The sequence below is a fragment of the Strongylocentrotus purpuratus genome, unplaced genomic scaffold (assembly GCF_000002235.5).
Source record: "Strongylocentrotus purpuratus isolate Spur 01 unplaced genomic scaffold, Spur_5.0 spur5_scaffold_2, whole genome shotgun sequence".
NCBI lineage: Eukaryota > Metazoa > Echinodermata > Echinoidea > Camarodonta > Strongylocentrotidae > Strongylocentrotus > Strongylocentrotus purpuratus.
In genome coordinates, this window is record NW_022145605.1 from 25,929,000 (window position 1) to 26,042,201 (window position 113,202).

The following is a 113,202-nucleotide window of genomic DNA, read 5'->3' on the forward strand; positions in this document are numbered from 1 at the left end:
TGCTCTCACTGCTACAATGTATTATGCATTATATTTTTTATAAGGCATGGTACCTGTTTTCATTTTTACAAAAAGCTGTAAGTCTTCTTCCCCATCCCTTTTTAATTATTACTTCATTGTGAGGCAAGAAAGCGCGCCAACACAAAATTGCCACGTATCCAAGATATTGCATGATGCCGGCTCTCATTTTACAAAAACCTGTAGGTCTTCTTCCCCATCTTTTTTCAATTATTGCTTGAATGTGAGGCAAGAAAGCGCGCCAAAACAAAATTGCCACGTCGAAATTATTTGCAAACATGTGTGGCCTTCTCATATCTTTTTATTAACGCCTTCTTCATGAAGGTTTTAATAACAACGAAGAACATGCGTCTCAAAATTTGCGTCATACAAGGCCATGCCCTATTCAAGAGGAAACAGTTAAAATTAACACGAACAGACAATTCGAGCCAATAGTCATTTCCCGCCTGTTTCTACAATATAAAGCAGGCATTGTTTAGGTATAACGATAGCGTTTACATTGATGAAAAAACACATATTCTCATGGCACGTTTTCCAAAAGTCCGGTCTACAGTTTTCTTTAATGGCGTACCACATCGCCACGTCTAAATTAAATTACGTAAATTCACTTGATAGTTTTATTAATAGTGTTTCAGGGGGGTGTTTCACAAAGATCATAAGTTGAACTTATCTCTAAGTTGGACTTAACAATTATGGAAAGCCATTAGCATCTATGACAATATTTTATAAAAGTTATTTGATTAGGCATACCATGTTGATTCAAATCATTTATATTTTCTATTATCAATGATGTTTCATGTTCCTGATGTGGAATTTATAAAATGTCTGAAATACTTACTTCAATTTTTGCTTTTGAATATATTTTATTTCAAGGCTACAAAATGGCTCTCCATAATTTTTAAGTCCAACTTAAAGATAAGTTCAACTTAGGATCTTTGTGAAACACCCCCTGGTCTTTTTCTAGATATCGTATTAACATCGGTCAGAACAGACTTTATCAATGATCATTAAGACCTCTGTGACAACCCATCCCCACCCCCCCCCCCCACACACACACACACACACACTACAAAAAACGGGTTGTCTGGTGTCTACTGTGCATGGTCCTTTAATACTGCTTACCACTCGATTAAAATGGTTCAGGTGAGATATACAACTTCAATGTGTAAAATGTTTATAATTATTATTGACATAGCATGACTAAAAGTGGCACTAGCTCAGAATAATGGACTGGGTCTTTAGTTTGTATTTTAATACAGACAAGTTTTTACCTTTATCAGAATGTGAATCATTTTACAAAATCTTTGGAGATCCCATTCATATAAGAGTGTTTAGCGTTGCTATCAGCAGTGTCCACATAGATGGATCTCAGTGGACTCAAACATCCCGTCCCTCACTTAAGTCAAAACTCAAAAGGGAAAAACAGTTGAGAGAAGCGATGAAGAGGAAATAATAATCGTAGAAAACGGCGGAAAAGCAAGAAGACTAGACAATATAGATGGAAACGGAAGAATAGAAACTATTACTGTAGTGTTTGTGATGAAATTTTCCAAAAGCCTGCATTATCATTCACTCTTTAGGCAGATTTCGTGCAGTCACCAATTAAATTTATGGACCCCACAAGCAGGCACGTAGCCAGAGTTCAATGTTAATTTTAGGGGGGGCACGTGCCCCCCCCCCCCCCCGTGGCTACGTGTCTGCCCACAAGTCCAAGATCAGAGATCGAAGCAAACAAAACTATACACCATCTTAATGCTCATTGATAAAGGCTGTTCTGACCGACATTTATACGATAAAAAAATACCACCAACATCATCTAATTCTATCAATTTGAATATCCTTCCATACAATGTCAAAGTTCATGCAACATGTTAAATATATTTTAAAAGCAATCAATCAATATGAATTAAAGATATGTCTACTTAATGCTCAAAGAAATGAAAAAAATGGAAGGGTTAATCACGCCTTTCTCAAAGACATAATATATAGAAATCCTAGGTAGGGACATACCTATACCTATTTTTGGTGAAGGATATGTAAAATAATGAATGAGAACAAAGTGATTTTAAACGAGATTAACAGAAGATTATACACTATAAAATCAAATTGTTTCCAGACCATACTTATCTTCGGTGAAGAAAATGTAAATTAACGATATTAAATAAAATCATTTTAAAAGAGATTAACAGAAGATTATACTCTCTACTATGAAATCAAATTGGTTTTGGGAAGGCGGTGCAGCCGTTCCAAACTTTACCCATGTAGGATAAATGTATGCTAATAAAAAATATAGGATAGTACACAAGATTTTTTTTATATGTCTTAAATTTTGTCTTTTTATTTGATTGATTGGATTTTATTCCTGCGTTCAATAAAATAATACTAAATAATTTCATAATACAGACTAAAAATAGACACATTATCGGACATTAACAATTCACTGTTAAACATAAAGAAAATACACATGTACAGGTATAGGAAATTAAAATGTTACAATTTAAAGGTTTTGTGAACGCAGGAGACCAACCATCATGAGCGAGTTGTTTGATGTCGATGGCGGCCTCAAGGTGAAAATATTATGAGTGGCACCTGTTGGTTTAAGGACCTTGTCATTAAAAAGTCTGTAACGGAAAGAGTAATTATATATATATATATATATATATATATATATATATATATATATATATATATATATATATATATAATATGTGTGACAATATAATAACAATTTGTTTTAAAAATATATTTCAACCTATTCGTGTCTTGGTATACATTTTGGCAAATTATTTAAATAAATCTGCTACAAAATGCATTGTGGAAGTGTCGTGGAAACAGTGGTTCAGTCACTTGACTCTTAATCCCAGGGTTAATGGTTCAAATCCCAGGCGGCACTAATGTCCTTTGGCAAGACATTTATCTACATTTTCCACATCTTCAACTCTCCACCCAGGTGTAAATCGGTACCTGACCATTGATGGGGTAATAATAATTGCAAGGCCCTCAGGAGGTACGGCATTGATGCTGATGAGGCTTCCCTGGGTAAAAAAAAAGTATTATACCTGTATAGCTGTTTTCACCCTACTTGAATCCTCCCACCAGCCCCTGTATTTATACAGACTATTTAGAAATGTCTAACTTCATAGAAAAATATATGTAAAACAAAAATATTGCAGCAGTAGTAGGCCCGTTAAAGGTCCTTTTCAACACGCCCCATACACTAGAGGGGCCCCGGCAGACATCCATTTTTGGATATACTAGGTTCTAGCTCCTCGAATGTTCCAATACTCGGATATTGGTACTTTGTTCGTTTGATTAAATGCACTGGGCTGTTTATACAGGTGGCTTAAGAAATGTATCCTAGGAAATTTAAATGGAAGTTGCAGACGTGATCTTGGTTTTGAACCCAGAACCCACACAATAATAATGCCCCTGAACGGTCTTATAACCACTGCTGTACACAACTGAGCTGAGTGCACAATATTATTCATAATGACATGTAGGTGTCTTTGAAAGTAAGAAAACGATGAATATATTCCATAAAGGAGTACTGTGTACATTAAATTATTATAAGGCTTTATTTTTACAAGGATATAATTTTGATAAAATGTTATCTACACCTATGGCACTGGTCAGAAACTGTTTCATTAGTGATGTGTTATTTGTCTACCGAATTTTATAACTGGTTTTATAATCTTATCAATTGCAACCTCTTACTATCAACAATATGTCTTCTTCTTCTTCTTCTTCTCTTCTTCTTTTTATCTTAATATCTTTATCACTCCTGAATGTTACAGTATATTTCATTTCACTATTTTACATCGTACATTTACATGTATTTTCATTTGGAAATTAAATATGTATCAGATTTTTAGCTGTAACTTTGGCTTCTTTTTTTATCAACAAACCTCGTCAACGTCAATTCTCTGCAAATGCAGAGGACATCATTTTCCCGAAAGAAAATTACTTTTTTTTTTCTAGCTAAATCATACCGAAAGGTGCAATCATGCATGTAATCATCTAAGAGTGTTGATAATATTTGCTATTGTCAATATAATATAAGTTATCTATTGTCATCATCCCATTGTGTAATATGGTTCCAATAAAGTTAGTTTTATAGCATTGAAAGCATTTTTTTAAAATGAAAACACGTTTCGAATTCGTGTGGGTTTTTTATACCATAATATAGTTCTTCTAAGCTTTTTATACTGCATTAAAGATTCATCAGTATAATTATGATTGGCACTCAAACATTGATTTCATTATAAGAGATCCCATTATCCTTTCTTTAAATCATCATTGATGACTCGCAAGAATCCATTCTCCTTAAAATGATAGTCTCGAATCACAAATATATATTTTACTGGTTAATCTTGTAATGATGCAATCAAATCACTTTTATTTAGACCCAAATAACTAAATGTAACTTGCAGCCATATTATTCCAAAATTCCTAGACACTAAATCAAACCCTTATTACACCACATTACTTATAATGCGACGATTCATGAATAATATGCACATAATATTATATGTCATTGTTTTATTCTATATTCTTAAACTATCCACGCACAAAAAAAAGTCTTCATTTTATCGGGTTTTTTTTATATTTCGTTTTATTTTCCTGTTCTTGTATTTGTTATAATATGCATTACTGTATTTGTGCCCCTGCCTCCTGTCAGTGGAGGATGAAGTATTTTTTTTTTCTAGCGGAGGACCTGGGCATTTTCCATGTAACTTCTTTAATATTATTTCTCGGAAATAAATACGTCTTATATTTTTTGACATAACTTTTAGTTTTATGTCACAAAAATCAAATTGAATATGTTGTCCGCATTCTAAAGTAAAAACGAGAGTAAGTATAATTATACCTAAAGATTATACACTGCTAAACAACGGGTATACTGAAACAAGACTGATACAATAGTTCGTGATAATATGATTCTTTTATGAAATAATGTTAGATAATGTGTTTTTCTATGTTAAATTATAATTGCTCTTACTGATAGTATTGCATTTGATGGCCATTTCCTGGGTAATGTTGCTAATGAGAACACTTAGATTGAAAATGCATAAGTACAAAAGTGAATATAGGCCTATATACCTCATCTGTTGACCAGTTCTAGAAACTACTCAACTCACATTCTTTTCTGCTAGAAATTACTTTATTACCAGCCTACATAATATTTACTGATCTCTGAGAAGTGTCTAACTTTTGTTTTAAGTGGCCCAAACATTGTGGAGCGTGTGTGCAGCGTTTTGTAACTGCACGGAACAGGCGCTATATCAAATATCTTTTGGATTGGATACCGTATACATAACTATTTAAGGGCCTATCATAGGTCATTATTATCTTCATTGAGGGCAAATTGGCTACATGTCTATTGAAGAAAACCGGTTCATATAGTCAGGGACAGCTAGATGAGCTATAGCGAAGTAAATTTTATGTTCCTCTTCGAGATCTTATTTGGGTGATGATGGCATTGCGCTCTGGCAACAATCATGGAAAAACAAATCAAATTGGAAAATCAGTTGATATGCATGTACATCGGACATGCCGGAAATTCTTGTTTTTCTTCAAAGTACCACAAAATATATATAAATATTATGCTACACCAAAGACAAATTATAAGAATTAAATCGAGACCTTATATAGATTGAAAACCATGATATCAGACTGAAAGTTGCAAGTTTTTCTGGCAGCGATTAATCCAGGATTTTATGAAAAGCGAGGGGGGCGCAGTTTCTAAAATATCCCACAAGCCAAAACAGAAAAGGGGGTTATCACATTTTTGGTTGAAAAATGGGAATCGATTGATCGTAATAATTTGAAATATTCTGTTTTAAAGGTATGACATTTGGGGGTTTAAAGGATCGACAAAAGTCTGTTGTGCCTCCTACATTAATTGGCCAGTGATATTGTTGCGAAATTTAAAACTGCTTTAATTTTGTTCAAAGGTGTTGTTAGACAGTCACCCTGTAAGTTGAGGCATCTCTAGGGAAGCCTGTAAATTTTGCTTCTACCACCTCTCCAAATTATTTTAGAATCGCGAAATTTCTTCTTTTTTCTCTCTCCTTTTTTGTGTGGTGTTTTTAAATATACAAGTGCAAGATGCCTCTATTTTCATAGGATGTAATGATCTGCTTTTGAATAAACTGCCTTTGCTATCTAAGTAGATTCTATCACAGATGTATGTCACATGATCAGAAGGTCTGTTGAAATGCAAATATCGCAAATAATTATTATGACAAACGTTATTGCTTAATCATAATAATCTAAAGCAAGGATAAAAGTATTAGGGTATTGGCGAGATTATTCTATCATGATTAAAGCTTTTACAGTAGTCAATGTTCATACTCTCAGTATAAACTATACGTTGCAAATACTCACACAGCTGCAATCGACTCAAACTGGTCACAATTTTCATTACTAGAAATGAGCAGGTTACGATTAAATCGGGAAAAATGTAGGCCTATACTCACCATTCACAATTGACGAAATTAAAAGCACTTTAGTGATAATAACATGGCGTAGATGCCAGCCTGGTAGATGCTGGACATGCATGTCGAATTAGTTTCTCCCGGGGAAATTCTTCCCTAATTTGTCGAGGTAAATCCCCGTTTTATGGAGCTATGGAGAAGTATACATTGTTTCCAAGCCCGCATATGGGCACATAATAATGTATAGGACAGCAGTGAACTCAATTGATTCATTCAAAGTCATAGAAGCGTACATCCAGGACACATCTTTTGATTCGGTAGTGAACACGACCGAGGCAGGCAGGCAGGCGGGCAGGCAGTCAGGTAGGTAGGCGGGCAGGCAGGGAGGCAGAGCGGATCCATACAGACGTCCTCGCAATAGCACCCGCTCCACTCCACTTCATAAATGATCTTGCACAACCCACACCGCACGCAACCAATAAGAGAAGGAACCAACAAATCTAGTACACGTTGGATATCATATTTGTGTTCTGCTCAAGGCATTCACAAATTCATTTGTTTTTTTAGGTTGTTTGTTTTTATTACTACAAGTACAAGAGAGAGAAAAAGGTGTCAACAAAAATAATGAAAAAAGTGTGACCATTCGTTAAAGCAGAAGGGCGGGAACTGCGCTCTCTTTCCCACGCCTGTGTCTCGGGCGAAGCGACGGTCTAGTGACTGCCTAGTTAGCTGCCACAACTCGCCTTTATCTACCCTCACCACTTCCCCTCCTACATTTATTAAATTCAACACCATACTCATAAAAGCTCACGCAAGACTAGCTAGCTTTCTTGTTTCCTCTGTTTGCATTTCATTTCAGTGTGAATCTCTAGATTATGGTAGACAATAGAACGCAGATTCATTTGAGCATGTTTGCACCATTTAGAGGCTAAATGATGGTTGTCTGTCTATTGTTTTGTTGGTTATCGCGGTTACGTACCACGCTTTCCACCTTTCATCCAACTATCACCTGGCACAAAAATAAAAATAGAATAATAATTATTTCCTACGCCAGACAACTACATAGTGATAAAAAATAAAATATTATTCGTAACTGTATAACACTGTGCAGTGTGTACTGTACAAACATCAAATATTTGAGAACGATCATGCTTTACCATATTACTAAAAATTACAGTTATTTTCATCATTCTCCAAATGTTATGATTATAGGTATACAAACTATGGTTCTTTACAAATCATAAATCTATCAAAATAAAATACATACTTGCATCAAATGTCTACATTTGAAACGGTTGCCTTTTCAAAATTTCTCGATCAGCAATTATTCGTCTTTCAATAATTTATTAGATTGGTCATCTTTATAAAAATTATCGTACTACATAAGTAAGCTTCTCTGCTTGTTTTCATTGTAAGTTGAGTAAATGAACATTATAGTTTCAATCGTCATAATCAAAGGTCACTATTTAAACATCCGGCAATGAATGCAGAGTTGAATTGTAGAAATCTAAAGATGAATATGGGTATACTGTATTTATGATGAACCCTATCTTTTCGACCTTTCAGACCTTTCAGACATCGTGAAAATTACCATCCCCCAATCTCTCTCTCTCTCTCTCTCTCTCTCTCTCTCTCTTTCTCTCTCTCTCCTCCTCTCTCTCAAATTCTCTCTCATTCGCCTATGTCTCTCTGTCTCTGTATGTCTCTATTTCTCTCTCCCCTCTCTCTCTCTCTCTCTCTCTCTCTCTCTTTCTCTCTCTCTTCATCTTGTTCTTAAGATGATGTGGAATCATCTTAAGAAAAACCATTGATGTCAATAATATTTTCAACTATATAATACATCAACAGAATATGAGCGAAACATTAAGTTGACCGAGATAGGTGCATGAAAGAGTAGAAAGAGAAAGGAAGAGGGGGAAGAGGGAGAGGGACTGAGAGAGAAAGAGAGAGATGATGTTGGAGAAGAGGAAGACGGAGAAGATAGCGAATGGCTTGATGCATGATTATGTCATGAACGGGAAGTAATTCATGAGGTCATTATCGGTACGTGGTAGAGAAAAGAAGGCGTGGTCACTCATGCATTTCAAATCAGGACAAACGTAGACGGTTATTATTACTATTGCACTCGATATAATTATGCAGGACAGTCCGTTTTACTATAAACCATTTTTTTTTAATGAATCAGATCCTGATGTTGAGCATACACCCATAATATAGGCCTAATTTCTATAATTTTTTCAATGATGGCGGGTGTGTGCCCAGCCAATGCATTTACCAAAAAGGGTTATTTTCATTAAGCAAACGTAACTATTATCGTTTTGACTATACTTCCGCTGTAATGCAGTCTCTATTCTATTTTCTTAAACAGGTCTTTCTTTTTAATATTGATACATTATTGTGTAACCTTTATTATATTGTCTAAATAAGGGGGATAAGGAATTATATATTTTGTATTGATATCACAATATCAAGAGAAAAGGGGTTCAATAAAATAAAGGAGTAGATTGATCTTTTTTTATAAGAAATAAATATGTTCCAAAACAACCACTAATGAAATACAAAAGTGAACAATTGAAATTCACATTGTAATTACACTGGGGCTTAAAAGTCTCTGTACCATGTGTGTTTGTATTTTGGCATTCAGAAAAAAAAAGTTTATAACGTGCCTAATTAGAGATGAAATTTAAACTCATGTCATTGATTAGGACTCATTTGGTATCAATTGTAACAGTCATGCAGCAGGTTGTAATTAAAAGTTAATCCCATTGTAACAATCTAATATTTAACTGTGAAACTTCACTATAAACAATGTATATATACCTGTGTATATCTGTGAGATTGTTTGTCTTATCACTGTGTTAACTGTATGGTAAGGATAAGTCCACAGAATAAATACAATTCGAATTCAAATAAAAATTCAAATAAAAATTCAAATATAGTGATTGTTATTTTAACAAGAACATTGTCAATTTGGTTCGTGGCCAATGTAATGCATGTACTAGGTAAATCTAAAATAACATCACATGCTATTTTTATATATTCTTTTATTTCCCCTGCAGTCGATGTGCATAGTATTTTTGTCACCATTTTATCGAAATATAATATGTGCACATGATTCTTTTTAAGAAACATGCACAAATTTTTCCCTTCTTTCCTCCTTCTTCTATTCTTCTTCTTCTCCTCCTTCTACATGTTCTACCTTCTTCTTATTCTGTTTATTATTGTTTTTTTCATTATCATTATCCGATCATCATATGAAAACAACATGATTGATTGATTTTTTTTTCTTTTTTCCATTAATTAAAAAATATATATTTCCCTTGTATTGAATCAAACAGCCCGTGTATGATATAAACATCGATATATATATATATATATATATATATATATAATTGATATTTATCTATGCCCGCAGATGTAAGCATTGAACATGGCCGACAGCGGTTAACATAGTATTACAACAAACGTCCTAGTTTGTTTTTATTTTATTTAACGACTTTTGGTTAAATGTTCTGAAATATGTCACAACAAGATGAAAATGTGTTTCAAAACTGTTCACGTTTTAATTGTTATTAGTGATGTATCTGTTTATTAAAATAATACTAATTAGTTCAGGTCTACTTCTTGTTGCATTTTGTACATGTTTTTTTGCCTGTGTGGAAAAAAGCATAATAGTTACTATTTGTATTGCATGATTGGCATATGTATAAGAGATGACTTTTTGTACGTTAATCATAAATAACATTATTTTGTGTGAAATAATTAATTTTTATTATAGTTTATAGTTTATCATATAGTTTATCATAGAGTTTTTACCTAAATAAGCCACCTGTTAGAAGATTAGGAGAAGTGTCTCGATGAGAGCTTAGATATTAAATGATATTGAATATTTATTTCATTTAGCTGTGGCATGTCATCATTTAAGATATTTGTGTTCGTGTGTGTGTGTGTGTGTGTGTGTGTGTTAATGATTTTGATTGTTTACTTCACAGCAAACTAATGACATGATTAATTAATATCGTAAAGCTATTCGAATTTCCAATATTTGGACTTCCTGTTTTCTTCTTTTTGTAGAATTAAAATGAATTGTTCGCCATTTATGTTTAAGCATGAGGTATATCCTTTGAATGTTGGCATATATTTTGCTCAATATCCGTTAAATCTCAACAGATAGGAGTTGGTTATCATGCCTTAATCAATATTAAGGACGTAATGTAATGGTATAGGCCATCAAAACTATTGAAACTCATAGAAGGCCTATATTTCGTTTTCTACACTGATCAAACTCGCAGTGTTTTCTGCTTACTAATAAATTTAAATGTTTGAACTATACGAAAAGGTAACTCTTTAATTTTTATAGAAAATCTGCCGAGCAAATTATTGTGACTTATCATCGGCTATGTATACCCTAATTTTCCGCTTGAGAATGTATTTTTTTAAATAATTTTGTCACGATGGTTGTGACCAAATACAGATAGCTATTGTAAAGATTATATTTCATGTAAACATTTCACTTAGACATGACCAAGCCGTGAAACAATGATCACAAATTGAACAAAATCAACGGTAGCTTTCATGTACACATCAACAAGTATAGTTATAATATGGACAAATATTCTAGCAAATTCACCAATCCCAAAGTACCTACCTATTATGATGAGCAACCAGACTAGTTCAGCACACCATCTGATGTTATTTGATTCGTAATGAAGATTCCTTGATGTCAAATCGATCACAGCAATCTTCGAATCCGACACAGAAATATCATGAAATACAAAGCGAAAACGGAGGTCATCAAAACCATACAATTTAGGCCGACTGTATAATATACCACCACGTTAAAGCTTTAGACCTTACGTAAGTTTATGTGGAGCCTTATCAAAGGTTGATCCAATTTATTTGAATTCCTCGACTGTGTTTCAAGGTAGATCCATGCAGTTTAAGTTCACATCCAAATAACCATTTCGAATATTTAACTGGCTGAATTTGAACCCCGATGGTGTATTTTGAGAATGCTGATTTTCCCTCCGTTCGTGGTAGGCGCCATCTCACCGCAGTGTAAAGGCGTAGTAGAAGCCGGCCGGAGGTAGCTGGCTGGCTGGCTGGCTGCATGCGTGACATCACTGCTAGGCGAATGACTGAGTGACTGGCTGTTGCATCAGAGCAACGCATCCATGGTGGTCAACCTTGAACCACGTGTAGTGTTGTTTCATATGTCACGAGGAGAGAGAATGAAAGAAAGAGAGATAGAGAGAGAGAGGGTGGGAAAGAAAGAGAGAGAGGGGAGGGAAAGAGAGAGAGAGAGAGAGAGAGAGAAAGGTATCGTCATTCCTTGTTAAATTGTCATTGCCAGCTATCAAGAAAGGACAAGAATAAAATGAAAACTGTTTATTAAGGGCCAACGCTTTTTCCCCCTGAAGATTTCTTTTTCCAGATGAAAAACATGCAAAAGAGGAAATATTGAGCTTTAGCTTTATCAAAATACTCAGTACCCGTAGTCATCAGGCGCGTGTAGTCTGTTTGTCAGAAAAATGATGCATGAAAGGGGAACTTTATAGCATTGTTACATGGGTGCAAAAAGCTGCCTTTCAGTCATGGCTAATGATTTTATTGTGATGAACGAGTATCGAAGGCAGAGGCGGAAAAAATAGACATAATTTAAATATTGTTATTAAAAAAGGATTGTCTGTTTAAGTTGATTACAATTAAGAACATTGCTGTAGCGAATAATAGTAAAATATTAATTGTATTCGAATGTCATTCCACCTGGAAGATAGATAGCCAATGAAGTGCTTCCCCCATTAAAAAAAAAGAATAAGAAGAGAGAGAGAGAAAGAGAAAAGAGGGACATAGAGAGGGGAGAGGGATAGAGAGAAGTAAAGAGAGAGAGAGAGAGAGAGAGAGAAAGCGAGAGGAGGGGAAAAAGAGAAATACAGTGAAATAGAAAGGTAGAAGTAGACTAGATTGACTGATTTCTATTTGCTTGGGATGTTATCAGCGGGAAGCCGAGCGTGAGTGCAGGAGAGAATGGAGGCTTGGAGCCCAGAAACACGGTCACATTATGCGCGCCATTGCATCTCAGGGAACGCGTCTCTTATCAGAGCTAACTCAAGCTTAGTCGGGCCGGGCCGTGACGGCCAGAACGTGGGCGCCGACCCGGTGTCAAACTTTCCAAGATTGTGGATTGAAGTGAAAGGTTCCTTTAAATATGTCTGTGTATTGAGACCTCCACAGCCATTTACCTCTTGTCTTCGATGTTTACGCGAGAATTAGAAATTGTAATGGAGACCTTTGGTCTTGTCAATGCTGCGGTTAACCCCTTTCAATTAGACATTCTAATTTAGTGAACCGAAGAAAATGTCTCTGTTTGAGTTGAATTCACGCGGTTTTAGGGACCACGGCGTTCCCCTTTAAGTGGGACTGTTTGTATAGAGCCATTCGAAATGTAACAAAATGAATACTATTCGAACACTGTAGAGAAGATGTTATCAAACCGTTGGTTGGATTGTTTCTGTACACGCCTCTCTTTGGGAGAATGAGAATCTAGATAATGCTTTGTTTTCCCGATCTTTGGCAATCTTTATTAGGCTCCGTCTGCCCTGACTATAATGCATCGGAAACAAAGGAAGTGGTGTTCTTTGTGAGTCTCTATAACAATAACTGCATTGATAGAGATGCGTGCACTTAAGTAAACATCAACACGGTAGACATCTATTCATTAATATAATTAGGTTTTGTTTACTTTATCATAAATATATCACGTTTCAGTCTCCCTAAAACGCACCTATCTTCTTCAATCTTCGCCCTTTTGTCTCTTTCTCTTTTTGTTGGTAATACTTTATATTAAGTTATATATATATATATATATATATATATATATATATATATATATATTTATAGACGGGGTCTTTATTTTAAAAAGGTAACTTTTCGACTTCGGTCTAAATCAATGCTATCGAGATAAGGTTAAATTTCATGTTATTCTGTTAAAATCTAACAAGCTGATTTGTAATGTCGAGAAAATTGTTGGTTTTCCTTTTTGATGAACGTGAGGATTTAATATTTTCCTATCAAATTTTATTGTTGATATCATTTTGTATTCGTTTATTATCATGAAATGATGATCTCGCCCCATGTTTACTAAATTCGCTACATTAAAGCCCCTGATAACATTCTCTTAAGGTATAAGGATAATCAACGCAATAATTACAATTTCATTCGATATCGTAATCCAAGATTACGGGGTCATCTAGCATTGCAATTTCATCTGACATGAAAAGTTAAATTTATCTAACTATTTTACTTAAAATATCTATTTAACATAACAAAATAGTCTAACATTGAAATTTAATAGTGCTGCATTTCACATTAAATCTACGTCACATCACATCACAATTTTAACACTTTTTATGTTAGGACATGATTTCTTAAAATTTTCATTGAATTTCTCGTTACTTGGAAAAAGATCGGTTCAAGTTATTCCAGAAGATATGTACTGTAACCATAGAAGTAACGTATCATCTTAGTCTTATTTATAAGTTTATAACAGATACATAATATTTTATTTCAATAAATTAACTTACTTGATACTTATATTCCACAATTTCATCTAAAAATCGAATTGATATGCGGCCCCCACCTCAAGAATTTTGAAACTACCGATATTCGGGCAACCGTTACCTATATTCAGACAGGAAGGTGGTCACTGCATTATTTTCTTACCTTGGCCTTACATTTCACTGATGAAATATTACTAGTGGTTTTAAAATGGACCCTTGGGAGTGTCACTTAATAAATTTAGGTCTAAATGTCTGCATGCTGGTTTCGCTCGCCCGTAAGATTTACTGGAAAGTTTGTATTTGTATACCCCGCACCGCCCCGGTGAAACGCCTGCATTTACGTGACCACAAACGCCTGCAGAGAGGTGTCCAATTAGGATTCTATACAACGAATTGTTAGTTTTGAAATTCAACCAAAACGAAAACCTAATTTCGAGTGGTTATAGATCTACTGTGAGTTAATTTTTTTTTATTGATTTATATGATGATCAGTAACATTTATCAACCTATTCCAACAAACCCTCCTATCCATTAGTCTAATAGACCTTTTCTTGTATAGTTATTATAAACTCTTTCATTTTCAACCCTAAGTCTAGATTGAATGCGATTTCTACAATTTCATAAAATAATATAAGTGTCCCTTTTCGCTTTTTCTCCCCACCCCCCCCCCCCTCATTTTTGTTTGCTTGATTGTAACGTTCTGCATGTTGAAAAAGTTTGCCATGCCTCTTCCCATCCAACCCCTTGCCAATCTAATCTGGTCACACCAGTGGCGCCCATAATTCGCCAAATAACGCGAACAAAACAAAAAATAAAAAACTGTTAAATTTTCACGATTATTACACTTTGTATCTTCTTTATTAGAGCATCGACTGACGAAAAAAAATAGTATCAAACACAATGTATTTATGTGGTTTAATCGCATGTGAGTATCATACTTAGATGATTATAAAAGATAGGAAGGAGACACGTCAAATCTAAATGAGACAAAAATTGGGCCAGTGCATTTTATATTTTTGGTGTACACCTATAGAAGGTAGATGGACAAACCTCGATAACACGTAATGGGCTTGTACAAATAGACATTATTATCACGGTGATTTAGATATGAACAATACATTCTTTCCATGTTAGGTAGCTTTAATTTCCAGGTAAACGTTACTCATGACAACCAGTTGCAAATAACGGAGGACATTTGTTTGTTTTAACTTAGCAACCAACCAAACACGAAGAAAAAAAACACAATAAAAGAAATTATTTTGTTTGAAATGGTTAAAATTTGTTGTCTTTTTTTGGGAGTGTGGAAGCATTATGATACGTCGTTATAATGTTAGCATATTTCAGCAGGTAATGCCTAACTCTATTGAAGTTACGACGTCTTTGCGCTCGTGTTTATATAATTTTGTTTGCTGAATATTTATCAAAAAAATATATATGTGCAAAAACGTAAACAAAAACAAAAACAATTTTAGCTCTTAAGTGCAGTTTCTCTATTCCAAACTTGAACAAACATTATTAATACCAGTGGTATTTTAGAAAAACAGATTGTTTGAAGAAAACAAATTATTACACTATTTGTATCTCACTATAAAAAATTGTATTTTAAGAACAAAAGATTGGCGCGATTTAAATCTCCCCATTTGAAAAAAAAAAAAGAAATGATGATTTCACCTACTTCCGTAGACTTAATGTTTTGAAAAAAATCGTTTGAAATATATCAAAAGTTTGATTTCTCTACTTTCGTTTAATATTGTTCTATAATATAATTCATTTTGTTGTAAGTTCAATACCTTTTTGCTGGCCCATCAGTTCTGTGCACATAATTCAGTTGAAAGTCTACATTAAACCTAGGCCCATATAAGTGATGCAAACACATTCAAAGCCCACATTAATTTTTTTTTTCTTTTATGTTTAGTAAAACTCTTTCACCTTCTCCGATCCGCTTACCTTCTACCAATATACCTTGTGTATTTGTGTTTTTAGTATTCTTGATCTTTTCTCTATATCTTTCTTAATATAATTGTTTGTTGTTATTCTTCCTGCATTTATTCTATCTTTCCTTATGGTATTCTTTAAAGTTATCATGTTATTTGTTGGTCTATCATTTCCAACGTATTTCATTGTATGTCTATTTTCTTTTCGATCTTTATATATTTTTGTTTTGTCTGCATCCTTCTATCTTCTTCTATTTCTAACATTCCTTATGCTTTTTTTTATCAACTTATATCTCCTTCTATCACTATTTTTCCATTAAGTTCTTTTTGTCCCCGTCCATCAATTATTTTTTTCTCTTTCTATCTTTCCTTCTTAATATTTCTCCTTTATTTTTTCTTTTATCACATCATATGCCTATTTCTTTACTTTCTTCTATTCTAATATCCTTCTTTAATCTGTCATTTCGTTATTTGGAGAACATTTTTCAAACAAAATCATAGTTTCCTCATTAATTAATCAAATGAGTCTTAGTAAAATGAAAGAAGTGATAATTATTTTTACTTACTAAGCTTATACATTGTGGAAATTACACACAATTTGATTATCTCTACCAAAAAAATATAATACGTTTTTTAACCCCGCCGGGCAATAATTTTTCATCAAATTCGCCAGCTTCTTCCCTTCAATCATATATTACTTCACAGTGTCATTTCCTCATAACCTTAACTATGAGAACAAGTTTCAATTGCACTAAAAACAATCTGATTATCCTACATTGTGCAACGAACTGAAGAGACTGGTTTTATTTTACCAACAATACCACAAGGTCAAAAATGAAATGTTTCAAAGTTGTTATGTGTAAGTTTATATCTAAGATTATACAAAAGAAATTGTAACGAGCGAATTGTACAGCAAGTTATCACGTCCAGCGTAAGCTATATCAGTTCCTCCGCAATCTACATTGTAATTCATAAGACTCTTATTTGAAATATTTTCTTCGTCTTGCTTCGAATGTCTTTGTTTTTATCTTTTATTGCAAAGTGTATTAAGCAACACTTATTTTGAGTCGAGTTCTTCTTTTAGTGATCATCGAACTATCTTCACTGTTTTATTCTCGTTGACTTTCAACCCTATAAAAACGTATCTTTTTTTAAACCTATAAGCTATCAAGACGACAGAGCATGGTCAAATTCGCTCAGAAATATATATTTGGAGAAAAATAACATAACCTGCGCGCTCTGTTCATTAAAAATAATAATGATAAATAAATCAATCAATCAAAGAAATAAGATAACCGAACTGTGAAAATTAAGTATGTGTTGTCAAAAATTAAAATGAAGCATTTTTAGAACTATTTTTGTAAACAAACTGACAGGGACAATTGATATATTATAGATAATATATAGCAAGTAAATCTTACATTTTCACCTATAATAATTATGATGCATATTCGTTTTGCGTAATAATGGGCACAGGGAATACTACAGGAGATGACGAACGAGAGGGAAAATGAAAGAAAGAGCGATAGAGAGAGAGCGATGACGAGAGAGAGAGAGAGAGAGAGAGAGAGAGAGAGAGAGAGAGAGTGAGAGAGACAAAGGGAGAATTAAGGGAGAAAGGAAAAAATGAGGATAAATAGGTGAATAGGTGAATAGGTGGGGAAGGGGAGGAGAGCTATGTGAAGTAAAACATTATTCATGTTGTAGTCGTATGGAATTTATCCCCGCACGATTGATTTCTTTGAAGTCAAACTTTCACGCTTCTTCAGCCTCCATCTTACGAGTATCCCGCGGAGAATTTTAACCTTGGAGCGGCCGTGACCTTGAAATTGTAGGATTGAGAGGTGACTCACGTTCGCCTGTGTGCTGTGCTTCAAGAAGAGAACGCCTTGATAGTCACATCGGTAGTATAATTAATCAAGTCGAGAATGCTGAAGCTCATTTGGTATGTAGGTTTTATCAAGACCAGTGAAGTGAATTCAGATTTAATGGCTTTGATCGCCTATAGAACCTTTGCAGACCACGATGACACACATTGTAAGAGCAGCAGGGCTCATCATTTGGAAGCACGCACATTTTCATGCGAAATAAACGACATCTCATTATCATTTGCTCTATAAAAAAGAAATGTTTATTTTAAAAACAAGTATCATTCTTTGTTTCATTATTGACTCATTCAAAATGGTTTTCATTCATGTTAATTATTAGAAACATAATATCAATAAAATTAAATCGTCTTCTACAAATAACCAAATAACGACATTTTAAAGATTGAGCTTTGATTTCTATTTATTCGGCTGTTTATGTACTACCCCAGTACTACCGGCCAAGGATAATGATTTTAATTATTATTATTATTATGGAAGAATGGGCGATTAGTAGCATCGCTTGCTGCTTTGTCGGGAGTCCTTCTACAAGCCTTCAAATTCTCAAGACAAAAATTACTTAATAAATATACAAATAATTTCAAACCAATAGTAAATCTAACATGCTCTAAGACTTCCTGTTTCTTTACATTAGGCTTGAACTCGTTGCAGGTGAATCGTGTGATGCTTATTAGCAGCCTAACCTGGTGCCACGTTGAGTAACAATTCCTATCGAATTGCAATTTAACAATTGTTATGGTGATTAATACAAGTGGCAAGTTGAATGGTAATCCCGGCCCCCCCCCCCCCCCACTCAGTGTTATTTAGGGTACGCATATGCGTGTTCCAACCGACCCCCCCCCCCCCCTTTTCAGCAAAAGTCCGGTGTGTAAAGTCAATACGGCTCGACCTTTTTCTTTTGTATACGAGCCTTTTTCCGCACCCCCCCCCCCCCCCTTTTCAGCAAAAGTCCGGTGTGTAAAGTCAATACGGCTCGACCTTTTTCTTTTGTTACGAAAAGGACATTTTGGCAACACGCATGCGGTCATTTTGAAACCTGAGTGGGCCGGGGGCCGGGATGGTAATACAGTCAAACCTGTCTATAGCGACCACCCAAGCCAAGGGAAACACAAAAAGTGGCCTTTGAAGACAGGTGATCTTTGTAGACAGGTTTCTTTAGTACATAATTCAATGAGAAACCAATTTCAAGGGAAACAACAAATGTGGCCTTTGTAGACAGGTGGTCTTTGTAGACAGGTGGTCACTAAAGCAGGTTTGACTGTATACCCATTTTATTTGCAGGTGATTGGTATGCTTGCCTGATTGGGTGCCAAGTCGAGTAACAATCTATATTTAAAGTGTCATTTCAAATTAACTAACAACCGATATGCTTTGTTATTTTGGAAATTATTGGGCTTTAGTTTGGCTTGCTTTATCTGGATATTTACAAGTGAAGCGTATATGATTGTCTGATTTGGTGCCACGTCAATAAACAATCTTTACTAATGAAGTGATGTTTTATAATTGTTATGCTGATTGAGATTAGTGAAAAGTCAATGTTTAACTCCTGATTATTCGCTTAGAATAACTTTTACTTTATTTGTTCAGGGTTCGTGCGGTTCTGAATCCGATAGTTATAAAATACACTGAATATGAATCATAAATATGAAGTATAAGTATTAGACTCGAAAAAAGATTATACCTGTTCAGTAATATATCGTTTGTCTTGTTTATTGAAATGTTTATATTGAATTTACTTTTAATTCTAATTTCCCCAAGATTGTTTAAATTATTTGATTTGTATGTAAAAGCTTTTTATACGGACCCCATGGAAGAACAGGCGTATTTGTTAATACGCCTGAGGACAGCTATCCGCCGTATATTTCTGTTGTGTATATATTTGTATGTTGTGATGATTTTGTACGGAAATAAAAACAAACAAACAACCAATGTTATTGGGAACCTGACTTTTTTTCCTTTGTTGTTACTTAACATCTTAAAATTGAACTTCTGTTGCTTAATCATTAATGAAAATAAATCAATTAGCGGAAGCTTTTCACTATCTACATCTGCTTTTGAATGACTGAGCGTCTATATTGTTGTACCTAAAGAGCTATACTTTCTTCGGTTTTGCATTCTTAACCATTATTGGCATTAGCCGACTCGTCAATGTGTTTGATTTTAGGATATTTAATTTAAATAGTTGAAAGGGCCGTTGAGGAGAGCCGTACACATTATTGTCAGTAATAATAATCATGTATCTCTTTTTCTTCTTAATGCTGTTTGAGTTATTTGCTCTGATTTTTATTTCCTTCACACATTCTCATAATAGTACACACAGTTTCCCCCAATTTCCCCCATTTTTTCTATTAGAGAATTCATTCAAAATCAATGTAAATCAACGTTAATATCCCCCGCTAATATCCCCCGCCACCCATTCACATACATACGCACACACGCACTCCCACATCTTCACACTCACACGCATATTTGTGCACACGCACACAAACATCAACAGACATACAAATAGCTACCACTCTGCGTACGCGCAGTGCATGTACTGCATAAAAATGTTTTTGATTCAAATTTCAATCGTCCAATTTATTCAGATTTAAGTAAAGATGTGAATGAGCGCAAAACTGAGAGTAAATATTACACAACGACTAAACCAAATTGATATGTTTTCCACTCTCCTCCATATTTATTCTAGAAGTCTATAAGCAGATATTTTAAATTCTCTTGTATATACAGTCAATCTCTTCTAATAGACCGGTTTACTAACATATTCAAATTTAGGGATGTTTCATTCCTGGGGACCTAATGACGACTTATTCCATAAATGAACTATAATACTTGAATCCAGTCTGCATACATTGCTCGTTACTATGTCGGGCATGCCATGCCTCAGGTAAGCCTGCAGTTTGTCAAGAACAACATTTTGTTTTAAAAGTATACATAAAATTTGAATGTTAGTAAACCGATCTGTGCGCAATTATCGGTGTCAGCGAAACTCGGCAGAAATAGAATTAAACAAACAAATTATTCCTTTCTCTTAAGACCGTCACCACTACTGGGCAAGAAGGGATTAGACCACACAGCGAGCCAGCGAGGTCAATGTGACAGGGGGCTATCTCATTAACTCAGCTCTCATTTAACATAAGAAAAAGAGGATCATGGGGGACCAACAGGCACCGATTTGGGAAGTTTTCTACATAGAGGGAGCAAGTAGCTACAAGTATGGCAGTGTGCCTTAAATACCCCACTTATTGGCTGCAAAGATTGGTACATTGCGCCCTCTATGATGCATACTATATGCAATGGCGAAATACGATGAATGTCCGCCACAGTACTGGGAAATGCATGTTTTCCAGTTCTGCGATCTCCGCTGAGCCAGCTTTTTTTTTCGTATAGATCAGTGGGAATTGCTTTAAAAATCAGGTTTTAATGGAATGGAATGGAAAGTACATCCATCACAACTATTGCATTAAAAAAAAAACATACGGATTTGGATTACACAGTTGAGAAATGTTATATTTAGAAACAAGATTATAATGGCTTTGGTAAACAAAAATGTATTAATTGAGGCATTCAACGCGGGGAGGTGAAAGAGATCAGATTGTTTTGTAATGAAAGAAGGGTACAGCTTGTGGGAGACTGTGCATATGTTAAAGAAAATTATATTTTTAGAAAGATCAGCCATATGCATCAAGTCTTACGTCTTCTTTGTGCATGGCTGATCGTCAACGAAACGTAGTTAAGTCTTTTGTCAACTCTGTTGCTACGGCAGCCAGTGAAAACGAATTCGTTTCATCAAATTATGAAAATGCGAGCATTACTTTAGACAAACAGAACTTTGTTATTCCTGGCTCATTTTTCCTGATTGAGGTGTCATATGAAAGGGCAGAAAATGAACTTTCTAGAAATGTGATTTTCTCTTTGAAATTCAGATACCGCCCGCCAAATGACTTTTTGGTTGCCTCTCTTCAAATTCATTGTTATCACTCATGCGTAAAATATGCATCATACGAGTTACATCAGATGAACGAGGAGGATCTAAGCTTTCCAAATATGTGTCATTTATTAATCATCATTTTGATGAAGTTATGATAAAACATTGATAATTCTTGGTTTCCTTTTTTCTAGGACACACTTTATATTGCAAAATTCAGTGTAAAGTGATGTTACTGAAGTTTGGATTGGCTATACAACGTCTCAATGACCATTAGCAAGTAAAAATTGGCTTACTAAACAAATGTAAAATACTTAGATGTAATCTGAATAGAACTCGAGCTACATGTGATGTATCTAAGTTAAATGCTAACTAAAATACCGACATAATTAATTGTTGAATTTAAGACCCGCTCTGCTTCTCTTTGAATAAGTATTTATAATCTGTCACTGTACTAAAAGATATTCTTGATCAGAAACCATTCAACAATACATAAACATAATACATAAATGAAAACGACCATTATACATTTCTTGTGTAATATACAGGGGTCATTTTATTTTTGTTTCTATTACTATGCCAAAATGATATTTTACATTAATTTTGGGGATGAAATACATGTACAAGTAATATATATTGTCAATTGCATTGAAAAAAACAATCATTTATTCATTGATGCCTAGCCCATTAAACCTATACAGTAGATTGGTATGGGCACAAAGGATTCACATTGGAATGTCCATGGTATATACATGTATTATACAACTCACTCCTAGATCCTAATCAAATAATTGGTTGAAAACATTCATTGAGAATATCACACATTTTTCTATTTAAAAGCATGCAATAGTTTCCAATACTATCCAACAGTTTAAGATACACAATGCACAGCAGTACACACAGAGACGAGTGCCATTATTTGTCTGGGCTGATACAGGTGAAGCACTTCACGTGAATGCATGTAGAAGAAAGTGCCCTTGCACTTTGTATGCATGCTACAATAAGGCTACCAAGCTTATTAGTTTATCATCATTACTCACATGGACCAATAATGTCTCCTTGTTTTATCGATGAACGAATCAGAATCTAGCAATTTTGTTTTATAGACCAAATGATGCACGTCTTCATGTTCATTATACAATCTATCTGCTCTCAATGAGGCTGAATAGGCACCTATCATACTCGGACTGATGGCTTTGTATTAGATAGATGCATACTTCCTCAACCTGGGTGCCGATAGCTCATCAAATGAACTTTATGCATATGCATCATTTGTATATTAAAGATAAAGTTGAGTTCTGGTCATGTGATTGCATTGTGAAAAAAACGGTGTGGAATCTTTCAGAAAAGGTTGATCTTTACCTTTAAACTACTCACTTTTATACTGCTAACATGTTGGTATTGATAGATAGTGCAACAATGTATTAGATATTACACATCAACATTTTTTGACATTTTACTCATACACAATCATTTCATACAAAAAGTTGTACATCGTACATGACCAATTGAAATAATTAGACCACTGGACAACTACTGTAATAATTCTCCTTTTAGCATCAATATAAACCACAGACTAAGCTTACAACCTTTATACCATTAATATAAAATGGTTAATTCATCTTGTGAGAGTGAGAAGGCTGTCAATACAGTTTTAGGGCCCTTCTTACACTCAGCATGACTAATTACACATGAACATTTTCTAGTATAAAGCAAATAATAAGACCCATACAATGGTCCATACATATAGATCAAAACATCAACAGGTAAAATTTCTTTATATCCAGATTATATAAATAAACATGACATATATTTCTCTATTCACATTTATAACCATTATATGTCAAACTAAATTCTTATCTCTTATACACTATAATTTCTGACTCCTTTTGTAAAGAAACCAATATTGTATGGTAATTCTACGTCATTATAACATGCAACAAACATCCAACATGAGCACTGTTGAGATGGACATTTAAACAATACAGCATTTTGCACAAAATAAAAGAAAGATATTGACATGTGCATATCAAGTTGATTCACTGGAATATACCTGATCAAATCTCAACTCATGATAAGCCCTCCTTCATTTCCTATCTATAAGTCTAGCAATGAAAAATTCACTGAACAATATTCAGACAAATCAGTGATTTATGAGGTTTGTAAAGAGTCTATGTATGGAGAGTATACATGTACCTGTTGTGTAACGTGCAAAGCAGTCTTGACAATTTAGTATGAAATGTCAAATATGCATTCTATCTCGCCTCAAAACAAGGAAAAAAATCTAGCATGTTCCTGTAGTCAATTTTCAACGATGTCTTACATATATCTGCAATGTTACATGTTTGTTATCATATATATATTCTCTCTATACTCCTTAACCATTAACCTATAGAATGCCTGGTAAAGTTTATTGATATTGATTTTAAACATCTCAGGAATTCACAAATTATTTTTCCATGTGATTGGAACACTTTACAAATAGCCATTCTTGCAACAAGAAACTTGGAAAATTACAAATTTCAGTCTTGTAATTTAATCATTAAGCGGTGTGAAACTTTGCAAGTGGTAAAGATTCTGGTTTTACTGTATATAAAAGTCGTCTTGGAGGAAACAAACCAGAAGAAAAAAATATCACACTGACAAATATAGTGGAGGATCAAGATATTAGGCCCGTTCCTATTACAATGATGTTCCACTGCAGTCGTTATGACAACTACTCAAGATTACAAATTGTATTTCATAAGAATAAAAGCATTTCTACTAGTTTCTAATAGTTAGAATGATAATTAAGTTTAGAATCATGGTTCAAATCATTGCCAATGAAATCATAAAATATGCAGTTAAGTTGTAGATAACTCTCTACTCAGGAAATAACAATTCTTAAGGCTCTTCCAGATATGAAGTGGTAAACCCTAGCAATTTTTTTTTCTTTAACGTGTAAGTGAATGGAAATCGCACACAACAAATGAAGTATGCGTATTCACGAGTTCTGTTTTATAAGATACAGAAATGTGAGGTGTATTGCACTTAATACATCATTATAATTCAATTTTTAAAGCCAGGGTCGAGCACATCATATTTTTGTCAGAGAATGATCTGAGAGCAAAAGCAATTATGGTTAAAATCAATTTGAAACAATATTTCATAAGAGCTACTATCAAGTCCAGGCTAATGCCAGGTTCACAATGCATTCAAACTGTGTCTCTCAACCCAGGGGATTGAATGGGTTCTTGATAACAGTATCCAAGGAACGTAAGAGAATACGTTCTTATCACCAGTATTCAATAGGGACTTTTAGATTTGCCGAACAACAACGTGGATTGCTACGATCGACGTCCTTTTAATGCACTGCCTTGAATGGACGTCACACGTATCAGTCCACGCAAATCTAAAAGTCCCTATTTAATGTCCCTTCGGTCAGCATACAATGTCCACTTCCAAGGTGTCATTGCATTCCATGGCTTGTGGTGTTTGATGATGATGATGGACGATGATGATGATGGACGTCACACGTATCAGTCCACGTAAATGTAAAAGTCCCTATTTAATGTCCCTTCAGTCAGCATACAATGTCCACTTCCGAGGTGTCATTACATTCCTTGGCTTGTGGTGTTTGATGATGATGATGAAGACTCTACTAACTTGCTCATTACATTCCTTGGCTTGTGGTGTTTGATGATGATGACGATGAAGACTCTTCTAACTTGCTCATTACATTCCTTGGCTTGTGGTGTTTGATGATGATGACGATGAAGACTCTACTAACTTGCTCATTACATTCCTTGGCTTGTGGTGTTTGATGATGATGACGATGAAGACTCTACTAACTTGCTCATTACATTCCTTGGCTTGTGGTGTTTGATGATGATGACGATGAAGACTCTTCTAACTTGCTCATTACATTCCTTGGCTTGTGGTGTTTGATGATGATGACGATGAAGACTCTACTAACTTGCTCATTACATTCCTTGGCTTGTGGTGTTTGATGATGATGACGATGAAGACTCTACTAACTTGCTCATTACATTCCTTGGCTTGTGGTGTTTGATGATGATGACGATGAAGACTCTACTAACTTGCTCATTACATTCCTTGGCTTGTGGTGTTTGATGATGATGACGATGAAGACTCTACTAACTTGCTCATTACATTCCTTGGCTTGTGGTGTTTGATGATGATGATGACGATGAAGACTCTTCTAACTTGCAACTGCTAGATCTTTGCCTTGAGGCTGGACAATGCAAATAAATGGAAGACAGAGATACAGAAAGTATTTAAAGCTAAAAGTGGGAGAAAATATTGTGGGAATGGGGAAAAAGAAAGGGGAAAATGAGAGGAAGAAACTAGTATTCCCAAATTTGTCTGTATCTGTAAACATATCTTTGGAATGGCTTCAATATCATTCAGCCTCTTGGATGGAAAGCAGACTATGTTTTTCTCACAGGTAAAGTTATTATATAAAAAAAAACTGAGTTATATCAACAGTATTCTGATAAAGAAAACGCAGCATAGCCCTAAGAAACATAGTACCAAGTGCATTTTAAATGCACAATATAATCACAAATATATATTTTTTTCAAAGAATACAGATTTTCGCTTCTAGACCGGCAATGGCGGACTGGATATATTGATGAAGATGGACAAATTAATCATGTATCAATGCATTACATCAAATTGTAACAGATCAGACGAGAAGATGACTGAATTCATTACAAGTACAGGTAGTTTTGGGGATTACATTTGAACTTCTTTTATAAAAAAAAAAAAAGGTTTAATTTCTGCTCAATTTATACTTAGGCTGACCTTGATAAAGATGTGTGTTGGTAGTATCTTTGAAACAAAGTCCTCTCTGAATTGTGGTGCATATGGAACCTTGAGCTTCAACTTTGGTAGTTTGACGTAGCCAGGTACCAGAGGGTAAAGGTTATAGGTCAATGTCTGCTGGCCAGATGGCAAGATACGGAAGAAAATCTAGAAGTAACATTAGGAGAGAGAGAAAGAGAGAGCACAGATTTATTAAACAACACTTCTGAGCACCAAAAGTGAGCTTTTCCCTAACTATTAGCTGTGTCATATCCAAACTGCGATGCAAAATCATGGTTCATATTATGTATATTTACATCTATCAGAAACCTTAGGGTCAGATCTTTATGACCTGAAAACATAAAACCATCCCTAAATTTCAAACAGGCTTTGGCTGACAAAAAATGAGAGGTACCAGTACAGAACCCTGTGTTACTGATAGTGTCAGACTCTTACCTGCTTGTGGCCTGGGAACATAAAATCACCACTAGAGTCCATAGAGGCTCATACTGACTGAACAACCGAGGTACCATAACAGAACCCTGTGGTACTCACCTGTTTGTGGCCTGAAAACATAAAATTGTCACTAGAGTCCATGCAGGCTCATACTGACTGAACAACCGAGGTACCATAACAGAACCCTGTGGTACTCACCTGTTTGTGGCCTGAGAGCATAAAATTGTCACTAGAGTCCATGCAGGCTCATACTGACTGAACAACAGAGGTCCCGTAGCAGAACCCTGTGGTACTCACCTGTTTGTGGCCTGAGAACATAAAATTGTCACTAGGTTCCATACAGGCTCATACTGACTGAACAACAGAGGTCCCATAACAGAACCCTGTGGTACTCACCTGTTTGTGGCCTGAGAACATGAACGCATCACTAGGTTCCATACAGGCTCATACTGACCGAACAACACAGGTCCCATAACAGAACCCTGAGGTACTCACCTGTTTGTGGCCTGAGAACATGAACGCATCACTAGATTCCATACAGGCTCATACTGACTTAACAACAGAGGTACCATAACAGAACCCTGTGGTACTCCCTGTTTGTGGCCTGAGAACATGAACGCATCACTAGGTTCCATACAGGCTCAAACTGACCGAACAACAAAGGTCCCATAACAGAACCCTGAGGTACTCACCTGTTTGTGGCCTGAGAACATGAACGCATCACTAGGTTCCATACAGGCTTCTACTGACTGAACAATAGAAGTCTTATTAGAGACCTGGTACTGGGCTAGGAGAGGAGCCCTGACTAGCCCAAACGGTGGTAGATCTGAGGTGATGTAGATGGGTAGCTGTTGTAGTGTCACCTCAGGGAGCGGTAGTACAGTCTTTACAGCTGGTAGCTTTAGATCAGCTCTGGGTACAAAACAAGTGATCACATGTTGGACTATTTCCATTTCTCATGTATATGAGCTCATACATCGTGGATTTAATTCATATCGTGGAACACCTTAACAGTAATTTAAACTGATTTCTACAAGGGTTCACAAAGTAACTTACTTCATATTTTAAATATGTTTACATTCACAATAACAACAGTTTTTTGTCATAAATAAAATGAATTATCCAAACTTTCATCCAAACCGAGAGGTTTTAAAATTGATTATTTTCCAATTATTCTAAGTTATGGAAATACATGATCACTCCAGAAGTTTGGGTTAAAATAAGTACAGGTAAGATACTAAAGTCATTCTTCACTAGACAGCATCTCTATACTGGGGAATACACAGCAACTGTAAGGAATGTTTTATAAACTATTTACATAGAAATGTGCTACATAGATAATAGAAAAACACTGAAAATACTCTGCCCAAGACTTGAACAGTGGATGTTAGTAATATTTGACTCAAGTTAGAACCATCTTCATCAGATTCACACAGCTTGAACTTAAAGTAGACATTCATTGAAAATCACAATGGCCAATAAAGTATCACTAGCAACCAGGAAGCTTACAAATGACAATCGTAAAAACTTGAGGTAAAACTGTGTATCGAACAATAACAAATTAAGACAAATCAAAGCCCCTCTCAGGATCTGGGGTTTATAAGCATTTTGCTAGAAATTTGGGGATGTTTTAATGACATCACATCAGGGACCAAGTAGATGACATCCTATAACTAATGAACCTATTTTCAGTGTAGTTATTTCTTGGTTACAATAAGAGTTTGATTGATATTAAACAAGAATTCATTTCACACCATTTTAAAATGGAAGTGATGCTGAAGCTGATAATATTAATCGTTTGCTTAGAATCATTCAGGGCAATATCAGTCCACTTTTGAATTGAAAAGCCAACTGAACAATAGAATGGACGGTGTAAATGTTTGTTCCTGATTAAAACTAATTATAACCGATTAAAACGCTACACATGCGTTGGTGTAGGCAACTGAATGTACGATGGGCTCTTTCTTACAAGCCATATAAAGCTGCAACCGATTCATTAATTTGTTCTTTTATAATGCTGTAGTTTTCATCAAAACTATATCCAAAATTTAAAGTGAGGCAACGTATCAAACAGTTATAATGCGGCTGGTGAAGTAAGAGAAATATGTGAAGAGACAAAGAAACAGACACTGAAAATATGTGCATTGTTAGGGGGCATTGTCTGCATATTCCAATTTGGTCCTTGATTGACATTACAACTGAATGATAAATTGATAATAATCATTACTTTGAATGTTTTTAAGAGGGGAATTTTTATATTCTTCTTCCCTAATGTAATGATAAAAATTAAATCAGTATTTAAAATCAATGAACCTCTACTTTAATAATAATATGAGATGATTACCTTTTCCATTCTATGGCATAGCTGCCCAGAGAGATGAGACCATGGGCAGTCTCCGGTTGTGATTCCATACAAATACACTCTGTGGCATTCTCTGACGTCTTCAATGTAACTATACACACAGCAGGAATAGGGGGAAAGACACTATGAACATGACGTACAAAGAAAGCGGACAAAATATACATTTCCTCAGGTAGACAAAGGAACATCCCTTCACTGCTATTATATAAAAATGTGTAGAACAGGTGTCACATGCATATTCACCTGTTCTACACATTTTTACATAATAGCAGTGAAGGGATGTTCCTTTGTCTACCTGAGGAATGTGTATTTTGTCCGCTTTCTTTGTCCGTCATGTTCACAGTGAGATTAGCTCTTTATGTGCCACACAAATAAATCTCTCTGCGCCCCATTGCATTTATCATCATGATCATTGGATAGATATTCAAATTCTTCAATAATATTGAACTGTTTTCACTACAAGATTTATCAATATGGGTTGTCATATAATAATAATAATAACTAGACTTTAATTCGTCACTTAGACGAATTAGGTGATACGTATGATAATTGTTTACATAACGAATAATGCATTACACGATATATTATTTTGCTTCTCCCATTCATATGCTTCTCCCATTATGATCTATTCATATGTCAAGATTAAATTGTGTCTCCTTGATCATCATGGATCTAGGGAAGATAGATTGAAACAATGTACGACCTTTGACCCTGTGCAGTAACCAGTTACACATGTGACTCTAATTTATATCATGAAGAACACCTTTTGACGATTTTATCTTATTCAAAGAAATGAAAATGTAATTGATAAATGATTATCATCATGATAATGATGATCATGATAATCATGATGAAGATCATGATCATGAGCGGGATCCTGACATCTTATTGAAAAAATGAGGGGTGATTAATGCTATGGTCACATTACCCAAAAGTAGTCTGCTCGGCGGCCGAGCGGCGAGTTTTTAACCAATTCTGCCCGGCGGCTGCCCGGCCACCGAGCGGCGGCCGCCCAGGCACCGCTCGTTTTTAGGGCATCACTCGGTCGCCGCTGAAGTTTTAGCGCGGAGTTAAAATTTGGGCGGCGCCTGCTCACTTTTCACTCGCCGCCCAAAATACGCTCGGTGCCTGGGCGGTCGCCGCCCGGGCACCGACCTAATCGCTGGGCGATGCCTAATTCCAGCAGCGACCGAGCAGGCTACTGATCGGTCGGTCGCTGCTCTGATTTGTGACCATAGCTTTAGATAGCACATAGTCTTAGCTATAGCATAATTCACCTTCCTTAGGCATAACACGCAAATTAAGAAAATTGCCTCAACTACAAGATACCAAAATTTGGAAGAAAATCAGTCAATATTATGAGAAATACACTAAATTTTCCATAAATATAATGACGTCATAATATGCAATTTAGTATTTTGACTTTCAAGGCCATTATGATGACGTCAAGATGTATTTAATGGCCTAATAAGATATGAAATCATATCTCCGACTCATACTGTATCTAAATATGAAACAAAATTGGCAGTCCTTATTCATCCCGATGTACTTTTTATAGGCATGTTTTTGCCCATATATGCTATGTAATACATGAGCTCGCATGCACGGATATTTATCTTCAACGGACGCTCATTCCGTTATTAATAGTGATAAAAAGATGAAGATGGTATCAAATTGTTCAGAAAAATATGAGGAATATCCTGTCCAAAAAAATTGAGGGGTAATTATTTTTCGTTCGGCCGTGACGAACGAAAACGCGCAAAAACGCGTGTTTTGCGCGATTTTTTATAAAATGCTTATAATGGCCTAAAACGTATGCAAAAAAAATTTAAGACGATTTTGAGCAATTAAAAATTTTACGCGCGCGTTAACACGCGCACAAACGCGTACGCGCATTTTTGCGTGCATTTTTTGACCTGAAATTGACCGGACGGATACTGATCTTAATCCTGATAATTATAAATGAGAATTTCCTTTCCGTTATGAAGATATGATCATAAGTTGATTTTCACAAAATGGCGCCTAGATGACGTCACGATGACCTTGAGTCATTGAAAAGTCATGCAGTTCTAAGTTAGACTAAGATCTATCATCATGGCAAGTTTCATGATAATGGCTTTATTCATTCTTGAGATATCTTGCGAACAAATTCGAGGAAGAATAATAAAAATAAATAATAATAAAGAAAAATCTTGACGAAATCAAAAGGTGATACGTAGACTTTGTTACGTATCACCTAATAATATTGGATATTTATGTAGCGCACATATCCACCATGCATGGTACTCAAGGCGATCCAACTATTACCCCGGCTCTGCTAGGCAGCTGATTTTGGCGCTCACAGCATTCCAGGAATTCCTTCCTACCGGTACCCATTTAACACCTGGGTGGAGAGTGGCAAATGTGGATTAATATCTTGCCAAAGAACATTAGTGCCGTGGCTGGACTTGAACCGCGGACCCTCTGATCCACAGTCCAACAACCTAACCACTATACCACAACACCTCTACCTCATGGAGCCAATCAAGACCCGAAATGGGTAATTTTGCAAAGCCACTGAGTTGCACGAAGCAATCCATCTGTCAGTGAGTGCCTATTGTTGTGTGCATAGTTGCACTTGTGGCAAACCAAGAGAGACCAAGATTGCTTCAACATTACACCATTCTACAGCACTCTTTGAGTGCCATGGGATGAGAGTCTGTCATTATCATATCACCGTTCCTGCGTATTAGGAACACACAAACCCTTGATAACTTGGTTGATTCTTAACACTGAAATGAAAATACTTCCAACAGATGAAGTATTAGAGTGGGTACACAAAACTGTAATTAAACATGCCGTATGGCAGCCGTGCTAAAGCCAGGGTAATAATCGGGAGCGCCAGGAGGGTCAAATCTGACTGACATGAGCGCTATACAAGAACCCACTATTATTATTATTATTATGGCTTTATATGTCTCTTCAACTATTTTTGCACAAACCAATGAGCAGTAAACTGTAGAGGTCACTAGCATTATGCAAAGGCAAAGCACATGACCTTGTAACGTGCTATCAAGTATTGCTTAGGAATACATTCAATAAACTCAATAGAGTACCAAAGCTGTGACGTCATAAAAATCTTTTTTTAGAATTTCTCAATTTTTTCTTCATTTTCTGAAAGAACATCAAAAATATTGTCCAAATGTCGAAAGCCAATTGAATATGATCAGTATCCGGAGTGTTGGCTCAGTCAGTAGAGCGTCCGCCTCACAACCGGGAGGTCGTGGGTTCGAACCCCGGCCGTGTCATACCAAAAGATGTTAAAAGATGGGAGTTGTTGCTACCTTGTTTGGCGTTCAACAATAAGGGATAGAGCAACGTCGATCTGGCGCTGCTCAGTGGCTGCCGGGCTCACGATCAATTGGGCAAAAAGAATTTCCGTTTCGGTTTAATAAAATTTGGAGTGGACTATTAGGCTATTATTATTATTATTATTATTATTATTATTATTATTATTGGCTGAGATATGACCATCTGAATAAATATACTCCCCATAGGAACTCAGTGTTATATGCTCTGGCTCCTAATGGTTATGAGCATATAACATTCATTCAGATGGTGATATCTCAGCCAATACTTTACATATTCAATTTGTTTTCGACATTTGGACATCATTTTTGGTGTTCTTTCGGAATATGAAGAAAAAAATGAGAAATTCTAAAAAAAGATTTTTTGATGACATCACACTTCACCACTCAATAGATGGAAGGATACTAACCTTTCGCTACTTGGGATTCTTGTTTTTCATCTGTAGCTCGTACATGATCATTCTGCGATAGAAAACAGTAAGAATTACATGTTAACCTGGTGTATCTAGTAATATGTAACTCTTTAGCCTCATTCAGACCTGATTTGCTAAACCACAGCGTTTTTTAAAATAAAATGATGTAATACACTTTACATTTCTTTATCTTAGAACACAGAGCTCATTGAATATGCATAGGAATTTTGTTGCACTCAGTTGCCATTTATTATCACATTATCGATAAAAAAATGCAACGGTTTGCCACTTCATATCTGCACGAGCCTTTACATGTAAAGCAGATGTTCTTTATATTACATAACTTTGCACAAGTTTTAAAGGTACTATGTCCCATTTGCAGGCCGAAAACATGAAAAGGTTCAATTCCAACAAAATTTGAAAGATAATACTTATTTAGAACTTCCCTATAAAAAAGGGGGCTTGAAAATGTCTTTAAGTGGGAAAATAACAACTATTAGTTGTCGAATCGACTTAAGTGCTACCAAGTCATTAAGTAATAGTCTGATATGAAGACCATTGTACCGAATGGTCATACGTTTTATGCTGCGCAAAGATTCAATCAGTTTAATTTTGGCCATTACAAGAAGTGGGTTATTGATGTAGACAAATGCTCATGTACCCTTTACAGCTCATTTTATGTATGTTATTACCAATGAAGAAAAAAAGCCAGTCAGTCACTCAAAAGTGTCTGACAGTGAAGTCTAGCAAGTAAACGGGTTTCCTTGCATAATTTGAATATTAGGACACTGCTAACGTTTAAATTTCACAGATGGATATACATGACATATTCATAATTCCTGCAAAATTCTACAGAATTTGGTGTTGGCTGCAAAAGGGACATAGTATCTTTAATCTGTAAACTTAACCACAGTTAGTATACACACAAATTTCTAAAAGACATCTGTTGTATACTGACAATAATCATTTATCTCATGATCTGTCTCCAAACCCTGCTCACTTTCCCTCCCTACAATTGTGCATTTTTCATATATTTCTTGTTTAAAAGCCATTCACAAGATTAATTAGTCATACCGGTAACTATTATTAACTGACTTCTGTGACCTTTGACCTTAGACCAAACTACCCCCAATCTAACTGTATTTTTGTTTTACTTCCTATGTTGATAAATGCTAGCGCCAAGTGTGAATTTCATACCACAAATGGCTTTTAAGATAATAATAATAATAATATTCAGTTCTTGTATAGCGTATATCACATTATATCGTCTCAATGCGCTTCCAAAGAGCTTTGGAAATTATTACCCTGGCTTTAGCATGTCTGCCATTACAGTGCTCTAGCATTTCAGGGAATTAATTCCTGCCAGGTACCCATTTACCTCACCTGGGTCGAGTGTGGCAAATGTAGATTAATGTCTTGCCAAAGGACATGAGTGCCACGGCGGGACTCGAACTGCGGACCTTGTGATCCACAGTCCGGTGACATATACACTCGACCACGACACCTCATGATGATAAGAAAGCGGGACGGGCAAACATGGATGGATGAACAGAAGAACATACAATGAATGCCTCTGGCAACCACTTTGGTGGGTGGAGACACAAAAAAAGGGCGAAATTCATGAAAATAAAAAAAAACCCAACTGCTTTATATACAGTAGTATTTTCTTTGATGATATCAGTCATCTAGGTGGATAGCTACTCACCAGTATAAGAGTACTGTCTATGATAGTGATTGGCCATGGTGATAAACACTTGATGTCAGTCATAAGAAGGAAGGGATGGTCTGGGTGAACTTGGTCTACTGCTTCAAACTAAAACACAAACAAGACATATTACAGTCAAACCTGCTTTAGTGACCACCTGTCTACAAAGGCAACATTTGTTGTTTCCCTTGAAAATGGTTTCTCATTGAATCATGTTTTTCATGTTAATTTTTTTTTTTTTTTTTTTTTTTTTTGAGGCCGCCATCCTTGTCAAGCTTTGCTTATGATTGTGGTCTCCTGCACTTTTCCAACAGAATAGTTCGGATAATACTTTCAATTTATGATAATATGATATGGAAATAATAAGTTTCATTATTATATGTACATATATTATGTAAAAAAAAACATTTTGACATGAAGAAATTATTGTTTGTTTATTTCGTATTATACCTTACATTTATATGTTCTTTGTTATTCAGTTATATTTTATTTGAAAAAAAATGCAGAAATAAAATAAAATAAAAAATGTACTAAAGGAACCTGTCTAAAAAGACCACCCGTCTACAAAGGCCACTTTTTATGTTTCCCTTGGGCGGTCGCTATAGACAGGTTTGACTTCTATTTCACTTCTACATTATGATAATACTCAGTTGGGTTTCATGGACCCAAAAACTAAACTTCAACCATTACATTTCACAACAACGATGTCCAAGAGAGAGAGAGAGAACCTTCTTGTTTTTCTCTATCATTACTGCATGTTGACTACCAGTAAAGTTTGGTCATCAACAGGCGAAGTTAAAAAAAGAAAGTGATCAATTAGTGTCTCATACGAGAGAAGTGGTCTTTTCTTTCTCATAATTATTATTGTATCATTGTGTGAAGAGAAATATGACCTTTTAATGAAAAAGATGTCATTTTTAAAGAAAAATAATACATACTTTTTTCTATAACTATTCAGAAAAGGAAAAAGGGCTATTACTTCAGTCCCAAACATGTTGAATACATGTACATGTAGCACATGGCTAAATAAAAGAATTAAGGGCCATTGTAACTAAGCTACAAACCTTGAGAGAAGCCATCCTGATTGTCACATCAAACGGAGTCACAGTCTCTAGTCTAAATGCCTGGTCTTGGTAACAGGTACATGTGACATTTGACCCCTCCGATGACCCTGCATTGACCTCCACCTTGTACGAGACTCTGACACTGATACTTCGAACATCTAGCTTGGTACAACGGATGTATAGGTCTCGTTCAATCTGAAAGGATTCAAGAAAATATTGTGTCTCTGTATACTCGGTACCTTCATACAAATTACAATCTTCAGTAGTTGGTTATATAATGGATTGTAGTGATCACCGACAATGTTGTCAGATGTAACGATTTGGATTTATGGTGGTAGCTATTCAAAGAAATTGATTTAAAATGAGATGGGGTTGACTGAGATGAAAAGAGCCTTGTAAACAAAAATTGCCTATCAATATATATATATTGTTCTCATAGCTTTTTCTGCAAATAGTTTATTATGTATCTATATATGCAACATTAATATAAATTTTGACAGGCTTAAGCTGAACAACAATTTTGACCTATTCTTCATGAAAAATACAATTTTGACCTATTCTTCATGAAAACAACAATTTTGACCTATTCTTCATGAAAACTACAATTTTGACCTATTCTTCATGAAATCAACAATTTTGACCTATTCTTCATGAAAACAACAATTTTGACCTATTCTTCCCCAAAACAACGTTTTTGACCTATTCTTCATGAAAACAACAATTTTGACCTATTCTTCCCCAAAACAACAATTTTGACCTATTCTTCATGAAAACAACAATTTTGACCTATTCTTCATGAAAACAACATCTTTGACCTATTCTTCATGAAAACAACAATTTTGACCTATTCTTCATGAACACAATAATTTTGACCTATTCTTCATGAAAACAACAGTTTTTACCTATTCTTCATGAACACAACACACTTGGCTGTCTATACTACACACTCCTTCACTAGTCAATAATACAGTAGAACCTGTCTATAGGGAAACACAAAAAGTGGTCTTTATAGACATGTGGCCTTTGTAGACAGGTTCCTTTAGTACATGTTTCAATGAGAAACCATTTTAAAGGGAACCAACAAATGTGGTCCTTGTAGACAGGTGGTCTTTTTAGCCAGGTGTTCACTAAAGCAGGTTTGACTGTACAATGATGAAGATCTTACTTTAGACTTGGCTTCCATGACACCAAGAGTGATTCCTTTCAGTCGAGATGGTTGCTTCCCATCCAGGAGAAGCTCAGCATCGTGGCTTACTTCAGCTACAACACAATAACAAAACATTGCATAATCAACTCACAGATGCCCATCTGTGGCCCCCATGAAGGACTTTTTTCTTCCAACAAGGTAAACTTCCTGAAGCTTTTAGATCCTTGTGTAATAATAATAATAATATTGGGTTCTTGTATAGCGCTCATATCTGTCAGACTTGACACTGAAGGCGCTCCCGATTATTACCCCAGCTTTAGCCCTGCTGCCATCACGGCGGTCAAGCATTTCATGGAATTAATTCCTGCCAGGTACCCATTTACATCACCTGGGTTGAGTGTGGCAAATGTAGATCAATGTCTTGCCAAAGGACATTAGTGCCGCGGCGGGACTGGAACCGCGGACCTTGTGATCGACAGTCCGGTGACGTATCCACTCGACCAAAACACCTCCACATTGCAGTGATACTTATCAATTCCATTCATTCGTATCACGGTTAAGCAACTCTTACAAAAATCTTCAAGTTCAAAGTGAAGTTATTTACCAGTACTAAAAAACTAACTTTCATAAAATACATGTAGGGGCGTCAGGACAGTATGAGATAATTGATGATAAAATGTGTGAGCTATCGTAAAAGGAATAAGTTGAAATTTCCATGTGATACGTTTATGAGTAGACTGGAATCACAAAAAAGGGATACATAAATTTACAGATCACATTGTCATGAAAAGGCAAGATCCTACTTCAGTTATTGAATGCTATTTTGGAAGGTCTAGGCCCAGACATATGCAACTGCATGCTCAGGGGGGTGTTTCACAAAGATCTGAAGTTGAACTTATCTTTAAAGGGATCGTTTAACAATGTTAAATCTGAGATACACGGTCCTACGTGTTACCAGTGTCTGTGATATGGTGTAATATTGAAGCCCTAAAAAAAAATCACGCTTTAAAATGATCAAGAAATTCCTCAAGTAAAAATCTTGGAGTGACCGGTTTTACCATACTCGTTTTCCCCAATAGACTGTAGTGTTATGAAAACCGTTCGGTGAACGGTTTTCAAAATTTGTAATTGCAATCATTAATATCTTGATAATCAGACATGCGATCGGCTTGTAAAAGTCATGGAGTTCCTGACTGACCTAAAAGTTTATAATTATCATTGCAGCATGAGCTAAATCAAGGGTTATTTCTTAAGGATCTAAGACAAAGTTACCGGATCCCTTTAAGTTGGACTCAACAATCATGGAAAGCCGTCAGCATCTATGAAAATATTTGTTAAAAGTTATTTTAAAAGACATAAAATGTTGATTCAAATCATTCACATTTTCGAGATTTCATGTTCTTGATGTGAATTTATGAAAAGTTTAAAATACTTCAATTTTTGCTTTTTAATTTATTTGATTTTTAGGCTACAAATGGCTCTCCATAATTTTTAAGTCCAACTTTAAGTTAAGTTTGACTTAGAATCTTTGTGAAACACCCCCAGTTCTATGACGGAGAAGTGGATATGCAAGGAAAGTACACAGTATGAAGAATACGGATGAGAGAAGTAGATAGGAGAGTATTTACGTGGTGATCATAGACTCAGGCTATGTTACAGTGGAAAAAACCACTAAATGGAGGCCCTGTGAATATTACAGTCACAAACTTTGCATGTTAAGAACCTACTTCACAATTCATATAAGAGTAGGGAGAAATCCCAGTGTCGTGGTCTACCTCTAAATCCCTGATTAGATATACCGGGAGGAGAGACCCAAGGACTTAGCCTGCTTTTTCCCCTCCTAAGCACAGATGAGGCCAAATATCTCATAATAATAATAATAATAATAATAATAATAATATCAAACCACTCACTGCTCTCCTCTATGCCTATCTCCTGCCCTTCAGACAGACCCATAGTCAAACTGAAATGTATAAAAACAAAACAACAATAATCATATCTCCTAGCAAAACAAAATTACACCGACTCCACAACATGTTATCTGCTGCAGTCATAATCACAACTGTATATAGAATTCCACAAAATTTAAAACAAGTGAACACTAAAAAATTTGGCCAATTTGCAAGGCATTAGTTGCATTGGCAAACAATAGAATCTCCATGCTATCAAAGCTCCTTATTTTTTTTTTTTTTTATCCATGTCAATGGTTTACTTCCTTCATTTTGGTAAAAAGAAAGAAGAATATTTAAAAGAGAAAAAGATACCAATTTGAACGAATTCAGACAAACCATAAGAAAGTTGTAAATTTTTAGAGTTTTCATTACTACATGTATACAAAAGGAATTTCAAATTGGCTGAATTGGTGATGTCACTGTGATATAGTGGCAGACAACTCTCCCGGGTTCCAACACACAAAATTACTAAAATGTCACTTTTTCCAAATCTATCACTCAAGAGGGTCTTTTCTAGGACCTGTTACAATATGATATTCATAATATATTTTGAAAAGTGCCCCAAGGGAGAAGGAACTAAAGAAGAAAAATATGAAATTGAAGATACTTTTGTACAAGACAACCATGAGATAGTTGTCTGTGGTCATAATCTAATGACCAAATTGCCAATTTGAAATTCGCACAGATTTAGTGATTTTTTATTTCAATCATTCATAACGTTCTAATATGGATCATTTTACTTCAGACTTTCGCCATTTTGTTTCTCTTATTTTTCTGCTGTCAAGTAAATGGAATTCATTACAAAGGTTGGATTTCCCTTTAAACTTCCCAGTATGCTTTTTTGTACTGTAGACTAAATAAATGCAAAATTGAATTAAAGAAGATACTTCAAAACAAATGCTAATTAATTCAATCTAATTTCTAATTTGCAAAGTACACATGGAAAAATATGGTATGAGTCATACAAAAACAGAATATTGTTTTCATTATTTAAGGACTCAAACAGTATCCTTAGCAATGTAGAGGTCTATCAATAAAGGAATTAAAAAAAACTTAGGCCCTCAATGGTGTGACCTTACCTTGCATCTGAAATGGAGACATCCTCTTCATTACTGATTACAATGCGCACATGGTAGATCTCATTCTCCAAACAGGGAGGTTGTTGATCAAGTTTAATCATCAGTCTTGAGGGACGGCACATGATGCTGATGTACAAACAAATGTGAGAAAATATTACTGTCATGATCATTGGCTTTGCTCACAAAGAATAATTTTCAGTTGAACATATTATGGTAAGGATATTTTGCACTGAATATCCCCAAAGATCCAAAGATACTCCAGTTATTGTTCATTCAGATACAAGTTTGTTCAAATAGGCCATAAAATGCCATTTCAAGAGCATTCCATTTTTAAACAGCACGGTTTTCTAAAGAATGAGACAGCTCACAACTATCTTCTCACACAAGAACATGGTTTAAAGATACTATGTCCATTTCGCAGGAATTATGAATATGTCATGTATGTCCTATCTGTAAAATTTAAACATAAGCAGTGTCCTATTATTCAAATTGTGCTAGGAAACCTGTTTACCTTCTAGACTTCACTGTCAGACACTATTGAGTGACCCACTGACATCTTTTTTTTTGGTAATAGCATACATAAAACGAGCTGTAACAGGTACATGAGCATTTGTCTACATCAATAACCCACTACTTGTAGTGGCCAAAATTAAACTGATTGAAAACGTACGACCATTCGGTAAAAGGGTCTATTACTTAGGCGATTGCAACCACTTAAATTGATTTGACAACTGATGGTCATTATTTTCCCACTAAAAGCCCTACTCAGGCCCTTTCGTTTTGAGGGAAGTTCTAAATTAGCATTGAGAAAGAAACGTTGTGAAATCGATCAGAAAAGGTTGATCATCTAGCACATAAGTATTGGTGGGTACTGCAGGGTTCTGGAATCATCAAAATGATAAGAAATTTGGCCCAGTCTTGGTAAAGTTACAAGCACTGTACGCAGAAAGATGTATATGAGACTACCCTATATCTATCCAGTCCAGATTTGACTGTATTACTAACCTTGTATGAGGTTCTACTCTTATAGCATTCCAGTCTATCTCTCCATGTTTAGTTGGTCCTCTCTTCTGTGGAATGCTTTCTAGTGGACTAGTAAGTGAAGCAGCATCATATCCTCCAGCAGCCCAGACCAGCAATGCACACCGAGCATTCTCATCACCAAATGCTAGGCTTACTGATGCAATCTATTTGTATACAATAGACAAGTTTTACAGCTACACTAATCAAGCAGAATTCAGAAAAGAGGTTTAAAATTAACCAGTCTAATGCTTCGGTCACACCTTTGCGCATTTGGCTTGCATATTGCTGCGTATTTATGGCAAGCCTTTTATTCCTATTTCTTGATATCAAGGAATGATTTTCTGTGGTATAAAAGCAATGGCAATTCTTGATATGAAGAATTTGATTTCTTGATTTCAAGAATTCATTTCTTGTAATTATCAAGAAATAGGAATAAATGTTAAAACAGCTTGCCATAAATACGCAGCAATATGCAAGCCAAATATGCAAAGGTGTGATTGAGGCATAAAACCTGGTAACCCCAACGCCCCCCCCCCCCCCTCAAAATAAAATAAAGCAAAAATAAGCGTACAGATGGGTACATGGCCCATTTATTTGACCTGGTTGGATTAGCATGTGTGCGGTTGTAAAATAGCGCCTGGCTAGAATACTGCACATTAATGTGGGGAACAGCAATTGAATCCAATAACCAGGATTATAATAATTACAATGTAAAGCGCTTGAAAATGCAGTATCAAGGGCTGGATAAATATTATGTTGTTATTATTTTTATCACCAGAGAAGAAGTCATCTTTCTATTCATGTAAGTCATGAGAGTGAACTGGAGCAGAAACAGTTTGTGCAAATTCTGAACTATTTTCATGTAGAGGGCATTAAGGAGTAACAATGAAGTTTTAAAGCAATCCAAATTATTCTATCGTGCATTTCTTTCTCACATAATATGAATCAAACAGTATGTCTTGGTTCATATCAGAACGCATTAGTTTTTGTTTCTTAGTACGACCATTGTAGCTTTCATAGTCAAGTAGTTTTAACACTTGACTGGAGATGCAAAAGTTTTGAGATCAAGCTCAGCAAGGGATGAATGTCCTTTGGTAAGACATTAACCCACATCTGCCACTCTCGACCCAGGTGTAGATAAAATTGGAATCTCGCAAGCAGAAATTCCTTGCATGCTGTGATTGCAGGGATGATTTAATGAACTTAAAGGGAAATCCAACCCTAGCAACAAGTTGACTTGTGTGAAAAGAGAAAAATAAAAGAAACAGATTGGTGAAAGTTTGAACAAAATCGGACATATAATAAGAAAGTGATGAGTGTTTGAAAGTTGAAATCACTACACGTATGGGAATTTCAATTTGGCAATTCGGTCATTCGACTATGACGTATCCTCGGACTACTCCCCCATTTGTTGTACACTAAAATATCAATTTAATTTCCGTTTTCTCCTAAGCGCATCTTCCCTCATGCTGGCTATACTCAAAATATGTTATGGGTACGTGATGTTGTAGGTCCTTAAAAAGTTAAAATGATCTTACTTTGACTCAAAGTTGGAAAAATGAAATTTTACTAATTTGGTGTGCTGGAACAAATGGGAAAGTTGACCACCACTACATCACAGTGCCATTACAGAATCACCAATTTGAAATTCCCTATACGTACAGTGATTACAAATTAATAATTTTCTGATTATTGATTCGAATTTGATCAAACCTTCACTGATGTGTTTCTCTGATTTTCCTGTTTTCCTTCAAAGCAACTTGCTACCAAGGTAGGATTTCCCTTTAAGGCTGGTGAAATATTGCAGTGCGTTGAGCACCTTGCATGGTGGATAAGAGTGCTATCCAAGAAGACAATTGAATTTTACCTCTAGTTTCTTGCCTATGTCATCAGGCAAGGGAACAAACTGAAAGCTGTAGAGGGCCACCTCCCATGGCTTGAGGAAGAGATCACCTGACTGGCTAGTATTATTAGGTGTAGTCACATGACCTGTATCACCTGATAGTTGTAAGGGTTGTCCATCTACAATCACACAGTGGCTGTTGTATTCCTGGTTACTCAGATTAACAGACAAGCGTGAGAAACGAACAGGAAACTGGCAAGATGAACTGCAATGCAACAAAAACACACCAGAATTGGTAATTTTTTTTGTTTTCTTTTACTTCCAAGGATCAAGAAAACTAGAAGATATTAAAGCCTCACTGCACTACTTATAGCTACTTGCGCCCTCTTTATAGCAAACAATGCCTAATCAATGACCATTGATCCCCCATGGTCCCCTTTTTCTTATGTTAATTGAGGGCTGATTTGATGAGGTAACCACCCGTCAGTGACGATGCAGGGGGGTCTAATCCCTCCTGGCCAAACTAGTGCAGAGGGGCTTTAAAGCACATATAGAGGTGACAGCTTGACACATTACTTTACCTTAAAATATTATTTTGAAACCACGTTGAGCTTTAAGGATAAAGTTTAAAAGTAAAAGTCTTGCAAAAAGTGACACGCACAATACACAGAAATGATACTACACAAACATGTGGCATGACAATGCGGTCCACACACTGTAGCTATTACTTGTCATATTTTGAATATGAGCATTTGAAAAGCCATCCCTTTCAGAGGAAATTTGTTATCTGTGAGACTCTTCCACACTAACATAAAAACGAATAAAAAGCTCACAAAATACATTACACATTTCACAGAACTCAAAGTCATCTCTGAGTCCAGGATGTAAGCTGTATTCCATGTTTTTTTAAATCTTTATTTAGTTCTACCCATTCAAGCCATTTCAAACTGTAACAGCAAAGGACTTGTCTTTTTGTGGCTGATAATTCACTCCCATGTAGCCATTCAAAGGACTATTTTGGGCAGGCTATTGTTCATACAAAAAGAAGAAACAATAAAAAAAAATTAAAAAAACCAGAAACAAAACAGCAATTTGGGGGCAAATCACTCATCCAAATTTTTTAACAAATAAAATGAAAATTCTACAAGCAAGTTTTGATCATTTAGAATTATATTCCAAAGGTACCGGTAGTACTAATTTCCATAAAAAATAGATACCATAACAAAAAAAAGACATTTAAAATGCATTCCTTACCAATTTTATCTCTCATTATAATCTTGCATCCTGTTTGGTCTGTCTTTTCATCATGTATGTTGAAAATAAAAAATAGTACATTGAGGAAAAAAAAATGATTTCTCAAAAGAAGAAATTCCCTCATCTCACCGTAAATAGACCTCAATCTTGACAAGTGAGTCGGCAGTGAATCGTGTACTGGTGAACTTAGCCTTGCATTCTACAAACGGTACCAGATTACGCATCTCAATAGGGAAGACTCGGGAGCTTTCATCTTGAGAAGGGTTACCAGTCTTGTTCTTCCAGAGTAGCTTTGCTTTTTCTACAGCATCAGTGGCACACCCGTGCTCAGGCTCAGGGGGATTGTTCTAACAAACAAGAAAGCAAGTTCATCACAGATTCAACTTTCCTTATCCATTCCATGTTACCAAAATATACAGTTAACTAAATTACTCATACCCTTCCCAAGTTTAGTAATTTTAAGTATGTGAAAAATTCATGTTCCAATGTATGTTTCTTGACCATATTACATATTAAAGCTTACCTCTCCCTCTCTCTCTCTCTCTCTCTCTCTCTCTCTCTCTCTCTCTCTCTATCACTCTCTCTCTCTCTCTCCCACCTTCCCCATGTATCTCTGCCAATGTTGTATTTGTACTCTTCTTAATGAGAGAAGCCTCACTCTCACTTACTCTCACTTATCTATGTCTGTCTGTATGTCTGTCCAATATTGAATGCTAGTTTTCTACTTACTGAGAGAACCCTAACAAGGTTCATCTGTACTCTAGTCTTCTCATCCGGCGGGCTCTGGGAATCTGAACCATTGTCAATCCAGTCAAGAAAAATACATTTCATGAAAATAATTCACTGGACTTAGCATATTTTACTGTAAATTAACGGTGCTTTGTCCACACACCACACCTGCAATTCATGACACTCCTTGTAGTTACTCGCCTCACCTACCATCCCAGTATAGCTTCCTGAGTGAGCTGCCAAAGGGATTACCCAACCAAGTACTAGCACTACAGCAACTTATAGTATATATGCAATTCATCACTACACAAAGAGAACCTAAGATAATTTATACATCTCTATTTGACACCCAAATCTAACAGACATTAGCTATTTTGACTGCAAGTCAATCACTGATCCCCAATTTTAGTTAATGTTTTACTTTGGATTTCTACCTCCAATCTTTCATAACTGGCATATGCCTAATCATTTTTTCCAGCTAGATTAGATTGAAATATCAGAAAGATTATTGTGAAAAAATGGAGTATGTGGTTCTTAGCGTCAAGTGGGGCAAAGCATGGTGATCCATGTACTTCAGCAAGAAATTCCTTTTTCTTGGCCCTCATTTGCATATGGGGGGATGGGCGATGCACATTCTTATTTTCCATAATTCTTAATTTCTAAATATCATGATTTTTATTTTTATATTATCTTTTGCAAGATTAAAAACAACAGAATTCAATTAAATTACCTGGTAAATATTTGGGAGTGAGCATAGAATGCCTTAAATGTGGGCCACATTTTCTTTTGAATGGCCATTTTATTAAGATAGATGCATTGAAAATGCTTTAATCTACTGATGATCCCCACACAGCCTTTAAACTATCTACCTGTACATCGTTGAGGCAAAAATGGTAAAATATATGTTGAATTCATTCAAGATAAATGGTTGATTTATAAGAAAGGATACATCTGCCAAGTAGCTCCAGACTGATTGTGACATACTCCTCCACGCTGGCTACAAGGTATGCACACCTAGTACAAACAACGTATTGAATACAATCATTAACTTTATGATCTACATTTATAACATATCAAATACAATCATTAACTCAACCATCTACATGTACAACATATCAAATCTTTAATTTATCATATTGAGCATTATTACCTTTAATACTTTGTGTATATGACTCAACTTGTATTGTTGTGGGTAGTATAATTATATAGACTAGCTGAAAAATGTAACCAGGGGGGTGTTTCATAAAGCTGTTTGTAAAGTTACGCATGACTTTACGAACGACTTGTATATGAAGTGCCAGATAGGATGCCCAAAGTCTTTTCTGATATTTTCAATAACCTCAATTGAATTATGGCAAAAACATAATTATACTTTGCAATAAAATGTTTGTTATCATAAGAATGTTAATCTACATCTGCACAGTTCAACTTTATTTGATATATTTAATAATGATTGAGCATCCCATTTGGCTTTTCATATTTAAGTCATTTGAAAAGTCATGCGTAACTTTACGAACTCTTTATGAAACACCCCCCAGTATTGAGCAATATCAAAGAAGATATACTACCTGAGAGATGTCACTAGTATTGATTGTGAGTACAGTATATAGACTAACTGAACAATGTATCAGTATTGAAGTGAACAATATCAAAGAAGATATACTACCTGAGAGATGTCACTAGTATTGATTGTGAGTACAGTATATAGACTAACTGAACAATGTATCAGTATTGAAGTGAACAATATCAAAGAAGATATACTACCTGAGAGATGTAACTGGTATTGATGTGAGTAGTATATAGACTAACTGAACAGTGTATTAGTACTGAAGTGAGCAATATCAAAGAAGATATACTACCTGAGAGATGTCACTAGTATTGATGTGAGTAGTATATACCATAGACTAACTGAACAATGTAACCAGTATTGAAGTGAGCAATATCAAAGAAGATATACTACCTGAGAGATGTCACTAGTATTGATGTGAGTAGTATATACCATAGACTAACTGAACAATGTAACCAGTATTGAAGTGAGCAATATCAAAGAAGATATACTACCTGAGAGATGTCACTAGTATTGATGTGAGTAGTATATACCATAGACTAACTGAACAATGTAACCAGTATTGAAGTGAGCAATATCAAAGAAGATATACTACCTGAGAGATGTCACTAGTATTGATGTGAGTAGTATATACCATAGACTAACTGAACAATGTAACCAGTATTGAAGTGAGCAATATCAAAGAAGATATACTACCTGAGAGATGTCACTAGTATTGATGTGAGTAGTATATAGACTAACTGAACAATGTAACCAGAATCAAAGAAGATATACTACCTGAGAGATGTCACTAGTATTGATGTGAGTAGTACATGTATATAGACTAACTGAACAATGTAACCAGTATCAAAAAAGATATACTACCTGAGAGATGTCACTAGTATTGATGTGAGTAGTATATAGACTAACTGAACAATGTCACCAGTATCAAAGAAGATATATTACCTGAGAGATGTCATTAGTATTGATGTGAGTAGTAAATAGACTAACTGACCAATGTAACCAGTATCAAAGAAGATATACTACCTGAGAGATGTCACTAGTATTGATGTGAGTAGTACTAACTGAACAATGTAACCAGTATCAAAGAAGATATACTACCTGAGAGATGTCACTAGTATTGATGTGAGTAGCTGCCACCATCTTTCTAGTCTGTAGTCCCATGTCACTCGTCCAAGAAGCCTGAAAATTAACATAAGAAGATTAAACATTGAGCTTTGCAATTAAATAAATTCTTGTGTACTGTGAAAGTCTTATCACATACGTGCCAGATGATTTGTCAACCCAAACCTTTATGCTAAACTTTACAATTATTAAAATCCACATACTTAAGTCTTCATTTTTCATATGCCCCAACACTGGTTTGAATACTATAGATTGCATTTTGTTAGATATTACTTTAAAATGTACAGTACAAATTACTACACTATACACTCCATGCTGAGAGTATAGTGGTTCTTTTTTATTTTGATCCAGAGATTTGAAGATCCTTGCTTAAAGAACGTTTTCTTTGACAAAGCGTTAAGTCTCTCTGGACCTGGTATAGATATACCTGGTACCTGGTAGAATATATTCCCTGTCACGTGTTGCCTGACAGCTGCAGGAATCAAGTTGAGATAATAATTTTCCAGAGAGCATAGAATTAAAGCTTTATGTGACATAAATGAAATGAAATTCTATCCAAAAAAAATGTTCATAATGTCCTTTGGCAAGACATTGATCTACATTTGCAACACTCTACCCAGGTGAAGTAAATGGGGAATTCATTTGTAGAAATGGAGCGGACATGACAGCTGCACTGCTAAAGCCAGGGTAATTATGCTGCATTTTTGTAGAGCACTTAGAGACTTCTGATGATAAAGTAAGTGTTAGGCGCTATTTAAGCAAATATAATTATTATTATAATACTTTAGAAGAGGCTTCCTAAATTAAGATGATGTATGATACAATCAGGTTTTCATTCATAACCATTTTGGCAATGTTACTATTGAGAGTATTAGTACATGAATGTCTGAGAGAGGTACTTACGTAAGAGCCTTGCTATAGTCCTTAGCGTGGTAGTATTCTTCACCCATCTGCACCACTGTAGTGAGTACAAAACATTAAACAGTCAACTTATTATGCATTTTCTATAGGAATGACTGGCAAGTACCTCAGTGTGATACAGGACACCAAACAGATCATTGTCTACAAGTACATGAAACAATTTTCTTTTAATGCAGGGCAATATTACGTATTATAAGATGATGAAGTGGATCCTAAACGTGTAATTTGGATGATGACCGGTCATTAGTAAAATCATTTTTTTAAACATCATTTTATAAAAGAAATAAAACAAATAATACACATCATTTTGTTCTGGCATTAGTAAAATTACCCACACTCGGTACCTTCAAAACAGTCCAAACACCCTCGGCTAGTTAGACTGTTCCAAAGGTACCTTGTTTGGGTAATTCTTACTAATGCCCTCACTTCTGTGTATTATTTGTATACCACATTTTCAGGTGTAAAGGCCAACGCAAAAGAGATTGCAAAGGCTGGGTGCAACCTACATGTATGCCCAACCACAGATGATATACGCTTTCCTTCAAACCCTGAAAAACATCTCAAATCCACACGTACTGGTATGTACAGGGCTACAGTTATCATGTGCTCTATTGCTATAGATCTTATCTTCATTTGAATTGTAAAAGATATCATATTTAGCATAATTGATAATAATAATAATAATAATCTTTTAAAGTCCACTCCAAATTTTATCAAGTTAAACCAAAAATGGAAAGTCTTTTCGCCCAGTTGATCGTGAGCCCTGCAGCCACTAAGCAGCGCCAGATCGACGTTGCTCTATCCCTTATTGTTGAACGCCAAATAAGGTAGCAGCAACTCCCGTCTTGTAACGTCTTTTGGTATGAACCCACGACCTCCTGGTTGTGAGGCGGACGCTTTACTGACTGAGCCAACACACCGGTTATAAGACCTTACAACTGAATATCTTACAAATATAATCCCATACTCTTACCAATTTGTTTTTGATTGATCATAACTTCAAAGATTCATAACTTTCTTATAGTTTTAAATCGTATTTTGCTCATACTTTCTTTGACCTGTTCCTTTCATTTGTTTGCTTCTATTAAAACTTCATATCAGGGTGGACTTAATAATACCCTTTAATGCAATGTGTTTATTGCACATAATTGGGTTGGCGAAACCGCCCACTAATTGATATATTTGGTAAATTAGTTTATCTATTGGTGTGTGAGAGATAAACGCATGTGTCGCGCACGTGTGCGTAGTCCCATATACATCTTTCTGTGTACAGTGCTTGTAACTTTACGAAGACTGGGCCAAATTTCTTATCATTTTGATGATTCCAGAACGTTGCAGTACACATCAATACTTATATGCTAGATGATCAACCTTTTCTGATCGATTCCACAACGTTTCTTTCACAATGCAATCGCATAACCATAACTGGTCTTTATCTTAAAGAAAATGGTCTATTCATGTATTAAAATGAATACTGCCCCTGATTTATTTGAGAGATATTATCAATATACATACTGAGGTATCTCTTCATTCTCGCTGACTTGTACTTCTTGAACTGAGCTACAGCACTGCTAAGAAGAGGAATGATAATCCACTGAAAGAACACAAAACAAAGAATATTAGGAGACATGTCATATGAGTACAGTTGCCAAATCAAAGACATTCCTCCAAAACATTTTGCCATTGAGCAAGTAAAAATCAGTAAGTGTACTGGGGGGGTGTTTCACAAAGATCCTAAGTCGAACTTAACTCTAAGTTGGACTTAAAAAATTATGGAGAGCCATATGTAGCCTTTAAAAAAAATATATATTCAAAAGCGAAAAGTCAAGTATTTTAGACCTTTTATAAATTCCACATCAAGAACATAAAATCTCCTTGATAATAGAAAATATGAATGATTTGAAACAACATCTTTTGCCATTTAAAATAACTTTAACAAAATATTTTCATAGATGCTAACGGCTTTCCATAACTGATAAGTCCAAGTTAGAGACAATTTTAACAATGGATCTTTGTGAAACACCCCCCTGATCACCTCAATGCGTATTTTAGAATCCATGAACTTACCCTCAAAAAGCAGTTGGAGTATGAAGAAAACAAGGAATAATAACAGACCCTGCGCACGGAACCACCTCAGGGGTGGTATTCAGAATATGACGTTATATTTTATGTTAGCAAAATTTGCGTAAATTTAAAAGAGATATCTCCGCCAGCACCGATTGGAAGTGTTAGTTCCACGCAATTTCAGTATGTTAAGACAATTAACATTGTTTCCCTAACATAACCAGATAGCATCGTTTTCAGAATATGCCCCCAGCTCATGGAGTGGATAAGAGTAGAAGACAGACTTACTGAATGATCGACTGTAGATTCTAGATACTGGAGAGCTAAGATTCCTTCTTTCTCCTTCTGAGGGTCAGGCGGGTCAATGCTCTGATGACCTTGTCTCCAAGGTCGTTGACCCCAGAACTCGAGATGATGCATACCTTCTAGAGGATCAGGCGAGGGCATGCTAGTGGCAGCCTGAGGGCAAAGAGCAAGTCAATTTCTAATTAATTCTGTTTTCACCAGAAAGTCAATCGTTCTTTTTCCATGATTAAACTTTTACAAGTAGTACTAAACTAAATTTAAAATATAAATAGATAGATTAGAGAAGTATACCAATGCCCAAAACTCAATGCCATCGTTTATTTAAATTACAGTACGCTAGGTTACAGACTGTATCATACGCTACTTACATGTATTGTAGTAGACTTACTAGAGTAAATTTGCACCTTTTGTCTATTCAATATTGCTTCATAACCTCTCCTGATGTTAATTATTGTAAAGTAAACACATTCATAGGAGGAATTGGAATGACTATCTTACATGACAGAGTCATCAGCAGAGCTGTTTCCTAGCAATAGCATGATTAGCAATATAAATTACTGGTAAACAAACACATTTATAGGAGGAGTTTTGGAAGGACCATCTTACAAGACAGAGTCCTCTGCAGAGCTGCTTCCTAGCAATGGCATGATTAGCGGCTTGTTGATAGTAGAATCCAGGATGCTGGGTCATGATAGCCGTCAGTCCAAGCTTTATAGCATCATCAAATAGATCACCAAAGATACTGAATCTATAACAAGCAAAAGAGATTTTAAAAGGATATGGACGGCAGTTTCTATGTGCAGTACGTTATAGTTCACTGACACCACACTTGGTGGAAATACCATTAATGTGCAAACAAGCCCCGTATGCAGCAAATTAGATGTCCCATCAGGAACACCCCCCAGTCTCTCAGAACCTCTTCTCATGACGGGAAATTTATGATTAAGACTTTTCCTTGATTTGTCGTAAAAATAAAGACTCCAGGTGACTGATCACATCTACTATCAGGTGACTACCAGAATGGTGTCAACTTTCCCATGAAAACCCATGCTTATATGTCTATAAGACAACTATTCCCTGCACTATTATCCATCAGACAACTACCCCCTGAAATAAACACTTGGACAACTATATTTGTTATCCCCCCCCCCCCCCCCACATTTACCTCCATTAAAAAATATCTCCCCAGATAAATACTGCCAAGACAGTGAACCCCAACACCAACCCCATCCTCCGAGCAATTCCTACCAGACAACTACTTCCTATTGTATTACCCCTATGTAGTTTTTTTAGGACTTGTTATCCTGGAAGAAATTGTCTATAATCTATATTTATACTGCACAAATACCCATCCCTGGGGATGCTCAAGGCATCTACGGAATACTTTAATAAGGCTGGCCTCAGCAGGTGCTCAAAGCATATCAAGGACTAAATTCCTACCGGGTACCCATTTACTACACCTGGGTGGAGAGTGGCAAGTGTAGTAAATATCTTGGCAAAGGACATATGATTAGTGCCACAGCATGACTTAGACCACGAACCATGTGATCCACAGTCCAGTGACGCATCCACTTACTGTATGGGGGTATATGTCCACAGTGGCCAAAGTCAAGCTGGTAGTCGTCTTGATATGAACATGATGACATGTACTCTATACCACAACACACATTTGAGTAGAGATCAAAATAATTTGTTTGATATTTCACTTAATCAATAATACAAGATATACATATATGCAAATCAGCTGCCTTCTAGCTCTGCTCTATGAGTGGATTATTGACAGGTGAAGAAGAAAACCAATGTGTAAGTATGATGTAATGATGTCAACATTAGAGTGCCACTTTGTAGATAGTGGTTAATTCTATATCAGGATCAGGGGTGATAGTGAGCACTAAAAAAAAGAGTTTTCCCCTCAACCACGCCCCCCTTGAGTAAAAAAAAAAAAGAAGAGGAAAAAATGGCATCTAACAACATTCCGCCCTTTCGAGTAAGAAAATTGGAGAAAAAAATAGGGCAAAATAGGGAAGAATAGAGAAAATAAGGGGGAATCGGGGAAAATCAGGATAAAATAGGGAAGGGAAAAAAAAATCTGGTAAAAAAAAATTAAAAAATAAAAAAAAATCTTGATTTTTTTTTTTTAATCGGGAAGAAAAAAAAAATCGGGAAAAATAAAAAAAATTGGGAAACCGATTTAAATCGGGTTTTTATCAGGCCTGTTCTATATGTGCATTAAAGGGGCTGTAGCATGACGAGACTACGTCTTTTCCACGGCCTGACTCGGGGCCAATTGGGTAATAATACGACTACGGACGACGCGACCGCAGTAGGCCTACGTATTCACATGCGCGCAACATACGCGAAACCAAAGCATGAGGAGAACTTCGGTCTGTTTTGCAAACGCTAGCGTGTGCCGACCCAGTTCATCAAGTCAATTCGTTGGCGTTAACCAGTATTTGCCATGCTAAAGCCCCTTTAAGTCTTTATAAATACATCTCCCTGTTGATCACTTTCTCATGAAGCTATCTATGTGATGTCAAGTGAACATGTGTCTTTAAAAATGCTGAATAACTTACTGTTTTGACATCCAAGCTGAATGTTCAAAAGCTAGTTCTGCACAGCCAATCTTGTTCTTGAAGAGATCCACATGTTTACGAAACTGACTGATGGCATCCAGGGGCGAGTTATGAAAGAAGCATAGTCTACAAATCTGGAAATAAAGATAAAAAAATTGCAATTGTCATAATGTAACCAAATTTAATGCTTATGCCTTTATAAAATGCCTCCATACAAATTATTTATTTATTCATCTGTTACAAATAATTATGTCTCGATAGTCAGATTGCGAATTGAATACAACAGTTGCTGCTACGTTGGACAATCATTATGGCTTACCCTACCTAACACGTAATATATGCAATATACATTCTGACTTTTGAGATGCAATTATACATAACAGGCGAATGAAATAATAATAATAATAATAGTGTACACTTATAGAGCGCACACACCATCCAGGAACGCTCATGTCTCTAGCCTAGCAACAGTTCTCTTTAATACAAGTAAAGTAAATGTTTATTTGAAAATAGAGTTATACCATCAGAAAATCTAAAACATTACGGAAATGGCCTACGGAAATGGCCTTCTGAAATGAATTGAACTGCGCTGAATTGAATAAAAACAGATTAAACTGAGTGCATTTTAATTTTCAACTGTTCAGTCAAAAACACAAAGCAAATGCATGTAATGGTTTTGTGTGTATTGAAACCAAAAGACAACATAAGATTCTCCAGAAATAGGATATGGCATACAATGAGAAAAAGGCAAAACTTTCTATTTTCAGGATACCTATTTAGCTACATATGTATATTTAGTACATTTAAATACACCTCTTTTAATTGAAAGCTATGCCAGTCACCGGTTTGGTGTTGGCATACATGTGTCTAGCTTAACATGATTTTTAAAAATTAAAACAAATTTTGTCAGTTTTGCTGTTTCTTTCCATTTAAATGATATACACCTCTTGATTTATCACAAAATCATTTTAATAACATATTTCATCACAAATTTCTTTAGGTACACTGGATAGCATTACATACATGTAAGCTGTCATTCATCATCAACGATGATGACATGATAAAACCCTTCAGTGTTTTCTTGCATAGCTCCACAGTCCAATGTTATCGGCACTCTGGAAGCCAGAGACATTGCATGCACAAGTGTATCTTGATGTATCTTGCTCTCAGACCAGGGGAGGGGGGTGTTTCACAAAGTTGAACTTATCTCTAGGTTGGACTTAACAATTATGGAAAGCAGTTCTAGCATCTATGAAAATAATTTCTAAAATTTATTTCAAAATGCATAAACTGTTTATTCAAATCATTCATATTTTCTATCATCATGGAGATTTCATGTTCTTGATGTGGAATTTATAAAAAAGTATAAAATACTTGAATTTTCACTTTTGAATATATTTTAGTTTAACGCTACAAATAGCTCTCCATAATGTTTAAGTACAACTTAGAGTTCAGTTCGACTTGGGATCTTTGTGAAACACCCCCATGACATACATAGAACATGTAATGAGGAGGAAAGCAAGTTTTTATGTAACTAACATGTGTCAAAGGGTAGTACAACATTACATTAAATGACAATACGAGGGTCCAGTGACACAAAGACGCAACTACATATTTTGACAAAATGATTATATGACATTAAAATGTTCAAAAAATGTGGGCTTACCAGGAAACACAAAGACTTAACTCCACCCAACACCCAATTTAAGTCAATGGCTAGTGAAACATAGATATAACTCCTTAAGGCCCAAGTGTTCAGTGACACATAAACCCCTTTTTCTCAAAAGGGCCAAAATAGAGTAACGTCTTTGTGTCACTGACCCCTCATTGTGTACATACCTTATAGTTGAGGAATCCGGCGATAGACTTGATCTCTAGCATGTTAGTGTCGTGTGCTCTGATCTCAGTCAGGTGGACATACGATGCTTTATATTGTCTGCAAGAAGAGAAGAAGTAGACATGTATAACCAGAGACCATAGTACCACCAGCGCAAATATAAAACATGGGGCACTTCTGAAGAAGAACAAATAAAAGATCAAATCCCCTTCCCCCCCCCCCCCCCCCGAAAAAAAAAGAAAAAAAAAAAAAATTGAATTGCTTTGGTCCTCCTTTATCGTAAGTCTAAAGTCTTAAATAAGGAGTACACAAAAGCTATAATTTATCACATTAATATAATAAATCATTTTTTTAAATAATCCCTCAGGGATGCTAGGAGTAGAAGAAAATATTTCACTTTAATACAGAAAGGTTGATTTCTGGGAAAGGTGACAAAAAATTTGACATTGAGCGAATTGTTTTTAGAGGTCTACATCATATTTTTACAGACGGAGAACAGTGTTCAACTTCAAAAGATTAACACTTCAATCGCTTTCTTTGCTTCTCTGCAAAGCCGCCTGTTTGCCACACATACATTTTTGCACAAGATAGGCACCAATCGAGGTAAGGATTGGTTTGTTCAACACAATGGCTCTGCAAAAATGCATATTGCTGGTCTTGATTTAATAGCCCCATGGCAACCCTTTTAACACCATGATAATCGTTCCCTGGAAACAGTTATACATGTATAATCTTTGGAATATATATATGTTTCCCATGATAAATACAGTGTGTCACAAGGAGATTATTTGTGAGGCATATAAAGAGTAAACATAACATCTTACTTTTTAACCCATAGCCTACTTGATACTTTCTTCTCCATATGCTTAAATACAAGATACTTAAGATAATCATTACTTTGAATGTTTCCAAGCATTGAATTCTGATAACCTTGTCGAATCAAAGTTTCAACTTTGCAATAATATGAATAAAGTTAGTTTTTAAAATCAATGAATATCTACTTTAAAAGAAATTTTAAAAATATTAAATCATTTCATATCTTTATTTTGACTAAAAACCGTAACACTCTTTGTTTAATTTTTAAACACCAAAAATAAACTTGCGTTGTTAGATTTATTGCTCGGCTAGATCTCTGCCTCGTGTTCGCTCAACTGAGCCCCGGCAGGTCTGCGAGAGGCCTAGCGAGTGGGTGTCGCGCTGTCAATCAATCATTAAATCATCATTGGCCGCCAACACCAACCCGTCTATAACAGCCACTATTTGTGTTTCCCTCGGGCGGTCACTATAGACAGATTTGACTGTATAAATAAATCTTTTCGTTCAAAACCTCTAAAATGAGAAGGTCAACTGTGAATTTTTTTTAATTTTTTTTTTTCCTTCAGAAAACTTGCAGACTAGACATGATTCAAATCAACATTATGACCTCTTAGTGCTAATTATACTCACTTGAGAGCATTGTGTGTGTCCTGTTTGAGTTCATTGAAGAATCCAACCTTGAAAGCATGTCTTACAAAAAGCAGCTGGAAAAGTACACAAAATATGATCACTAATAAGTAAAACAATTACAGATCCTCACAATGATCAAATAATTAACACATTTATGATCACATTATATCTCTATAATTGCATCTCAAATGAATTCCTTTAACTGGCTTTGCATTCAAATCTTAAGTCTTAAATGTTACCATAAAAAGGAGGACAAGTGAGGTAAGACTACTCAAACAGCCTTTAATTGATATCAAGTTTGACAGTTAAATTTTTGGTCAGGGTTAGGATTAGGGCAAAAGGCAATAATTCGCTGACACCAGACTTGGTGGATAAAACTCATTAGTGTACAGGTATTAGGTCTGCACACAGCGAACCTGTACGCCAATCAAGAAATACCCCCTCGTCTCTCGGAGATCTCCAGGTGTGGGAAAAGAGAGATAATGACTTTACCTTGTGGGGAAATGGGTGGAAAATGCAGTATGTTACATAAGGCCTGGTGGTCATAAAACTGAGGGCTAATTCTGGTGATTGACAGCACCTCTTATTGGGTAAACACCTGAATGGTGTTGAATTCCCCATGAGAGCTAACTACTGAGTGTCTTTAAAACCCAGTCTCAGGGTAGGATTTTTTGTAAGGATTAGGGTCTGGATTAAACCCCAGGTTCAGTGTAAGGCCACAGGTTCAGGATTAGGTTTAGGGTTCCTTCTGTGGTAGTAGGGTATTCTGCAGTTGCTTGAAAGTCTGTTCCAATGATCTTACCTGATGAGTTGTTTTGTTGAGGAATTCTTTGTGCGCTTTGACTCTCCTGGCTTCACCGTGGTAGTATGCCTGTGTGAGCTCGTAGAAAGCATTCTCTAGTCTGATAGTATAACCCAGGAGATGATCCACACATGGTAGGACAAACAGAGACTTGGCTGATAGTTCACATGCTGCACACAGAGCGGCTGCTCTCTCTGCTGCCACTACATCTTCTCCTATCAACAACAAACATATCAACAATCATGACGTTACAAAGAGAGACTTGGCTGATAGTTCAGAGCGGCTGCTCTCTCTGCTACCACTACATCTTCTCCTATCAACAACAAACATATCAACAATCACGACGTTACAAAGAGAGACTTGGCTGATAGTTCACATGCTGCACACAGAGCGGCTGCTCTCTCTGCTGCCACTACATCTTCTCCTATCAACAACAAACATAACAACAAGCATTACGTTACAAAGAGAGACTTGGCTGATAGTTCACATGCTGCACACAGAGCGGCTGCTCTCTCTCGGCTGCCACTACATCTTCTCCTATCAACAACAGACATATAGACAATCATGATGTTACAGTCCTTACTCGACATTAAAGGCATCGTTTAACAATGTTAAATCTGAGACGCATGGCTCTACGTGTTATCAGTGTCTGTGATATTGCGTAATATTGAAACCCTAAAAAAAGTTGCACTTCAAAATAATCAAGAAGTGCCTTAAAAAATGTATTAAAAAATTGAGTGACTGGTTTTACCATACTCGTTTTCCCCCATTAGACAGTGTTATGAAAACCATTAGGAAAATGCAAAATTTGGTTTAGATTTTCTATCATCAGTATCTTGATAATCAGACAGGCGATCGGCTTGTAAAAGTCATGGGATTCCTGACTGACCAAAAGGTTTATAATTATGATTGCAGCATGAGCTACATCCATGATTTTGTTTCAGAATCTGAGGCAATGTTACTGAGTCACTTTAACAGAAACTTTGTTAAAATAAAATTACAAATAGCAATCCAATGGGATGCACAAAGCATTCCCGGCCCCAGCATGGCACTTATGTCCTTGAGAAGAGCATTTCATGTATATATTGCTCCTCTGTACCCAGGTGTTAATTGGAAACCTGGTAGGATGTGAACATCAATATGGTTGGATTAGCATGTGCACGCCCGTAAAATTAAAATTATCAATACCATTATTATCTTTATCATCATAATTGTAAAATGATTAATACCTCAGGCTTACAAAATAGTGATTTGATGCTTCAACTGATGCTACAATTGATGACACCAAATTTCATTGGTCTTCAAAAAGGGAAAAACTGCTGCTTTTAGGCATCCATTACTTTTACACTAAAGATTTTTGAGGGATTTCATGAACAATTAATGTTATATGAAAAGTGTATTATGGATGTTGACAAAGACTCTTCCTTTCAAATGAGGAATCTTGACCTCGCCTATACATAATGTTAATTTGTGTTGTTTTGTATTTATTTTCTGTCCACATAATTATACTGAACAGTTAATCCGCTCGAGTCAGTAAAATGCTTTACGTGTTATGTAGTATCCTGGCCCAACTTGTTCAAACCATTAGATTACCTGGAGGGAGAGGAGCATTCTTCTGAATCAATACAACAGCTACTTTAGATCCTCTTCCATGAAGACTTGTCCTGAAAATTTAAAAAAACATTTCATATTCTTAATTCCAATAAGTACTGTGCACAAAAATAATGTCACTATAAAAAGATAAGAATGTGACACATTGAGGCTTTTGCTACTTGTATGTAGGCACAGACTCTCATTTGACACCTAAACACAATTCAATAAAGTCTTCAGCAGAGCCTAACTGTAAATCTCTAAGCGCAGCTGCAGAACAAGGCCTATTTGACCAAGGTCTCTGCGTAGTCTTCTTGCTCAGACCCTCTGCTGTGCATTACGACCGACAAGAATTTGTGCCTATAAACTACCTTGGTACCTTGTCTTTTCTTTAGTTGTAAGAGAATCGCAGAAAGATGATCTACAGTAAACATGTATGAACAGAACTAATGCATACTTGGTAGTCATCAATCATGAAAAAAGGCACGCAAAATACTCATGTGGCAAAATATGTCGAGACGCAGAGCAATACTGCTGTTCAATATTTATAAACATGTAATACTGGATGGCTTTGAGTGTGATACAAGAACTAAAGAGGTGACACTTCAAGGATACCACCAATATAGTGATATAAGCTCTGTCAAAGTACCAGTATAAAAAATTTCCTTGCACCTCAAAATATTGTTGTTCTAACTTTTGTTATGCAATGTAGACTGATCACAAAGTGTGTGTCACTTGCATCCAACACATGGCTTGGGATAATAATGGAATAAACCAGTCTGCTACAGAAGTTAGCTGATTTCTGCTCTCCCATCTCATGATTTTCAAGACTTGATATTTCTTCTCACACTTGGATCAAAGAGCTCTCAGGGGCCATGATCATGATAAGATGATCATGTTTGATTATGTATTCCATATTTTTTTCACACTCATTATTATCTGAGGGGTCCACAATTTACAAGCTCTGCTTTTCAGTGAACCTCTCCATTTCCTCAAAATATAAATGCAGTTAAATTTTAAAATTCATTTTTTGTCTTCCTAAAATGTATAAATTATTATTAAGATTTGTTTATTACAAATTTAACTATGTTTTGTAAACATTTTATATTGTATTCGTTATTATGTATTGTATTTTGTTGGAAATGAAAAAAATGAAAATGAAATGAAATGAAATGAAATGAAATGTTTGGTTTTGTAACAAGTTGCACTCAGAATCCTCTCGAAGGGTATAAATAGAAAAACTTTACTGGAAATTATTCACTTGGAATTTCAAAAAAATACTATACCTGACAACTTCTACCCTGGTAGCACATTCCATTTGTTTTTCTTTCCACTGTTGTTCATCCCAATCTAGATCATAGAAGACAACGACCAATCCTGGGATATCTTCTTGATGTTTCTTCATCCAGCTTGTCTTCAGGATTCCTTTAGGGATGTACCATTCGTAGGATGTCCTTTGCTGTATGCAACATACAATTTGGAAATCAAAATAACACCAACAACAATGACAATAATTTCAATAATAATAATAATCATGATGATGATAATAATCAGAAGAACAATAATATTAATACATGAATGGACAAGTTGAAGAAATTATAAAAGACGTCCTGCTTACATAAATCTTGTAAAAACAAAGATATCCAAATACTATTGCACTGTGGGTGCGCGTGCAGGAAGCCAGGCCAGAGTTGGGATTATGAGCATGATTTAGCACGATCTAAATATTATTTGTATTCTCAAAAATAAAATCAGTATTCTGAGAGCACTTTCTATCGAAGAATTTATCTACATGTAAATATCACATCTACCCAATGAAGTTACAGACAAGTTAGCTGCAGCTGAAATACTTATTTTACTTGAAACTTTAAACAAAATTTTAAAACAGAAGCTCCCATTCCATTTTGAGGATGCACAGATAGCTCTAGTGCATGTGCACTGCCACTAGGTTTAGAAGGGCTTTTCCTTTGATTCATGGATTTCATGTATATTCAGCAATTTTGAGTGAACAGTGCTTTATATTATAGCTTTCTCTTCGCCATGTTAAATCGACGATACAACATGGATGAACCATCAGATTAGGACGAAGAACCAACCTTTTTCCTATCAAAGACTTCTTCAAATTATAATTTTAAGTGGTTGGACGAATGCCCACAGAAGTCGAAAAACATTGTAAGTCAAAATTGTAATAACTTTCTCTTTATATTTCGAAAAAATGTGACCCAACCAGCTGTTTGAATCGTTTTCATATGCAGGCTCTGGAACTCCGACGCCTTTGGTCATGTTGGTGTCGGCGTCGGAGCTTTCTGCAGTTACTTGGCCTTAGGGCTCATAATTCTAACCTTTGATCGGCACTTTGGGTATTCGTGGTCAGCTGGTAGTGTTTTAAAATTAAGTGGTACTCTATCTGGTCTACGGTTGGCGCTGAATGAATCCCAAATTGCTCTGTGAATGGCATTATACGTCACGTCTAATCCAGTCAGCACCACAAGCCCGACCGGCCGTGTGGTAATCGCCGCCGATAGATTCCCGGGACCTGGAGATGGTCGCCCGATGGGTGGTGGAGGAGAAGTGGGCTGCACAGCGGCAGCAACAGCTGCGACGTCCTCCTGCTCGTCCATTTTCACAAGCCGACTGAAACGGAAAAAGAGAGGTAAATCTACAAACTTATGTTCCAAAACAACGTGACAAGATAAGGTTGGTATTAATTATTTTAATCTCCAATAACAAAGATCGGATGTTTTTTCACAGACTTTATACGCACCTCTTCGTAGCTTCAGCTGAATCTGACCGTAGATGGCGACGTATCGTACCGTATATATTTTTTGTTGGGGGAGGGGAGGGGGGGGGGGGGGGGGGTGCTGGGATGGCATGCTTTCATTGATTTATATGAGCTAGCTGAAATCCCAGCTGTATTTAGCTGTTCTAGATTTTCATATGCTAGCAATGCTTGAATGCATAACTATGTGATCCCTGGAAACATTTATTGTGTTGTACTAAGAGGCAATCTGAGGCAATAATCTAGTTGTGGGGTACATTTTTCTTTTTTGAGGTCAATTTAATTGGTGTCGATCAAACGATATCATACAAAAAAGTGTTAATTGTTTTCTCTAAAAATTAATGCTTCAAAGTGCAAAGTTCCAATGACTGCAAAACGTTAACATTTTGTAGCTCTATACTTCACAAGATATACATGTATATAATTTACTAAGGGCAATTATATCACACTCAGTGGGAGGGGGGGGGGGGTATATTTAAATTTTAAGCATAACTGTATTTTAAAAAAAGTTGTTAATAACACACCGAAAGCTTGACCAATCGAGGCTTACCAAACATAGCAGCAAGCAATGTATGCAGACTGGATTCCAAGTACTGTACTGGTAGTTGGAATATACCTCATCACTTTAACATATATAGGTCCCCAGAAAAAGAAAAAGATATCAAAATATGTGAATATGACAGTAAACTGGGCTATTATAATATCTGAGTAATATGTTATTGTGTTCTTGGTGCTTGAGAAAATATTCCAACTCTCATTTGCTCAGGCCCCTCAAAATGTTTGGCTTATAACGGTCACATATCTCTACTTAGAACTGACCGAGGCAGGCCTCCTCCATCCAATTTTTTGCCACTCCTAGCTCACTCTCACAAGACAAGAAGATCTATATTACTTGGATGAGGCTGGCAGGTTCTCAAACTTTTTGCAAATCATGATTTTTGTTTAGGTTATGGGTATAAGTATAACTGTGTGTTTAAGTACTTTTTTTTCTTTCAGTTACGCCCCCTTTATAATATCAGACAAATCACCATCTATAGTATTCTAATAATGATAGTGTAATCCAATCATAGAGTCAACACCACAGTCCGATGAGAGTAATTAAAACAAAAATGGGTTCAAAGATACCACCCCAAAGTTTTGTGAGGGTCACGTCAATTAATAGTAGAATAAACCAATCAATCAATCAATCATCAATCCATCAATAAATCAATCAATCAATCAATCAATCAATCATCAATCCATCAATAAATCAATCAATCAATCCATCAATAAATCAATCAATCATCAATCAATCAATCAATCAATCAATCAATCCATCAATCAATCATCAATCAATCATCAATCAATCAATCAATCAATCAATCCATCAATCATCAATCAATCAATCAATCAATCAATCCATCAATCAATCATCAATCAATCAATCAATCAATCAATCCATCAATCATCAATCAATCATCAATCAATCCATCAATAAATCAATCAATCAATCCATCAATAAATCAATCAATCATCAATCAATCAATCAATCAATCAATCAATCCATCAATCAATCATCAATCAATCATCAATCATCAATCAATCAATCAATCAATCAATCAATCCATCAATCAATCATCAATCAATCATCAATCAATCAATCAATCAATCAATCCATCAATAAATCATCAATCAATCAATCAATCCATCAATCAATCCATCAATCATCAATCAATCAATCAATCAATCCATCAATCAATCATCAATCAATCATCAATCAATCAATCAATCAATCAATCCATCAATAAATCATCAATCAATCCATCAATCCATCAATCAATCATCAATCAATCAATCAATCAATCAATCAATCAATCAATCAATCATCAATCAATCAATCAATCAATCAATCCATCAATCAATCATCAATCAATCATCAATCAATCAATCAATCCATCAATAAATCAATCAATCATCAATCAATCAATCAATCAATCAATCAATCCATCAATCAATCATCAATCAATCATCAATCAATCAAGCAATCAATCAATCAATCCATCAATCATCAATCAATCAATCAATCAATCAATCAATCAATCCATCAATCAATCCATAAATGAGACATATATAGTCAACCACATTAGCCATTCAATCAACCAATCTTGACACTCATAAAGCTACCAATCAGCAGAAACAACAATATAATAATATCATCATCCAGTTAATGACCACCAATTCAATTTTTTTTTTCCTCTTCCCTTTCCATCCGTTCGGCAGAGACAATCCTAAAATGAAGGAACACACTCCAACTTCTATTATATATGATTATAACTCTTTTTGGTCTAAGTGCCTTCTCCCTTGGAAGCACTACTGAAAATATAACATGGATAGCATATTATTATTGTCCCTCTAAAAAAATATATAAGACCCTCTTACACATCATACATTTCAAGAAATTGACATTTTAATCATTTTGTGTGTTGGAAAAAAAAATGGGAAAGTAGTCCAGCACTTCGTCACAGTGACATTACTGATTCAGCCAATTTGAAGTGCCCATACGTGTAGTGATTACAATTTTCAAAAATTCATAACTTTCATATTTTTTGTCAGATTTAATTCATACTTTCACCAGTCTACTTCTCTGACTTTTCTGCTTTCTTTTAGAATACTTGTCTGTTAAGGTTGGATTTCGCTTTAAATGCTGAATGATAGACAAATTCCATTAAATAAAAAATAACTAAAATTACTGATCTATCACAACAAGTTCCTTTGAACATTCACTCCATACAAGCAACCAGCGGGGGGCTGATCGATATTTCGTTTCGTTGGGGGGGGGGGGTAAGGTCAGCTTTTTTGGGTCACCCCCATTACCACAATTTTTTTTCCATTTTTTTTTTTATTAAAAAAAAAGGGGGGGGGGTTTCCTCCAAAACACACCCCCCAAAAAAAGTTAAAAGGGGGGGTTCAACCCCCAACCCCCCCCCCCCCCCTGCGTACAGGCCTGCAAGCAACCTAAAATTATGTACCGGTAATGTATGTTTTATTATAGAATTGAAATGTATGTTTAATGCTAGTACCTTAAAGAAAAGAAGACAATTCAGAAAGTCAGGAAAATAAATCACTCCAAACTTAGATTTCATTTCATAAATGTATTTATATATCCAATATATATTCCAATTCAACAGTCCATATATTCTCATGGTAATTAATATACTTCGTAAATAAATTTGGGAAATAAATTCTCCTAGATATGAAACCATGCAAGTAGGCAGAAACTGTGAACGAAATAAGTATGACATAGGCCATAGCTGTAACCAGAAGGGGGAAATGTGGTCAATACCACTAAATTAATTCATATACCGGTAATCAATGAAATATTAACACATTTTAAAAGGGGGTTTGGCAACAGATAAGAAAGTAGTTTATTTAGGGGCAAATTTCTATTCAAGCTTCAAGTAACATTGTTAAAAATTATTAAGCAAAACAACCATCTTTGTTCATTTTCATTTCATTAGGGGGGAGTAGCATTTGTGGTGATTTGAATTTAAAACTACACATATTTTGGGGACCCATAACATAACCATAAAAAATGTTAAAATACAGGAATTTCCTTCAGATTATTTTGGCCAAGATCTTTTTAAAGTTTTGTGTAATGTATCAACAAATGTATGATTATTTCAATTTACAAGAAAAAGTATTGTATACACCAAGAAGTATATTGTTACAGATTTATCAACCAATATTAAAAAGGTGTAAAAATACACATTCCATACCAAAACAATAAACATATACATATTTCCTATAAACACAGTATGATTTGTAAGATAAAATGGAATAGTCCATATTCTAACATGTTTTAAAATGGAAGAATGCTATCAAATTTAAACAAATTAGTCATTATGACACCATCAAATAATTTTGCCAGCTAAAAATTTATCAATAAAACTGATAACCATAAGGGTTTATGAGTAAAAATTCAAATCATTGAATTTCTATTGCAAAAGGTGATTCAGCAAATATATTGTACAATAAAAACATGCATCTTGAAGTATGTAGTAAGAGTTGTTTCAAGGAAAAGACATGTGCAGTTTTTGTTTATTTGTCAACTAAAGTCCAATTACATTCATAATTGAATTATTGAAAACACACAAAAGGAATAAATCTCTATTCTCATTACATTTCAATTCCAAATATATACATACAGTATTCTAATCGTCATAGAAAAAATATTTTGTAGAGATTTCTCATCTTTCATATCAAAAGTAAATTCATTACCACAATCAGACCATTTTATCATTTTTGCATAACCCTGAGCAACCACTAACATAAGCAGAATATGCTATCCATATTCATTACCTACAAATTGTTTCCAGATTTCTTACAAATAATCAAACAAGTTGAACCTTCTTCTTAACTTTGTTTGAATAGAAATATAATACCGTAATTAACGTTATATAAACCGCCCTCGTGTATTAACCGCACCCCTTTTTTTCGCCCTAAAAAAAACAAAAACAGTAGAGGACCTAGGATAAAACCTTGAGGTACGCCATGTAATAGAAGAAAAACTGGAGGAATTATTATTATAAACTAATTGAAATCTATCAGAAAGATTACTTTCAAACCAAGATGACAGACAAATTTGAGTGTTGTTCTAGTTTCCAAGTGGTGAGTCAACACACCGATTACTGAGCTGGGAGACATTGCCAGGCATAGCGCCAGGTGGAGGGGCATAAATAAAAAAAATAAATAAAAAAAAGTGTGGTTAATACACCGTTAATTACGGTAACTATAATCTAGCATTTCAATACATGTACCTTGGCACAGAATTGAGCACATATTTAAGTATCATTTTCATTGATATATCACTCTACAGAAAATATGACTTAGCTCTTCTGTTCTCCTTGTAAATACATCTATTGAACTATAACTTCTACATTGTCATACTTATACACATGTATGAAGAAAGTATCATGGATAAAAAGAACTACCGGTAAGCGTATTTGCACTCCTAGACACACACTATTTTTAATTGGAAGCAACTATAACAATAAGCATTCTACATGTATGTTGGTATGTACCTGTATATGTATTTTACAAATATGCAATACAAGTGCATGTCTATTGCATTTCAGATTTACTGCATATGTTCTCATTTGATTACTGAACTTTCACACAATCTAGTACTGCATATTATGACAAATCAACTGTCCATCTTTGGGTTGCAAGAGTCTTAATGTCAAACTTAATACCACAAAGCTGGAAGTTTAAAAATAAAGGATATTGTCTAGGAAGTACTGCCACCAGTCATAATGCCCAGTCAATAGGACTTCTCTAACATGTTTATACTTTTTTTCCTGATGTAAAAATATTATTTCATCTTTTAATAAGATGAATTTTCTTCATACTATTGAAACAAGATCAGAAATATAATATAGGGGCAGGGGGTGTGCTTATCTTACATGTACATCTACATATACTGAAAAAATAAAGGTGGAAAAAAGCTGTGTATCATGTGTGTATATATACACACAAACTTTTATAAACAATTCTTCATAAAATTTATAATAAAGAAAATATTGGTCCTGTTTTGACAAGATATAAACAGTTTACAAATGTCAATTTATCCAAAATCAGAACAAGTTTGGGCAGTGAAATTTGAAAGTAGATGTAACACAGAATGAGTAGACTAATCAAATTTATTTCAGATCACACACATTGTAGCATTAAAACTATTTCATGTTAATGGCCATTTGTTCAGTTTCTTTTCTCACAATTACATATCAACATCTCATAGTTTGAGATAATTCTGTCTACTGGCTTGCGATAATATTTATATTAGCAAACCTTCCTCTCTAAATTTTGTTAATTATAATTCAATCAGTAATATTCAGCAAAACACAAGTGTATGATTGAACATGTTGACACCAATTTCACCACAAGCAACTGTTTTCTTCTCTTCATTTTATTATTTTAGCTCCCTTGTAACCTGATATGGGCGTTACAATGGCATACTAGAAGAAGTGTGTAATTTAAACATTATATTGTTATGTTTTACATTTGATATAGGCATTCACAAATTGCTGCCCATGCAAACATAGTACAGGAAAGTATTTTGGTTTGGTTAGTTTGTATGTGTATTTTTGTTTTGTTTTGACAGAGAAATTCTTTGTATCTTGCTTTGTGGATTTTTGTAAACTACCAAAATATATTGACAGTCATAGGTAGATGTAATATGGAAGTTTTTACTTTATTTAATTACCGTATGTGATGATAATGTGATATTGTGAAGATTGGAAATATTTATTCTAAAGGTTTTTTCAATTTGATTTGTATGCATAAGCTAATATGTAGATATTTTTGTGGTTTTTTGTGGTTTCTTGGTAGAATTGAGTTTTGTTTTTTAAAGTTTTATCTCGGACAAGATAGTTTTTTTCTTCGGATTTTGAATGCTTTTGTTTGGTAAAAGATCTATGGCATGAAGTGATGATGCTCGAGAGATCTTAGGATATTGCCTTAGTAGAAATGTGATTTGTTGTATTTTTTGTTGATTATATTTATTAGGTTGGTGAGAGAAGAAGTGGACCGAACGTCTTCAAACAGTTGGTGCAGCAGGATTCCAGGAAAGACCAGAGTCAAGAGTCTGTTAAAGTGTTGCTCTGGGAGCGACAAGCCTCCGTTGCCATTGATGTTGGAGAAATTATAACTCTTGTTGCCGTTGACATAAACAGCAGGGAGCGGAGATTTGCCCTATACTCCGGCCAAAGTACACAAGTAAAGGTATGTTTTTGCATTTTTAATGCTATTAATTTCAATTTTGATGTGGGAATTTATTTGTTTTTGGTTCATGCCATAGATGTTTTTTCGTTCATTTTAAGTTAGATTTCATGCATGAACAAGACTGACTGCATGGTCAGATCAAAAAGGTTTTATGAAAATCAGTGTATATTCATAATGTGGCGTTTTCGGAATTATTTCATGCTTCTTTTACTTTTGCCATAAACATGTAGCAAGTGTCAGGGGTGTCATAGTCTAGTAGTTTAAACACTTGACTGGAGATGCCAAGGTCATGGGTTCAATCCTCAGTCACCATGGCATTCATGTCCTTAAAGATAAAGTTGAGCCATGCATGCCATTGCATTGTGAAAGAACCGGTGTGAAATCGATCAGAAAAAGTTAATATTGTAAGCATATTAGTATTGGTGTGTAGACTAGTGCAAGGTTTACGAATCATCAAGAAGAAATTTGGCCCAGTCTTGGTTAAGTAACAAGCACTGTACACAGAAAGATGTATATGGGACTTCACAGACATGTGGGATACAAATCGAACATCATTTTTAAACTGTTACTTTGTCATATATTTAGAATATGAAGGCATTTGAAGAGCCATGCTTTTCAGGAAACATTTTCCTCTAAAGTTCTTTCACAATTTCATAATAACTATGATAATGCTCACAAATAATTTTTCACTTCTCCCATCAGAACTCAACCTTCTCTTTAAGGGTGAAGTCCACCCTAATATCAAAGAATATTATTATAAAAATAGTATGAGTGGAAATAAATCTGTAATTCCACCCGAAACATGATAATATCAACTTGTATCTCACTTTATTTATGAGATAAGCTATATGAATATTGTACATAAAGGCCATACAAATATAAATTCTTCACATTTTGATATACACATAATATGCTATGAAAATTCACTGATGAAATGCTTTAAAACATCTCCATGAAATATACTAAACATTCAGAAGTAGTCTACCCTATTATTTAGTTAGTGTTGATAGAAGCAGAAAAAATAAAGAAACAGATCAGTGAAAGTTTGATCAAAAATCATTTAAAAATCATCAAGCTACATGTAGCTAGGAACATTTAAAGCTGAAATTGATCAAACACAAAATGGCAACTCTATGATGTATATTTCAATATCCTCTACCAATCCTCTGTAATCATTGTATGTATGATTTTACACAACCCCTGTATGTAATCGATCTGTAACTTTATCAGTAACTAAGCACAAAAAATGGAAATACATGACATTTACAGTCCAGAGCAATAGGAGAGGATTTCGCAAGATACGGTATTCCACAGATTTACCAATATGTGTTTCTTTGATTACCGGGTCGAAATTCCAAAATTCACAAATTTCTTATTCCTAATTGAAAATTGATTAAACTGTCACAAATCTGTATTTTTCATTTATTCTGCTTGTATTAAAACAGATTATAAGATGATGGCGTGGACCCTAATCAAATGATTGGTTGAAAGCGTACACGTGACCAGGGATTTATTTTGCCTAACGTGTAAGTTTGGATAATGTCCGGTCATTATCCAATTCTAATGACCGGTCATTAGTAAAATCATGTTATAAAACATCATTTTATTTAAAAAATAAAACATAATCTTATAAAACAAATAATACACGTCATTTTTTCGGGCATTAGTAAAATTACCCACACTCAATACCTTCAAAACAGTCCAAACACCCTCGGCTATTGCCTCCGGCGTGTAAGACTGTTCCAAAGGTACCTTGTGTGGGTAATTCTTACTAATGCCCTCACTGCTGTGTATTATTTGTATACTATATACCAAGATGGACTTTCCTTTTTAAACAACTTCTTGTAAAACTTGCTTCCATCTGTCCAAGCCAAAGATAGGAAGGAAGCAAGGTTGAATGAGTCAGCACTTCTCATGTCTCTCCTTCTGATCTACGATGTCCTTCAGAAGAAGAGCTAGTTCAGAGCGGTCAACTTTATCACAAAATTGCTCTCCTGCAGAAAATAGATAAAGGAAGTAAAGTACAGAGTCTATTAAAGCGAGAGATTGATTCTGTAGCTTTAAAGGGAAAATAAAGTTTTGGACCAGAAGGAAAGCAAACTTCAGAATAAAAATTTCAAACAAGCTCCTACATAGATCAGAAAAGGTGACTACACTGTAATTCATATGAAAAAATATTATTTAAATGATGATTACATATAAGCATTATACTGCAAGCTAATTTCTACACGTCTCTCCATGCTTACATATTTGAATGGAGCCAAATTTATTCAAACATTTTCAGTCCATCAACAACAAAAAATTAGAAAATATTATTTACCAGTAACCAACAGTTTATTGAGAATCATACTGCTCAAAGGTAACCAGTTCTTTCCTTATTCTTCTATTAGATTCTCAATATGCCTTCCATTTTTACAACTCAAGTAAAATAGAAGAGAAAAAGGAATGAAAATATGGAGCATACCATTCCATGAGAGGTTGTTTAGCGCTTTATCCAGTGAGGGACAATCTCTGTTATATTGACAAGCTCTCTTCATCAGCTCACAAAGTGCATCCTCTCCATTTGCATCTAATCAACAAAGAAATAGAGAAAATTGTGAATCTACAAACCAAGAGAGATATTAAAGATACTATGTCCCTTTTGCAGCCAACCTCAAATTCTGTAGAACTTTGCAGGCAAGCCTTTTCTTAAGTCAAAGCAGACCGGGAGCCAAATATCTGAAAAAGCGGCTCCCGGTCCTTATTTTTTTTAGAGAACCGGGAGCCGTTTTCCAGGACCAGGAGCCGTTTCCAAAATTGATGAAAATATGTATTCTTTTAAATGATTTGTTTACCGTTACCTTTTATTTATACGTATTTCTACTTTAAATTGTGAGCACTCATCACTCAACCATACCTTGGATAAATCTGTCATTTGTAGTTGTTGTAGTTCATGTTTAAAACTATTTTCATGCTGTTAAATGTCAACGATTGAACAATGTTAGGAAGAGGGAATTAAATTATTTATAAAAAAATATTTTTAAAAAAATTATTAAAAAAAATTTAAAAAAATAAATAAAAAAAAAAAAATTAAAAAAAAAAAATCGAATTTGTCAAGTTTTAGGGCTATCAAATACTAAATAAACATGTAAAGCTGGGATTATTTTGTCATTTGGAGTTGTTGTAGACCATGATAGTTGATATGAAGTGCCTTTTCATGACTTAAGTATTTCAATTTGATAGCCCAAAACTTGAAAATTGTCGGCATATTTTTAAAAAATCTACCGATTATTTTCCGATCATTTTCATTGATCGGCGATCAGAATTATTGATCTCATTTCCCCTGATCGGCCAACGATGACTTTGTGCGCGAAATTCCGAAATTGTGATCTATTTCCGTTTTTGTCACATTTGTGAGCATTTAGTGCTAGACATGTGAAAGTTTCTAAAACAGGAAATGTTAATTCTCCCAGACCGAGCGCCAAAAATATAAAATGAACGGCGTCCGGTACTCATTTTCCCCGTCTTACCGGGCGCCAAAAGTCAGGGACCGTTGGGTAAAACTCGCCCGGCGCCCGGTTAAGAAAAGGCTTGTTTGCAGGAATTATGAATATGTCATGTATGTCCTATCTGTGAAATTTAAACGTTAGCAGTGTCCTAATATTCGAATTATGCAAGGAAACCCGTTTAATTGCTAGACTTCACTGTCAGACACTTTTGTCAGTATTGAGTGACTGACTGGCTTTTTCTTCTTCTTTGGTAATAACATACATAAAATGAGCTGTAAAGGATTTGTCTACATCAATAACCCACATAAAACGTATGACCATGCGGTATAATGGTCTGAAAATCAAGACTATTACTTATTGGCTCTATAGCTCCTAAGTCGATTTGACAAATTATAGTCATTATTTTCCCACTTAAAGACATTTTCAAGCCCCATTTTTTTTAAGGGGAGTTCTAAATTAGTATTATCTTTCAAATGCCATTGGAATTTAACCTTCTCATTGTTTTGGCCTGCAAAAGGGACATAGTACCTTTAAGTCAACATTGACTGTCAATTCATTGCATTGAAATTTGATAACAATATACAGTGCGTCCCAGTAAAACGAAACCGAGAAATATTGATACTTTAACATAACTGAATCACAATTATAATTAATAATAATGACACATGTTTGTGAAGCTTAGATCCTCCTCTTTCATTTGATGTAGTGCTTTAAACAACAAAGAAGAAAAAAGACTTCATGCATGGTTGATCGTTAACGAAACAGAGTTTGTTGTTTGCTGCTACGGCAGGTAGCCAGTGAAAACGAATTTGTTTTATGAAATTATGTAAATGCAAGCATTACTTTAAACAAACAGAACTCAATCCAGTCTTCTACTCAAACCTCTCATCCTGTCTACAACTTTCTGGTTTACAGTCCTTTTCAGGACTATACTCACTTCCGAAAGATACTCTTCCTTCCAACCTCCACTTTCTCGCCTTTCCATTTCACTTCTATTTCTATCCACTTTCCTTAGTCCTTCTAGGACTTTACACATGGTGTACCGTAAACCTCTTCCGCGATTGTTCATACCACCATGCAAACCTTCAAACATCATCTCAAACAGAACTTTGTTATTCCTGGCTCATTTTTCCAGATTGAGGTGTCATATGAAAGGGCATAAAATGAACTTTCTGGAAATGTGATTTTCTCTTTGAAATTCAGATACCTTTCGCCAAATGACTTTTTGGTACCCTTTCTTCAAACTTGTTTTTACCCACTCATACGTGAAATATGCATCATATGAATAGCATCAAATGAAAGAGGAGGATCTAAGCTTTACAAATATGTGTCATTTATTAATTATAACTGTGATAAAGTTATGATAAAACATCAATAATTCTCGGTTCGTTTTTTCTGGGACGCACTGTACTGTTCATTAACGGGACTTTAAACAATGAAAGAAGGAGAATATCTTTCCCACTATTTCAGCATCTAATTAATGCTCTGTCAAGACTTTCGTCCACCACTCTTACCCTACATGTAAGTGCCAGTAGGAATGTAATAAGAAGGAATTCCTTGAATGCCACAAGCACTGTGAGATGGTGGTCTAGCTAAGACCAAGTCAAATTTGGAACACCTTTAGCACCACTATGTGACTAATATTAGGCCCATGCAATAATATGAGTCTGAGAATGAGTTTTCATTGGCTTCATACATGCAAAGTATACCAGTATTGAATACTTCAAGGGCCAAGGTTAGCAGTCAGTCAATTTAATGCCAACAGTTTCGACCAATCAGAATCTTGAAATGAAGTATATTAAGTAAACATTAATGGACTACGAGGGTAATGGTGCAAACTATCATCGCCGAGGTGATCTCGGGACTACTATCTTCCTGAGCCGCAAGGCGAGGGAAGATGGTAGCCCCGAGATCACCGAGGCGATGATAGTTTGTATCCATTGCCCTAATAAAGGAGGTTAATATTTATTTTATATCCCACATCGGCAATAAGGTCTATCTAAAGTGAATTTTACATAATTAAAACAACTGATTCTGCAGATAGTTTAGCTTCAGCTAGATTTTACAAAGCACAACATGTGTATATTAATACAGTCGATGCGCTCATTTGACATTGACATTGACACTGACATTTCGCGTAACCTCCTTTGCTATGCTTATTCAATGCGCAAGTCACGCAAGTGGGGCAGCAGCAAAAAATTACTTTACAAAAGTCCTATCGCAGGGAGATAGTACTTATCTATCATTTATCATGTGACCTCGTTTAGACCAATCAGATTGCAAGATTCTTAGTATGAGGGATATAATAAAAACTAATATATTACCTTTAGGCGGTACTATACAATGGGCAATAATATTTCTAAGGCATGTGACTCCCTCTGGATTCTCTCTGTTCTGCTTCTTAGGAGGCTGCTCCTCTCCAATCTTGTTGTCGATGGATTGACCTCTGACATGGGATGAAGAAGGATGCCATATTAACAGTGAACTTTGACATATGAAAAAAAAAGAAGCATCTTTTTCTCATACTATTGTGACCTTTTCAAAACTGTACAGAGGCTATTTTCTTTTCTTTTCTTTTAACAGTACAGCTGACTGTATTGGAAGCTGACGTGCACACATTTCTCACTGCCTCATGCATGACAACGATTGTTAAAGTAGGACATTTTGAAAACAACAATACGTCTCAAAATTAGCCATAGAATCCAATTGCATAACACAAATTGATGATCATCTTCTTTATTTTTTATTTGAAAAAAGTTTTCTACATAATAAAACATAAAACATTTTACAGATCTCAGCTGTGGTGGGTTTTTGTTGGGGCACCCTGTATATCACTCATATGGTATGATGGTTGTATCAAGATAAACTATGAAAACTATAATTTAGAATTTCTCAATCGCAATTTCTTTTCTTTTATATACACTTGTGAATATTAACTTGGTAGCATATTAATGAGTAAGGTTTTTACTTTAATACCTGGTAAGAATTCTTTTCCTCACGATTGGATTGTTAGCCTTAGCAACTGGTTTGAGCATGACCTTTTTGTCAGGTATCCTCATGGCGGTCAGCTGCTCGCTGTGAATCTGTTTAGCATCATCAAGCATGTTCTGAAATAAATACAATATCAGGTCACAAACATTTAGAATCATCTGCTCATTGTAAACGAATAATCATATTGCTTAATACTTAAGAGAAGTGTACTAATAAAATCTTTTAAATACAGTGCATCCCAGAAAAAGTGAAACCCCAAAACAAACAGTAATTGTGAGAAAACTATGAGATGTGTGAAATTATTTCTTGCTTATCATAAACTAGATGGACCTTCAACTGCGTGCAGTCTAAAATGATGCCTCCACCATAGAGCGATTTAACCAACCAAAACAGAAGCAATTTTCAAAATTCAACTTCATAAAGATTGTTAACCATTAACAGGTTCTCAGAATATCATGATTACAAGCTTTTTTTCATATACATGTATGACCCTTTGATCTTTGACCACATGACACTAAAATCTAATCAGTTCATTGGCTCTGCAAGATACATACATTTCCTGAGTTTGATAGTAACCCATCTGTCAGTTCTAATGAGAATACATTCACAAGCTATTTTTGCATACATAATGAGCCCAATGACCTTTGACATTTGACCTCAAGACCCCAGAATCTACTCAATTCATTGGCTCTGCAAGATACATACATGACCTAAGTTTGGCAGGAACCCATCATTCTGTTCTTATGATAATGCGAACATAAGCTATTTTTGCATACATACTGAGCCTTTTGACCTTGTGACCCCAAAATCTAATCAGTTCATTGTTTCTGCAAGATTCATACATGTACATGACCTAAGTTTGGCAGGAATCCATCAATCGGTTCTTGAGATAACGCAGTCACAAGCTGTTTTTGCATACATGATGAGTCCTGCAACCTTTAACCTTTGACCTTGTGACCCCAAAATCTAATCACTTCATCGGCTTTGCAAGATACATACATGATATAAGTTTGGCAGGAATCTTTCAATCGGTTCTTGAGATAACGCGTTCACAAGCTGTTTTTGCATACATAATGAGCCCTGTGACCTTTGACCTTTGACCTCGTGACCCCAAAATGTAATCAATTCATCGGCTCTGCAAGATATATACATGACCAAAGTTTAGCAGGAATCCAACTAACGGTTCTGAAAAAGTGAAAAAGTGAAAAAGTGCCCATTTATTGATTGGAAAATGTTGCCCATCCTGGGAAATAATTCCCCATTCTGATGATTTATTTTCTACCTCAAAAGTAATTTGCCCATTGGACCATACCTTTCCTCATTATCAAAATGTAAGGTGCCCCTTAATTTAAATATTTTGGATATATCACTGGACTGTCTAATTTCCTCTTCAAAGAAGTTGCAGTTCCGAAAAACACTCTTATCATTAACTGCTGCAGATTCATTTAGAAAAAAAGCAACAAGCAAGTATATGCTAATTTGGGGACGAAGTGTAATAGTTCTCCATTGGTTGTGATTTTACCTTATCTAGCATGATTGCAGGTGAATGAAGCTCAGTGTTTGGTGCTGAATTCTCTCTTAACCAGGGATGTGAGCATAGTTCTTCTATGGTAAGCCTCTCTGTTGGATCCACCCTCAGCAATCTGTCACAAAATGATGTACATGTGGTTTCATAATACATTTCACTTTCTTGGCACCTTATGCCCCTTGAGACATACATATAATTGAACTTTGTAAATGACATTAAAAAAAAAATGTTTCTGCATTTATTGATAAATCAAATACAAAACATTCAAATATTAATAACAGTATATGAAATAATTGATTTATGTAAAAAAGTGACAACTGAAATACACACACTTAAAAATGCATACCGGTATATATATATATATAAAATTGAAAACTTGAAAGTATGGAGGTAAGTCAAAGAAATCAAGATAAATGCAGTGGCCAAATATCATAAGCATGAATGCTTGAGTCGATAGCAGCCGGGAAGAGGGGGGGGGGGTACATGTCGCTGTTATAGGAGGATGTAGGAGAATAGAGTGTCACATATAAAGATTTTGTTCAGAAAGTATCTAAATAAAAAGTGGAAAGAATGTAAAGAAAGAAAACAAAATTGCAAGTGGGTGTGTGGCATGTGACATTGACATTTTACAAATATTTGTGGGTGTGCATGTGTTTAACAAATCAACAACAAAAAGGGCGGGGTAATAATAATGGACTGCTAGTGGCATGAGCACTTTACAGGAATCCACTATTATTGTAGATCACATGGTCAAAGGTTCAAATCCTTTTACATCTGGCAATACATTAAAGGTAAAGACCAGTTTAGAAACACCCCCTCTCAAAAAATGAAATGGTAGCTCTTATTACCAATTATGTGAAACAATATGTTTTTACTAATACGTGATCATACAAATTTTGCTGAGAAACCGCCTACTAATTGATATATTCGGTAAATTATTATATCTATTTGGACCTGATGGATATAACACACGTGTCGCGCACGTGTGCATAATCCCATATACATCTTTCTGTGTACAATGCTCAGTATTTTACCAAGACTGGGCCAAATTTCTTATCATTTTGATGATTTCAGAACCTTGCAGTACACAACGATACTTATATGCTAGATGATCAACCTTTTCCGATCGATTCCCCGTTTCTTTCACAATGCAATCGCATGACCATAACTAGTCTTTATCTTTAATCTACATTTGACACTATTGAAGAGGAGACTGATGAGGATTGGTGAAGCCTTTGCCATTACTAGTATACCATCATGCATCCAGCATGCATGCATGTGAATGTTGCAAATTATGATAGGAATACTCTCAAGGGAATAGAGGTAGTGCACTCTTGTATGCGGGCTAGAAATCTAGTTACCAGGAGTAATAATAATAACATAATAAACCAAAGTAATTGTGCCTTTATAAGGGTAATTATAAGTATGGTTAGACTGAGATAGTAGAACCTCTTTTATATGGTACATTATATTTGAAGATATTTGCAGAAAGAGGGAGAGAGTTTATTAAAAGGATCAGAAAGTAAGGAGTATCAGCACATTGGGAATTTAGGAAAGGGAAGGTTATGAGATATACCTTTTGACAACATCTTTAGCCTCATCTGATATAAGCGACCATTCCTCTGTGGGGAATTCATACTGTCCAGCCATGATCTTATGCCTCATGTCCTTAGAGAGTTGTCTACTGGGTGTGTCAGGGTAGAACGGTGGATAACCACAGAGCATGATGTAGATGATCACTCCAAGAGACCACATATCACATCCCTAAAAGACAATACACACAGTCATCATTAAAGATAAACTTTAGTTCTGGTTAAAAAGAGAAAATCAATTCTCACAGAATCTAACAAAATTTACACTGAATGTTCAAGATTACAAATAAATGTCATGTGCCAAACAATTTTGGAAGAAAATGTATACTGGATGAGTAATGAGCATAGAAAGATAAGGAAATCAAGTAGTACTAGCCCCGACACCATTTGTGTTGTCCCATATACATCTTTCTGTGTAGTGTGCTTGTTACTTTACCAAGACTGAGCCAAATTTGTTGTGAATTTGATGACTCCAGAACCTTGCAGTACACACCAATACTTACATGCTACATGATCAACTTTTTCTGATGCATTCCACACCTTTTCTTTCATAATGTTATCGCATGACCAGAACTGGAGTTTTTCTTTAATTGGTCAAAAGTGGCTCAAAGATATGGCATAAAAGACAACACACTCACAAAGTAGTTTCTCTTCTTAACTCTAGCTGTGCCGGTGTAACGTATGATACAAAAAGAATAGCTATTTCAAATTTTCAATCACACATTTTTACATGTATATGGTGACCAATGCATATCAATGTTTAGAGCAGGAATCAAGCTTTTTAAATAACTAGAACACATTTAGTTATTAAATGCTACCGTATTCAAGGCTGTTTCTTACTTTAGCATTAAACAAAAGGACTAAAATGAAACTCAAACAAAAATGTTCATGCATGATTGTATCATCTGAAAGGATATCAAAGTTCCTACAACTTTAGTAGGTACACAACAAATTAAAGGCATCGTTTTATATAAATCTGAGATGCACGGCCCTACGTGTTATCAGTGCCTGTGATATGGTGTAATATTGAAGCCCTAAAAAATTTGAGCTTCAAAACAGTCAAGAAGTGCCTCAAAAAAGAGTAAAAATCTTTGAGTGACCGGTTTCAACATTCTCGTTTTCCCCAATAGACTGTAGAGTTATAAAAACCGTTTGGAAAACGCAAAATTTGATTTCGATATCCAATCATAACTTTCTTGATGATTAGACAGACGATCGGCTTGTAAAAGTCATGGGGTTCCTGACTGACCTAAAGGTTTATAATTATCATTGCAGCATGAGCTAAATCCAGGATTTTGTTTCAGAATCTAAGACAATGTTACCAAGTCACTTTAACAATCCAACTCCTTTCAATGCTGTTTTGCATTTGCATTTTGAAAAAGGATAAAGTGACATTAGAGTTTGGTGGATTGAGAGCTTACCTTGTCATATGTATAGGGTCTTGGAGAGGTTTGGATGAGGTTTTTCTGCTCTCGTCTCTGTCTTTTCTGTGCTTCAAGAACCTGTTAAAAGAATAGATATCTCAATATTGTAGTCCTTTGCAGTGCGATGCTTACGTAATCATGTTTATTTGACAATAGAGTTATAGAGTTATTCCTATACCTATACCTAGTTTTGTCATGAATGTCCTAACACCTGAATTAGTCTATAGAAGGGTCAATCCTAGGGGGGGGGGGCTGTGACCCTTTCAGAATCATCCTAGCTAGAAAAGGGGAGAAGGGAACTGTAGAAATATAAGGGCTGCGCAGAAGGGAGAAACTTTATTTCTCCTGTTAAGATTATATTTTAGGGTATACCAGGAAAAGGGAATTTGGTGGCAGGTGTGCCCTTCGGTAGTTAATAATAATAATAATATGGATATTTATATAACGCTGGTATCATAGCGCCGGTACATATTACTTTCACAAAAATATATAGTTGATGTGATTCATATTAAATCTAGCATATTAAAAAAATATAATATTTTCCGCCAAATTGCTGAACCACCCCGGCCCTTACAACTTCGGCCCGAAAAAATGTGATAATTCAAATTTTTACAATATTTGCCCCACGCCCCTTTCAAAGGGATATAGGGTTCAGGATCCATCTAATCGCATGTATGTACATTCATTATGGGGAAACTAGCCAATTAACAAAAAATAATATTTTCCTCCAAAATGCTGAACCACCCCGGCCCTTACAATTTCGGCCCGAAAGGTGTGATAATTCAAATTTTTACAATATTTACCACTACGCCCCATTCAAAGGGATATGGGGGTCAGGATCCATCTAATGGCATGTATGTACATTCATTGTGGGGAAACTAGCCTTTTCAAAAAATATAATTTTTTCCTCCAAAATGCTGAACCACCCCGGCCCTTACAATTTCGGCCCGAAAGTTGTGATAACTCAAATTTTTCAATATTTGCTACTACGCCCCTTTCAAAGGGATATGGGGGTCAGGATCCATCTAATGGCATGTAAGTACATTCATTGTGGGGAAACTAGCATTATAAAAAAAATTAATATTTTCCTCCAAAATGCTGAACCACCCCGGCCCTTACCATTTCGGCCCGAAAGGTGTGATAATTCAAATTTTTACAATATTTACCAATACGCCCCATTCAAAGGGATATGGGGGTCAAGATCCATCTAATGGCATGTATGTTCATTCATTGTGGGGAAACTAGCCTTTTCAAAAAATATAATTTTTTCCTCCAAAATGCTGAACCACCCCGGCCCTTACCATTTCGGCCCGAAAAGTTGTGATAACTCAAATTTTTCAATATTTGCCCCTACACCCCTTTCAAAGGGATATGGGGTTCAGGATCCATCTAATGGCATGTATATACATTCATTGTGGGGAAACTAGCCTATTAAAAAAATATAATATTTTCCTCCAAAATGCTGAACCACCCCGGCCCTTACCATTTCGGCCCGAAAGCTGTGATAACTCAAATTTTTCAATATTTGCCCCTACACCCCTTTCAAAGGGATATGGGGGTCAGGATCCATCTAATGGCATGTATATACATTCAATGTGGGGAAACTAGCCTATTAAAAAAACACAATATTTTCCTCCAAAATGCCGGCCCTTACAACTTCGGCCCGAAAAGTTGTGATAATTCAAATTTTTACAAAATTTGCCCCTACACCCCTTTCAAAGGGATATGGGGGTCAGGATCCATCTAATGGCATGTATATACATTCAATGTGGGGAAACTAGCCTATTAAAAAAACACAATATTTTCCTCCAAAATGCTGAACCACCCCGGCCCTTACAACTTCGGCCCGAAAAGTTGTGATAATTCAAATTTTTACAAAATTTGCCCCTACACCCCTTTCAAAGGGATATGGGGGTCAGGATCCATCTAATGGCATGTATATACATTCATTGTGGGGAAACTAGCATTATAAAAAAAATTAATATTTTCCTCCAAAATGCTGAACCACCCCGGCCCTTACCATTTCGGCCCGAAAGGTGTGATAATTCAAATTTTTACAATATTTACCACTACGCCCCATTCAAAGGGATATGGGGGTCAGGATCCATCTAATGGCATGTATGAACATTCATTGTGGGAAAACTAGCCTATTAAAAAAATATAATATTTTCCTCCAAAATGCTGAACCACCCCGGCCCTTACCATTTCGGCCCGAAAGTTGTGATAACTCAAATTTTTCAATATTTGCCCCTACACCCCTTTCAAAGGGATATGGGGGTCAGGATCCATCTAATGGCATGTATATACATTCAATGTGGGGAAACTAGCCTATTAAAAAAACACAATATTTTCCTCCAAAATGCCGAACCACCCCGGCCCTCACAACTTCGGCCCGAAAAGTTGTGATAATTCAAATTTTTACAAAATTTGCCCCTACCCCCCTGTCGAAGGGATATGGGGGTCAGGATCCATTTAATGGAATGTATATACGTTCAATGTGGGGAAACTAGCCTATTAAAAAAACACAATATTTTCCTCCAAAATGCTGAACCACCCCGGACCTTACTATTTCGGCCCGAAAGTTGTGAATACTCAAATTTTTCAATATTTGCTACTACGCCCCTTTCAAAGGGATATGGGGGTCAGGTTCCATCTAATGGCATGTATGTACATTCATTGTGGGGAAACTAGCATTATAAAAAAAATTAATATTTTCCTCCAAAATGCTGAACCACCCCGGCCCTTACCATTTCGGCCCGAAAGGTGTGATAATTCAAATTTTTACAATATTTACCACTACGCCCCATTCAAAGGGATATGGGGGTCAGGATCCATCTAATGGCATGTATGTACATTCATTGTGGGAAAACTAGCCTTTTCAAAAAATAAAATTTTTTCCTCCAAAATGCTGAACCACTCCGGCCCTTACAATTTCGGCCCGAAAGTTGTGATAATTCAAATTTTTACAATATTTACCACTACGCCCCATTCAAAAGGATATGGGGGTCAGGATCCATCTAATGGCATGTATGTACATTCATTGTTGGGAAACTAGCCTTCTCAAAAAATATAATTTTTTCCTCCAAAATGCTGAATCACCCCGGCCCTTACAATTTCGGCCCGAAAGGTGTGATAATTCAAATTTTTACAATATTTACCACTACGCCCCATTCAAAGGGATATGGGGGTCAGGATCCATCTAATGGCATGTATGAACATTCATTGTGGGAAAACTAGCCTATTAAAAAAATATAATATTTTCCTCCAAAATGCTGAACCACCCCGGCCCTTACCATTTCGGCCCGAAAGTTGTGATAACTCAAATTTTTCAAAATTTGCCCCTACACCCCTTTCAAAGGGATATGGGGGTCAGGATCCATCTAATGGCATGTATATACATTCAATGTGGGGAAACTAGCCTATTAAAAAAAAACAATATTTTCCTCCAAAATGCCGAACCACCCCAGCCCTCACAACTTCGGCCCGAAAAGTTGTGATAATTCAAATTTTTACAAAATTTGCCCCTACCCCCCTGTCGAAGGGATATGGGGGTCAGGATTCATTTAATGGAATGTATATACGTTCAATGTGGGGAAACTAGCCTATTAAAAAAACACAATATTTTCCTCCAAAATGCTGAACCACCCCGGACCTTACTATTTCGGCCCGAAAGTTGTGAATACTCAAATTTTTCAATATTTGCTACTACGCCCCTTTCAAAGGGATATGGGGGTCAGGATCCATCTAATGGCATGTATGTACATTCATTGTGGGGAAACTAGCATTATAAAAAAATTTAATATTTTCCTCCAAAATGCTGAACCACCCCGGCCCTTACCATTTCGGCCCGAAAGGTGTGATAATTCAAATTTTTACAATATTTACCACTACGCCCCATTCAAAGGGATATGGGGGTCAGGATCCATCTAATGGCATGTATGTACATTCATTGTGGGAAAACTAGCCTTTTCAAAAAATAAAATTTTTTCCTCCAAAATGCTGAACCACTCCGGCCCTTACAATTTCGGCCCGAAAGTTGTGATAATTCAAATTTTTACAATATTTACCACTACGCCCCATTCAAAAGGATATGGGGGTCAGGATCCATCTAATGGCATGTATGTACATTCATTGTTTGGAAACTAGCCTTCTCAAAGAATATAATTTTTTCCTCCAAAATGCTGAATCACCCCGGCCCTTACAATTTCGGCCCGAAAGGTGTGATAATTCAAATTTTTACAATATTTACCACTACGCCCCATTCAAAGGGATATGGGGGTCAGGATCCATCTAATGGCATGTATGTACATTCATTGTGGGGAAACTAGCATTATAAAAAAATTTAATATTTTCCTCCAAAATGCTGAACCACCCCGGCCCTTACCATTTCGGCCCGAAAGGTGTGATAATTCAAATTTTTACAATATTTACCACTACGCCCCATTCAAAGGGATATGGGGGTCAGGATCCATCTAATGGCATGTATGTACATTCATTGTGGGAAAACTAGCCTTTTCAAAAAATAAAATTTTTTCCTCCAAAATGCTGAACCACTCCGGCCCTTACAATTTCGGCCCGAAAGTTGTGATAATTCAAATTTTTACAATATTTACCACTACGCCCCATTCAAAAGGATATGGGGGTCAGGATCCATCTAATGGCATGTATGTACATTCATTGTTGGGAAACTAGCCTTCTCAAAGAATATAATTTTTTCCTCCAAAATGCTGAATCACCCCGGCCCTTACAATTTCGGCCCGAAAGGTGTGATAATTCAAATTTTTACAATATTTACCACTACGCCCCATTCAAAGGGATATGGGGGTCAGGATCCATCTAATGGCATGTATGAACATTCATTGTGGGAAAACTAGCCTATTAAAAAAATATAATATTTTCCTCCAAAATGCTGAACCACCCCGGCCCTTACCATTTCGGCCCGAAAGTTGTGATAACTCAAATTTTTCAATATTTGCCCCTACACCCCTTTCAAAGGGATATGGGGGTCAGGATCCATCTAATGGAATGTATATACGTTCAATGTGGGGAAACTAGCCTATTAAAAAAACACAATATTTTCCTCCAAAATGCTGAACCACCCCGGACCTTACTATTTCGGCCCGAAAGTTGTGAATACTCAAATTTTTCAATATTTGCTACTACGCCCCTTTCAAAGGGATATGGGGGTCAGGATCCATCTAATGGCATGTATGTACATTCATTGTGGGGAAACTAGCATTATAAAAAATTTTAATATTTTCCTCCAAAATGCTGAACCACCCCGGCCCTTACCATTTCGGCCCGAAAGGTGTGATAATTCAAATTTTTACAATATTTACCACTACGCCCCATTCAAAGGGATATGGGGGTCAGGATCCATCTAATGGCATGTATGTACATTCATTGTGGGAAAACTAGCCTTTTCAAAAAATAAAATTTTTTCCTCCAAAATGCTGAACCACTCCGGCCCTTACAATTTCGGCCCGAAAGTTGTGATAATTCAAATTTTTACAATATTTACCACTACGCCCCATTCAAAAGGATATGGGGGTCAGGATCCATCTAATGGCATGTATGTACATTCATTGTTTGGAAACTAGCCTTCTCAAAGAATATAATTTTTTCCTCCAAAATGCTGAATCACCCCGGCCCTTACAATTTCGGCCCGAAAGGTGTGATAATTCAAATTTTTACAATATTTACCACTACGCCCCATTCAAAGGGATATGGGGGTCAGGATCCATCTAATGGCATGTATGAACATTCATTGTGGGAAAACTAGCCTATTAAAAAAATATAATATTTTCCTCCAAAATGCAGAACCACCCCGGCCCTTACCATTTCGGCCCGAAAGTTGTGATAACTCAAATTTTTCAATATTTGCCCCTACACCCCTTTCAAAGGGATATGGGGGTCAGGATCCATCTAATGGCATGTATATACATTCAATGTGGGGAAACTAGCCTATTAAAAAAAAACAATATTTTCCTCCAAAATGCCGAACCACCCCGGCCCTCACAACTTCGGCCCGAAAAGTTGTGATAATTCAAATTTTTACAATATTTGCCCCTACCCCCCCTGTCGAAGGGATATGGGGGTCAGGATCCATCTCATGGAATGTATATACGTTCAATGTGGGGAAACTAGCCTATTAAAAAAACAAAATATTTTCCTCCAAAATGCTGAACCACCCCGGACCTTACCATTTCGGCCCGAAAGTTGTGATAATTGAAATTTTTCAATATTTGCTACTATGCCCCTTTCAAAGGGATATGGGGGTCAGGATCCATCTAATGGCATGTATATACATTCATTGTGGGGAAACTAGCCTATTAAAAACATATAATATTTTCCTCCAAAATGCTGAACCACCCCGGCCCTTACCATTTCGGCCCGAAAGTTGTGATAACTCAAATTTTTCAATATTTGCCCCTACACCCCTTTCAAAGGGATATGGGGTTCAGGATCCATCTAATGGCATGTATATACATTCATTGTGGGGAAACTAGCCTATTTAAAAAAATATAATATTTTCCTCCAAAATGCTGAACCACCCCGGCCCTTACCATTTCGGCCCGAAAGTTGTGATAACTCAAATTTTTCAATATTTGCCCCTACACCCCTTTCAAAGGGATATGGGGGTCAGGATCCATCTAATGGCATGTATGTTCATTCATTGTGGGGAAACTAGCCTTTTCAAAAAATTTAATATTTTCCTCCAAAATGCTGAACCACCCCGGCCCTTACCATTTCGTCCCGAAAGTTGTGATAATTCAAATTTTTCAATATTTGCTACTACGCCCCTTTCAAAGGGATATGGGGGTCAGGATCCATCTAATGGCATGTATATACATTCATTGTTGGGAAACTAGCCTATTAAAAAAATATAATATTTTCCTCCAAAATGCTGAACCACCCCGGCCCTTACCATTTCGGCCCGAAAGGTGTGATAATTCAAATTTTTACAATATTTACCAATACGCCCCATTCAAAGTGATATGGGGGTCAGGATCCATCTAATGGCATGTATGTTCATTCATTGTGGGGAAACTAGCCTTTTCAAAAAATATAATTTTTTCCTCCAAAATGCTGAACCACCCCGGCCCTTACAATTTCGGCCCGAAATTTGTGATAATTCAAATTTTTACAATATTTACCACTACGCCCCATTTAAAGGGATATGGGGGTCAGGATCCATCTAATGGCATGTATGTACATTCATTGTGGGGAAACTAGCCTAATAAAAAAATTTAATATTTTCCTCCAAAATGCTGAACCACCCCGGCCCTTACAACTTCGGCCCGAAAAGTTGTGATAACTCAAATTTTTCAATATTTGCCCCTACACCCCTTTCAAAGGGATATGGGGTTCAGGATCCATCTAATGGCATGTATATACATTCATTGTGGGGAAACTAGCCTATTAAAAAAATATAATATTTTCCTCCAAAATGCTGAACCACCCCGGCCCTTACCATTTCGGCCCGAAAGTTGTGATAACTCAAATTTTTCAATATTTGCCCCTACACCCCTTTCAAAGGGATATGGGGGTCAGGATCCATCTAATGGCATGTATATACATTCAATGTGGGGAAACTAGCCTATTAAAAAAAAACAATATTTTCCTCAAAAATGCCGGCCCTTACAACTTCGGCCCGAAAAGTTGTGATAATTCAAATTTTTACAAAATTTGCCCCTACACCCCTTTCAAAGGGATATGGGGGTCAGGATCCATCTAATGGCATGTATATACATTCATTGTGGGGAAACTAGCATTATAAAAAAAATTAATATTTTCCTCCAAAATGCTGAACCACCCCGGCCCTTACCATTTCGGCCCGAAAGGTGTGATAATTCAAATTTTTACAATATTTACCACTACGCCCCATTCAAAGGGATATGGGGGTCAGGATCCATCTAATGGCATGTATGAACATTCATTGTGGGAAAACTAGCCTATTAAAAAAATATAATATTTTCCTCCAAAATGCTGAACCACCCTGGCCCTTACCATTTCGGCCCGAAAGTTGTGATAACTCAAATTTTTCAATATTTGCCCCTACACCCCTTTCAAAGGGATATGGGGGTCAGGATCCATCTAATGGCATGTATATACATTCAATGTGGGAAAACTAGCCTATTAAAAAAAAACAATATTTTCCTCCAAAATGCCGAACCACCCCGGCCCTCACAACTTCGGCCCGAAAAGTTGTGATAATTCAAATTTTTACAAAATTTGCCCCTACCCCCCTGTCGAAGGGATATGGGGGTCAGGATCCATTTAATGGAATGTATATACGTTCAATGTAGGGAAACTAGCCTATTAAAAAAACACAATATTTTCCTCCAAAATGCCGAACCACCCCGGCCCTCACAACTTCGGCCCGAAAAGTTGTGATAATTCAAATTTTTACAAAATTTGCCCCTACCCCCCTGTCGAAGGGATATGGGGGTCAGGATCCATTTAATGGAATGTATATACGTTCAATGTGGGGAAACTAGCCTATTAAAAAAACACAATATTTTCCTCCAAAATGCTGAACCACCCCGGACCTTACTATTTCGGCCCGAAAGTTGTGAATACTCAAATTTTTCAATATTTGCTACTACGCCCCTTTCAAAGGGATATGGGGGTCAGGATCCATCTAATGGCATGTATGTACATTCATTGTGGGGAAACTAGCATTATAAAAAAAATTAATATTTTCCTCCAAAATGCTGAACCACCCCGGCCCTTACCATTTCGGCCCGAAAGGTGTGATAATTCAAATTTTTACAATATTTACCACTACGCCCCATTCAAAGGGATATGGGGGTCAGGATCCATCTAATGGCATGTATGTACATTCATTGTGGGAAAACTAGCCTTTTCAAAAAATAAAATTTTTTCCTCCAAAATGCTGAACCACTCCGGCCCTTACAATTTCGGCCCGAAAGTTGTGATAATTCAAATTTTTACAATATTTACCACTACGCCCCATTCAAAAGGATATGGGGGTCAGGATCCATCTAATGGCATGTATGTACATTCATTGTTGGGAAACTAGCCTTCTCAAAGAATATAATTTTTTCCTCCAAAATGCTGAATCACCCCGCCCTTACAATTTCGGCCCGAAAGGTGTGATAATTCAAATTTTTACAATATTTACCACTACGCCCCATTCAAAGGGATATGGGGGTCAGGATCCATCTAATGGCATGTATGAACATTCATTGTGGGAAAACTAGCCTATTAAAAAAATATAATATTTTCCTCCAAAATGCTGAACCACCCCGGCCCTTACCATTTCGGCCCGAAAGTTGTGATAACTCAAATTTTTCAATATTTGCCCCTACACCCCTTTCAAAGGGATATGGGGGTCAGGATCCATCTAATGGCATGTATATACATTCAATGTGGGGAAACTAGCCTATTAAAAAAACACAATATTTTCCTCCAAAATGCCGAACCACCCCGGCCCTCACAACTTCGGCCCGAAAAGTTGTGATAATTCAAATTTTTACAAAATTTGCCCCTACCCCCTGTCGAAGGGATATGGGGGTCAGGATCCATTTAATGGAATGTATATACGTTCAATGTGGGGAAACTAGCCTATTAAAAAAACACAATATTTTCCTCCAAAATGCTGAACCACCCCGGACCTTACTATTTCGGCCCGAAAGTTGTGAATACTCAAATTTTTCAATATTTGCTACTACGCCCCTTTCAAAGGGATATGGGGGTCAGGATCCATCTAATGGCATGTATGTACATTCATTGTGGGGAAACTAGCATTATAAAAAAATTTAATATTTTCCTCCAAAATGCTGAACCACCCCGGCCCTTACCATTTCGGCCCGAAAGGTGTGATAATTCAAATTTTTACAATATTTACCACTACGCCCCATTCAAAGGGATATGGGGGTCAGGATCCATCTAATGGCATGTATGTACATTCATTGTGGGAAAACTAGCCTTTTCAAAAAATAAAATTTTTTCCTCCAAAATGCTGAACCACTCCGGCCCTTACAATTTCGGCCCGAAAGTTGTGATAATTCAAATTTTTACAATATTTACCACTACGCCCCATTCAAAAGGATATGGGGGTCAGGATCCATCTAATGGCATGTATGTACATTCATTGTTGGGAAACTAGCCTTCTCAAAGAATATAATTTTTTCCTCCAAAATGCTGAATCACCCCGGCCCTTACAATTTCGGCCCGAAAGGTGTGATAATTCAAATTTTTACAATATTTACCACTACGCCCCATTCAAAGGGATATGGGGGTCAGGATCCATCTAATGGCATGTATGAACATTCATTGTGGGAAAACTAGCCTATTAAAAAAATATAATATTTTCCTCCAAAATGCTGAACCACCCCGGCCCTTACCATTTCGGCCCGAAAGTTGTGATAACTCAAATTTTTCAATATTTGCCCCTACACCCCTTTCAAAGGGATATGGGGGTCAGGATCCATCTAATGGCATGTATATACATTCAATGTGGGGAAACTAGCCTATTAAAAAAACACAATATTTTCCTCCAAAATGCCGAACCACCCCGGCCCTCACAACTTCGGCCCGAAAAGTTGTGATAATTCAAATTTTTACAAAATTTGCCCCTACCCCCCCTGTCGAAGGGATATGGGGGTCAGGATCCATTTAATGGAATGTATATACGTTCAATGTGGGGAAACTAGCCTATTAAAAAAACACAATATTTTCCTCCAAAATGCTGAACCACCCCGGACCTTACTATTTCGGCCCGAAAGTTGTGAATACTCAAATTTTTCAATATTTGCTACTACGCCCCTTTCAAAGGGATATGGGGGTCAGGATCCATCTAATGGCATGTATGTACATTCATTGTGGGGAAACTAGCATTATAAAAAAAATTAATATTTTCCTCCAAAATGCTGAACCACCCCGGCCCTTACCATTTCGGCCCGAAAGGTGTGATAATTCAAATTTTTACAATATTTACCACTACGCCCCATTCAAAGGGATATGGGGGTCAGGATCCATCTAATGGCATGTATGTACATTCATTGTGGGAAAACTAGCCTTTTCAAAAAATAAAATTTTTTCCTCCAAAATGCTGAACCACTCCGGCCCTTACAATTTCGGCCCGAAAGTTGTGATAATTCAAATTTTTACAATATTTACCACTACGCCCCATTCAAAAGGATATGGGGGTCAGGATCCATCTAATGGCATGTATGTACATTCATTGTTGGGAAACTAGCCTTCTCAAAGAATATAATTTTTTCCTCCAAAATGCTGAATCACCCCGGCCCTTACAATTTCGGCCCGAAAGGTGTGATAATTCAAATTTTTACAATATTTACCACTACGCCCCATTCAAAGGGATATGGGGGTCAGGATCCATCTAATGGCATGTATGAACATTCATTGTGGGAAAACTAGCCTATTAAAAAAATATAATATTTTCCTCCAAAATGCAGAACCACCCCGGCCCTTACCATTTCGGCCCGAAAGTTGTGATAACTCAAATTTTTCAATATTTGCCCCTACACCCCTTTCAAAGGGATATGGGGGTCAGGATCCATCTAATGGCATGTATATACATTCAATGTGGGGAAACTAGCCTATTAAAAAAACACAATATTTTCCTCCAAAATGCCGAACCACCCCGGCCCTCACAACTTCGGCCCGAAAAGTTGTGATAATTCAAATTTTTACAAAATTTGCCCCTACCCCCCTGTCGAAGGGATATGGGGGTCAGGATCCATTTAATGGAATGTATATACGTTCAATGTGGGGAAACTAGCCTATTAAAAAAACACAATATTTTCCTCCAAAATGCTGAACCACCCCGGACCTTACTATTTCGGCCCGAAAGTTGTGAATACTCAAATTTTTCAATATTTGCTACTACGCCCCTTTCAAAGGGATATGGGGGTCAGGATCCATCTAATGGCATGTATGTACATTCATTGTGGGGAAACTAGCATTATAAAAAAAATTAATATTTTCCTCCAAAATGCTGAACCACCCCGGCCCTTACCATTTCGGCCCGAAAGGTGTGATAATTCAAATTTTTACAATATTTACCACTACGCCCCATTCAAAGGGATATGGGGGTCAGGATCCATCTAATGGCATGTATGTACATTCATTGTGGGGAAACTAGCCTTTTCAAAAAATAAAATTTTTCCTCCAAAATGCTGAACCACTCCGGCCCTTACAATTTCGGCCCGAAAGTTGTGATAATTCAAATTTTTACAATATTTACCACTACGCCCCATTCAAAGGATATGGGGGTCAGGATCCATCTAATGGCATGTATGTACATTCATTGTGGGAAACTAGCCTTCTCAAAGAATATAATTTTTTCCTCCAAAATGCTGAATCACCCCGGCCCTTACAATTTCGGCCCGAAAGGTGTGATAATTCAAATTTTTACAATATTTACCACTACGCCCCATTCAAAGGGATATGGGGGTCAGGATCCATCTAATGGCATGTATGTACATTCATTGTGGGAAAACTAGCCTGTTCAAAAAATATAATTTTTTCCTCCAAAATGCTGAACCACTCCGGCCCTTACAATTTCGGCCCGAAAGTTGTGATAATTCAAATTTTTACAATATTTACCACTACGCCCCATTCAAAAGGATATGGGGGTCAGGATCCATCTAATGGCATGTATGTACATTCATTGTGGGGAAACTAGCCTTCTAAAAAAATATAATTTTTTCCTCCAAAATGCTGAACCACCCCGGCCCTTACAATTTCGGCCCGAAAGGTGTGATAATTCAAGTTTTTACAATATTTACCAATACGCCCCATTCAAAGGGATATGGGGGTCAGGATCCATCTAATGGCATGTATGTTCATTCATTGTGGGGAAACTAGCCTTTTCAAAAAATTTAATATTTTCCTCCAAAATGCTGAACCACCCCGGCCCTTACCATTTCGTCCCGAAAGTTGTGATAATTCAAATTGTTCAATATTTGCTACTACGCCCCTTTCAAAGGGATATGGGGGTCAGGATCCATCTAATGGCATGTATATACATTCATTGTTGGGAAACTAGCCTATTAAAAAAATATAATATTTTCCTCCAAAATGCTGAACCACCCCGGCCCTTACCATTTCGGCCCGAAAGTTGTGATAACTCAAATTTTTCAATATTTGCCCCTACACCCCTTTCAAAGGGATATGGGGGTCAGGATCCATCTAATGGCATATATGTACATTCATTGTGGGGAAACTAGCATAATAAAATTTTTAATATTTTCCTCCAAAATGCTGAACCACCCCGGCCCTTACCATTTCGGCCCGAAAGGTGTGATAATTCAAATATTACAATATTTACCAATACGCCCCATTCAAAGTGATATGGGGGTCAGGATCCATCTAATGGCATGTATGTTCATTCATTGTGGGGAAACTAGCCTTTTCAAAAAATATAATTTTTTCCTCCAAAATGCTGAACCACCCCGGCCCTTACAATTTCGGCCCGAAATTTGTGATAATTCAAATTTTTACAATATTTACCACTACGCCCCATTTAAAGGGATATGGGGTCAGGATCCATCTAATGGCATGTATGTACATTCATTGTGGGGAAACTAGCCTAATAAAAAAATTTAATATTTTCCTCCAAAATGCTGAACCACCCCGGCCCTTACCATTTCGGCCCGAAAGGTGTGATAATTCAAATTTTTACAATATTTACCACTACGCCCCATTCAAAGGGATATGGGGGTCAGGATCCATCTAATGGCATGTATGTACATTCATTGTGGGAAAACTAGCCTTTTCAAAAAAATAAAATTTTTTCCTCCAAAATGCTGAACCACCCGGCCCTTACAATTTCGGCCCGAAAGTTGTGATAATTCAAATTTTTACAATATTTACCACTACGCCCCATTCAAAAGGATATGGGGGTCAGGATCCATCTAATGGCATGTATGTACATTCATTGTTGGGAAACTAGCCTTCTCAAAGAATATAATTTTTTCCTCCAAAATGCTGAATCACCCCGGCCCTTACAATTTCGGCCCGAAAGGTGTGATAATTCAAATTTTTACAATATTTACCACTACGCCCCATTCAAAGGGATATGGGGGTCAGGATCCATCTAATGGCATGTATGAACATTCATTGTGGGAAAACTAGCCTATTAAAAAAATATAATATTTTCCTCCAAAATGCTGAACCACCCCGGCCCTTACCATTTCGGCCCGAAAGTTGTGATAACTCAAATTTTTCAATATTTGCCCCTACACCCCTTTCAAAGGGATATGGGGGTCAGGATCCATCTAATGGCATGTATATACATTCAATGTGGGGAAACTAGCCTATTAAAAAAACACAATATTTTCCTCCAAAATGCCGAACCACCCCGGCCCTCACAACTTCGGCCCGAAAAGTTGTGATAATTCAAATTTTTACAAAATTTGCCCCTACCCCCCTGTCGAAGGGATATGGGGGTCAGGATCCATTTAATGGAATGTATATACGTTCAATGTGGGGAAACTAGCCTATTAAAAAAACACAATATTTTCCTCCAAAATGCTGAACCACCCCGGACCTTACTATTTCGGCCCGAAAGTTGTGAATACTCAAATTTTTCAATATTTGCTACTACGCCCCTTTCAAAGGGATATGGGGGTCAGGATCCATCTAATGGCATGTATGTACATTCATTGTGGGGAAACTAGCATTATAAAAAAAATTAATATTTTCCTCCAAAATGCTGAACCACCCCGGCCCTTACCATTTCGGCCCGAAAGGTGTGATAATTCAAATTTTTACAATATTTACCACTACGCCCCATTCAAAGGGATATGGGGGTCAGGATCCATCTAATGGCATGTATGTACATTCATTGTGGGAAAACTAGCCTTTTCAAAAATAAAATTTTTTCCTCCAAAATGCTGAACCACTCCGGCCCTTACAATTTCGGCCCGAAAGTTGTGATAATTCAAATTTTTACAATATTTACCACTACGCCCCATTCAAAAGGATATGGGGGTCAGGATCCATCTAATGGCATGTATGTACATTCATTGTTGGGAAACTAGCCTTCTCAAAGAATATAATTTTTTCCTCCAAAATGCTGAATCCACCCCGGCCCTTACAATTTCGGCCCGAAAGGTGTGATAATTCAAATTTTTACAATATTTACCACTACGCCCCATTCAAAGGGATATGGGGGTCAGGATCCATCTAATGGCATGTATGAACATTCATTGTGGGAAAACTAGCCTATTAAAAAAATATAATATTTTCCTCCAAAATGCTGAACCACCCCGGCCCTTACCATTTCGGCCCGAAAGTTGTGATAACTCAAATTTTTCAATATTTGCCCCTACACCCCTTTCAAAGGGATATGGGGGTCAGGATCCATCTAATGGCATGTATATACATTCAATGTGGGGAAACTAGCCTATTAAAAAAACACAATATTTTCCTCCAAAATGCCGAACCACCCCGCCCTCACAACTTCGGCCCGAAAAGTTGTGATAATTCAAATTTTTACAAAATTTGCCCCTACCCCCTGTCGAAGGGATATGGGGGTCAGGATCCATTTAATGGAATGTATATACGTTCAATGTGGGGAAACTAGCCTATTAAAAAAACACAATATTTTCCTCCAAAATGCTGAACCACCCCGGACCTTACTATTTCGGCCCGAAAGTTGTGAATACTCAAATTTTTCAATATTTGCTACTACGCCCCTTTCAAAGGGATATGGGGGTCAGGATCCATCTAATGGCATGTATGTACATTCATTGTGGGGAAACTAGCATTATAAAAAAAATTAATATTTTCCTCCAAAATGCTGAACCACCCCGGCCCTTACCATTTCGGCCCGAAAGGTGTGATAATTCAAATTTTTACAATATTTACCACTACGCCCCATTCAAAGGGATATGGGGGTCAGGATCCATCTAATGGCATGTATGTACATTCATTGTGGGAAACTAGCCTTTTCAAAAAAATAAAATTTTTTCCTCCAAAATGCTGAACCACTCCGGCCCTTACAATTTCGGCCCGAAAGTTGTGATAATTCAAATTTTTACAATATTTACCACTACGCCCCATTCAAAAGGATATGGGGGTCAGGATCCATCTAATGGCATGTATGTACATTCATTGTTGGGAAACTAGCCTTCTCAAAGAATATAATTTTTTCCTCCAAAATGCTGAATCACCCCGGCCCTTACAATTTCGGCCCGAAAGGTGTGATAATTCAAATTTTTACAATATTTACCACTACGCCCCATTCAAAGGGATATGGGGGTCAGGATCCATCTAATGGCATGTATGAACATTCATTGTGGGAAAACTAGCCTATTAAAAAAATATAATATTTTCCTCCAAAATGCAGAACCACCCCGGCCCTTACCATTTCGGCCCGAAAGTTGTGATAACTCAAATTTTTCAATATTTGCCCCTACACCCTTTCAAAGGGATATGGGGGTCAGGATCCATCTAATGGCATGTATATACATTCAATGTGGGGAAACTAGCCTATTAAAAAAACACAATATTTTCCTCCAAAATGCCGAACCACCCCGGCCCTCACAACTTCGGCCCGAAAAGTTGTGATAATTCAAATTTTACAAAATTTGCCCCTACCCCCCTGTCGAAGGGATATGGGGGTCAGGATCCATTTAATGGAATGTATATACGTTCAATGTGGGGAAACTAGCCTATTAAAAAAACACAATATTTTCCTCCAAAATGCTGAACCACCCCGGACCTTACTATTTCGGCCCGAAAGTTGTGAATACTCAAATTTTTCAATATTTGCTACTACGCCCCTTTCAAAGGGATATGGGGGTCAGGATCCATCTAATGGCATGTATGTACATTCATTGTGGGGAAACTAGCATTATAAAAAAAATTAATATTTTCCTCCAAAATGCTGAACCACCCCGGCCCTTACCATTTCGGCCCGAAAGGTGTGATAATTCAAATTTTTACAATATTTACCACTACGCCCCATTCAAAGGGATATGGGGGTCAGGATCCATCTAATGGCATGTATGTACATTCATTGTGGGAAAACTAGCCTTTTCAAAAAATAAAATTTTTTCCTCCAAATTGCTGAACCACTCCGGCCCTTACAATTTCGGCCCGAAAGTTGTGATAATTCAAATTTTACAATATTTACCACTACGCCCCATTCAAAAGGATATGGGGGTCAGGATCCATCTAATGGCATGTATGTACATTCATTGTTGGGAAACTAGCCTTCTCAAAGAATATAATTTTTTCCTCCAAAATGCTGAATCACCCCGGCCCTTACAATTTCGGCCCGAAGGTGTGATAATTCAAATTTTTACAATATTTACCACTACGCCCCATTCAAAGGGATATGGGGGTCAGGATCCATCTAATGGCATGTATGAACATTCATTGTGGGAAAACTAGCCTATTAAAAAAATATAATATTTTCCTCCAAAATGCAGAACCACCCCGGCCCTTACCATTTCGGCCCGAAAGTTGTGATAACTCAAATTTTTCAATATTTGCCCCTACACCCCTTTCAAAGGGATATGGGGGTCAGGATCCATCTAATGGCATGTATATACATTCAATGTGGGGAAACTAGCCTATTAAAAAAAACACAATATTTTCCTCCAAAATGCCGAACCACCCCGGCCCTCACAACTTCGGCCCGAAAAGTTGTGATAATTCAAATTTTACAAAATTTGCCCCTACCCCCTGTCGAAGGGATATGGGGGTCAGGATCCATTTAATGGAATGTATATACGTTCAATGTGGGGAAACTAGCCTATTAAAAAAACACAATATTTTCCTCCAAAATGCTGAACCACCCCGGACCTTACTATTTCGGCCCGAAAGTTGTGAATACTCAAATTTTTCAATATTTGCTACTACGCCCCTTTCAAAGGGATATGGGGGTCAGGATCCATCTAATGGCATGTATGTACATTCATTGTGGGGAAAACTAGCATTATAAAAAAATTAATATTTTCCTCCAAAATGCTGAACCACCCCGGCCCTTACCATTTCGGCCCGAAAGGTGTGATAATTCAAATTTTTACAATATTTACCACTACGCCCCATTCAAAGGGATATGGGGGTCAGGATCCATCTAATGGCATGTATGTACATTCATTGTGGGGAAACTAGCCTTTTCAAAAAATAAAAATTTTCCTCCAAAATGCTGAACCACTCGGCCCTTACAATTTTCGGCCCGAAAGTTGTGATAATTCAAATTTTTACAATATTTACCACTACGCCCCATTCAAAAGGATATGGGGGTCAGGATCCATCTAATGGCATGTATGTACATTCATGTTGGGAAACTAGCCTTCTCAAAGAATATAATTTTTTCCTCCAAAATGCTGAATCACCCCGGCCCTTACAATTTCGGCCCGAAAGGTGTGATAATTCAAATTTTTACAATATTTACCACTACGCCCCATTCAAAGGGATATGGGGGTCAGGATCCATCTAATGGCATGTATGTACATTCATTGTGGGAAAACTAGCCTGTTCAAAAAATATAATTTTTTCCTCCAAAATGCTGAACCACTCCGGCCCTTACAATTCGGCCCGAAAGTTGTGATAATTCAAATTTTTACAATATTTACCACTACGCCCCATTCAAAAGGATATGGGGGTCAGGATCCATCTAATGGCATGTATGTACATTCATTGTGGGGAAACTAGCCTTCTAAAAAAATATAATTTTTTCCTCCAAAATGCTGAACCACCCCGGCCCTTACAATTTCGGCCCGAAAGGTGTGATAATTCAAGTTTTTACAATATTTACCAATACGCCCCATTCAAAGGGATATGGGGGTCAGGATCCATCTAATGGCATGTATGTTCATTCATTGTGGGGAAACTAGCCTTTTCAAAAAATTTAATATTTTCCTCCAAAATGCTGAACCACCCCGGCCCTTACCATTTCGTCCCGAAAGTTGTGATAATTCAAATTGTTCAATATTTGCTACTACGCCCCTTTCAAAGGGATATGGGGGTCAGGATCCATCTAATGGCATGTATATACATTCATTGTTGGGAAACTAGCCTATTAAAAAAAATATATATTTTCCTCCAAAATGCTGAACCACCCCGGCCCTTACCATTTCGGCCCGAAAGTTGTGATAACTCAAATTTTTCAATATTTGCCCCTACACCCCTTTCAAAGGGATATGGGGGTCAGGATCCATCTAATGGCATATATGTACATTCATTGTGGGGAAACTAGCATAATAAAATTTTTTAATATTTTCCTCCAAAATGCTGAACCACCCCGGCCCTTACCATTTCGGCCCGAAAGGTGTGATAATTCAAATATTACAATATTTACCAATACGCCCCATTCAAAGTGATATGGGGGTCAGGATCCATCTAATGGCATGTATGTTCATTCATTGTGGGAAACTAGCCTTTTCAAAAAATATAATTTTTTCCTCCAAAATGCTGAACCACCCCGGCCCTTACAATTTCGGCCCGAAATTTGTGATAATTCAAATTTTTACAATATTTACCACTACGCCCCATTTAAAGGGATATGGGGGTCAGGATCCATCTAATGGCATGTATGTACATTCATTGTGGGGAAACTAGCCTAATAAAAAAATTAATATTTTCCTCCAAAATGCTGAACCACCCCGGCCCTTACAACTTCGGCCCGAAAAGTTGTGATAACTCAAATTTTTCAATATTTGCCCCTACACCCCTTTCAAAGGGATATGGGGTCAGGATCCATCTAATGGCATGTATATACATTCATTGTGGGGAAACTAGCCTATTAAAAAAATATAATATTTTCCTCCAAAATGCTAAACCACCCCGGCCCTTACCATTTCGGCCCGAAAGTTGTGATAACTCAAATTTTCAATATTTGCCCCTACACCCCTTTCAAAGGGATATGGGGGTCAGGATCCATCTAATGGCATGTATATACATTCAATGTGGGGAAACTAGCCTATTAAAAAAACACAATATTTTCCTCAAAAATGCCGGCCCTTACAACTTCGGCCCGAAAAGTTGTGATAATTCAAATTTTTACAAAATTTGCCCCTACACCCCTTTCAAAGGGATATGGGGGTCAGGATCCATCTAATGGCATGTATATACATTCAATGTGGGGAAACTAGCCTATTAAAAATCACAATATTTTCCTCCAAAATGCTGAACCACCCCGGCCCTTACAACTTCGGCCCGAAAAGTTGTGATAATTCAAATTTTTACAAATTTGCCCCTACCCCCCTGTCGAAGGGATATGGGGGTCAGGATCCATTAATGGATGTATATACGTTCAATGTGGGGAAACTAGCCTATTAAAAAAACACAATATTTTCCTCCAAAATGCTGAACCACCCCGGACCTTACTATTTCGGCCCGAAAGTTGTGAATACTCAAATTTTTCAATATTTGCTACTACGCCCCTTTCAAAGGGATATGGGGGTCAGGATCCATCTAATGGCATGTATGTACATTCATTGTGGGGAAACTAGCATTATAAAAAAATTTAATATTTTCCTCCAAAATGCTGAACCACCCGGCCCTTACCATTTCGGCCCGAAAGGTGTGATAATTCAAATTTTTACAATATTTACCACTACGCCCCATTCAAAGGGATATGGGGGTCAGGATCCATCTAATGGCATGTATGTACATTCATTGTGGGAAAACTAGCCTTTTCAAAAAATAAAATTTTCCTCCAAAATGCTGAACCACCCCGGCCCTTACAATTTCGGCCCGAAAGTTGTGATAATTCAAATTTTTACAATATTTACCACTACGCCCCATTCAAAAGGATATGGGGGTCAGGATCCATCTAATGGCATGTATGTTCATTCATTGTGGGGAAACTAGCCTTTTCAAAAAATTTAATATTTTCCTCCAAAATGCTGAACCACCCCGGCCCTTACCATTTCGTCCCGAAAGGCGTGATAATTCAAATTTTTACAATATTTGCCCCTACGCCCTTTTTCAAAGGGAAATAGGGTTCAGGATCCATCTAATGGCATGTATATACATTCATTGTGGGGAAACCAGCCTATTAAAAAAAATTAATATTTTCCTCCAAAATGCTGAACCACCCCGGCCCTTACAATTTCGGCCCGAAAGTTGTGATAATTCAAATTTTTCAATATTTGCAACTACGCCCCTTTCAAAGGGATATGGGGGTCAGGATCCATCTAATGGCATGTATGTTCATTCATTGTGGGGAAACTAGCATAATAAAAAATTTAATATTTTCCTCCAAAATGCTGAACCACCCCGGCCCTTACCATTTCGGCCCGAAAGGTGTGATAATTCAAATTTTACAATATTTACCAATACGCCCCATTCAAAGGGATATGGGGGTCAGGATCCATCTAATGGCATGTATGTTCATTCATTGTGGGGAAACTAGCCTTTCAAAAAATTTAATATTTTCCTCCAAAATGCTGAACCACCCCGGCCCTTACCATTTCGTCCCGAAAGGCGTGATAATTCAAATTTTTACAATATTTGCCCCTACGCCCCTTTCAAAGGGATAGGGTCAGGATCCATCTAATGGCATGTATATACATTCATTGTGGGAAACTAGCCTATTAAAAAAATTAATATTTTCCTCCAAAATGCTGAACCACCCCGGCCCTTACAATTTCGGCCCGAAAGTTGTGATAATTCAAATTTTTCAATATTTGCAACTACGCCCCTTTCAAAGGGATATGGGGTTCAGGATCCATCTAATGGCATGTATATACATTCCTTGTGGGGAAACTAGCCTATTAAAAAAATATAATATTTTCCTCCAAAATGCTGAACCACCCCGGCCCTTACCATTTCGGCCCGAAAGTTGTGATAACTCAAATTTTTCAATATTTGCCCCTACACCCCTTTCAAAGGGATATGAGGGTCAGGATCCATCTAATGGCATGTATGTACATTCATTGTGGGAAAACTAGCCTTTTCAAAAAATATAATTTTTTCCTCCAAAATGCTGAACCACCCGGCCCTTACAATTTCGGCCCGAAAGTTGTGATAATTCAAATTTTTACATTATTTACCACTACGCCCCATTCAAAAGGATATGGGGGTCAGGATCCATCTAATGGCATGTATGTACATTCATTGTGGGGAAACTAGCATAATAAAAAAATTTAATATTTTCCTCCAAAATGCTAAACCACCCGGCCCTTACCATTTCGGCCCGAAAGGTGTGATAATTCAAATTTTACAATATTTACCAATACGCCCCATTCAAAGGGATATGGGGGTCAGGATCCATCTAATGGCATGTATGTTCATTCATTGTGGGGAAACTAGCCTTTTCAAAAAATTTAATATTTTCCTCCAAAATGCTGAACCACCCCGGCCCTTACCATTTCGCCCGAAAGGCGTGATAATTCAAATTTTTACAATATTTGCCCCTACGCCCCTTTCAAAGGGATATGGGGTTCAGGATCCATCTAATGGCATGTATATACATTCATTGTGGGGAAACTAGCCTATTAAAAAATAATATTTTCCTCCAAAATGCTGAACCACCCCGGCCCTTACAATTTCGGCCCGAAAGTTGTGATAATTCAAATTTTTCAATATTTGCAACTACGCCCCTTTCAAAGGGATATGGGGTTCAGGATCCATCTAATGGCATGTATATATATTCCTGTGGGGAAACTAGCCTATTAAAAAAATATAATATTTTCCTCCAAAATGCTGAACCACCCCGGCCCTTACCATTTCGGCCCGAAAGGCGTGATAATTCAAATTTTTACAATAATTACCAATACGCCCCATTCAAAGGGATATGGGGGTCAGGATCCATCTAATGGCATGTATGTCATTCATTGTGGGGAAACTAGCCTTTTCAAAAAATATAATTTTTTCCTCCAAAATGCTGAACCACCCCGGCCCTTACAATTTCGGCCCGAAAGTTGTAATAATTCAAATTTTTACAATATTTACCACTACGCCCCATTCAAAGGATATGGGGGTCAGGATCCATCTAATGGCATGTATGTACATTCATTGTGGGGAAACTAGCATAATAAAAAAATTTTATATTTTCCTCCAAAATGCTGAACCACCCCGGCCCTTACCATTTCGGCCCGAAAGGCGTGATAATTCAAATTTTTACAATATTTACCACTACGCCCCATTCAAAGGGATATGGGGGTCAGGATCCATCTAATGGCATGTATGTACATTCATTGTGGGAAAACTAGCCTTTTCAAAAAAATATAATTTTTTCCTCCAAAATGCTGAACCACAACGGCCCTTACAATTTCGGCCCGAAAGTTGTGATAATTCAAATTTTTACAATATTTACCACTACGCCCCATTCAAAGGGATATGGGGTTCAGGATCCATCTAATGGCATGTATATACATTCATTGTGGGGAAACTAGCCTATTAAAAAAATTTAATATTTTCCTCCAAAATGCTGAACCACCCCGGCCCTTACCATTTCGTCCCTAAAGGCGTGATAATTCAAATTTTTAGAATATTTACCACTACGCCCCATTCAAAGGGATATGGGGGTCAGGATCCATCTAATGGCATGTATGTACATTCATTGTGGGGAAACTAGCCTTTTCAAAAAATATAATTTTCCTCCAAAATGCTGAACCACCCCGGCCCTTACCATTTCGGCCCGAAAGGTGTGATAATTCAAATTTTTCAATATTTGCAACTACGCCCCTTTCAAAGGGATATGGGGTTCAGGATCCATCTAATGGCATGTATATACATTCCTTGTGGGGAAACTAGCCTATTAAAAAAATATAATATTTTCCTCCAAAATGCTGAATCACCCCGGCCCTTACCATTTCGGCCCGAAAGTTGTGATAACTCAAATTTTTCAATATTTGCCCCTACACCCCTTTCAAAGGGATATGGGGGTCAGGATCCATCTAATGGCATGTATGTTCATTCATTGTGGGAAAACTAGCCTTTAAAAAAATATAATTTTTTCCTCCAAAATGCTGAACCACCCCGGCCCTTACAATTCGGCCCGAAAGTTGTGATAATTCAAATTTTTACAATATTTACCACTACGCCCCATTCAAAAGGATATGGGGGTCAGGATCCATCTAATGGCATGTATGTACATTCATTGTGGGGAAACTGACTTTTCAAAAAATATAATTTTTTCCTCCAAAATGCTGAACCACCCCGGCCCTTACAATTTCGGCCCGAAAGTTGTGATAATTCAAATTTTTACAATATTTGCCACTACGCCCCTTTCAAAGGTATATGGGGGTCAGGATCCATCTAATGGCATGTATATACATTCAATGTGGGGAAACTAGCCTATTAAAAAAACATAATTTTTCCTCCAAAATGCTGAACCACACCCGGCCCTTACCATTTCGGCCCGAAAGTTGTGATAACTCAAATTTTTCAATATTTGCTACTACGCCCCTTTCAAAGGGATATGGGGGTCAGGATCCATCTAATGGCATGTATATACATTCATTGTGGGGAAACTAGCCTATTAAAAAAATATAATATTTTCCTCCAAAATGCTGAACCACCCCGGCCCTTACCATTTCGGCCCGAAAGTTGTGATAACTCAAATTTTTCAATATTTGCCCCTACACCCCTTTCAAAGGGATATGGGGGTCAGGATCCATCTAATGGCATGTATGTACACTCATTGTGGGGAAACTAGCATAATAAAAAAATTAATATTTTCCTCCAAAATGCTGAACCACCCCGGCCCTTACCATTTCGGCCCGAAAGGTGTGATAATTCAAATTTTTACAATATTTACCACTACGCCCCATTCAAAGGGATATGGGGGTCAGGATCCATCTAATGGCATGTATGTTCATTCATTGTGGGGAAACTAGCCTTTTCAAAAAATATAATTTTTCCTCCAAAATGCTGAACCACCCCGGACCTTACCATTTCGGCCCGAAAGTTGTGAATAACTCAAATTTTTCAATATTTGCTACTACGCCCCTTTCAAAGGGATATGGGGGTCAGGATCCATCTAATGGCATGTATGTACATTCATTGTGGGGAAACTAGCATTATAAAAAAATTAATATTTTCCTCCAAAATGCTGAACCACCCCGGCCCTTACCATTTCGGCCCGAAAGTGTGATAACTCAAATTTTTCAATATTTGCCCCTACACCCCTTTCAAAGGGATATGGGGGTCAGGATCCATCTAATGGCATGTATGTACATTCATTGTGGGGGAAACTAGCATAATAAAAAAAATTTAATATTTCCTCCAAAATGCTGAACCACCCCGGCCCTTACCATTTCGGCCCGAAAGGTGTGATAATTCAAATTTTTACAATATTTACCAATACGCCCCATTCAAAGGGATATGGGGGTCAGGATCCATCTAATGGCATGTATGTTCATTCATTGTGGGGAAACTAGCCTTTTCAAAAAAATTTAATATTTTCCTCCAAAATGCTGAACCACCCCGGCCCTTACATTTCGTCCCGAAAGTTGTGATAATTCAAATTTTTACAATATTTGCCCATACCTTTTTCAAAGGGATATAGGGTTCAGGATCCATCTAATGGCATGTATATACATTCATTGTGGGGAAACTAGCCTATTAAAAAAATTAATATTTTCCTCCAAAATGCTGAACCACCCCGGCCCTTACAATTTCGGCCCGAAAGTTGTGATAATTCAAATTTTTCAATATTTGCAACTACGCCCCTTTCAAAGGGATATGGGGGTCAGGATCCATCTAATGGCATGTATGTTCATTCATTGTGGGGAAACTAGCCTTTTCAAAAAATATAATTTTTTCCTCCAAAATGCTGAACCACCCCGGACCTTACCATTTCGGCCCGAAAGTTGTGATAACTCAAATTTTTCAATATTTGCTACTACGCCCCTTTCAAAGGGATATGGGGGTCAGGATCCATCTAATGGCATGTATGTACATTCATTGTGGGGAAACTAGCATTATAAAATTTTTTAATATTTTCCTCCAAAATACTGAACCACCCCGGCCCTTACAATTTCGGCCCGAAAGTTGTGATAATTCAAATTTTACAATATTTGCCCCTATGCCCCTTTCAAAGGGATATAGGGTTCAGGATCCATCTAATGGCATGTATGTATATTCATTATGGGGAAACTAGCCAATTAAAAAAACTTAATATTTTCCTCCAAAATGCTGAACCACCCCGGCCCTTACAACTTCGGCCCGAAAGTTGTGATAACTCAAATTTTTCAATATTTGCCCCTACACCCCTTTCAAAGGGATATGGGGGTCAGGATCCATCTAATGGCATGTATGTACATTCATTGTGGGGAAACTAGCATTATAAAATTTTTAATATTTTCCTCCAAAATGCTGAACCACCCCGGCCCTTACCATTTCGGCCCGAAAGGTGTGATAATTCAAATTTTTACAATATTTACCTCTACGCCCCATTCAAAGGGATATGGGGGTCAGGATCCATCTAATGGCATGTATGTACATTCATTGTGGGAAAACTAGCCTTTTCAAAAAATATAATTTTTTCCTCCAAAATGCTGAACCACCCCGGCCCTTACAATTTCGGCCCGAAAGTTGTGATAATTCAAATTTTTACAATATTTACCACTACGCCCCATTCAAAGGGATATGGGGGTCAGGATCCATCTAATGGCATGTATGTACATTCATTGTGGGGAAACTAGCCTTTTCAAAAAATATAATTTTTTCCTCCAAAATGCTGAACCACCCCGGCCCTTACAATTTCGGCCCGAAAAGTTGTGATAATTCAAATTTTTACAATATTGCCCCACCCCCCTTTCAAAGGGATATGGGGGTCAGGATCCATCTAATGGAATGTATATACGTTCAATGTGGGGGAAACTAGCCTATTAAAAAAACAAATATTTTCCTCCAAAATGCTGAACCACCCCGGACCTTACCATTTCGGCCCGAAAGTTGTGATAACTCAAATTTTTCAATATTTGCTACTACGCCCCTTTCAAAGGGATATGGGGGTCAGGATCCATCTAATGGCATGTATATACATTCATTGTGGGGAAACTAGCCTATTAAAAAAACATATTTTTCCTCCAAAATGCTGAACCACCCCGGCCCTTACCATTTCGGCCCGAAAGTTGTGATAACTCAAATTTTTCAATATTTGTACTACGCCCCTTTCAAAGGGATATGGGGGTCAGGATCCATCTAATGGCATGTATATACATTCATTGTGGGGAAACTAGCCTATTAAAAAAAATATAATATTTTCCTCCAAAATGCTGAACCACCCCGGCCCTTACCATTTCGGCCCGAAAGTTGTGATAACTCAAATTTTTCAATATTTACCACTACGCCCCATTCAAAAGGATATGGGGGTCAGGATCCATCTAATGGCATGTATGTACATTCATTGTGGGGGAAACTAGCATAATAAAAATTTTTAATATTTTCCTCCAAAATGCTAACCACCCCGGCCCTTACCATTTCGGCCCGAAAGGTGTGATAATTCAAATTTTTACAATATTTACCAATACGCCCCATTCAAAGGGATATGGGGGTCAGGATCCATCTAATGGCATGTATGTTCATTCATTGTGGGGAAACTAGCCTTTTCAAAAAATTTAATATTTTCCTCCAAAATGCTGAACCACCCCGGCCCTTACCATTTCGGCCCGAAAGGCGTGATAATTCAAATTTTTACAATATTTGCCCCTACGCCCTTTTCAAAGGGATATAGGGTCAGGATCCATCTAATGGCATGTATATACATTCATTGTGGGGAAACTAGCCTATTAAAAAAATTAATATTTTCCTCCAAAATGCTGAACCACCCCGGCCCTTACAATTTCGGCCCGAAAGTTGTGATAATTCAAATTTTTCAATATTTGCAACTACGCCCCTTTCAAAGGGATATGGGGTTCAGGATCCATCTAATGGCATGTATATACATTCTCGTGGGGAAACTAGCCTATTAAAAAAAATATAATATTTTCCTCCAAAATGCTGAACCACCCCGGCCCTTACCATTTCGGCCCGAAAGGCGTGATAATCAAATTTTTACAATAATTACCAATACGCCCCATTCAAAGGGATATGGGGGTCAGGATCCATCTAATGGCATGTATGTTCATTCATTGTGGGGAAACTAGCCTTTTCAAAAAAATAATTTTTTCCTCCAAAATGCTGAACCACCCCGGCCCTTACAATTTCGGCCCGAAAGTTGTGATAATTCAAATTTTTACAATATTTACCACTACGCCCCATTCAAAGGATATGGGGGTCAGGATCCATCTAATGGCATGTATGTACATTCATTGTGGGGAAACTAGCATAATAAAAAATTTTAATATTTTCCTCCAAAATGCTGAACCACCCCGGCCCTTACCATTTCGTCCCGAAAGGCGTGATAATTCAAATTTTACAATATTTACCACTACACCCCATTCAAAGGGATATGGGGGTCAGGATCCATCTAATGGCATGTATGTACATTCATTGTGGGAAACTAGCCTTTTCAAAAAATATAATTTTTTCCTCCAAAATGCTGAACCACAACGGCCCTTACAATTTCGGCCCGAAAGTTGTGATAATTCAAATTTTACAATATTTACCACTACGCCCCATTCAAAGGGATATGGGGGTCAGGATCCATCTAATGGCATGTATATACATTCATTGTGGGGAAACTAGCCTATTAAAAAAATTTAATATTTTCCTCCAAAATGCTGAACCACCCCGGCCCTTACCATTTCGGCCCGAAAGGCGTGTGATAATTCAAATTTTACAATATTTACCACTACGCCCCATTCAAAGGGATATGGGGGTCAGGATCCATCTAATGGCATGTATGTACATTCATTGTGGGGAAACTAGCCTTTTCAAAAAATATAATTTTTTCCTCCAAAATGCTGAACCACCCCGGCCCTTACCATTTCGGCCCGAAAGTGTGATAATTCAAATTTTTCAATATTTGCAACTACGCCCCTTTCAAAGGGATATGGGGTTCAGGATCCATCTAATGGCATGTATATACATTCATTGTGGGGAAACTAGCCATTTAAAAAATATAATATTTTCCTCCAAAATGCTGAACCACCCCGGCCCTTACCATTTCGGCCCGAAAGTTGTGATAACTCAAATTTTTCAATATTTGCCCCTACACCCCTTTCAAAGGGATATGGGGGTCAGGATCCATCTAATGGCATGTATGTTCATTCATTGTGGGAAAACTAGCCTTTTCAAAAAATATAATTTTTTCCTCCAAAATGCTGAACCACCCCGGCCCTTACAATTTCGGCCCGAAAGTTGTGATAATTCAAATTTTTACAATATTTACCACTACGCCCCATTCAAAAGGATATGGGGGTCAGGATCCATCTAATGGCATGTATGTACATTCATTGTGGGGAAACTAGACTTTTCAAAAAATATAATTTTTCCTCCAAAATGCTGAACCACCCCGGCCCTTACAATTTCGGCCCGAAAGTTGTGATAATTCAAATTTTTACAATATTTGCCACTACGCCCCTTTCAAAGGGATATGGGGGTCAGGATCCATCTAATGGCATGTATATACATTCATTGTGGGGAAACTAGCCTATTAAAAAAATATAATTTTTCCTCCAAAATGCTGAACCACCCCGGCCCTTACCATTTCGGCCCGAAAGTTGTGATAATCTCAAATTTTTCAATATTTGCTACTACGCCCCTTTCAAAGGGATATGGGGGTCAGGATCCATCTAATGGCATGTATATACATTCATTGTGGGGAAACTAGCCTATTAAAAAAATATAATATTTTCCTCCAAAATGCTGAACCACCCCGGCCCTTACCATTTCGGCCCGAAAGTTGTGATAACTCAAATTTTTCAATATTTGCCCCTACACCCCTTTCAAAGGGATATGGGGGTCAGGATCCATCTAATGGCATGTATGTACATTCATTGTGGGGAAACTAGCATAATAAAAAAATTAATATTTTCCTCCAAAATGCTGAACCACCCGGCCCTTACCATTTCGGCCCGAAAGTGTGATAATTCAAATTTTTACAATATTTACCACTACGCCCCATTCAAAGGGATATGGGGTCAGGATCCATCTAATGGCATGTATGTTCATTCATTGTGGGGAAACTAGCCTTTTCAAAAAATATAATTTTTTCCTCCAAAATGCTGAACCACCCCGGCCCTTACAATTTCGGCCCGAAAGTTGTGATAATTCAAATTTTTACAATATTTGCCCCTATGCCCCTTTCAAAGGGATATAGGGGTCAGGATCCATCTAATGGCATGTATATACATTCATTGTGGGGAAACTAGCCTTTAAAAAAAAATATAATATTTTCCTCCAAAATGCTGAACCACCCCGGCCCTTACCATTTCGGCCCGAAAGTTGTGATAACTTAAATTTTCAATATTTGCCCTACAACCCTTTCAAAGGGATATGGGGGTCAGGATCCATCTAATGGCATGTAGTACATTCATTGTGGGGAAACTAGCATATAAAAAATTATAATATTTTCCTCCAAAATGCTGAACCACCCCGGCCCTTACCATTTCGGCCCGAAAGTGTGATAATTCAAATTTTTACAATATTTACCAATACGCCCCATTCAAAGGGATATGGGGGTCAGGATCCATCTAATGGCATGTATATTCATTGTGGGGAAACTAGCTTTTCAAAAAATATAATTTTTCCTCCAAAATGCTGAACCACCCCGGCCCTTACAATTTCGGCCCGAAAGTTGTGATAATTCAAATTTTTACAATATTTGCCCCTATGCCCTTTCAAAGGGATATAGGGTTCAGGATCCATCTAATGGCATGTATATACATTCATTGTGGGGAAACTAGCATAATAAAAAAATTAATATTTTCCTCCAAAATGCTGAACCACCCCGGCCCTTACCATTTCGGCCCGAAAGTTGTGATAATTCAAATTTTTACAATATTTACCAATACGCCCCATTCAAAGGGATATGGGGGTCAGGATCCATCTAATGGCATGTATGTTCATTCATTGTGGGGAAACTAGCCAATTAAAAAAAATAATTTTTTCCTCCAAAATGCTGAACCACCCCGGCCCTTACAATTTCGGCCCGAAAGTTGTGATAATTCAAATTTTTACAATATTTGCCACTACGCCCTTTCAAAGGGATATGGGGGTCAGGATCCATCTAATGGCATGTATATACATTCAATGTGGGGAAACTAGCCTATTAAAAAAACATAATTTTTCCTCCAAAATGCTGAACCACCCGGCCCTTACCATTTCGGCCCGAAAGTTGTGATAATTCAAATTTTTCAATATTTGCTACTACGCCCCTTCAAAGGGATATGGGGGTCAGGATCCATCTAATGGCATGTATGTATTCATTGTGGGGAAACTAGCCTTTTCAAAAATATAATTTTTTCCTCCAAAATGCTGAACCACCCCGGCCCTTACAATTTCGGCCCGAAAGTTGTGATAATTCAAATTTTTACAATATTTGCCCCTATGCCCTTTTCAAAGGGATATAGGGTTCAGGATCCATCTAATGGCATGTATATACATTCATTGTGGGGAAACTAGCCTATTAAAAAAATATAATATTTTCCTCCAAAATGCTGAACACCCCGGCCCTTACCATTTCGGCCCGAAAGTTGTGATAACTTAAATTTTTCAATATTTGCCCCTACAACCCTTTCAAAGGGATATGGGGGTCAGGATCCATCTAATGGCATGTATGTACATTCATTGTGGGGAAACTAGCATAATAAAAAATTTAATATTTTCCTCCAAAATGCTGAACCACCCCGGCCCTTACCATTTCGGCCCGAAAGGTGTGATAATTCAAATTTTTACAATATTTACCAATACGCCCCATTCAAAGGGATATGGGGGTCAGGATCCATCTAATGGCATGTATGTTCATTCATTGTGGGGAAACTAGCCTTTTCAAAAAATATAATTTTTTCCTCCAAAATGCTGAACCACCCCGGCCCTTACAATTTCGGCCCGAAAGTTGTGATAATTCAAATTTTTACAATATTTGCCCCTTGCCCTTTTCAAAGGGATATAGGGTTCAGGATCCATCTAATGGCATGTATATATTCATTGTGGGGAAACTAGCATAATAAAAAAATTTAATATTTTCCTCCAAAATGCTGAACCACCCGGCCCTTACCATTTCGGCCCGAAAGGTGTGATAATTCAAATTTTTACAATATTTACCAATACGCCCATTCAAAGGGATATGGGGGTCAGGATCCATCTAATGGCATGTATGTTCATTCATTGTGGGGAAACTAGCCAATTAAAAAAAATATAATTTTTTCCTCCAAAATGCTGAACCACCCCGGCCCTTACAATTTCGGCCCGAAAGTTGTGATAATTCAAATTTTTACAATATTTACCACTACGCCCCATTCAAAGGGATATGGGGGTCAGGATCCATCTAATGGCATGTATGTACATTCATTGTGGGGAAACTAGCCTTTTCAAAAAATATAATTTTTTCCTCCAAAATGCTGAACCACCCCGGCCCTTACATTTCGGCCCGAAAGTTGTGATAATTCAAATTTTTACAATATTTGCCCTATACCCTTTCAAAGGGATATAGGGTTCAGGATCCATCTAATGGCATGTATGTACATTCATTGTGGGGAAACTAGCCATAATAAAAAATTATAATATTTTCCTCCAAAATGCTGAACCACCCCGGCCTTACCATTTCGGCCCGAAAGGTGTGATAATTCAAATTTTTACAATAATTACCAATACGCCCCATTCAAAGGGATATGGGGGTCAGGATCCATCTAATGGCATGTATGTTCATTCATTGTGGGGAAACTAGCCTTTTCAAAAAATTTAATATTTTCCTCCAAAATGCTGAACCACCCCGGCCCTTACCATTTCGGCCCGAAAGTTGTGATAACTCAAATTTTTGAATATTTGCCCCTACACCCCTTTCAAAGGGATATGGGGGTCAGGATCCATCTAATGGCATGTATGTACATTCATTGTGGGGAAAACTAGCCATAAAAATTTTTAATATTTTCCTCCAAAATGCTGAACCACCCCGGCCCTTACCATTTCGGCCCGAAAGGTGTGATAATTCAAATTTTTACAATATTTACCAATACGCCCATTCAAAGGGATATGGGGGTCAGGATCCATCTAATGGCATGTATGTTCATTCATTGTGGGGAAACTAGCCTTTTCAAAAAATATATAATTTTTCCTCCAAAATGCTGAACCACCCCGGCCCTTACCATTTCGGCCCGAAAGGTGTGATAATTCAAATTTTTACAATATTTACCAATACGCCCCATTCAAAGGGATATGGGGGTCAGGATCCATCTAATGGCATGTATGTTCATTCATTGTGGGGAAACTAGCCTTTTCAAAAAATATAATTTTTTCCTCCAAAATGCTGAACCACCCGGCCCTTACAACTTCGGCCCGAAAGTTGTGATAACTCAAATTTTTCAATATTTGCCCCTACACCCCTTTCAAAGGGATATGGGGGTCAGGATCCATCTAATGGCATGTATGTACATTCATTGTGGGGAAACTAGCATT

The 113,202-nt window shown here is 36.6% G+C and overlaps 2 protein-coding genes across 2 annotated transcripts; both read right to left on the minus strand.

Annotated features, from left to right (window-relative positions):
* Nucleotides 1–24,870: 24,870 nt before the first annotated feature.
* Nucleotides 24,871–61,970, minus strand: LOC764519 (trafficking protein particle complex subunit 11). The gene is made up of 28 exons (XM_030992085.1): nucleotides 61,938–61,970; nucleotides 61,516–61,807; nucleotides 60,460–60,632; nucleotides 59,177–59,247; nucleotides 57,584–57,798; nucleotides 56,782–56,855; nucleotides 55,338–55,434; nucleotides 53,499–53,632; nucleotides 51,532–51,673; nucleotides 50,908–51,078; nucleotides 50,071–50,149; nucleotides 48,538–48,592; nucleotides 47,611–47,691; nucleotides 45,892–45,956; nucleotides 44,943–45,004; nucleotides 44,343–44,560; nucleotides 42,984–43,224; nucleotides 41,099–41,280; nucleotides 40,094–40,219; nucleotides 38,976–39,025; nucleotides 37,081–37,175; nucleotides 35,916–36,110; nucleotides 34,852–34,959; nucleotides 33,144–33,195; nucleotides 29,369–29,477; nucleotides 27,717–27,936; nucleotides 26,569–26,736; nucleotides 24,871–25,996 (listed from the first exon to the last, which is right to left on the minus strand). The coding sequence occupies exons 2-28, from the start codon at nucleotides 61,792–61,794 to the stop codon at nucleotides 25,964–25,966; spliced, it is 3,495 nt and encodes a 1,164-aa protein (XP_030847945.1). The 5' UTR covers nucleotides 61,795–61,807; nucleotides 61,938–61,970; the 3' UTR covers nucleotides 24,871–25,963.
* Nucleotides 61,971–70,477: 8,507 nt separating this feature from the next.
* LOC576140 (MAP kinase-activated protein kinase 5) lies at nucleotides 70,478–79,818 on the minus strand. The gene is made up of 7 exons (XM_030992086.1): nucleotides 79,732–79,818; nucleotides 78,295–78,482; nucleotides 76,713–76,833; nucleotides 75,176–75,306; nucleotides 74,524–74,645; nucleotides 71,176–71,280; nucleotides 70,478–70,705 (listed from the first exon to the last, which is right to left on the minus strand). The coding sequence occupies exons 2-7, from the start codon at nucleotides 78,471–78,473 to the stop codon at nucleotides 70,614–70,616; spliced, it is 750 nt and encodes a 249-aa protein (XP_030847946.1). The 5' UTR covers nucleotides 78,474–78,482; nucleotides 79,732–79,818; the 3' UTR covers nucleotides 70,478–70,613.
* Nucleotides 79,819–113,202: the final 33,384 nt, after the last annotated feature.

Bases quoted from the DNA above. Each gene is read 5' to 3' on its own strand.
- LOC764519 (XM_030992085.1), bottom strand. From the start codon at position 61,794: ATGGACGAGCAGGAGGACGTCGCAGCTGTTGCTGCCGCTGTGCAGCCC. The intron at 60,633-61,515 runs GTTAGAATTATG...TGTTGCATACAG, and splicing joins ACCCAAAGTGCCGATCAAAG to CAAAGGACATCCTACGAATG. The intron at 33,196-34,851 runs GTGAGTAGCTAT...TTTCTATCGCAG, and splicing joins TAGACAGTACTCTTATACTG to AATGATCATGTACGAGCTAC.
- LOC576140 (XM_030992086.1), bottom strand. From the start codon at position 78,473: ATGTGGTCTCTTGGAGTGATCATCTACATCATGCTCTGTGGTTATCCA. The intron at 74,646-75,175 runs GTATTAAAGTAA...ATCCCATGTCAG, and splicing joins AGGAAAAGAATTCTTACCAG to AGGTCAATCCATCGACAACA. The intron at 70,706-71,175 runs GTATGCTCCATA...TATTTTCTGCAG, and splicing joins AAACAACCTCTCATGGAATG to GAGAGCAATTTTGTGATAAA.